We start from the raw sequence: 120,855 nt of genomic DNA on the forward strand, positions 1-120,855 counted from the left end.
ACTCACCCCCTGCACGTGCCGCAAGGGGGTTGAAAAATGACCAAATGGGGTAGTTTTATAGTTTTTTGAGTTTAAATAAAAAAATATTGCATTTAGCATAAAATTACATATTGACTTTATGATAGATCATTAAATTCTCTATAAAAAAGGTTTTCACAAATTTTTCCAAAAATGCATTATTATCCAAGAAAAAAAATAAAACATAATTTTTTTCATTTATTTGGAAAACATTTTTTATAGGAAAAAATATGATTATTTTATTTCGTTCCCGGGTCGATTTCTATACTTTTTTTTCTAACGATAATTTTCGTTTTTCACAATATATTTTTTTTTAAACGATCTTTAAATACATAATGGTTGATCGTATGTTATTTTTCCTAATAATCTATTTTGTAGACAATTTAATTTTGTATAAAATGCATTCAAAGCGTTTTACTCGGTTTCCAGTCGTTCATCGTAAATGAAAAAAATTATGTTTTATTTTTTTTCTTGGATAATAATGCATTTTTGGAAAAATTTGTGAACACCTTTTTTATAGAGAATTTAATGATCTATCATAAAGTCAATATGTAATTTTACGCTAAATGCAATATTTATTTATTTAAAATTAAAAAAACTATAAAACTACCCCATTTGGTCATTTTTCAACGCCCTTGCGGCACGTGCAGGGGGTGAGTTATCAAAACCAAATCCTGCCCAAATTTGTTTTTCATAATAATGAATAAAATGGCGGGGTAGCCCATTAAAGTGTTAAAAGTTCATAAATAACAACCACCCTAGTCTGCGTGTTCAGTAGTAACGTACCTTATCGGCCTGACATTGGCTAGCTGATCGAGTACACGTACAACAGGCTTAAAGCGAATAGCGTACTCGGCGGCTTTCGATGTCCTGAAGTATATGTACGCCACTCGTTTACCGTTAAAACATAGTCTGACAACAAAGTGTCCGAATCCGGTGTACTGTTTGTTGAGTATTTTTACAATTTCTTTATCGCCGACGTTTGGATTTAAATCGCTCACGCACAGAGTCTTGAAGGACAGCAGGTATTCATCGAGCCGGGATAGCCTGGAACTGCATTGTTGTAGTTCGGTACGACGTTCGGGTGCTTCTCTCTCATCTGGGTCGCGCGACATTATCAGTCCCTGTGTATTCCGATTGTTTTGAACACTGTAAATAATTAAATTCGTAAAATCACTCTCGAAGAAATGTATTCAAAAACGTTGAACGTGGTTTAGCTCAAGCTGTAGGTACTATTTTTTTTTAAAAAGCCAATTTTTGACAAAATTGTACACGTTATAGACCCGTTCTAGATTTACCGTCGGTGTAGTTTTCAGACCTTAACCCCCAAAACTTCACCTGAAAAACCGAAGTAGGGAAAATAGTTCCACCCCTTCTAGAGAAAAGGGTTCATGAAATTTTTTGTTTTCGACGTTTATCGGTAGTAATATATCTAAAGAATATTCCATAATAACAGTACCTACATTGGCAGCTCCGCGTTGAAGCTAAAAACGGTCAAATTACTTACCTGTACAGTGTACTCATATGAGTAGTGTAAGCGCAATTTTTTGTAAAACACAATCTAACGAGGCTTATGAAATGAATTATACAAAACTATGAAGATAAATGTATGTCGTATAATGCAATTTGTGTGCAAAAACCAGGAGATAAACGACACAAAACTCTGTTTCCGAAGTGTAACAACAGATAAGTGAAGAAAACGATGGTGGAGATTATTGATTACTCAGGTCTCATCATCAGGTTGTCTTGCGCTCGACTGACGAGACAACGACGTGACCTAAATGATATTCAAAAGACAGCACTGTTTCAAACTTATAATCGTCTCAAATCTCAATTTCACTATATGAGCACAGTTATTTTTAGTTATAAAGTGCATAAGTAAAATTTCGGTATTTTTATACGTTTTAGTACTATAGACGTTAACGACTCTTGCTCGTAATTTATATCATTAAAAACTAATACAGAATTGAATTATTAGACAATTAATCCAAATACTAAAAATGACTGTATCAATGGTTTTTTTTGTTCTAACGAAATGTTTGTCGAAACTTGTTCATAATAACTCATATTATGCTATAATATAATTATATCTGCGGAAACAGCTAGCGACATATAATATACAGGTTCTTTTGAACTATACATAAAAACAATATCAACAAATCATTAGCGAATATAAACAACAAATATAATCGTTCCATGTGTTATGGAACGATTGTACAGTGAAGGGTTAACCGTGTTTTATAAGGATAACGATAGCAATAATACATCTTCTTTTTTTTAAATTTTTATATAGCGTTTATTTGAAAAATGTACAATCTATACAAATACATAGCTAATAGTAATTTATTTATAAAATAGTGGCTGGTGTATGTTTTTTTGTTAAAAAAAACACTCAATATATGTAAATACAGATATGTAAATGCACAGTTATTATTTATTTTTTTTTTTGTTGCAATGCATCCTTGTTTTTGTATTAATTATTATTATATTTTTCTAGTACACTAAACAAAACCGAATACAATACATTACCCGGTTTCATGTGAAAATTGTTAATTATATTGGTTCTCTTTTGATATGCGCTTGATATTATGCATACGGCCAAAACCGGTTTTACTAAATTAAAGGCGTGTTGAATTTTAGCGACAACAAAATAGGGTCGACAACAAAAGGGCGCACATAAAGCAGATGGATGGCTGTTGGGCAGCTGTTGTGCAAATCGACAAGCCCCAAACGGGAAAGGGGGGGGGGGGTTGGTTGACAATAAGCATTTTTTTTCCAAAGTCTCTATAGACTCTGCCGCCAAATAGTTCCTACCTAAATGTCGAACCGTTTTTTTCCTACCTACATTGTTTAGGCGATTGGGTACAATTTATACTACGGTAGTCAGTGTGCTACAAGATGGTCACGGTGCGACAGCCGACATACACAGGATACCGTGCTTCATATCTTGGGGTACGTCGGTCAAAATGGATCATACTAAAACAAAGGTACGCTAATATTATGAAAAATTAAAAATCTATCATTGAAATATACATATAGGTACTTTACTTTGTAAACACCAAATCCCTATCATCCGTGATTTGGTAAAACAATATTGACAATATTTATAAAAAATACTTAAACGACATTTCGTGTGTACCATGTACGTTTAACGTTAAATTTCTGACTAGAAAATACAATATTTTTTGTATATAATAAAAATTGTTTTTGAAATAGTTTTTTCCAACTAGAAAATAAAAACCAGCGATTGGATTGTATTAGTTACAATCTTAATAAATAATTTCGCAATTATATTATTTAATAATAATTGACTGCAAATCAAAAGACGTTTATCGACGGTCCGAGTTCATAGTTTGTCTCTTATTTTTATTATTCAGCGTTAAAGGGCATGACAAGTTGATTTTGTACCATAGAGTTAGCGTTTCATATATTTTAACATAATATATTGGTCACATTATATTTTGAAATAATAGTTTTCTTTAATTTATGCATTTAGTCATTTAAGTAACACAAATTGGATGGACTCTAAATTCCACTGACGGAATAAAGTACTACGCACGAATGGGAGATATTCGCCGTATCGTAATACTTATTAGCAATTTAAACAAGGTAAAATTATTGGGTTGCAATTTTCGTAAGCTTCAGATGTAATTAAAAAAAATCTTGTTCTCGATTTGGAGTCCAATGATTTAAGCAGCAAATGAAATCTCTGCGGAAAAGGATAGGCTAAAAAAATGATTTGTATTTTTACTATTTTTTTAAGCTATTACCTAAATTATTAATTTATAACATGCATTAAACAGTAAATCTATAAGTACACAAGTCACAACCAAGCAGAGCCATGCCGAGGGGATGGTTGTATTGTACAGGCACCGGGGGAGCTATGAATGCGTTTGAAATGACTAGATAAGTGCAATGTACAGTGTAAAAGAAAAACATTTGCCTAGGATTTTTTATAAAACAAAATCTGATAATTTTATTGACAATAAAATTATCATTATCAATACATAGATATAATTTAACTTTTAATAAAAATAAAAGATAACTTAAAAAATATCTAGAACACTTTGTTATTTTGGACCAAAACATTAATAAATCCATTAGATTGCCTGGTCAAAGTCCCTTTTGACACGTTTCAAAAAAAAATAATATTATCAAGTAGACTAAACTGACAGCAGATAGGTATCATGTATACAATGGTGGGTTTTATTTAAATAAAATTAAAAAAATGGTTATAAAATACATGTGTATAAAACCACCATTTTGTTATTTTCGTTTGCGCGCGAATTGTGGCCGGTGGGACACGTGGCAACACTGTCACCAAAGTATCGTGTCGAGCTATCGCGCCGTTATCAACCCATCAGCTGCAGGCTGCACTGTGGATTATAATCACGGCTTTCGATAAATGGGGCATTTTAGATAAATGCGAGTGAATATAACATGGATCCGCGAGTGAAAAATAATAAGTTCCACGATTTGCCCTCGAGGAGCACTATAGGCATAGAGTAATAATATTGAGGAGCCGTTCCATCAAAATATTGGTTCGAACGAGGTTGCGATTTTCAGTGCAGCCACTTTTTAAAAAAAAACTCAGGCGATAAGCTTGATTGCCCATTCATTCTTCTATTATCTACGGTCATAACGAATCTATTATTACCTATTATTGTTCTACCCGACGGATTCGTATTTTTCAGTTATATATTTTAACTACTGTTGCGCTCGTAAATAATTACAATAGTAACAACACAGATCACACGAAACCAGATAGATTTACACATCCGTAAAACCATAGAAATACAAAGAGCCCGCTCTTGTATTACTGACTTACAAATGGCTTTAGGATTGATTTATTCAATTTTGAAAAAAATGTATTATTATTTTGCGCGGTCTGGAGCAAAGTAAACGTATTTAAAAAAAAAATGTGTCGTACTGAATAAGTTTGGACGATAATTGACAATGTGTTTAATGGTATACATAATACGTAAGCACATGATTTTTTGCTTAATGTAAATCTATGTACAGTATTAGTTACGTCGAGTCAAGTCAGAATACTGTTTGAATAAAATCCGTATAATTCGTATTTTGAACTATACTCAAATGTCTGTTGTATTAAAAAAAAGTTTCGTTTGACCTAATTATATTTATGATGTAATTATTACTTATATATTATAGAGACATCGAATTTTTTTTAAATTAAAATAAACTTCTTGCACTAAATAAAAACGTAATATATTCAAGTGTATTTTTCCACCTAATTTTTTCAATTTACCTCGGAGAATATTCAAATTTATCGTGTTTCCGAAGAGCTGTGCGATTCTCAAAGAAATTGTTTTAATTCCAGGATACTTGTGAATTCGTAATCCTTAAAGTATTATGACATTTTATAGTGAATTTTTCCAGTATACCGGGGAGTTAAATAAATAACACTGAACCGTTGTTTAATATTCGCTTGTATTTCATTTTTTTTTTTGTACTAAGGTATATTAGACTAAAATTTAAAATAATTACTCCAGGAACCCCGTTTGTAAAGGGTAAGGCGAACACAATTTGGTAAGAGTAGCTAAGGGGGTTAATACTTCCAGTATTAACGACATCTCAGAAGATTAAACTCTATACATTATAATATATTAGTGTTATAATTTTTGTGCTACTGATGTCCGTTTTCAAATCAATCTCGCGCAATCATCCGGGTGTAGATAATTTTACATTTACAAGACAATCCACACAAGAATAGTCCACTATATTACAGATATACTGTAGTGCTTATAAAATCATTACCTACTTCGTCGAATGGTCCAGTTTGACGTCAGTAACGGTGTGTGGAATGTGCGCAAGTGCTTTTAAAAAATCAATACCAGCCATCTGGCACTGGGAAAAGAGTAAAACCGTATAAAAGCGCAGATTTCATCAACGAGGTCAAACCAAATATAATAAATAAAATCGTATACGAATATGGCAATTCATATTCCCTAGATTTTTTTCCAGTTTATTAATGGACAAAACGTCAAACCGTATCATGAAAACACAAAATACAAATGAAATATGTTGTATGAATGAATAACGGTTATCTTATAATGGCGACGATTAATGATAATAATAATATCAAATAATCAAGGTGGATTTATATAATTAATTATCATATTAATTGATATTATATCCTTATCAAAATTAAAAAAAGAAGTCCAGTTGTTTTTTTTTTCATGTAAAAAAATATGTCTTACCCATGGCAATTTTGGAAAAGCGAGAGCCGAGAGTCTGTTTTTTGGAAATAATTTTTAATAATTGGTGTGATAGTCTGATTAAAAAATTAACTACTAAAAAAGTACTCTCAATAGTATTTTAAAAATATACAAAATACATTTAGCTGTCAATTGAGTTCTGGGGAAAAAAATTAACTAAGTAAATCGAAAGCAGTAATTTTGTGTGTCCTATTATTAAAAATATATTATCTGAATTATACCTATATGAAACAAACTAATTATAAGCAACGCTGAAAAAGTAAATCGTTTAAACTTAAAATTCGATTTTCTTTTTTTTTTCTATCTTTAGATATTGAGTATCTTTAGGAAGACCAAAGACGCTACCCATTCTGCATCCATTTATTAAAGAGTAAAATATAGGTAATTATTATATTGTATACTTATTAATACTGTAGGTATTACTAATACAGCAATGAGGGTTTTACTGTTTGTTTTTTTTTTTGTGAGAATATTACAGTCATTACTATAGGGAAAATTAAAATAATTTGTTTTCATCAAGTTACTTTTAGGCAAATCAAAACCAAAGTGTCTTGAAAATTGGAATTATTAAAAATATAAACACATTTTCACAGCAAATATAGGAACACTTTATCTTTGCGTTTTTATTTTTTCAATAAACCAGTCGACTAATTTTTAATAACTTAATTCACAGAAAAAAACTTATTGGTCTATCAACAAATTACCAAGCTTCAACATAGATAATATTGTCTTTTATTTTCTATAAAAATTTGGTAAATTTAGTACTCAATCGCACAAATTTAGTTTTCACATTACTGGCGGGGATCGTCAACTTAAGAGTTTAGGTACAATTAAAAATCCGTCATTTTTGAAAAAATTATATTTTTTTGTTGTCTCATTTTACTCTTGAAACGTGTTTTACATACTTAACAAAAAGTAGGTATAGTGCACTATTTAATCAGTTTTTACAATAACTCGACTCAAAATAATATTGTATCACTTTCGGTTTTAGTGGTTTGATACGGATGGTTTTTGAATTAAACAGATGTTTAAAATAATTAACTATTTAACTGGACAATACATTTTAGATATTATAATGCATTAACCATTGTTTCAAATCCTATGGTATGTGGGTAAAAAAAAATTGCGGTAGCGGGCAAACTACTGTGGTTCAGTAATAGATAAACCAAGTTTAAGATTCAGAATAAGATATTATATTTGTATTAAACTTCAAACAAACACACAGTTATACATCATCTAATATGACTACGAAACATGACTATATTGTTGTAGCAGGTATCTTCTAATAAGCTAAGTAATAACGGCTGCTTGATGTAACGTATTACACTTCCTGATGATAAATAGTAACTAGCAAATAGTTATTTTTATACAATACAAATAATGTGTAACTACATATTGTATAAGCGAATGTAAACGCACAAACAAGGTACATCCCGTTTTTCATTATAACAGCGTTAATTAAGTTATTAAAGTATATATGTTTACTGTTAATGTTATAATTATTACTTCGGAAAGAAGAATGTATGATTTACATATAGAAGTTAACAAAATTATGATAAACTTTTCTTACTTTCCGTAAGAGTGGTCATTACTAGTGATGGGAATCCGAAAATCCGAATACACTTATATGATTTTTAAGTAGCTTAAATAGCGTTTTTTTTTTTTAATTAATTTATTCCAAAATGTTTAAATAATGTGACCAAGTCCAATAAATTGATACAACATGCCATCAAGTTAATATTATATTTATGTAATAAACTGTACTGTAATTAATTATTAGTTTTTGAAAAATGCACCGAGCATCATTTAATTTTAATCACGCAATAAGATAATTATTTAAACATGAAAAATTACTCACACATAAATAGCTTTTAATTCTTAATCGTTAAATTTTAAATATTATTTTATGTTTTAATTCAACATTTTAAAAATGACTAGAAATCGAAATTTAAAAAGAGTTAATGACTAGTTAATTAAATATTAAATGCAAAACGTAAAACAATAGAATAATACAATGTTGCTATATAGTGATACCTGCTACTTAAAATCTACATAATACATACTACATTAAATATCTTTAAGTATATTTGATTAAAGTATAAGACTAATTAAGAACTATTTTTATAGGTGAGCCCTCAACATTTCAGGGACACGTATATATTTTTTAATTATTATCAAATATTGTGCAATTATTAAACGACAAAACTCTTAACAAAATTGTTTTATTTTTTTTTAAATTAATTTATTTCAAAATGTTTAAATGTTGTGACCAAGTCCAATAAATTGATACAACACGCCATCAAGTTTTTGAAAAATGCAGAGCATCATTCAATTTAAATCACGCTATAAAATAATTATTTCAAACATGAAAATTTACTCACACATAAATAGTTTTTAATTCTCAATCGTTAAATTATAATTATTATTTTATGTTTTAATTCAACATTTTAAAAATGACTAGAAATCGAAATTTAAAAAGAGTTAATGACTAGTTAATTAAATATTAAATGCAAAACGTAAAACAATAGAATAATACTACAATGTTGTTACATAGTGATACTCGCTACTTAAAATCTACATATTACATACTACATTAAATATCTTTAAGTATATTTGATTAAAGTATAAGACTAATTAAGAACTATTTTTATAGGTGAGCCCACAACACTTCAGGGACACGTATATATTTTTTAATTATTATCAAATATTGTGCAATTATTAAACGACAAAACTCTTAACAAAATTGTTTTATTTTTTTAAATTAATTTATTTCAAAATGTTTAAATGTTGTGACCAAGTCCAATAAATTGATACAACACGCCATCAAGTTTTTGAAAAATGCAGAGCATCATTCAATTTAAATCACGCTATAAAATAATTATTTCAAACATGAAAATTTACTCACACATAAATAGTTTTTAATTCTCAATCGTTAAATTATAAATATTATTTTATGTTTTAATTCAACATTTTAAAAATGACTAGAAATCGAAATTTAAAAAGAGTTAATGACTAGTTAATTAAATATTAAATGCAAAACGTAAAACAATAGAATAATACTACAATGTTGTTACATAGTGATACTCGCTACTTAAAATCTACATATTACATACTACATTAAATATCTTTAAGTATATTTGATTAAAGTATAAGACTAATTAAGAACTATTTTTATAGGTGAGCCCACAACATTTCAGGGACACGTATATATTTTTTAATTATTATCAAATATTGTGCAATTATTAAACGACAAAACTCTTAACAAAATTGTTTTATTTTTTTTAAATTAATTTATTTCAAAATGTTTAAATGTTGTGACCAAGTCCAATAAATTGATACAACACGCCATCAAGTTTTTGAAAAATGCAGAGCATCATTCAATTTAAATCACGCTATAAAATAATTATTTCAAACATGAAAATTTACTCACACATAAATAGTTTTTAATTCTCAATCGTTAAATTATAAATATTATTTTATATTTTAATTCAACATTTTGAAAATGACTAGAAATCGAAGTTTAAAAAGAGTTAATGACTAGTTAATTAAATATTAAATGCAAAATGTAAAACAATAGAATAATACAATGTTGTTATATAGTGATACTCGCTACATAAAATCTACATAATACATATTACATTAAATATCTTTAAGTATATTTGATTATAGTATAAGACTAACTAAGAACTATTTTTATAGGTGAGCCCACAACATTTCAGGGACACGTATATATTTTTTAATTATTATCAAATATTGTGCAATTATTAAACGACAAAACTCTTAACAAAATTGTTTTATTTTTTTTAAATTAATTTATTTCAAAATGTTTAAATGTTGTGACCAAGTCCAATAAATTGATACAACACGCCATCAAGTTTTTGAAAAATGCAGAGCATCATTCAATTTAAATCACGCTATAAAATAATTATTTCAAACATGAAAATTTACTCACACATAAATAGTTTTTAATTCTCAATCGTTAAATTATAAATATTATTTTATGTTTTAATTCAACATTTTAAAAATGACTAGAAATCGAAATTTAAAAAGAGTTAATGACTAGTTAATTAAATATTAAATGCAAAACGTAAAACAATAGAATAATACTACAATGTTGTTACATAGTGATACTCGCTACTTAAAATCTACATATTACATACTACATTAAATATCTTTAAGTATATTTGATTAAAGTATAAGACTAATTAAGAACTATTTTTATAGGTGAGCCCACAACATTTCAGGGACACGTATATATTTTTTAATTATTATCAAATATTGTGCAATTATTAAACGACAAAACTCTTAACAAAATTGTTTTATTTTTTTTAATTAATTAATTTCAAAATGTTTAAATGTTGTGACCAAGTCCAATAAATTGATACAACACGCCATCAAGTTTTTGAAAAATGCAGAGCATCATTCAATTTAAATCACGCTATAAAATAATTATTTCAAACATGAAAATTTACTCACACATAAATAGTTTTTAATTCTCAATCGTTAAGTTATAAATATTATTTTATATTTTAATTCAACATTTTGAAAATGACTAGAAATCGAAGTTTAAAAGTTTAATTAAATATTAAATGCAATAAGCCTCGTAATATTTACAAGAAAATGTCGATAGCATCGAATACAAGTGTGCCAAGGGAAATTTAAAAAATTTTATATGACTACAATTGAAACAAAATTGTTTCATTTTTTAAAATTAATTTATTTCAAAATGTTTAAATATTGTGACCAAGTCCAATACATTGATACAACACGCCAAAAAGTTAATATTATGTTTATGTAATAAACTGTACTGTAATTAATTATTAGTTTTTGAAAAATGCACCGAGCATCATTCAATTTAAAACGCGTAATAAAATAATTATTTCAAACATGAAAATTTACTCACACATAAATAGTTTTTAATTCTCAATCGTTAAATTATAAATATTATTTTATATTTTAATTCAACGTTTTGAAAATGACTAGAAATCGAAGTTTAAAAGTTTAATTAAATATTAAATGCAATAAGCCTCGTAATATTTACAAGAAAATGTCGATAGCATCAAATACAAGTGTGCCAAGGGAAGTTTTTTAAATTTTATATTTACTGCAATTGAGAATTCATAACAAAAAATGCTCTCATCACACCGGTCCATTTTTTATGTGGAATTTAATTTTCACAATTCGTAGACATGATAAGAAACGAATTCACTGTAATGACGTAATTCAAGTACTCTTGCATTAGTATTTGATGGTTGACCAAGTGATGGGACCCGCGAAGACATATTGGTTGGACGATCAATGTTCAGGTGTCGCCGTGAGTGGTTTGTTGTTTTGTTCCGTTGTTGGATATCAGATTTGTTCAAAATATATTGTAAATCTATTGATTCACCTATTAGTAACATTAAACATAACCTCATGCCAGATTTTTTGCCCAATTCTTCACCATTGCGAGATTTTGATACGGGTTTTCCAGAGCAATTGTACAGATGCAATGTGTTTCGATATGGTAGTCTCTTTTTTGAAACCCAATCAAACTTGAACATACCAGAAACGTTTGTCCCATTTTCTCGGACCCGAGTAAAAGGCGACACGTTGTACGACCCTTCAGATATTCTAGCAAATCCTAAAATGAACAAAGATAAATAATAAATGCACGGAAATCGATAACTAAACAATAATACATAAATTACATTAATAATATACCTAAAAACTGGCGGCTCTTTTTATGCGAAAATATCAAGAACACATGTTTACATGATCTGAACGCTGTATTAAATTTTACTTTATTCCAATAATCAGTAGGCCAGTAGTTCGATCTGATCGATTGATAATATTTTCTGCAATTAGTTTTCACGACAAAATATCGAGCGTTTTCAAACAATAACTTTAGTTGGGTATTATTTTTAAATTTCCTTAGCGATACTCGTGCATCTGATGGTAATGGATTATCAATTGTAACATTGTGACTGTCTTCTTGAGGATCGGCCGAAGTACCTGCTGCACTGGTACTCGGCTCACAATTAGTATTATACTCTTCTTCTGGTTGTTTTTTATCCTTTTCTATGCCATCCATATCCTTATTGATTTCATTGACCACTTGTTGATCCTTTATTACAAGCATTGAGTCAGCAGTAGAATCATCAACCGTACCCGCCATTCTAAAACTGTATAAATATCATTCAACAGAATAAAATTTTAAAATATATATACCAAATAAATAAGGCGTTGTGGAGTATATGTATGGTGACCAGATATAAAAATTAAAAAAACAGTTACTTTTGAAAATGTTGTATTTGACGCCATACACCCTCAACGTTTAGATTATAGGATAGTATTGCTCATGTCTTATATAATAATATTTATTTACAATGCTAATTTCAACAGTAACATGCTAAGTAGATAATATATTTTACTTGAAGAAATTTTTACGACTAGAGTTCAATCAAACAAAGGCGTTAAGATCATAACGACCCGTTTATTTTTAAATATTTGTTTTTGAAATCTTAAGTATGGTTTATGATGTATAATATATTTTAAGATGATACAAACATTGGTTTAGTTTTTTTTTAATTTTAGCAATATAATTGCTTATTTTCTGTAATATTTTAAAAACTCAAGGCTTATTTTTAATCATGAATTTGTTCATCCTATTGTTTATTACCAACAAGTCAATATCTCAACAAACTTTTAATACTACTTTTTACAGTATCCCTGTCGCTAAGTAAAAATATGTAAGCCCCTACGCACTTGAAGTGATAGGTTGTCGACCTGTTGACATTCAAATTGATCAACAAATTGTTAACTTGTTTGTCAATTTCTATACTTCAAACTAGCAAAATGCCTAGTTTTGGTAATATTTTAGTTTGACGTAAATACTATTGGTGAATACATTTTATTGTGTTTGCTGTTCTTTTTAATATTTTAAAAATTATTCTTTATGTATGTCAATCGTAGGAAAAACAAAAAAAAAATGTACACCGAAATGGAACTTTTTACACGCATAAAAGACATCATAGATGATGGAAAAAAAAAACAAAATATTAGTGAAAAAGAAAAAATTTTCACGTGACTCAATTTAATAGCTGGAAGCAAATGAACCGACTGACTTCAAAAAGGCTAAGGATAGATAATTATTATGATACACATTATTGGTTATCGTCTGAAAATGTATAACTCAAGATGAATTTTACTGAAAATGTCTTGTTGGATTTCTGAATAATTATAAGATAAGGACTTCAGCAACTTTTGATTGATACTAATGATAACCAGTGCATACCATATGAACTAGTAAGAAGTGAAACTGTGGAACCTAAACTTTCGGAATCAAGTCTGGACAAAATCGAGTAGGTTGTGATTCGATAAAAAATAATAAGACACCGAGGGGAAATTAAATTAATTCGGAACTATTGAAGATAGAAGGGGAAAATCTTTTAAAATACATACAATGTCTTAATGTTGAAACATTGGAACATAAACTCATTAAAAATGATTGCAAGGCAGCTGTCATATGTCCGATTTTCCAATAAGCAGATCCAGTAAAAGTAGAAAACTATAGCGAGCTTAGCTTGTTAGACACATCATACAACATTTTATCCGTTGATTTATTACATAGGCATGATTTTCGCATATATTTCAATATATACTGCACACATCAATATCAATATGGTTTTGTGAAGGTGATGGATAAGTGAAAAATACGATATTTATTGACTTACGGCTAACCCACGACTCCGTTAACAGAAATTAACATAAGACGGCCCCTGAAAATGTCGGTATACCATTTTTTTAGTTTGTGAACTTAATAAGAAACTCTAATGAAAACACAATACGTCGGGTACGCTATCTGGACGAAATATCCACCCTTTACCCCTTCACCCCTCCTCTATATATTTTCCACATCACTCCCCACGGCCGTTTTTTCCTAAGTCTTTTTTATTTTTGTGCACTCTCTCCCAAATAGGTACACCAAAACTCCGTTTACTTTACAATCCTTTATCCGTATTACGCTTTCTATTTGCACATAAAACGATCGATTTGTGACCTATTTCCTCAGATCTTAAAAGTTATACAATGTTCTTCTCTCTTCCCATAGTACGCGGACCACGCCCTTCACGAACTGATATTCTGCCCTATATGAACTGATATTCTGCCCTCTCACTACCGACACGTCCATTGAAAACAGCACCAATTACAGCATCCTCATTTTCCGGTACTACTACTTGCATAGCCGCATCCATTTTCGCCAAAACTCTGCCTTGTCGCTTTCTCGGCATCATACTCGTGAAGCATACGCGCTCGCTACGTTCAGTACTTTTTTCTCCGACATTAATTTCACCACTATAATCGACTTTGGAAATGCTAAATGCCAATAACGCGCGTACTTAAACGGAAAATAATTCGTAGACCGTACGACAGTTTATGTTGTATACATTTTTTTCCTTTAACGCCCACCGACCATGGTCTACTGGTCGGCCACCCTTGCCATATACCTGTAAATTTGATATGTTTCTCGACACATTCATAATAAGTTAATACTTACGGCAGCTGCGTTTCGGTGTAGGTAATGCTCTAATTCGATGAAAAAAAGTAAAGTTATTTGCAGTGGAACTATTAAAATCGCTTAATATAACGCACAACTTAAGACGCCTGTATTGACTGTAAGCACTCGCGCCTCAAATGAAAGTATGTCATCCGAATTGGTACTGCGATCAATAGCACCAGCCGTCCTCGCACCGCTCACGAACTGCGCACAGGCTGCTCTCTGCAGGGTGACTTGTAAGTTTGGGCCCGTCTGGCGTCCAAGCGGCGAGCAGTGCTGCCACACATTCAATACGTAAATTACCAGCTAGCTGTAATATTGGAAATACATTTGTGCGTAGCATTTTTAGTTAGAAGTATATCGCTAACTGATAGTATCATTCTGGTACTCGAATTATAAGGCCTTCATTTTTTTACATAGACGAAAATCAAAATAGCTATAGTCCGGCTCACGAAAACTGAACGTCGACATCAGCGCTACCAGTGGCTAATTTCCATTAGTGGGTATCAAAATAATTGGCGCGCTTTTTGAAATGTTTAAACGTACATATTTTATTATTTTGCCTCGCGCACTACGTTACGTATTTAGAAATATAGCAATTGAAAATAATTATTAAAAATTTCTTTAGTATGTATATTTTAACATAACAGCCGACTCTATCCAACAGCTAACAACAGCGATACGTACAATACGGAGAACCACTGGCATCGACGATATTTGGCTGCCGCCCATCGGCCTTGAACGTTCAGTTTTCGTGAGCTGGACTATAGTTGCACATACACTGTCTTAAGTTATGTGTTTTAAAAAGTCAATGTAGGTTTTTATCTCCCGACTTGGTGCCTATATTAAACGGCCAGAGTATTTATTTTAATTTTAAACTGTCGCTGGTCAGACTGTACTTGGTTTTAAATTTTTTCACCATGTTTACCCGTAAATCATTAATTAGAAACAAAAAAAAAAAGGACAATTCTATGTGCGGAATTTTCAATTAACTAAGAAATAGAATATTTATTTATCATGAAAATTATGTTTTTATTTGCACAGAATAACACCGTAATAAACGACTTAAAACAGTAAATAAATAAATAGGAAACGTGAAAGTACGATACGAAATGAATACACAATAATGGAGAAACAATCAATAATATAATTATTTGTTTCATTTATATGATAAATGAAACAAATAGTAACCGTGAAATATGTACAATGGTGTGTTAAAACCCCGAATAATAGAATCATTTATCATGAGTTAGGTCCGGGTAACCGGGTCTTTTTCTCAAACTTAAAGATGAACAGCTGTTGCCCGAATATACAAAGGCCTAGGCTGTACCGCGGACGTCGAACCCGCAGCACATATGGCCCATGTCATCGCAACGGTCACAGTCAAAAGCTGTTGTCAAACTGACCATCAAAGCCAGCGGAGACGTAGCCAGTGGCTTGGCCATCAAGCCCGTTGTTGACACGTGACTGACAGAGGGACAGGTCTGGAAACCGAGAGGTTGGCCCACTTCGGCCAACCACCACCGTGGATGCCTCATTTAAATCCAGGCTCGCGCGCCATACGCTCATTACGTAGCCATTGACTTCACCCAATACTTGAGCAAGCCAGAAAGCCTAGGTTTTGCCGTCAGACATTGAAAACCGTTACAGGAAATACAAGTGTACAATAAGAAATTGAGTATACAACAATTAAGCAAAAATAAAATAATAACAATAACAAAGAAACAAATAATAGAAAATACATAGACAATAACAGCGATGTGGCCGTAGCGATGCCATCGGCCGCATTTGATGCAGGTTTGGCGTCCGCGGTACAGCCTAAGACTTTGTATATTTCAGTCAACATTTCTTTAAGTACCTCATAAACAAAAGGCATAGCTTTCGGTGACATGATTATTGATAATTAATAAACAAGGCAAATCGAACACAGGATAAATATTTAAGACACAAAAATTATAAGACAAAATAAATAAACAGTAAGGTCAAGACAAGTTGATGGTTACAAATAATTACAATCAAATAACGGTCGTCATCACGATCGCTTGTTTATATGCAACATTTTATTGTATAGCAGCCAGACAAATTATTATCACACATAAGATAAAATAAGTTTTATCTAATCTGTGTTATTATTATATTATATAAGTAACAAATACAGTTTTTAAAAATATTATTATTATGAAAACATCTGGACCGTTTATTGCTTTTTAATGCCCTTACAGATTTCTTCGTACGCAGTTAGTTTACCCTTTACACTATAAAATTGTCATTTTTTACAACTTTTATGGACGGTGTTTGTTTTCAAACATATTTGTAGACGAACTAGTCAAATACCAGCATTTTACCCTTAATGGAGTGGAAACGGCTTAATTATTTAACTTTTGTATATTAAGCAGCATAGTTATATGCATTTAGTTTTGGTTAGATTAGAATTAGGATCAGATATGACCACTTTTTTGAGTTCCTGTGGTTTACCAGGCAGAAATACATTTTAAAGTATGTTCTGGTCTTTACAGAATACATAAATTACATTTTAACTGTCCTGAAAAATCAAGTAGTATTCATCGTTAAAATAGATATACTAAAAACACCATTTCAATTTCGATAAATGTTTATTAAATATTTGTATTATTTCGATTTCTTAAAATGCCTGTACTGAAAGCCATTTTAGTGGGTTTTCACCAGTTAAAAAAAAAAAAACAAACAAATACAAAGTCTGGTCACTATCTTTCTTAAATTTCGAATAATTGTAACTTGAATCTATTTTTGATTAGTACACATTGATCGCTGTCAATAAAATACAACACTCGGAAATTATCGGTAAAATACAACTGAATTTATTTTCTTGTTACCTGTATACTATTCAAATAGACAGAGTTGAAACTGTAGACCACATTAAAAATGTAAACATAGTCGTTGGAATGGAAATTATTGATCGTTGTTTGTCTAAGGAAAATAACAGGTCGCTTAATAGAATAAAAACAACGCAATACTCTCAGACTCGCAAGATATACTAGCACAAGGAAGTTTCCTAGCGCCTCTACTATTTTACATGAATGCCAACGATCAACCAATACCACCAGAGATCTAAGGTCATACCTACGCTGATGATTAAGCACTAGCTGCTTAATTAAAATCACACATTCGAAAACATAGAAATCATCCTTAACAACGCAGTGGAGTTACTGTCGACTTGCCACAAAAATAACTAGCTAAAACGAAATTTAACTTATTGTTTTACGCGTAAAAAGAACTTTAGTGTTTTCCAATTCCAAATTTCAAAAACATCATTTATAAGGGACAATTCAAATTTTTAACGACTCGTGTTAAAAATAAGGTTAGGTAAATATGAAATTACACATCTAACGCTATTAAATATCAACGTCTATACAATTCTGAATATTAAAAAAAAAAACATTTATACGACGCCCACTTCCATCGCTACTGTTACTAATTCCACAATTATTTTTACAATTAAACAGTTTTTAACAGGACGAATAACATTTGATTAATGTCTTGTAAAGGACTCGAGTCACAACAGGGTCAAAATCAGTGGAGCCGATGATACGCGGACAACGATTCAAAATGTGACAATTGACGACACGGACACGGACAGTTTTTAATTTTTTTTTTCTGGAAAACCTGTACAATAAAGTGCACTAAGCGCAGACCAAGTGTGGTGGTGAGTAGAGACGAATTCACGAGAGGTAGCCAATGACCTCTAACTACCCCCTATGTACACACATACACATACAAAAAAGTTTAGATTTTCTAGTGAACGGGTCGTCGTTCTAGACGGCTAATTAAACATAAACACATCGACGTTCAGAGTAATAATAACAGTAACAATAGTAAAATAATAGCTATAGAATATACGCGAGCGACATACACTGGACAAGAGAATAAAGTATGTGATAATATTGATGTAGCTTTATCACTTTCCCAATATTGTGCTTCTGGTGAAATCGATCGATTGTCTCAGTGAATTTATAGTATACATAAAATGTACATTGATATTATCATAAATTGGAATTTTAATTAATACAATTAATATAATTACAATGTTTATTGTTATCCAAACTAATTGTGCACATCAGTAAATATCATATATTATGTTATGCAGTGTTGAAAATAGTTATCTTAGTAAAACCGCCGACAAAAATGTAATTCTAGCTTTAAGCTTAGATGACCTAAAGTCAGCAAAACATTATTAATAATATAAAAAAAAAAAAATTACAATGTTATAAATGATTAAAATACATTGATACAATATATAATATATATAAATACTACATAATTTAAAGTTAAGAAAAAACTTATGTTTTAATTCAATCCGATTATGTTTTATTATTGAATTTGTTTGTCGATTGGGAGGATAACCACCAAGTTGTGGTAGAAAAAAAAAATAAAAAAAGCAACATGAATAAAAAAAATGGTTTTGTATAACAATCAAATCATTTTTATGATATACGAATTACTATTAGTGAACTTGACTTTTATAGTGACATATTGTATAATGCCCACGCACAAAGTGTTAATTAGATATATAATAGTAAGTAAATTCCAATAGTGTTTTATAATGAATACTTGTTTAAAATGACTTAGTTTATTATAAATATTTTACCAAAAATACTGCCTATGCAAGACTAAAAATAATTGAAGAGTTAAATTAAAATAAAAAAACTGATTAAATGAAATTTTTTCCACTTTTAATAAAGCAAAAAAAAACCTTATTAAATTAAGTTTACTAAAATTGGATTAACATTTGAATTTAAACATCTATGTAAGCGTATAGCTTACTATAAATTTATGCCGTGACCAGATGCAATGATTAGAATTTGAGGGGATTTTTGTTTCATTGTCGAATCGAAAGGAATCTTTGATATTTAAATAGCCTTGAATATTCAACATCAAAATAAGTTACTAAAGAACTTAAACCTTTAGCCATGATCTTGGTAGACGCTTAAGTTGCCCATTGACACTTAACGGAAAAAATAAAGCTAGGAATATTACTTAAATTGAGAAATATATAATAAAATCAGAAGTTAATATAACACTAATTTATACAGATTAAACTAATTTTAGTTCTTTAATGGTTAACATCTACAATGCATACATGTTAGTAAGGAAAATATTATTAAGTATAATTATATTATATAATATAGCACTATAATAAATTATATACATTTTTTATAGTTTTTTTTTTTACTAACAATTGTTGATATAATTTGAACAATAGGATAAATTATTTGTGTTTAAAATTGTTTACATATATTTTCTTTATAAAATACTAAAATAATGTATTTTAATTTAATCGTTCTGAGTTTATAGCATCCTAGTAAAATAATTTTAAAAAAAGTACAGATTGTACATTTATATTATATCAGGTTTTTTTTTTTTTGTTGGCTAAATATACAAATTATTATAAATGCTATCAAGCAGTTAGTTTTCTAAAAGCAATTTCTAATTAGTATAAAAATTAGTTACTTAAATATCGGCAACCTTCATTTTCAAAACTATCTATGCCCATATCTGAAAAATAAAGTTAAAAAACACATTATATATATAATAATTCATTAAGTTTAATTTAATTTATCGAGTTATACTTACACGTAATGATCCGTCCCAGCTAGCTGTTGCTAAGGCTGCTCCATCTGGTGAACGTTTTAAATGTGATACCTTGTTCTTGTGGCCACGAAATGTTTTTATTTTTTCATAGTCTAAACTGTCCCAAGCAATTATTTTACGATCTGTATATCCACTTAACAGTATTCGACCTAAACATTTTAAATCGGTAAACCAAAATGAAAAAAAAAAATTAATAATCAGGAATCAAGCTCAATTATCGCGCACTACTTGACACTTACTTTTACTTAAATAAAGAAAGTGTGACTGGAGTTCAATTGCAGTTAAAAAAAAAAATAGTAATGATAGAAATGAATGATAATTTTTTTTTTTTAATGTTTTTGTGAAAAGAAAACATTGTTCAAATCCAAAAATTCGTGATGTGATCTACATTTAGGTTTTGTACAAAATATGTAATACAAATGTCTTGCAGTGTTTTATATATATATTAAAAGTGCGGATTTTTAAGACTTTAAATTAGTAGAATCTATATTTTTTCATGTCCATCCTAAGTAGACATGAACTCCAAATTATTAGACTTTACTATTTATATCATATATATATTATATAGTGTCAACATTATAAAAAAATCATTTCATATCATTTAAAAAATCAAATATTTTATAAATTAAATTTCCTTGTACATCGTTTATAAGGCTCGCATTATACTATATAATTAACTTTAATTATAAATTACATAATGACTCACCGCTGGTTGAAAAATCAATAGAGCTACATCCAAACCACAAATCTTCATTTGCATAAATGGCAACTTTTTTATTTGTTCGTAAGTCATATAACCAACACTAAAAAATGTATATATTAAATTTTAAACCCTTATAAATTATAGTATAAATTAACAATAAGGGGGCTATAAAGTAGTTAAAGAAGACTATAACAGTATAATATTCAATATTAAGAAAGATTTTAAGCACAGTGACTGTGTATTGTGTACTTAAGTATCTACTGTAAAAGCACATACATGCAATTTATAAAGTAATTATGTCGTAATTCATTTTGAATACATAGTGCAAAACAAACTAAGAAAAACCAACATTATGAGGACGGGGGGTATAGAAAGGTCAAGATTGTCATCGAATTGTTGTATTGACTTAATAAAACAATAGTCACTTAAAAAAAAAAAAGATTCGAAAAATATCTTTAAATGATAAATAACAAAATATTTTTGTAGTACAAATAATTGTAGTAAGTGACTGATTTTGAATTTAAATATATATATTCAATAGGTAGTCTTTGCAGTTTACAACAGTTTGCAGTGAGCTCAAAAGTCTATGCTACTGTCTGATACTGCATTAGAATATTTTTATAACTATGCAATTTATTATTTAATTATTTGTGATACACAGAAACAATAGACTAAATTATAAATATAACTAATAATAATAATAATCCAAAATAGAAATATTAATAAATAATAAAATTAAAAACCATTTTCTTTAATTGATATGTTAATAGATATTTAAGACAAATAAACGTCCATCAACCCAATCATTGTGAAACCAACGCCTATTAGCTTCACCCACAGCTAAAATGCATTATTGAAGTTTTCATACTTACTGTTGCATCAGTACAACCAGAAGCTACAGTCACTCCACTTGGATGGAACTTAACACTGTTTATGTCGGTCGCGTAACCTTTAAATGTTTGAGCACTTTGTTCCATTCTCATGTCCCACAAGACCATAGTATTTTTACAGCCCTAAGTAACAATAATAAAACTATTAGTATGTATATAATTTAAATATAAGATTATCAAGGAATAACTATTTAATAAAAGAAATACAACAAGTTAGGCAAAAGGCTTTTTATAATATTGAACATTGGTTGAAAGCTATAACAAGATAATGATTTGTTTTTACTGTTTTTCTTGCCTAATTCATTAAAGACGTTTATGTTTAAACATTTTAAATAATTTTTTCTTTGCTATGAAAGTACAAGAATGTTTAAATTTTTATCCAAACTTAATTAATACGATTGAAAACATTTCATTACAAAAGTTTTTAATAAATACTACAAAAGAGTTAAAAAATACTGTTTACATTTTCATAGAAATATCAAGTAGGGGAATTCTAATTTTAATTTTGTGAGTTATCATTAAATTTAAACACTGGGCTCCGGTATGTCATGTTGATTGTTTGGTATATTAATATTTGACATAAATAATTTAACTAACCTAATACAGTAAGAAACTGTGTGTGAGAAACTGAAGACGATATAAAACTAGCAACAGAAGACCTATCATAACGTATGCATGTGATGAGACATGGCCAACAACGTTAGAGGACGAGAGAAAATTGGCTATAGTAGAAAGAAAGTTTCTAAGGAAGATGCGTGGACCTAAAATAAATAATGTAACACAAAGGTATGAAATAAGGTCAAACGGAGAAGCGTACAATGCCTTTGGAGAACCAAATATAATTGGAGTAATTAGAGCCAAAAGACTAAGCTGGCCAGGTCACATACCAAGGTCTAACATGATTGCAAGGGAGGTCCTAAGTCGGAGGCCACGAGGAAAGAGGCCCTTAGGCAGACCTAAACAACGGTGGCTTGATAAAGTCTCAGAGGATCTAACAACGCTAGGAGTTGAAAACCACAGGGAGGTAGCAATGGACAGAGAGAAATGAAAGGAAGTGTGTGTTGCAGCAATGGGCCTGAACGGTCTCTGAAGCTGAAGAAAAAAAACCATAACACTTTTAAAATAGTACCAATTGTCATTGTTAAATAAACAATAGGTGTTTCGATATTTTGAGATAGGTGTTCCCTACGCAAGACTCTAACATGGTATCTGTAAGAAATTAATACATTATACATTTCTTTCAATTTGGTTATTTTTAAATTATGTTAACATACGCCTGACACAAATATGTTGCGATCAGAAGGTAACACATCAATAGACATTATGTCTCTGGTATGTTCAGAAAATGATTGCAACAACGTTTTAGACTCAACGTCCCACAGAGCAACGGTCGTATCTCCACTTCCAGTCAATATCTTTAAAAACAAAAAAAAAAGTTAATATCAAATACACTTACAAGTACATAAAATATTAGTCAATATTAATACTGTTCAATCAGTGTTATTTTTATTTAAGTGCTATAATCAAATATTATCTAAAAAAAAATAATGTGAGGAAATACTTTTCTCATTATTGCTTATTAAGACCAAATTACCAATTAGTAAACAGTGTTCAATCAGTGTTATTTTTATTTAAGTACTATAATTAAATATTATCTAAAAAAAAATAATGTGAGGAAATACTTTTCTCATTATTTCTTATTAAGACCAAATTACCAATTAGTAAACAGTGTTCAATCAGTGTTATTTTTATTTAAGTACTATAATCAAATATTATCTAAAAAAAAATAATGTGAGGAAATACTTTTCTCATTATTGCTTATTAAGACCAAATTACCAAAACAAAACAAAATGTGTAAAGTAAGATAAAAAAAAAAAAATAAATATAATTTTTACAAAAAAATAATTGGAGCTTATTATAAATTTTATACCAGTAAGAAATTTTGATAGACGAATCATTTCTGTTTAAAAATTAGTAAAATAATTTATTTTTATTATTAATACTCGCAGCATCAAATTTATTTTTGTTTTATCATGTATTGTAAAATTACTATACCCGATGGTCTGTATTAGGAAACAAGCAACAAGAAATAAAGTGTCTGTGAATGCCAATAGTTTCTTTTTCAACAGGTAATGAATCTGCCGTTGGGACTGAAATGTTAAATACATTAAGTTTATTGTTCATGCCCCTAAAAAAAAAAAAAAAATCAATTTGTTAGTTAGTAGATGTACAAGGTAATAAACAATTTATTTGCAGTTAAAGAAATTCCAAAAAATATACGATTAGAATAATTAGACAGCGGCTGAAGGTGAAACGACAAATTGACAAGTCGACTCTGCCAGTTGGCATTACTAATATTCATCGCTAATATACAGAACTTTTTTATTTTTAAAAAACATAAACTGATTATAAATGTTTTTAATTTTATTATGACTGGGTTTTAAAAATATTTGTTATATATTTTAATTTTATAAAACATATTTCACAATATATATATATATATATATATTAAAAGTTTTATAAAAAAATCAAGTTACTGCACAAATCAAATTTTAACTTATTTTTATGGGACTACAAAATAAACTAATAAGTAAAATGTAGTTAAAAATAATTAAACGTTAAGACGAACAATAGCTTTAATCCAGCATGAATATATTTTTAAACATAATCTTACCCGCAAGCCACCAAGTTGCCCGAAGGTGAATAAGCACACGACATCAACCAGTCGGTGGGCAATGTGAATGTTTGCTTAATTCGAGATGTGACAGTGTTCCAAATGTTCAATTGGCCATCCTATTATATTTGTATAAATATATATATATATATATATAAATATAATATAATAAACACAAAACAAATTTTGTCGTATGTACCTGAGAAGATGAAACAACGTGACGGTTATCGGGTGCCCAATCGCAACAGAGAATTATAACTCTGGTTTCGTTTCTTTTTAATACTCTTTTGCATGTAATGTGCATGGATGTAATTTTTTTTAATTTTTTAGTTACAGCGTTCGCTAAAAGAATTACTCAAATTAAAAATAACATTCTACTTATTATCATACATTTTCAACTATACATAAGAGTAATTATGTGCAACAAGTAGTTTATATATATTTTATAAATAATCCGAATTTAAATTATACATTTATCCAGTTTGTGTAGAAAGTCCCTACCTTCATCATTCAATTGCTCTTCAGTTTCACGGCGTGTGTTCATTAAAGATGCCATACTGAAGTTTGAAAATAACATATATATATGCCAGGCAATGTGCTATTCTATTTTACAATACAAATTGCAACCCTAGATAATAACTAAAATATAAAAAATGTGGAAAGCAGTAATAAAATAAAAACGTTTGACTTATACGCATAATTTTTTATGAAGCATAGGTGATATGCATTAAAAATGTTTAATAAACTTACTAAAATATACTAGCAAGTGTGAGTCAACGTCATGGATACTTTAAATATACAAGTTACTCAATTAAGAATGTTTTATAATTTGCACTGTGAACATGAATGATTAGGCTTATAGTATGTCACACACCTTCTTCAAATATTTGTTGTCACCTAAAAAAAAAGATAACATTTTTAAAATGTATTATCTAAAATTAAACTACAACCAAGTAATTATTTTTAGGTGTAATCATTTAACACGCAAATGCCATATACACGTTATACTTGTGTTTAAAGTTTGTTCAAAAATAAAATACAATTTGTTACTTATGAAAATCTAATATTATACGATAGCATCCAATTCATATAATATAACCAAATTTAAAAAATTGTTTTTAGTATTAGTCAAATAGCCAAGATTCAACTCTTCACATTTTGCGCCATTAATATTTTTTTTTCACTTTGAGTACTCTGTTCACTAGCAGATTAAGATTTAATTTTAGGTATGTCTGTAGTTTAAAACAACTAGAATACTCTGTGTGTTATATCTTGATACAAATTTTATTATTACCAATTACTTAACCGTATACCATTTGATTTATTGTTAACACTTATTTCCATTCAACATTTTACAAAATTTAAATAACCTAAATCAGTTTGCAATGTTCAAGCTTGAAATTAAAAAAAAACTACAAAACTGGTTCATTTGCTTTAGTGTAATTGTATAACACATTTAGCCACTTATACATAGATACATAAGAAAAAATAAAATAAGTATTGTTATGCTCAACTAATGTAATCGTAGGTTGAAATTTCTACATAATAACTAGTTTTTCGAAATATCAATATCCAGTTTCAGCAGAAGATAATTATTAAGCCACCTACCATTTATTTTTAGGATTACTAAAAAACTAATATTCAAACTTGCGCTGAGGAGTATTGAAATGGACCATTTAAGTTAAGACTATGTTTGCTCAATTCGATCATATACGCACTCGCAACTGAAGTTGATACAATCTGCAACAAAAATAAAATTAATTAAGATAACATTTAAACTATTCATTATAATTATTTAAATTTATTATTTTCAACGTAAAAAAATAACATACAAATTTAAACTGTGTCTTGTTTAGTTAGATAAATGAAAGAGATAAGACGCTGCGGCTTGTTTAAAGCCTACGCCCTACACCCTAGGTACGAAAATGTGATTACATTAAACACGGTTCACCTATTTTAGCATGATTGTCTGACACACACATACACAGCCAATTACAATACAGAATAGTATGTTGATAAATTATATTTCTGCTCAGATAATTCTACAATATATGTTTGCATAAGTTATATACACTAGGAACATACATTAAACGGTAATATGATATAAATACATGTATAATTATTTATTGATCTACTTTACTTTTTGCCATAATAAATTAGGAAATCAATTGGTTACGTTGTTTTTCTAAGTTACATTTTATCCCTTAGATAAATAAATAATAAAAACAACCTATCGGTACTTAGTCACAATAGCGGAACAGTAACTATTGTTTTGATGATTGACTGCAATGAATCTAAAACGTTAGCGATAAACTGAAAATATGGATAGGTACATCTGAAAATTATCCACATTACCAATATATATTTTTTTAGTACAATGACATGTCAGAATAATTGCTGCTGAAATTATCTGTGTAGATTGTATCATTAATTTTTACTTAAATAATTTCTAAAAAAATACATAATATTTATTTTTAAATTAAATACCTGATACTATTTGTATCCTATAAAAACTATTTATAAACTTTTTCTGAAAATTTGGCCAAACCATGATTAATCCAGTAAATGATAAATCACACACACGCATAAATTACATATCCGAGAATAAATAAGTTGTATAGGTAAAATTCATAATAATGACCGATGAATTAAATCGAGTTTTTAAATGTGTTTAAATGTGCTAAAAAAAAATTACAAATGACTTTCATACTGATATATTCAATCGCAGGCTGGTTATGTTATATATTTACCTCTCGTCCTGGATGTTGATGCAAGGTGACTGTGTACAATTATCCAATCATTAGAAACTATAATCACATTAAAATATATTAAACTATTAAATTAATCATAGGATTTCATACGTCATTCATTAGAAACCAACCGACTCGAATAGTGTTAAAAATAATTGGTTTTCACCTAGTCGTAATGTTATTTTTTATTAGTGGCTACCATTGGATGTTATAAGCTTACCAGAACCAACAGGAAAAATCAATAAAACGTTTTAGAGGCAACACTGAGTCACTGTACAACCACGGCTGTAAATAAAACAGCTGTTGTATCGCCTTTGGTTTTGGCCCGCCTCGACTACAAAATAACCAGATGGGAACGTTTAACCAATTACACGGGTTTTTGTGTGGCATAAATATACTGGGTTATTGCATATCCACACTTTATTGTATCATCAATTCAAAGAATCGCACATTATTGTTTTTTTTTGTATAATATAATATACATAATACCTTTACAAAATAAATGAATTTGATTGGCTGAGAGAGGGTAGAGCTGCAATAACCTAGTATATTTAAGCCGCGGGCTCTTATGAGCCGCCTGCTAAAACCCGACTGCCATAGTGTTTTAAAACTATAATAGACGGATAAATAATAATTCCAGGAACAAGCATAATAATTGTACGTTATCAGCAAAAACAAAATGTTGGACACTTATCAGCCCCGGCCTAGGTTTCCCTTCTGGTTATTCTGTGCTCGGTCACCAGGTTCTTATCAAAAATCGGATAACCAGCGCTGCACGCGTACAGCTCGCGCCATCTCGTTGTCACGATTCGCTTAACACTCGCTCTTAGCACAGATTATATGAAAACAGATTGTTCACTGTATAACTTTTTTATAAATAATATGTATGAATTTCTTTCCTTAACTATATATGAAACCTGAGAAAAATTAACAATAAAACAAGAAAAATTCAACTCAACAGAATTTTTTTTTTTAATCGCTGTCAAGGATGCTGTGATAGTCCGAAACATAATTTAACTACTAAAAAAGAGTCCTAACTACTGAACTCATAGTTACACATCACAGTTTAACCTTTAAGCCAAGATTTTCTAAAAAATTGCCTATACTTTACTCCTTAAAGATAGGCGGTGTGGCGTCCTCTTAAGAAGAAAAATATTGTCGAGTATGTATTGTACTCAATGGTAATATATTTTATTTGTATGTATTAAAAACATATTATTTAAAAATTCCAAAACTTGTGCGTCAAATTATAAATGTAAATACTAATTAGCTAATAAAATTTTAAGGTAAATTTTGCAAAGAATAAGCAATAAAATAAAATCGAATTGCACATCGTTTTATGATCGTCCCGCATAGTTCATAAACTGTATATTTAAAGTAATTATTATCTTTTTATTTCAAAGATGTGTTTCAACCAACAAAGTGTTATAAAAAGTTGATTAAAAAATATGTAATATTAATGTGATATTAAATCTAGAAAAATCTTAATTTATTAACTTGATTATTTTATGTCTATGGACTTTGATTATATTAGGTGTATTATGATTTACCTATCTATTGTGTTCTCTCCTACTATGCATGTTTTTATCATTAATCTAAGAGCAACGCCTCTATTTTTAATTTTAAGTTCTGTTAAACATGTAAGCATCTACTCGATACTTCCAATTTAGATAGCCTATATCTATGATTATTTGGTAGGACAGAATAGAGATGCCGGAGACCATAAATAATAAGTATACTAAGATACAGACAGAGTTGTCCGTCTTTCTAGTAAAACGTTATCTAAATAATCATCTAGATAACACATTATCCAAGTAAAAGTTATTTGAATAATAAAAAAAATAATTATTCGAATAAATTGTGAAATGATTATTCGAGTAAGAATTTCCAATTTGTACAGACATAATAATATTGTTTTCAAAAGTTGTACCTACAACATGTCATAGAAATGGTGTAACTATTTAAATTATTTATATTATAATTAATTAATATTAAGTCATGTCATAGAACAAATCAAAATATTTAATATATTAATTTATATATACAATTATATATTAAATATTTAATATAGGTAGCCATAAATGGAATATAATCAATTTATGATTTTGTTGATTGATAGTAAAAATACAAAACGTAAAAAAAGATCAATAATTAATCAATTAATTGACAACAATAAATCGAAAATATTTTTGACTTTGAAGAAGTACATTGTAATTAGAGTATAGTATTGCTTATAGAAACATATAAATGGTTAATCCATATCGTGAGCCCTCTACCTAGGAGACACCAGTGGTGGTCCTCCATGAACAGCTGCTTAAGCTAATTCCTCAGTCTCTTCGTTTTTATTCGTTGTAGTCCATAACCCTAAATTCGAACATGCCGAAGCCAGCATCGTATACTTAGGGTTGAATTTCACACATTGTACCGGTCTTGGATGATAGCCCCTGAGGTCACATACGGTTTTCATTGTTCGGGTACTCCATACATGAATACGACCATTTGTAGAGCCACTAAATATGAATCGTGAGTCTGGACTAAAACACGATTCAATTGGATGGCCTTCGTTATTTGTACAACCATTAAACGTATGTTTAATTGTACCGTGCATGGCATTTATTAATCTGACAGTTGATTCATTATTTGAAAGCAATAGCGAGTGACCATTTGAACTAAACTTGAGATCTGTCCAAGTACTTTTATCGTCTTCAATAGTCATAGTGACATATGGTTTGTCGTAGAACCTAAAAACAATCAAGTACGGTTAAATATATTTTATTGTTGTGCAATTGAATTACACGATTTTAGGTTACCTCACGTCGAAAAGTTTTAGCGATTCAGAATTGATACCGGCTGCTATAGCATTTCCCCTTTGACTAATTGCTGAAATGGGTCTGCCAAAAAGATTGACGTACCCTTCGCATTTCGGTGTCCTCAGATCCCAAATCATTAGCGTTTCATCTAACGATCCCGATACAAACATATTCATTACAGGTGTTACACATAACGATACTACTTTCTTGACATGTCCAGCGTAGTAATGCATGTATTTTTTATCATGCAGCGACAGATATCTGTGTAAAGAAACATAAAATCATATGTTGCCTATAAATAAAATTAAATAATATCATAGAAATACAGTTCAAGAGTAATTAACAAAGTTAAGTACATTTTCGTTTAACATTGCTTTTTTGCCTTCAGCATAATTTTCAAAACTAAAAAAAAAAAAACAGAGAATCCGCGACTTAGCACGCAAATTATACCGGTTTTGTCTGCTAGGGGACGAAGACCGTTCGATGACACCCCAACCGTCCCCACGAGTCCAACCCAGAGGCCTCAGTCCCGGGCATATCGCGCCAAAAAGCACCTGCACACTCACCTAGGGGACAGTTCAATCATCGCTCAATAGTAATTCAGCATTACGCTTTGCCGTTATTTTCTCCGTGTATCATGTATGTTCCTCTTTTTCCTAATAAAGTGTTTCTTAATTTTTTTTACTATTTCCTGTTCCTTCCTTGTTTTAACGTGTCTAATCTTTTTCTAGTTCTAATTTTGTCCAACATAGTCACTCCACTAGTCCGCCTCGACTTTATTTCAGCTATCACGTTTTCCTTTTCACCTATCTCTTATTAATTAATGTTCTGTACTCGTTTCCATACCTGCGTCGTTGCTGCCTCACTACCGCTATAGCTCCTATAAATACTTGAACACTATGAATTTATCGAAAAAATTTAAGTTTAAAAATACCTGATTGTGGCGTCTATCTTATTTGAGTTGTGTAAAACGGTGTGGTTGGTGTCCGCAAAGCAAATGAGATTGGCACCAAAGTTTTTACCGTTGATGTTTGAGCGTATTTCAGCTTTCTGGCAGTTGTATAGTATTATTCGTTCGTTTTGGTCGCAAGATATTAGGTAATCGCCATTCATTGAAAAGTCAAACGCGTTTATCTTGTTATTTGTATTACGAAACAATCTATTAACTCTAAAATTACCCACGTCATTTTCATCTAGCGCCGCCATTATATCGTCTACTCCGTTTTCATCGCGTATACTATCTAAAGCTTGACATGGGTCAGAGTGCGTGTAACAAGTATATTCAAATATATTGAACTTTGTACTTGCGCCGAAGGAGCACAGCGCAAGCATTAGCTCGTTACCAGGGTGACGGTGGCTGGGATTCGCGAATCCCCGGGCAAGCTTCGATCAGTAAAATTGCACCCCGTTACAGGAGAGTGGAAAAGTAGTTTCATCCCCCTTTTGAACCCTTTGTGTGGCAAACTCTTATAACTTTGCGCCCAAAATCGCTCAATAATAGTATTAACAGCAGATTGGACCACCGTAAACCTCCTAAACCTACATGGAAAAAAATGTAATTCATCTACAAACATTTGGTTGAATTTTAATTCATACATTCACGAATCAAATATTTTACAGTTGACCCTACTAAACAAATTTAATAATTTGTGAAAAATATTATTTATTCAGTAGTCGACCACAAAGTTACAAAACTTGATTTGAAACGCTAGCAACATCTATAATTCAAATATTATTAAGTAGTTCAAAAATTGCCGTTTTGCAACACTAAGAATAATACAATTATCATCATAGTAATCACCCAACCCTAGCTCTAAATTACCTTTACAACAATTTCTATCGATATTTAATACTTGTACCGTCTTCAGGTTCGTGTACAGCCCTTTTGTTTTTGAGGGTGATTGCACGTATTTACATTTTTTATTCTGGGGGCTGATGGTAAAAAAAATGTCGGCGCCGCGTGCTGCCATTGACTAGATTTAACGAACATATTGAACATGTCCAGTACTGACTTAAGTCAGCCAAACTTATGTTTTTTTTTGTCCACGATAATGGTCAAATCGTCATAATGCATTTTGTGTACAGCATCTTTTTGTCGGGCAACAATGCATTCAAACGCAGCAGCCAGCAATGCGACGAAGAGCGTTGATTTTTATGCGACCCTGGTACCGCGATGCGAATTTCAAGGGCTCGCTGAGGGTCGCCGAGCTCGACGGCGGGCGCTGTGTTCAATGGCGCCTCAACATAAAGCCCTGGTTACTGCGGCGGCACGCTTATCAACAACCTACGGCGGTTTTCACTGATTATGAACCACTGTTAAAAATTATTATTTCTCATCTTGTCTTAGGATTGTATTTTATATAATATTTATAAATATAATTGTTTTGCCCTCGAGGCACAAATAAATACAAAGGATTAGGATGATCAACGGGCGTTGCGGTAACCGGTAATACGACTTGTACGATAGGATTTTTTATGGAAACACGACAATCCGGAAATCGCCCAAAAAAAAAAAATATATTTTAGTAATTAGTAAAAGACTAGATACAAATTATAAGTATTATTACAATGTACTTAAAATATATTCGTAAGGTAATATAAAAATTATTCTTTGAAAAATGTAACACAGAAGTTATTTTTTTTTAATTTTATTTAATACATATATACCAAGATTTATTCTAGTAAAATGTGTGAGTTTCTAATGGCAAACGCTTTGAGTAATAAAAATAGATGGATCTATCTTTTTTTGAGAATACTAAAACTCTTCTTGAGTTTTTTGGTTTAATTAGCGAATATGTTTTATTTAATTAAAATAAAACAGATATATATATATATATTTATATTATATTATGTACAGAAAGTAATCATAGCATAGTTGTAGTAAGACTAGATTTTTTATCATTATTAGAAAATATTCGGTAGGAAAACCTACCGAATTTGTCAATCAAAATAAAATAGTAGTTTGATGTATACAGTAATGATAGTAATTACCTACCTAAATTGTGTGTTAATTGTCAAATGATTTTTATCCGGAGTCTATGTGTACATTACCAAAGTACAATTACAATTTTAAGTTTAAATATTGATAACGTAGGTACCCAATAATATCTAAATAGTACAACGTTATTAAGTTTATATATCATTATTACTCATTTTAGTTGACTAAAATACCTAACCTAACTGAATACTTTTTAACTGAAAGTCTAAATAATAAAAAAAACTTCAATAAAAAGTCGTTAATGTCTAGGCCTTGCCATCTAGTCTTTGAAAAACAACCGTAGCCTTTAAAAAAATACCGCGCAATTTCAAAAGTTATATTACATTATAACAAGCGCATAATGTTTACTTTTTGCTCCATGAAACTTCCAGGAAGTTTCCAAGTATCGGAGGCGTCCTTTGTATTGATTTTTTTTCGGGTGTCTATGGCCTCTTCAGTCAGGGCGTATCCCGTTTAGTTCCCGTTTAGCTATTGCGCGCACAACAAGTTTGTACACAGAGAAAGGCGTACAATTATTTTCGTGACCTATACGTTTTTGGTGTAACACAATATTCCAACTTTTCTCTTGGGCGACACGTTGATACTCGAAATGCAGTCTAAAGAGCACGCAGTTAGGGTATTTTTAAAGAATGCCTAATACTGTATCCAGAAATAAATTGGTATTGTTTTCAGATCGAAGGTATGGAACCGAGCTCGGTGATTATCATTCATCCAGGATCTATGAACTTGAGAATCGGTCGAGCAACTGACAAAATCCCGTTCACTGTGATACACGGTATTGCCAGGAAAAAAATAGCCGTCAGGGATACGATACATAATCCAATTTTACAATGTTTGCCTACTAGAGTAAGTAAAATTCAAATAGTTTTACTATAATGTATTTATTAAATAAATGTGGATGATAATTATTTATACCGCCAGAATGTGAAAACTTTGGCGGCAATGGAAACAAGTAGACGCAAAGCGTCCCAAATGTTAAGGTCTAGCTTTATGTCAAATGGTGAAAGAAGATTGGAGTATTCAGAAGTGATGGTAGCTCGTCGAAACAATAACTCTCGACCCATATTCCTGAACTACGAGCCGGAAAATTTTGTTGAACCTACTGGCGATACTGTGTTTGGAGAAGAAGTAATGATCATAGTTATAATTAGACAAAATTACACTTTTGTATTACAGTTAAATTTTATACAAATTTCAGATGTTCAAAATTAATCCAAAATATGCCTACGATATATTTTTTCCAATAGTTAACGGACGATTTAACGATGATTCTTGTGGCTTCAGACGTTCGTTCGAAGATACTTTATGTGATTTGGAGGATATTTGGACGCATCATATAAACCAGTTATTGGACATCTCCACGGCAGATTTCAAAGTATATGTTTTATACAACTATTTTTATATATATATATATTTATCAATCTACATTTTTTTCGGATGGATATTTTTTATAAAACATTTTACTTATAAATAACTGTTAAATACCGTAAAAAATGCTATCCAGTGGATAATTTTTTTTATAGAATTTAAATTAAATAATTTTTTAATTTGTATACAACAACCTAATTTATTCGAACGATTATTAATAGTAACTTATTATTCCGTTTTCTAATTTATGTTGTAGTGATTATTTTGTTTTTGGTTTATTTTAATCTTATTTCGGTCTCAATGGCAATCCAACTGCGACTGGTATCTTGCAAGTGACAATCAATATCGCCTACGATTGGTGTAAGCGTTAGAAGATAAAAATTAATGGTAACCATCAGTGCACGTTTACTACACATGCCATACACGCCAGTCACACTTAAGCCCAACCTAAACACACCTAGAGGCCAATCCTGTTGAAATTAAAATAGGTGTATTCCCTCTAATTAAATTTTCGTAGAAAAATCACCACAGTTCACGTGTTACTGGGTTGATTTGTACACACATGGTTTTACTTATAATTTTTAAATGAACAAACCTTTAAGATTTATGGAATTCTTCAAATTAGGCTTAATATTTTTTTATTTTTTTTTTTTTTAGTACGTTATCGATAAATATGTTTAAAAATATGTAATATTTGTATTTTGTATTAAGAATTACAGAGTGGTCTTGATCATACCCGACTTGTTCGACCTTTATTACACGAAAGAAGTGATGTCTATGGTTTTGCTAAAAATGAACTTTAAAGCATGTTTCCTTATACAGGTGATGTCTTTTAAAAATATCATTAAAAAAATGTGTTAAGTATTATTTAGTTGCGTTGTGTTTTTTTAATTTTAGGATCACGTTGCTGCTGCTATATGTGCTGGTAATATGGGTAATGCGTGCGTTGTTGATGTCGGCCATAAAAAGACATCTATTAGTTGTGTTGCAGATTACATATCTCAACCTAATACACGTATAAGATACAAGTATGGAGGAGGTAATATATTTTTAATGTTTAATGTCTACAACAATGGAATGCTTAAATCATGATTTATCTAAACCGTGAAAATAATCCCTTAGCACACATAACTCAGACATTCTATGGGCTTCTGTTGATGCGTGGGTTTCCATATACTAATTGTAACCCTTGGACGAACCACTGTGATACATTTCTAGTACAGAAGTTGAAAGAACAATATTGCCATTTGAATTTGGATACTAGTGGTTGCACGACGGGAACAATGATGATAAAAAATCCAATTAGGCCAGTTATACAATACCAGATACAAGTAATTAAGCTACAAACAATATTGTATTTAATAAAATCTAAAAACATTTATTTTTTAGATTGGTGACGAAGCAATGATCGCTCCCTTAGGGATGTTCGATCCGACATTGATGGCAATTGATATGGACGATAGGAATTATGTAGTCAGAGAAGAACCAGAATTACACGGGTCATACGATAATAGCTTTTTATTTGACAGAGAATTACAAAAACCTCAAGGCCTCGATAAAGTAATTGTACAGAGTATCGAACGCATGAGTAAGTTACTTTGTTATGACTGAGATTAGTAAAGCTCTTTTAGTCTTAATATTTATCATTGGTATTTATGTAAGAATTTTGTTTCATTTATAATTATTGTACTAAAGTATGCGCTGCCCTTAGGTATTTTAAATTCTATAATTAAATTAAACAGTTACCAGCTTCCAGGGAATTTCAGGTAGTCAAGACAGCATTGTCTAGCAGCGACAGCCCACAAACCATGATTTTCTTTTTTTGATATAACACAAAACCTATAGTAATATTTGCTAAAGTAACAAATATCTCAAGTATTTCGAAGTGTAATGAATTGAAACAAATTGTTCGAGTGGATTTCTCACCAAACATGGCCTAGCCTTGCGCTGATTTAATTTTGCTTCTGGGTTTTTATTAGTGTTCACAATTTTTTGTAATTTAATGTAATGTGAAAAATGATGCTCGACATAATATTAAGAAACTAAAGTTTAAACATAACAATTAAACTTATTCAACTACAGACAGGATAGCTACTACTTAGTTGTAAATAATTAGTAAATAGTAAAAACCTATGCACTCGCGTAAGACCAGTTATACGTTATACAACTATTAGAATCTTACACAAATGTATTAGACATATGCATATGTTACGGTTGTTAACATAAGTTACTGCTATAGCTCATGTGGGCATGGTTTATAGGTATTAAAATAAACAACAATAATAATTATTATTGTAAAACAAAATTAAATGAAATGTTTACTTTTACGAATAATATAGATTCAGAGGATTTGAAACAAAAAATGTATGGTAATATTTTGTTGGTTGGAGGAGGATTCAAATTTCCAAGTGCATGTACCTGGTTAAAAAATAAAATATTGCTGTATGCAAACCAAATTGACTACGATGGTGAGAGTCTAGAAAGCAGAACAGCAGTTAACATGCGATATTATTAATTTGAACCTTTACTGATTTTAGGAGACGTGCAAGTTATAAATTCACCTGGCGGCTTAGACCCACAAATTGTTACATGGAAAGGTGCTGCTTGGGCTGGTATTCTCGAACGTTACAGTAACAATTGGGTAACAAGAGAAGAATGGACAACAGGAAGTGTTCAAATTTTAAAAGAGAGAGCAATGTTTAATTGGTGATTTTGTGTTAAAAAAATGGCGATTTATCTAATATTTAAATTTAAAGAAAATTCTCCTTTGGCGTATGAAATATACGTAAGTGTGTATTATTGTGTGTACGTTTTTATTTATTTGCCAATAAATAAGAAACTTATGATTTCGTATAAAAGATAAAATATTATAACATTTAAATATTTACTTAATCAAATGAATGCAAAATTAACAATCAAATCATTCAGTCAAATCTTTTTATATTAAATATAAAGGCAAAATGTGTGTTGTTTTATTTCTGGCCAAAACTGTTGCCAATAAAGTAGAGAATACTGAAAGTTATAACTTATAAGTAACTATATCGAAATGTGTTGTATTTCAATAGTTAATAATAATTATTCATTTGGGTAAAAAAACTTATATATTTAAATGTTCAATTACTCATAGTGTAGAATTTTTTCTTGGTTTGACAGTTAAAATTCATAAAAAATCTACAATTGTCTTTGTTTGACGCCAAATAATAAAATATGTTTACATAATCGTTTATTATTATGTAATGGACATTATTATTACTATACATTTAGTAAAATTTCCAAAAAATAAATATTTAAATTTTAAGTAGTAACATTGCATTGATATCTTTTAGAATATTTAATTTTGTCAATATTACATGTATTTTAAGCATCTCTATATTTACTATTAAGTAGATAAAACATTTAGTAACATTGTACAAAAATAAATATTAAAATTTTAAGTAGTAACATTGCATTGATATCTTTTAGAATATTTAATTTTGTCAATATTACATGTATTTTAAGCATCTCTATATTTACTATTAAGTACATAAAACATTTAGTAACATTGTACAAAAATAAATATTTAAATTTTAAGTAGTAGCATTGCATTGATATCTTTTAGAATATTTAATTTTGTCAATATTACATGTATTTTAAGCATCTCTATATTCACTATTAAATGCCTAAAACATTTTTCTGAGCCACAGCAGCAGTGTAAATTTAAATCCAAATATTATTATAAGTATTTTAAACAAAACTATGCATGACTAATACATATTTAAATAAGATTATTAAACAATTTAATCATTAAAATCAAATTTTTAAAACTGGTTACTCTAGTTTAGCTGTAGAAAGTCATTTAATATTATTGCACTTACAAATTAATCTGTATTTAATATATATGCATTTGGTTTGCATTTTTTAATTATAATATCCATTCGATGTATAAAAACATCTAGTGTAGTAAGCCTCTGAACTATAAGGGGGGGGGGAGGGTCACAGCCCCAGCTGTTTTTTCCTAATATAATTTTTAACTTGTACAATTTTTTCCACGAGTAAAAACCATTTTTGCTCCTATAAGGAACTCAATAGCGTTTGTTTGGTGGCCTATCTATAACTATAGCTAATCGGTTAAATCGACCCACTTGGATTGTTAAAAATGATCTAATTGTAAGGGTTGCTGTCACCAATATTCAACTATTTCAATGCCATAAAACCTTTGTAGGTACTAGGTACCGCACTGCCACATATTTTACGTGTACTGTGAACGAATGTTTTTTTGTAATGCTTATAAATTTATTTTTCACTCTAAAATAAATGTCAATCTAAATGTGTGTTTTACTTAGTTATTATAAATAAATTTGATTTAAAATATATTTCTCATTTGCTTAATTTACACACTGGCTCTATCCTCAACTCTATAAATCGACATGGTTAAATTGTTCCCCATAAAAAAGGCAATTGTAATAATTTCATTAATCGTCGACCAGTTTTTGTTATTCGAAGTAGCCTTCAACATATTTTATAGTTTTTAACTTGTAGGAGTCGTGTACTAATAGTTGTATTATGATTTGTACTTTATTTATTTTTAATTAGTACTATCTTATTATACGATAAATTATTTTCTATGCTTTGTCCAAAAATTGTGAATTAAAAGTTTTTTTTAACACGGTCGCAGAAAAACCGTGTTATTTTTAGCCCAGCGATGTTTAGTACTTATCAAAAAATGCGGGCTTATGTGTCTTTTTCAGTGTCTAATTATCATCTCGTATTTCATCCGACTAAAATTAAATAATGTTCAAAATATTAAACATGTTAATAATTTGTTAATATTTTATTATATTTTAAGCCTCGTAAAAGCATAAGATCGAATATTTTAAAAGACAACATTTCGGAAATCGTGTTGTAAGCCTTTTAGAATATTATAATATTTCAAAAATCAAACTGGTTTAAATCTAAAAAGTACTGTCTACTATCCGTTAAACTAATTTTTTTTTTTTGGAATAGGCATTTAAATAAGTGTAGCAAAAAAAAAATTAATAGATATTATATAATTGGCTTTAAAAAAAAAAAAAATAATAATAATGGGTTTGTGTAAATGTATAACATTTTAGTAAATGTTTAGCTGAACGACAGTACCGACAACACGGCAACAAATTGCCATAGGCGAGATATTTGTACCCCAGCGATGTACTTATCGAAAAAATTGTAGATTATTTATACAGCGTTGTTTTCAGCGTCCACATTAATTTATCTTTATTCGACGAAAATGAAATAATGTTGAACACGTTAAATTGTATTTTCTAATTTCGAATTTTTTTTTCCAATAAATTCTAAACCTCGTGACAGCGTGAAATCGTAAATTTTGAAAAATCGGTAAGTCCATATTACATATTCGACGCCTATTATATAATCTCGGAAAATAATAGAGTTCAACAGATCATTCCTGCCTTCGTCCTGTTCGTGGCGGACGTCGTCTGGCATGACTTCTCTTTGAACGTCCGGCAACGGCTCTTGTTCCATATCATAAATCGCGTCGTTCACCTCGCACAACAATTCTCGTAGATAATTTTTGCACGCCGACAGTCGTTTAAAGTAACTCGAGTTGCTTTTGTGTGCATCGTCGGCGAGCTTTTCGAAACCGACAGACACCCTTTGCAGGATGTCGTACGTGAACGGCAGCTCTTCGGGAAAAGACAGCCGCCCCCTCGACCAGAATTTCGACAAAAATTGCCCCGGGGTTGTCGGCAGATCGTCCGGCATCCAGGTGTTCTTCAAATGGCTCCAGGTCTTATAGTGTTTTGCGAATTCGTCGCCAATCAAACTCTTGACGAACTGCTTTTTGAACCGATCAAAACACTGTTGGTTGCGTTTTGCCGTGACCAACACGCGTTCTATGACATCTCCGGACGAAACGGTCTCTTCGTTGTTTCGCGTCCCACAAGGATCGATCCAAAACGGCGATGCCGTGTCGTTTGCCAGTTGACTTTTCAACGCAGAAACGTTTATTGTAAGATATACCGTAAAAATCATCGTTCGAAACATGTTACTAAAGTGACCGGTAAAAAAAATGCTATTAGAAAATAAAAAATAAGAGATCGGAAAAGCTAAATAACTAAATATTAAATTGTTAAACGAATTCCCCGTATTTATATTTTTAGGGTTTTTTTTTTTTTTACATCCAGTTAGGCATTACAAATTCTCGTAATAATTATAGCCCACGTTTTAGAATATATTTTTTTCTTTTTTTTTAAATACGTTAAATTGGGCGTTTATTGTTTCAAAAATAATGCACACTACGCACACGCAGATAAAGTAAATTGTATTTTAACAAAAAGAACACACATGTTAAACATGCCTAGCTTGTTTCTGTACTTGCAACAAATTGTTAACACAATTGAAGCGGTTTTCGGTTTTAATTTAATTCATAATTCTAGTTAAAAAACATGTTTTACTATACAAATGATGAATAAAAAAAAGCAAATACTTAAACTAGCACAATAAACAATATAATACGTATTACTATATTACATTATATTATGCAACAATAAACTATCTAGGAAATAATAACTAATAATAACTAGGTATTTAAAAAAAAAAAATCATTTGCTTTTTTCTGGATTTTTAGAGCCAAAAACGTTGTTATAATTTACATTAATATAATTCTTATGTTAAGTGCCTTTAACCGATCGTGATTGTGTATCGTGTATTGTTTAAAACAAACTTCTACCACGTCAACTGATTTTTAGATTAATAGATGAATATATTTCAGCTATATTAACTGACACCAACTCATGTATACTTTGTTAACAAAATAATTTAAAAATAATTTTTACTTGTAACCATTTAAGAGCACCATTAAGAATTCCTTGTTTTGAACACACGTTTTTATTTTTGACAAATGACCATACATTACAACATTTTCCCTTGAAATTAATTTCAAAATTTGAAACGGTCTAATAAAAAAAAAAAAAATCTTGACTCAAATTTATCACATAAAAAGCGAGTAATATAAAATTGTAATAATTTTAAATCAAACAGTATAAATAAATCTAAAATTTTCACGTTTAAGCGCTGATAAATTGTACATTATATTATTTTCATTGAACAACCTTACCAGTCGGCAAAAGAGGCCAAGTGTCAGTTTAACATATATCTTATTGGCTGAATGAGTTTAACCCATAACTAACGCGGTTATTGTGAAACTGTTATCACTTGGTCAAAACGTTTTACACCGAGTTTCTTCCAGAAATCATAATTTACACCTTGATCCTTTTGGGCATAACACAATCTAATTGTTGATCTGTGGCATTCAATAGAAATACAAATTTAACAGAAAGGCAAATGCGAATTCGACCGTGAAATAATAATTGTAATCCAATTGACAGTATTATTAACGTGTGTTAAAGCGTACTTAAACTAGGATAACACAGTGCTCAGTCCTCAAGTTTAAGCCCACAAAACGAAAATGTTTTGAAAACCCAACGTCGACATTCGATTAAGAATTGTGAGTATTTTTGTTTTTTTTTGCAATATTAATTTGTAAAATTAGAAATGTCTAACTATTATTCTTTTAAAAAAAATACCCTCCGACCTAAAAAAAAATTGTATATTTGAGTGAATTGCCTATATTATATATTATATATTAAATGAAAAGTCTGACACCAAAAAAGTGAAATATATTTTTTCAACTCCTTGTCGATTTTGGTCGATTGTCTTCTATGGGTCGTATATGTTTAATATAATTTAAAGTTTAAGTTTTTAAAAAAAACATTTGAACTCTTCACAACATTTTCAAGACATCGGTCGTGGCACAATTTAAAAATTATTTTCAGTTAATTAATTATTGCAATATAAAAAAAATGCAATTTTTAACTTTTTTCAACCAAACTAATTAATTAAATGAAAATCATTTTAAAATTGTGCCACGACCGATGCCTTAAAAATGTTTTGAAGAACTCAAATATTTTTTCAAAACATAAATCATAGTATTCTTAGGAACAGTACGTTTGAATTAGAATGAGTGGTTTAACCCCTTAAGACTGTTCTTTTAAATAATTTTATTTTTGAAACATCGAATTGAGCCGGGTAATATATTTACTTTTTTTTGTTAAACTATCTTGAGTCTGTCTATTTTTGGCTTTTTTTTATCCCCAAACGGGTCTAAATTAATTATTACAAAATCACTTCCAAAGAAACGCTTCGATGGTAGAGTTAAAACCATTATACTTATGACTTGACTTAACGTGCTAAAAACTTATTTCTAAAATAAGGATGGATACGATTAAAGTTGCCCGTCTGTCTATAATAATTAATTGCCGTTGTTACCCATACATTGCAATCAACGATATAATGAACATATTTCCAATACCTGTTGTTTCACACACACACACACTAGAAATTTACAACGATAAAAGTGTAATTTCCCAATTTTTTAGCTTCGACGCCGAGCTGAGAAGGTATTTTTTTTACAATGATGTGTTCTAATTTTTTAATTTTTATTTTTGTGTCTGGACCCACGATATCTCGCAAACCGCTGAACCGATTTCTTCGTGTAGCAACTCTATAGATCATACCTGAAAGGTACATTAACCGGCCAAAAAATGAAAAAAAGTCACCCCTCCCCCATCAAAATCGAAAAAAAAACACCTAAAAAATGTACAAATTTTTCAACTTAATATTACGATGCTCTATAACTTTTTTAAAAATAGTCGAAAATGTTCCAAATTTATATGAATTGTTCTTTAAAACATAGTACTATCGACAAAACATTAACAAACCAAAAAAATTATCATAAACCCTTTCCCTCGGAAGGGATAGAATTTTTTTCTTTATTTCACTTTTTCAAGCAAAGTTTTAGAGATTTAGATCTGAAAATTAGACCAAAGGTAGATCTAGAATGGAACTATAACACGTGCAATTTTCTCAAAAATCTGTAGTCAAATTGTTTAGGGTAAATTAACGCGTTGGCCGTAGTCAGTTTCTAGGTTGCTGCTATGTGTTGCTTGAAAAAGTGAAATAAAGAAAAAAAATGTCTTACATTATTGCTGGTCGCACGATATCTTCTTAACCGCTAAAACTGGTTTGAACATACAGATTCGCATCGAAGCGTTTATTTAAAAGTGATTTTATTATCACTTTCAGTTATAATAAAATCTGTAGACCAGTGACCTCACCGTCCCCACTATGCCCCGACACCACTGTACTGGCTTTTTTTTATGTTTCCTTAATAAAAATTTGCATAATTTAATTTATGAAAAACAATAGCATATAAAGTCGAAGGAAATAATCTAACGACGCACATCATAACAACACAAATTGTGAAAACTAGATATTTTTCCATTAATTTGAATAAGAGATACAATTTTTTTGAATATTGTCATGTTGACCGAAAAAAAAAAACATTTTATTGTCCAACATCATTATTTAGTTTATATAAATGATAAAAAAAAAAGACACAAGGTCAGACACCTAGTAAATTACATACTACGGTAAAAATGTTATTTCCCGTTTACATTTTCATAAAAAAAAAAATAGACTACATATTTTCGATAGTTTTACACGTTAAAGCCCTGCTAAAGATCTTCAGTCTATTTTTCAAACGGTCAAGTCCTAAAAAATATAAATTGAAGTAAGGTGGTTTTTTGGTAATTTTTGGTTTGTCAACGTCCATTGATAGTATTATATCTTAAGAATATTCTATATTTCCATACAAATTTGAAGGTGATTCGACTATTATTAAAAAAGTTATAATGGGCTATAATTTCAAGTTCAAAAATAAAACGTTTTTGGGTTTTTTTTCTTGATTTTGAAGGGAAGGAGTCAACTTTGGCCCAATAAAATACCTTACAGGTAAGATTTCTGCTCTGTAGACTTGCTACATGAAAAAATCGGTTCTGCGGTGTCAAAGATATTATGGACCCCGACAAAAAAACAAAAATAAAGCGTATCATTCAAGATAATACGTCCTTCTCAAATTGAAGCTAAAACTGTATTAAACAAATTTATTACTAACTCGACATTTTTTAAATTTAAAATGGTCCAAAGGTTACACTTTACGGCTGTTGTAAGTGTGATGTTTTTATGAAATAAAAGTAACTATAATGAAATAACACATTAGTTTTTTATTTTTGTTTGAAAACATTTCCAACAGTCTTTATATTATTAAGTATTGTTTACACACTAAACATAAGTAGACTAGACAATGTCCTATTTGTTACAAATACAATAGTATAAAAATCAAAACACAACGTTCAATATTTTATGACTTGTTTTGTTAGACTTTAACGTTAATGTAAAATATAATTAGTTAGCCTACAAATATTATAATATTAGATAAACAATATACTACAACTATTATCAGCAGTTAAATATTTCATACAAAAGTTTGTGTATTTACAGCAAATAATAATAATAAACACTTATTATACATTAAAATACAACATCCAACTAGAGTATAATATGATATTACGGGCCGACACAGCGCAATTCAAAATTTAATTGTTTTTGTCGTTCAATCCCAGTTAAATTTGTTCGATAAAGTCCATAAAAATAATTGTCAGTGTTCATGTTTGGATCGGATAAATAAAAATTGGAAGATACATATTTTAAAATTGGAACGAGTACATGTAAAAAAAAAAAGTAAATAAAACAATAATTAGTAACTGTTAGAAAAACTCAATTAAAATCAGACGAATATGAGCGCTGGACGCTTGTAATGAATCACTTAAGTTAAGAGGAACACAATAATGTGACCGTAACAAACTATCATCTTTTTTGAACAAATGGCCATTAAACCTTCCAAACGCTCAAGCGTTCTTTATCTGCACACAATATGGCCAAGTGCATAGTACGACCACTCCTACCACAACAGATCGTTCCTCCAAACAAAATTATGATTTACTTAACAATGTTTTTGTAATACACGAGATCATGAAAAAAAAAAATACAATAATAATAATAATAATATAGTAATTCTACAGTTTTTGTTGCAGTCTTTACGACAAAACGAGTAAATTTGATCCAGACCACATTATCGGCTTTTTAAACGGATAATGTTTGACCTAAAAGTTGTCAAGTTTTGTAGGGTCACAGAGGCCACACCACATTAAATAAAAAAAATATGTATACACGCATAAAGAAGTTGCGTAACACTTTTGAAATATTTATATGTTCACCGGTCTGCACGTGGATGAAACGTTTGACGATCCTGTACGATCAGATTGACTGCTCGGACGGACCATGGAATAGGTCATGGTGGGCGCAGACGAAACGGACATGGCCGCCCACTGTCTAAGACGAGAATGGATTTCAGTAAAGTTGGGTCTTCGTACCGGCGCTTCGTGCCAACATTCCATCATGAGCGAGTACATGCGCGAAGGACATTCTTGTGGACACGGCAACAGTTGACGCGAACGTATCATTTCGATCACCTCTTGGTTGCTATACCCGTAGTACGGCTGAACACAAACAAAATAAGAAAAATTAAGTCATTATTATTGATATTAATTTTTGTCAGCCAAACAAGTATATTCACCTGCAGACCGTAGCTGTAAACTTCCCACAACACAACTCCGTAACTCCACACGTCAGATTCAGTTGTAAATTTGCCGTACAAAATCGATTCTGGCGGCATCCACCTAACGGGCAACAACGACTTTGATTGTACCCTGTACACAAATAAGTTTATTAAAAAAAAAAATTGGCTCAGAATTAAATGTTGTCTAGGGGGGGGGGGGGGGGGGGAAATGTTACCTGTAATAATCAGACGAATAGATGTCTCTGGACAGACCAAAGTCTGATATCTTCACGGTTAAATTTTCTGCGACTAGACAATTTCTAGCCGCCAGATCTCTATGTACGTAATGATGACTGCACAAATATTCCATTCCTGTGTAAAAAATGTTTACCGTGTCGTTACTTAAAACAAGTCGGGTCAATAATTTATGTCAAACGTTAATTCTCTTGGACACCCACCTGCAGCTATTTGGGTGGCTATGTACATGAAATCAGCCTGATTGAGTGGTGGAGCTACGGGAGAATTTGGCGAATGTGGAGAGCGAGCCATCAGGAACTCGTGCAAATCGCCACCGGCCATATACTCGAACAACAGACAAGCGGGACGTGCACACATGCCTACTAGGCAAACAACGTTTGGATGCCGCAGTTCTCCCATCAGGTCAGTTTCACGTTTGAAGTCTGCTGCCGTTTTGGCACTGGCGCCCTCTTTTAGGGTTTTAATAGCAACCATTATTATTGCACCCATATCGTTCGGTATTTGGCCTTTGAACACTTTGCCTAAAGACAAAAAAAAAAATAATTAAAAACAATTCATATTATTACATAACAAATAAAAAGTTCTTGAATCCGTACCGAAGGCTCCTTCACCAATTTCTTGTAGGAATGTGATTTCGCCCAAAGAATACTGTCGTACTTTAGAAAACTTGTCCGATTTTTGACTAGACGCACTCGAGCCAGGAATGAGTGATGACAATTCCAATCCGTTAGTTTTCCCTTTTACGATATCTTGCTGTAAAGTATATACAAGCACCTTTTTAGTAGATAGAATTCAATACTTGTGAACAAATACCGCAAGAAAGATTTTGAAACAAATTGTTCTGAAGAGGACGTCATACCCCCTTTATTAAGAAGGTAGGTATAGGCAATTTTTTTTCAAAATCTTAGTTTAAAGATTAAACTGTGATGTATATTTATTAATCTTTTTTGGTAGTTATTTTTTTAACTGTCACTGCATCCTTGACAGCGAATTAAAAAACTGTTTCCCTATAAACATAACTACGCATCTAGAAAAAAAATGTATTGTTGCTTTTTTTTACTTTCTTGAGTGCTCCTGTTTAAGGTAAAATTTAAGTTTTCTAAAAAAAACGAAGATCGAACCTAGTTAAAGTTCTTATCTTTTTAACGGTATCACGTTTTTAGAATTATTTTAAATGGGTATAATACTGCTTTAAACATATTCTTTGGATTAATATAATTTATATTAAAAATGATTTAAAACTATGTTTTAAAAGTAAGTTTTTAAGGAGCAGGGTGATTGTTTAGCGTGATTACATTTATAATTTAAATAAAAATTTACAATTAAATTAAACTGGCTGATTTTGTTATCATAGTTGTATAAAGGCAGCGTAGTAGTAGGGCCTTCAAGGCCCGTTAAGCTACATGATGATGATAACGACTTTGTGAAGTACCTCAAATGTTTAAAATATATACAAAACATAATTTTTTATCAATATGTTATGTTTGATCAACATGTCATACGGCCAGTTTGTTTTTATTCGTTTTTTTACTTACCTTTTGATTAGTGTACGGAGGTAATCTACGACGTATGGCTGAATTCTGACGTTTTCTTCGTCTCCGGATACAACAGATCACCATAACCAACAGCACAATGAACAAGGTAATGCTGACAGTGCTTACAATGAAAATAGGTAGTTGAAGGGTTCTCACTATGAGCAAGATAAAAATGTGTTGTTGTTTAATGATGAAAACACGTGAATAATTATTTTCAAATACTAACTGCAGTGCGGGACTTCACAGATGACTTTTTTCATAAGTCCAGTATCAGGCATTTCTACGACACACCAAGGTTCGGACTCTTCGCTGCCGGGATTACGGCAGTAGTGGTGTCCACCTTGCAGTTCTTTGTAGTCGGCTGTTTTAACCAGTAACTGTTGACTCCATCGGACACACGTGAGGTTTTGATACGATGACATTGTTCCTCGATACGTATTGCCTAGTCCCCAATAACACTTTTCGTCTAAAAAAAAAACCATAACGATTATAAAAAACTGTACAGAGTGAAAAAAAAAAAATAACCGAAAATTATTTGTTACCTTCGTTCACTTCGGGTTTCTCAATGCCAAGTTCGAAACAATTTGTTTTCGGCAATGACGAGCAGGTAGGTAGAGGCACAACGCGTCCGAGTAAATGATGTTTTTTAGCAATGGCGTACTCTTGGCTACATATTTCATTTTCGAGAAGTTCACAATCCTGCAAAAACACAAAAGTGAATAGAACACAATGTGCATTGCACCGCACAACAATTACGAGAAAACAACAAACCTCTTGACATATTAGCATTGGTTTTGGTGTAGCTCTGTCTTTCCTACACAGGGGATACGCAGTGTGGCAAATGGAACGATGTGCATATTTCTCACAGCCAGGAGTGAGATCGCTAGAATGAGAGATTACCTTGAATGCCGACGTTAAATTTCCTTCGATAAGAGCTTGCGATGTATTTGACGAAATAAACACACTTTTCCCTTGAAGATATTTCGAACAATGTGATCCTTGGTAAACCTAAAAAAAAAAAAAACAAGATAAATAATTAACGTTAAATTGATAATTATATGATAAAAACATTTTACCATTTATTCAATGATAGTTTTGATGACATACGATAAATAAATCCTAAAAGCATACTTATGTACAAACTATGATTGAAATATACAAGGTTATTGCCCATATTCATTCTTCGTCAATTATTCGATGATAAAAACAAATATAGTAGTAAAATTGATATCCCGTTACGCTGCCATTTTATTTCTGAAGATCACAATTCGAGACGATGTGCAATAACCTGTATACTTAACCATGGTACAAATTATATATTATTTCTATACTGAGAGAATTTGAACAATTCATTAACATAATGGTATAATTATTTTTTATGCTTTGTTTAAAAATCATTGCTTTTCCAACGTTCAATTTTTATCTCATATTTTATTTAACAAAAATGAAATCATGTTCAAATTTTTACCCTTATTTGTTTACATTTTATTATACTTTAAGCCTTGTAACAACATAAAATCGGACATTTAAAATGATTACACGCCGGAAAAAGTGTTATAAACCTTCTAGAATATTATAATATGTTATATAGAAAGCCATGTTTATTTTCTTGTTATTAAATGAACTCGTATGTCATTACAGAATTAAAATCTGACCATCCTAAGTAGTCGAAATTTTGTCTGGCTTTTTGGTCTAAAACGTCAAACAAAAACAGACCGCATGCAAATCCCCTCAATTGAAACAACATTCAATAGGCAACTGAGATATTGAACTAAACGAAAATTGTCGCTTAGCGCAGTAGTTGAAAAATGCTCTATCATTAAGGCAACAAATTGCTATAGGCAGTCTACTTTTAGCCCAGTATATGATTAGTACAAATAAAAAATGATGGGTTTATGTGGCTTTTACAGTGTCCAAATTTTAACTAATATTTTATTTGACGAAAATTAAATAATGTTCAAAATCTTACTCTAATTTTTAAAATTTTTATAATAAATTTTAAGGTTTGCAACATGAAATCGGATAATTTAAAAGATCGGTAAGTTTGTATAACATATTCGATGCCTATTATATAATCTCGAAAAATAATAGAGTTTAATAGATTATTCCTTCCTTCGTCTTCTTCGTGGCGGACATCGTCTGGCATGACTTCTCTTTGAACGTCGGGCAACGGCTCTTGTTCCATATCATAAATTGCGTCTTTCACCTCACACAACAATTCTCGTAAATATTTTTTGCACGTGGACAGTTCTTCAAAATAACTATTGTTTTTTTTTGTATCATCGGTGAGTTTTTCGAATCCGACGGATACTCTTTGCAAGATGTCGTACGTGATCGGCAGCTCTTGGGGGAAAGACCGCTTGCTCAACCATGAATTTGACAAATGATCTCCCGGTATTTTCGGTAGATCGTCTGGCATCCAGCTGTTGTTCAAATTACTCCAAGTGTTATAATGTTTTATGAATTCATTGTCAACCAAATTTTGTACAAACTGATTTTTAAACTGATTGAAATATTGTTGATTACGTTCTGCTACGATTAACACACGTTGTCTAACATCGTCGGGCAATACGGTGTCTTCATCATTTTGTGTCCCACAAGGATCTAACCAAAACGGCGATACATCATTTACCGGTTGACTTTTAAATGTAGAAAGATTAATTACAAAGTATAGAGTTATAATTATCATTTAAAAAACTTTAAGAAAAAAACGTAATAATAATAAAAAAAAAAAAAATAAAATATGGAAGAGTTAAGTCAAATAAGTAAATATAAAATTATTAAATAAATTCCCCGTATTTATATTTTTAGGTTTTTTACATACAAACCAATTAGGGATTACATAAAACACCTGGAAATTGTCATTACTATTATATTATAGCCCACATTTTAGAATAATTGATATCTTTTTTTTTTAAATATGTTAAATTGTCTTTTTATATTGTTTAAAATAATGGCACACATGCTGATAAAGTAAATTGTATTTTAACAAAAAGAACACACCTTTGTGTTGAAAAGCCTAGTTTGTTTCTGTACTGGCAACAAATTGTTAAGTTTTAATAACACAATTGAAGCAGTTTTCGGTTTTAATTGAACTTATAATTTTTGCTAAAAAACATGTTTGATGATGAATAAAGAAAGTAAAAAATTAAATTAGCACAATAAACAATATATATATATTACACAACAATATAATGTTCTTTTTATTTAAATAAGCATTTTCTGTTTTATGTATTTTTAAAACTAAAAACATTATTATAATTTACATTAATTTTATTCTTATGCTAAGTGCCTCTAACCGATTGTGTATTGTGGCCACAATAAAAAGCGCAATACCCTATCAAAAAAAGAAGTTTTAAAAAAACTTACACACGGCAACCGATTAAAAAATTTGTTTAAGCTTTAGGAGTTCATTCGTACAAATTAAGTATTTCCAAACAGTGGCGTGTTCAATCAAAATAAAAATTTAACAGAAAGGCAAATACAAATTTGACCGCGACAAATAATTGTCATGAGAAACCATTAGACTTCAGTTGACACTATCAACGTGTGTTAAAAGCGTACTTACTTGACAAATGGGATAAGATAGTATTTGGCTGAGTTCCGGAATGCTTTCCAACGGATTACGCTGTTCCGTCAGTCCACCGAGTTGTGTATTGCCTTTCGTGTCTCTGAAACACATAATATTGTGCAAGTTTTAGACACCTGAGAAAATCGCCGACGGTTAGTTAAGCGTTGTTGAGGATTTCTACGGATCAACATCACAAGTGCTGGGGTCTCAAGTTCAACACGATGATCCGTAGTAGAACGTCTCCTCGTCAACACTTGTTTGTAAAAACGTTTGAGAGTCTAACCTCTTTTCGGTAATTTCTGAAAAAACGGTTGTGAACGCACAAAATATTACAGTAACATAATAACAGTTCATGTTTGCCAGTAGTTTTTACACAACAGAGATAAACAAACTGTACACCATAAAAAAAAAACCGAATACGATTAAGCGAAACCCTTAACGGCGATCTATTGGTTTGTTAAATAACAATCATTTTCGAAGCCTACGAATAATACAATACGGTTAATGGATAAATACTATCGTTATTAAACATTGTCAAAGTCTGGCAGACTAAAGACAATTATTTCTGTTAAAATTAAAATACTAAACACTATTTACTAAGTAGGCGTGAAGAGACATTAGCGGACCAAACGTGATAAAAAACAATTAAATATATATGATAATGTTGATATTAGTTTTTTTTATGATATATCACATAAATAAAGGAATATATAAACAGAGTGATGCGCGTGCGTCGGTCGAAGAAAATAATATGATCAAGCCATTGATCTGCCGGCGTTTCGTTGGCAGCACTGCGTTTGGAATTTCCTTGGCGGGCTGGCCAAAAAAGGCGGGCGATTTAAACATTGCCCGTTATCTTTTGTCTTATAAATGTAATTTTTTGAAAACAACTATAGTGAAGTCAGATTTATTAGGTCCAACTTACTACTGTTGTTATTTACAAAATATTCATTCCCTTAGTTAGAAAATGAACAGGATTAATTAATATCATAAAAAATACTTAATTAAAAACAGGTGGTAATTGTAAAAACACAAGACATATATTAATCTAATTTGATCGTTTTTGTTATGACCGTAACAAGAGAAGTTACATACATTGTTTTTAATTAAAAAAATTATTTGTAATTTTAAGGGGAAAAATCGATTTTGTGAACATTGTAATATAATTGTTTGCTTTTCGACTTACCCGTCTAACATTACTGGAACCTGTTGGTTGGAAAATCCAAATTGTGGAATGTCCATGTTGGATTCGTCAGGACCTGTAAAACGAAATAAACATCATAAATGCATTTTCCCATAAATAAAAAGTCATAACATAAACAAGTATTTAATATTATTAAAATCTCGAATGGAAACATAAATGTTAGATCAATATCTTTGTAAGATAAAAGTGTGCTATAAGTATGTTTAGATGGCCTAAACATATATAAACATAACACGTTTTCTAAATGTAACGTACAAACAGTACAAACTTGGTTTTTGTTGCATCTGTCAGGTTAATGACCGTGTCCTAAGTCCTTAATTAGTATCAACAAAAGTTGTATTAGGTCTCCAAAACTTAGGTAATCGCTTCCCTCTGGTTGGAATCTACTCAGAAACTATTGTAATTAGCATTTGTCTCCGAACGGGCTGTGTCATTCGTTTATTATTTGCCATTAACAAAAATAAATTAACAACATTTCGAGGAACGTATAAATTATATCTTAATTGACGGTATTTAACGAAATCAATTTAAATCATTAACCATTGCCAATTAAAATGAACGCTTTCTTCTCGGTATAGCATAGTTTTTTATATCGGTTTATTTTTGTATGATATTATGAGCATTCTTTATTAGTAAGTATTTGTTTTATTATTCCCGCTATAACAGTTTTTGCATTAATAATGTTTTTTTTTATAAAAAAATACTCTTAACCGCTTTAAATCGCTTTTAAGTAAACCTTTACAAAAAATTGATTAGAAATATAGTTTCTTAGCTGATTGAAAAGTGGAGACTTTTCACGAATTTTCATTTTTATTCTCATATACGTTTATAGTTAAAAAACAAATGACATTGGCTTTTTAAGTATACTAATCTCACCGTAGTCCGACTTAAAACCACTTGAACTGCGTTTTTCAGTACCGAAAATTACAATTATTATTCGTATTATACATTAAGTTACGAGTTTTTCATTTAAAAATTACAAATTTATTTACAAGTACGACCGATTTTTAATACTTTCAAGATAATTAAATTTTCTTCTTGCGAAGGACATTGTTTTACGATACTATTAAGTGTTATCGCTAAAAATAAAACGATTAAACTGGCATCGGTTATTTAACCCGTCCAACAAAATTTGCCCGCAACGACCATGCCTATCGGTTTAATTAGTTGTTAGGCTTTGTCTTTGCAAACGGAAGACGACCCTTTGAAATGTGCCCTGTATAATGAAATGTCAAAAAAGAACAAAAAAGTTTTTTGTCAACTCAGATCATAATAGAGAGAAAAAAATCAAAAATACTTTCTCAGAAAATCTCCCTAAACTGCCACTGGCCGCCACACGCAATCACTCCGTACCGTTCTTGACGATCCCCAATGACTTTTTAACATGTAAATTTAACTACTCTCATACAGGCAATAATAATAAAAAAACAAATACAGCCGTATATATAAACATATCATAAGCATGTAAATGGGCACGTATATATATATAGTAGTGAACCGTTTGGCCGTCGACCTCGTGTAGTCTATCTTCGTTCTGTCTACCTCTCCTCACAGCGGTCATTCGATTTTATATTATTATATTTCCTACTCTAAAATCACGCCGTGCATACTAATTTGAAACGCATGGCTAAAATTAAGTCCAATGTATAGTTTTTATATTATTATATTATGAACAATGTCGTCGATAATAGTCCAATGTACCTACAGACTATCCAAAACATAATAACATCCCAATGTTCCTATTGTGCCGGTACAAAAACAATATAACTTTTATTCGGGTCCCGAACATTCATAGTATAATAATATTTGTCATTTCTATAAAATTACATATATTTTTTTAAATAGTGCCCCTTAACTATTTAAATAAAATGTCAACAGCCAAGTAATCTATTCACAGTCATTAAGAACCTTTTAACAAGACTAAAAAGTAAAAAATCAAATTAAAAAAAAATAAGCTTTTCTAAAAAAATAGTATAAACAACAAATTTAGCTACAAAGTAAAAATACATTTTTTTTTCCAAGAACAATTTACACACAGTCCCTAAATCGTTTATAATTGTTATAAAAAAGAACAGAGGATAAATGACCCGTTTGGGCCAAATCGGAGCTAACAGTTATAGGGTCGGACAACTCATCAGACACTTTAACTCTAATCGAGTTCGGTTGTCAAGTAAAACGATATCCATTCTAACATTCTACCATTTACAAGTTACACTACTTTTTCTTACTACTAAGTCATTGTTTAAAAAAAAAAAAAAAATGAATTAATACCAACATACTACCTGTTGCCTCTTGGGAGGCTTACTTTTTTTTTGTGGTTTTTCAGACAAAGGACAAATTTAACCTAAACTCGCGTTTTAGTCGACCCGACGGACGTTAAAAATCTATGTACTGTTCAAAGAGCGTTCCATAAATATTATTACATTATGAATGCTCGAGTAAACCCGCTCACGTTGCGTTGCCTCTCTTGCAAAATACTAAAATGTTGTCAGCTCTGTTTGTACTCTCATAACAGATGTACCTACTGCACACGTCCTCGTTACTATAACATTTTAAGCATTCCGTTTTTAGAGCTCTACTTTTTCGCGACAAGTAGCGTTCGACGGGCTTTGGCCGGTGTACTCACTGAACGGGTTCATTTTGACCACCAGAATGGCGGTGGATTGGATCTTTTCGATACCGTTGGACGCCTCGCAAGTGAAAAATCCCGTGTCGTGCACTTCCAACTTGTTGATCCTCAACCGCGACCCGACGGCGGCGTTTTTGTGCCTGGGCGAGTACCGTTTAACGGACAGCCTGGGCTTCGATTTTTTATCGCCACCGTTGCCGGCCGGTTCGTTGCCCACAGGCACCTCGTTCATGTACCATTGGATACGCAACGGCGGAGGTTCGCCGGTCACCTCGCATCGCAGCTTCACCGAAGCGCCCGAATCTCGAGTCATGTTGGCCAACTGTCGGACAAAGTGTAAAACGCCTAAACGGTAAAACAATTATTAATAATCACACACACACACACAAACAGTATACATAGTGGCATAATTTTAAAATTATTTTTGTTCATTTAAAATTTCAGTGTTTTTTACATTGAAATAATTGATTGACTAAAAATAATTTCAAAATTGTGCCGCATGTTCAAACTGTGTTTAGTTATTTTTTTATTGAAAGGCTTCGCTGTGATATTTATACAGCAAAGTTTCAAAAAATACTATTTCACCCTTTATTAATTTTTTTTTTTTTTTTTATAACATTTTATGTGTTATTATATTATTATTTTATCAATAAGCGTACTTTTAAGAGAAACTTCTAAAATACAATTATAAATAAACCTCTTTGAAAATATTATATTATGTACTGGTAAAAACAATAATCTTAAAAAAATAAATACAGGAATTCAAATTAGCGCTGTTTGTATACAATATCATCGGTATAAATTAAACAATACTTTTTCCGAAATGCAAATTAACGGTAACGTTCTGTCTACGATGTCAATAAAAACAAACGAGCCGTCCGACTTCCTTTTTATTGATAACATTATTAACGGAGTAGATTCTAGGGACGTTGAATGGGCAATTTATGACCGTGAAAGCACAGTGTACAGAATTTAAAATCTATCCACGACCCTGATATATATAGGTAGGTATGTTTTGTACGCAATAAAATTAAATGCAAAAATCAAAAAACCGTTAGCTCACTTGATCTGTTTCCTTTGGGCGCGAGTACCTCGGCGTTTTCGGTGCTGCGAAATAACGACAAATCGTAATCAAATAATATGTTAACTTTTCGTTTTTGGGTAATAAGTTTTTGACAATAAGCGTTTGCACGTACTCGTAAGGGGCTGAAGAATTCGTGTCCGTGTCGTATTCATCGTAATTCGAAATGCTGCTGTACTCGTCTATGTTGGGCGCCGGTTCTCCGTCATCAGTTAAAACTGGAAAAAAAAAAAAAAACGTTCAAACAATATTGTAAAAAAAGAAGTTACAGTGAAAAAGTTAAATTTTACGCATTTTTAAACCGAAGTTTAAATTATATTAAAAACACTGAAGCTCATTGTTAGCTAAAGCTAACGAATTCCTAAATATATATATTTAAAATGTTTTATAACGCCAAGGAAACGTTTTAAAAGTATTTCGGGTTCTTAATATTTGATTTATACACACTGTAAACACTGTGATACATAATACAAACTATTTCAGCTACCTTTTTGTGAATACAAGTTAATAAGTAATAATAATGGTAATGAAGAAATAACATCATAAGTATCATTAGGTACCGTTGATATTAATAACATATTAACGTCCAATTAATAGTCATATAGTTTTAATAAGAATTATAATTTTAAATTTATTGTTTCGTTTTTATTAATTTCTGAACGATCAATCAAAAGGTTAATAAAAGTTAAAAGGGGAAATGTATAGATGCGAAGTTTTTAATTGAAAATAACGGCGAACGACTACCAATCGAAACTTATAGTATTAATTGTTTTACTCAAGACCGTTCCCAGTCAGGTTTAAAAATTATGTAAAGTTTGACAATACTAAAAATTATACGATAAACTCTACTTAAACAATTAAATACTATTCTAGTTTCTATACGTTCGATTGAAAGTTAAGTCTGAGCAGAAAAACGTAGAGATTAAAAACAAATATAAAATAATTTGTAGGTTAATACGGTTGTTTTATACGGTAGTTGTTAAAATATTCAAGTTTAAAGTAATTTTGAGTTAAAAAATAAACACGAAATTGTCAAAATTTAGAAAAATAACCAATTTAGTTTAAATAAAAAAAAAAAAACTTTGGCCAATTGTTTGATATAGCGCCTCCCCCCCCCCCTCTTGGGACTACTAGAAGTATTTAGTGTTTTCAAGTGATTCCGTTTGTCTTCGCCATCTCGTATAACCCTTTTTTCCAGAACAACCCTTTCCTTTTCTGTAGAATATATATGACATATATTTTTACACCCACCATCGCGCCGGGTGGTGTCAACGAGGAGGTGTTAAACGTGAGTATTGTATTTAATGGTATTATTGTTGTATTATATTATTATATACTGTCGGACATCTGTCGGCGGCGCCGGATAACCGGTGGCTTGTATACAGAACACAATGTATGAAGGTAAATATATATGTATTTGTGTACATATATATATATATATATATGTACACAAAAACGAGATCGATCAGCTGTAATGGAAAATAATATTAACGTAACGGCCGAAGCACACCTTAAGTACTTGTTAACAACCCGAAAAGCCTGACGACGTGTAATACAGGAAAAGATTCCCATCAGGTCGAATGAATAAAAAAAAAAAAATGCATCTATAGAGAGTGGACGATATTACAATAAACTATTACGGCCGTAATGTATTTATACTTTATATAATAATATAATATATTGTCTGCGGCATTCATCGCGTACGCCAGTCGATTGTAATATATTGTTATTATTATTTTAACGACAACAATATCGAAAAAAAAAACGTTTTTGAATAGCGTCCAATAGAGTACTTGATTGTACAACACAAAACAGCCCCGTCCGTCGTCTTCTTCTTCTTATATAATAATAATAATATCCATATTGTGTTTCCTATAATTATCGCATTGTTTGTACAGACCTATGGTGGGAGGACGATTAGACTGAAGTTCGGGGTAAGAAAAATAAAAACAACATTTCCAATTCAACCCCATATGTAACTATAATAACAACAGGGGCAACTCTGGCTCACACGTCCAAATCCCAAAAGATATACTGATATTTGTATACAGTATATCCTAGTTTTTCGAGACCAAAATTATGAACAATTTAAGTAAGTACATTGGCATTTGATAGTTTTCACCATTATAGAGTCTTATGGTTAAAATCAAAATTCACACAATCGTTTTTCAAACGTTATTAAAAGACAACGTACCTAGCACCATAAATATATGATCAGATTAAAATAGAACGAGAAAAATCCTATGAAATAGATGTGTATTTATGTTCTTGATCCAACATTTTGTTGCACTCGTACAGTGTAGTTAAATTGCAAATTAATATATCAGTTAAAATTGGTAAAATAGAGTACAAGACAAAATACAATTTGTATTTTACCTTTTCCAAAAACAAATGACAGTAGAAAATGTTTTGAAAAAAAAGCCAACACCAGTAATACCAGTAACTCATATTTTGATCATAATTTGTTGTATAGTTTTTTTTATTTAATCCTAAAAAAAATATTACTTAATCAAACATTTTTTTTTTTTGATAATCGAATTCAACCCTAATGTTAAGACATTGTGTTGTGTGAAGTGAATGATAAATGATCACGGACTTGCAAAGAGAGAGAATTTGGCAGCAAAGTAAAGTCCTGGGCGCCCATTTTTTCAATTGTTGTCAAGACTTTACAATATTGTTTAAAAGTCGCGAATAATACCGAAATTCGAAAACATCAACCGGCGACTACTTAGGTCCCACACTACCCTTCGTGGTGTAAGTCACTCCGTTGAAGTCCTTCTCTGGCCCGAAGCGCATAAAAATCAACGAACCGTAAATTACATGACTTCTAAATCGGTTCGCCACTTTTGCCACTGCACTCAACAAATGAAAATGATAAGTAAGAGAAGCTTTTTAATATTACACTCTAATGACGTCATATAAACCCTTTGACTTTGGGTGTGAAATTTCATCTAGTCCTCTACTCGGTAGCCGGTAGCATTCGGTTGAATTGCTTTTTATTGCCTCTTTTTGTGCCGCATCGTACACACACACACGACCGTTTAACAATTAATATATGTACACAAAATACAATATAACAAGTAATAATAATATAATACGGGCGAATCTAATGGTTTTTTTTTTATAACGGCCGAATATGGTATTAGCACTTTGATCGTTTTTTTAATTAAAAACTTTTCAAATAGGAATTTTCGCACTATAATTAAAATCTTTAGTTTAGAGCGAAACCGACAACAAGGTGTCTCATATGAGTATAAACAGAGATTCGACCAAACAAAAATTATCCACCGTTAACTGATTCATACAGTTGTAACAATGAGAAAATATTATTATTTATATTATGTATAGTCTATAATTGCAAATCTGCCAAAACGAATATTACATCATTACACCAAAGGTTAGATTAGGCTAGGGTTGGCAAATGATTCAGATGTACTCTCTCAGTACATCCCGAGTACGCAGAGCACGTTTTTACTACTCTTACTAAATTGTCCAACTATTTATTGTACTGTAAGCGTGTGATTTAAATTTGTTTTAGAATATTTTTTGTCCAAAATAACTTTATACAGGCCAACAAATTGTATTTTGTGAATACTCTGACTTTACACTATTTACACAACTTGCGGATACTCCCACTCGACGAGCTTGACTTGTCTGCCTGTCTACTTTGACTTTGCGTTTTTTTTAGTGGTGCTGGTATAACCGTGCATTAGAGCTTGTTCTAGTCCGTCCAATCGGGCATTGTAAAGACCTAAACGAGTGCACGTACACCGCCGATTTTAGTCATCAGGTAGTCTTGGATTTTTTTCTTTTACTCTCGCTGCCGCTAGAGCTGGTTAGAGGTTAGGTTACACGCTCTTATCCCTATCGCAGGCTCTGTGTGTGTGTGTGTGTCACATGTATGGAAAAAATGTCTGTTTGGGGATCCCCGAGCCGTCGTATATAGGGCTATATTGTGTGCACGTTGACACGGTTGGCGATTTGGGAATTTGCGGTAGACAGCCGTCACGCGGGTACATCACTGAAGCTGCTCGCGGGGGGGTGCGAACACATCCAACGCTCCGGGTTTATATTTTTATCGACACTATCTGACACGGCTGTCGTCGAATATTCCAAGAGATGAACGAAAAAAAAAAATCCCTCTCGTTATATTATATTATATATATAAATCACCGGGATCGGGAATGGGAAACGCGTTATCCAGACACGCGATCAGAGACATGTGACCGTACATGTAATCCGACGGCCGACGAATTGATTAAATATTTGTCTCGCCACAACCGTTTTTTGTATAAATATATTATGTAGATGCATATCATACTGCTGCTATAGGGTAGGTACACACTCGGTGGTTGTTTTTTTTTTTTTTTGGTTTATGTTCCGCTCGGGTTTCATACTTCATACAACGAGCCACCACTGTGTACGGCTATAGCCTAATCGTGTAAAACAAATCCACCCCGTTACGAGGCTTTAATGCGTGCCAAATGCTAATATATTATGATTATAGGACTTGGAAACGAAGATGTGCGTTATTCGGATCAAATAAAGTGATAAAAAAAAAAAAAAATGATCTTTAATTTATTCAATTAATATTCGGTTAATTATCACAAAGTGCTTTGGTTATTCGTTGAGCACAACTATTAAACAGGTACTTTCGGATAATTGTTGTTATGTTTTATTTGTAAACGTTTTTTTTTTGAAAAAATTATATTATTTATGAAAATTATTACTAAATTTGAAATTGATATAACGAAAAAATACTAATTATAACAATTATTAGTAAATTTATGAATTATTATTTATTAGTAGGGCTACAAATATAGTTTTTCGACGAATGAAAATTTAACGTAGTATTGGATAATAAATATATTATTCGTCGAAATGTCTATTATAAAATGTATTAATCTTATTCAACATTCTCTCAACTCTGGTTGGAAATAATGATCGACAAGCATAATCTAATCCGACAGACTGGAAAGTAGTGACGTGTAATGGCGGACTATAGGATTAGGTATGTGCAGCACTCGACGGTCGATTTAATCCAAATCTCAAACAGGATATAAAAAAAAAAAAAAAAAAAAATGTTATAGGGTTCATACTTTATAGTATATGATGAGCCAGATATTATATTTTCCAGTTTACACTCGTGTCGCAGTAAACTCAATTTCCTATTTTTATTTTCCGGTAGCGTTAAAATAATAATTATAATATGTATACAAAAGCTTACATACGTATTATATACTCGTGCAGCAATAATATATTTGTATTATGTTCCATCATGGTGCCCCTACCCGTGTTAAAATATTCGTTCAGGATATTTTCAATAATATTTCCCAAGTATTATAGTTTTTAATAACAATAATAATTTTAAAAAACAGACGACGAGTGACAACCAAACCTTACCAAATCGAACCTTGCCCAAATGAACTTAACACTAACCCATACCAATTTTCGTGAATTATACTTTAGGTTTTATTGGTTTAGTTGAGCAAGCTTAGTGGGCAGAGGGCGTCGTACTTAAAACATTGCTTCCCGTCGCCCGAAATGTCTACGTCAAAACACCACACGTGCACGATAACGTTGTTTATTATACGATAAGTTTAGTGTTTTCTGTAGGAAATAAAAAAACATAATATCCCAAACTACAGGGATATAATTGTTGTATATGTTTGTTCGGGAAACGCGAGAAAAAGTCAACTGTTGTGGTTAAACACAATTTAATAGCGGCCAGTATGGGTGTACACCGAGTAAATATAATACCTAATGGTAATAGTAGTAGTAAAAAAAAAAAAAAATAGTTTATCAAACGAGATAATACAAACGTACCAGTTTGTATAGCGACTGTGGAGGAGGAGTTACTTGTATATTATACGTATATAGTAAACGGTATGTGGTATGTGTAATAAGACACAAGCGTTAAATTGAAAATAAACACACGTCTTCGCCCGTTCCGAGAGATAAACCGACCAACACATGAAAGATTTATGGAGTTCAGTACGAGAATTACGACCGGGCTCGCATGTTAATAATATCAACAGCGATTTCCCCCCCCCCCCCCCCAAAGACTGATGTGTTGTAATAATATTATTACCGCCGTAAATTATCACAGCCCGTTGCTTTTGGGCAATAATATCAGAACAATGATCAATGAACATAATTATAATAATAATAACATTAATAAGCCGCAATATAATAAATATATTCACTGAGAAAATTGTGTAAACATACGTATTATTATAATATTGCTTCACACGAGAGCCCCTAAGACAAACCACCGACTCTTGAGGTCAAAACAGTTGGGGAATTTTTCACAGAGCTGAAGCTACGGTATTGTTGTGCGGAATCGACATGGTATATTATTCATCATAGTATCTGTTCGTTATATTGATTTTGAAAATTGCATTAAGTCCGCCCAAGCAGCAAACACTTTGTTGCTACGTGGTTTAACGCAGAGATGTAACATTTTATGTTTTCAAAATAAACATTTCAATTTAACTTGCTTGCCAATGGTGACATTTTTTTTATGATTGCCTCTATTCATTGCCTTTTTTTTTAAAAGCGAGTATGATTATTATATTTTCATATATGAGTAACGCCATAAAATTTCATTTAAAAAATCGTTATGAGAAAAAAACTCGACTTCAATTTTGAATATTTTTGAAATTAATTGTTTGCTTAACAAAATGTATATATCTAAATCTTTATAAAGAGCTACGATATCCAAAAATGTAATTTAATTATCAGGTTATATATGTAAAATCCTAATAATTTATCAATGTTCGTTCTATAATCAATAGTAATTTAATATAGTTAAGGAAAAACATCCGCTGAAAAAATATTTACAAAAAATAAAATTGTGGGAAAACTCTGTTCATTGAATAATCTCTCAAGTTAAAATATATATGTTTGAAAAAATAATAAAGCTCAAATTATTATTGAACTATTCATATAACTTCAAGCAAATTGATATACTTAGTTGGAGTTGCCATAAAACAATTTTCGTTTAAAAAAAAGTACTTGAATAAATAATCCCTTAACGCATACTCATAACGGAATCTGTAATAAATAGTAATATTTTATTTTAAACATATAATTTATATTCAGTAAAACCCTAGTAAAATTAGAGTTACTGCATAAAATGAACATAGATTTTCGTTTATCTTAATTGAGATATAATGATTACATTTTAATAAACTATTGAATTTCCTTCAGACGTTTTAGAGATTTAATTAATACTTTATATTACATGAAAGTCTGAATTTTAAACACCGAACGATTTTTATGTCGAGGACGGCGAGACAGTGGCCGCTCGAGTGAAAATGTATTCTAAGGGACTTTTTAAAAAACGGTAATTGCGCCAAGTCCGTGGATTTGATTTTTTATTGTCGACGATAACGATAATGCCAGGAGCCGAGTGGAAAAACGGCCGCGTTGAAAGAAAATGTATTTAATGCTCACACACTTTTCTTTGGCTATCTTCATGGTTGCGTATTAGGTATCTAGTATATTATATTATATAGGTGCGGTGACCGTCTGTCTGCACGCTTTAATGATAATAATAACGTAATCTTGCGCACAATGATTTTAAACCTACACATAGATAGGGTATATATATAGCTGCGCACCTGAGGTTTAAATCTAGTTAAGGCGACGGAATCCTAAAATATTTCACGCAGTCCTCGAACACCGAACACAATGCGATTATAATCCTTTGCCGGTGTCCCGTTTTATCCGTGTCGCCGAGGGGCATTAAGGTTTTAGTAAAATTAAAACGACCTTTTTTTTCTCTCCTACCATCTCTCAAAACGCTCATGTACCATTACCGGAGAACAAAAGAAGAAGAACAAAAAATCCTTGCGGCTGTATTGTTTATATTATGTTACATAAGATATTAACGACTGTACAAAAACTAGCTCATTTGGAAACGCTGAAAAACTAATAAGTAATGGTTAGGTTAGGTTAGAGAAAATTAATAAAAATCACCCACGTCGAAATTTAGATAAAGTTTAATTTTGTATGGACGACATTTTACTCTATTACTAAATTATCTTATTGTACGGCGGCACATCATATTATGAACTATAAATACCACATATCGATTATTAAAAGTTTTCCTGCGGATTTTCAAACGTTCTCCTAAGGCGCACTTTAGGTAAACCACCAACCCCATAGGTTTATTATTTCGTTATTTTGTTTTTCTTTTGTAGTTCAGTTTAACGCGAGTGTGGCACTCCGATAAAGTTTATCAATTCGGAAACGAAAACAAAACCGCAAACACCTACAAAAGGCCCGGACAAAAAGCCTATATATTAATAATAATTCCTTCTTTTCGAACTGTTGTTGTTATGCGGTAGTGGTGTTTCTCTTTTAGACGACAAACCCCAAGAGGGATCGCAGAGTTCAATGAAAATGATTACTATTATTATTATTTTTTTTTTTTCGAAAAGCGACGCTAACAATGCGCGTTCCCCATACCCAATCGAATACTGTACATAACATAATTACCAGTGATTTACGTTTGACGTTTACGAGAACCACACACGTGTCTGAACAAAACAGGAACTAGCTCTCTCTACACAAAAACGAGGGGAAGAAGGAAAACGTGTGTTTGTGTTTAAGAAAACGTGCGAAGGATCGGAGCGCAACCCCGAAACCAACCCAAAGGCCATCCAAGACGGGCAGATCGAGCGATAAAATCAATATTTCTATACTTGGCGTTACAACGGAACCAAAATGTTATCGAGTAGTATAGAGTCCACCATCAAGTTTCATTTGCAACAGCAAACTGTAAGTAACGTTGTACATATGTTGTGGCACATTATGTCATCCCACAAAATTAAAGACGGCAAAAACAATTGCCAAGACGTTGACTTCTTACACATCGTATTGACCTGGTATAATGAGCCTGGACACTGATTGTCTTAAGCCATAAAAACCACGGTATAATAAAGTTTCACAATGACAAACGCGTACCTAGGAACTCTACCAGGAACGAGGGGGGATCCCGGATCAAATATATAGACAAGCGTGCAGCAAAATACAAAAAAATACCACCATTACAGTTCCTAATATATAAACCTAATAAGTAAACAATATTTTTGAAAACGTTTTCACAATATTCATTTTTATCTTAGCCGTCTGGTATAATGAATCGCTATACATTTAGTGGTTCGTCAAACAACATTCAGTTGCCTGGGATTGTATTGATTGATCAATATTTTTTTTTTTGCAACCCTAGTGTTTTTTTTAATCACTTGGAAAGTAGACATAATTTACCGATTCTTTTTTTTTTTTATCGAAACCAACAAATTCGGGTCCTTTTAAAGTTTTAAACGCTCTTGGCTCATAAGAGAGTATTTAAAATCTGATATTGTCCATTTGTGGAGCGACAGGGTACGAAGGAAGCCGAACTTTATTTTCGTTGGGCAAACGCCACCGAATTCGCACCGATTTCAACAATAACAAATAATAACTATTACACTTAAATATATTGCGAAAATTATCTTTAGCCATCAGCCTTTCCGGATACGCACACTACTCTATGGGTTGTGAAGAACACAGCCCGCACAGGTTACCATCTTGTAGATTTTGATACTGTGTAGACCCTAAAAAATAACACGAGTGACGGTGCAAAACCTATAATTTTCGATGCCCGCACGCGACAGCTATATTTTAATTCGCGGTTCGGACGAACGCATAGAATAATAATAATATTGTAGTAATACTAATAATAATAATCATCATCGCATGTACACACCGTATAGGGGTGAGCGACACGGCCGGAAATGTTCTAGGTAGGTTTTGGCCCTCAGCAGTTGTTTGTTCAGCTGCCGCCGCCGTCATAGAAATTGGAATTACAAAGTAGAACCGAGGGCTTAAAACCCTAGTTTGGGGCATTTAACTCGTGCAAATGTGTCGCTGAGGGCAAAAAGTACTGTAGATATTATTATTGACGCACGAAACGTTTGCTACATGCTAATAAAAGCACAAGACTTCTTAATATGCCAGAGCCGAAGAATTGCATGGATTTTATATCGGAGCAAAGACTAACGGTCTTTAATATACAATTATGATGTTGTAAATTCATAATGCACATTTTAGATTCAATTCACGGTTATCATTTGTAAAAACTAGGTTTTTTTTTTTCATACATTAAAATTATTAACATTTGTTGTACCTACTTAAAACAAAACAATGAATGCTATCCGAGGAAATAATTACTTCCTTTTATTTTCTTAATTACCGTGCCATTTTATAAAGAGCTTTGCAAAAATGGTAACACTTAGTTTCAAAACTTAAAAAAGCACCCCGTCTCGTTTAAATGTAGGTAGCTAAGTTTTTAGATAATAGTGAATTTTTATGTTTTCATTTTAACAAAAATTAACAACAAAGCTAAAATGTAAAGTTATTGGAAGACTAAAACAAACTATTTTTCAACTATATATTATAATTAAAATATTTTGTAAAGTACATATTTTTAAACCGTCGTATTTAGGAACAATCGTTTTTTTTTTTTTTTTTAAGAAAACAGTACAGAGTAAATAGGAATTATTCGAGGGATTCGGGAAGAGAGTATTCTAATATCGTTTTTACCTTTTTTTTTTTTTTCATTTCGACATTAACATAAAACAAAAATTGTCCTTTTCTGTCCGTGCTCGCCGCCTGTGCTCACAACAACATATCTATACACACACAACATCACGCACCGTTCTACAGGTATAATAATAACATTATATTTTATTATGATAATAATACAACATATTATTATAATGAATACCCGCCGTTTTTTATTTTGTACGTTATACGGGCGACCAGTTTTTAAGGACCGTGTAGTAATATTAAATAATATTGTATACTCTTATATATATATATATGTATGTATGTGGAAAATAAGGACACACGCGGCGTGTTTTGGGTCGCAGGCGATTTTTCATTTTTAACGATGTGTGCCCACGACCAAGACGACGCGGGATACCGTCCGACATATATGTATATATATATATATATATATATATATATTGTATATTTATATTAACATGCACAGACGTACCGGACAGACACGACAACAGACCCCAAGTGCACTGTCTGACTCCGTTTCTCTCGTTCCATCTCGCTCTCGAGTGACTTCAATAGGTTTACACACGAGCATAAATATCAACGTAACACGAGACCTTCGTGTGACGTACCTACACACATCCTTTACATACGAATCAAAGGAAGCATTGGGTAATTTTTTTTTTTTGTAAATATTTGTTTTGTTTTGCTATTAGGATTTTTACTGCCACCACCCCGGACAACCGGGAACGGGTCCGCAAGAGTCGGTCGAGACGCGACGGCGACGGCGGACCTTTTCTAATTCGATTTAACTAGAAATAACATTAAACATTATTGTTGTGCACGTTTGGCGGACACCGTTCAATGCCGGTCGTGATTGCGCAATTTTCATCTTCATTGTATGCAATACAAACACACACACACAATGTAAAACTGGAAATTGAATTTTCTATTTTTTCGAGGTCCCACAAGAGTTTACACTGCACTCGAGAAAAAAAAACCCATCGTCATTCCGAGATTTGTTCACAAGTGGGTTGGCGACAGAATGTAAAAAAAAAAAAAAAAAAACACTGCAGTCACGGCGCCTAACGGGAGTTGGTATTATAGGTATGGTGTTTCTATCAGGTATACCTGTTAGTGTTATTGTAACTTAACAGGACTCTATATGTATAAATATTAAGGTGTTCGATTTTTAGGAAATGTTCGCAAAGTTCAAAAAGCTAAAATAAAATCGTGTACAAGAATACAAATGACCGAAATGTTCCAATGTTCTATACAAAGGTACCGATTTCAACCTAGTTGTTTGACTGAAGACGGAAAAAGTTGAAAATATATACACATATCTATTCCCTCATTTAGTTTTACTGAAAACTTTTCGTGCAACATAAGAATATTTTTATGCAAAAAAAAAAGAAAAACATATTTTGAGGAAATAACCATGTACCTTCAATTCGCACAAAACAAAACCATGAAATACTGTTTTCTGGCCTAACGCTACTCTGTATAAGGTCAAATAAAAATAGCAAATTTTCAAAAATACCATTCTAAACCTAGAATTTCGCCAAACAATGATTTTGCTCGAAAGCCACGATTTCTTATTCAATGCGTTACTTCTATAATCTGATTATTGTAAAATTAGAGTTTTCGGCAACTTAATTTTCTAAAAGCCACTTTTTAAAAAAAAACATTTCGAAATTATAAATTTTTACTAAACTTCCCTTTAATTTTTTTTTTACGTGGTCGTCGTCTTGGCTTTCTGCATTCCAGTCTTTTTACACATCTGTTATCAATCGTGGACCTCGGTTTGGTATTTTTCCATAACAAACGGGCATTTCTTCAACCGCGCGTTAATATAATATATATGTATATATACATATATCGTTTGCCCATCGCCGTTTCTGTGCGTGCACTGTGCAATATTAATTTTACACTTAGCTGTGTCCGACCAGCAACTTTTGCAATGGCTTTTCGCGGACACTCTCGGCGGGTTAGAAATGATTTGTGAAATTAATCACGTACCTATTCGTCTTCACGGTATTGTATATTTCCCGCAGCATCCGAGACCGAATCAACAGTTGTGGTAACAGCTACATATTAAATGAAAACTGTGTTGTACTATATACAATATATAGTCGGAGTGTGTGCGAGTAAATGTATATGTATACACTTACACGTCGAGTGCGTCGTGCGTTTATTATTTTATTTATTTATTAATAATTCAAATGGATTCCACGTAAATAAAAAAAAAAACCTAACCGCCACCGTTTCCGTTTGCGTTGTAGTTATCGGTCTCCACTCTCCCATTTAAGGGAAGGCATCACCGGCTGCTGTTCTGTTGCACCTGTACGCGTTCCGTGTTCGATAACAACAACAGCCACCGGACTATATCATCAGTTAACAAAAGACAAAATTGCTAATAATAATAATAATAATCATTTATCATTAAACAATCGGTTTGTAATAGCTTAGTATATAAGCGGGTAAATATTACCTGTTTTAAAATATGTCGTACATTAAATTACCGACGTTTGTAAACAGTGCTCGCAAGTACCAGGAGAGTAAAAAAAAAAAACAGTAATTTTGATTTTTGGCACTCTGTTTTAACCATCAACCCCTATAGGACCCCTAACAATAGAATCCATGTTATGCACCTTATGCTAAAAACCCCATAAACGCCAACTTTCGGGAAAATCCTATTCCTGTGTCTTGAGATAAAAATTACAAATATAAACATCAAAATATACAATTATTTTTCAGGATTTCTAGAGATTACCTAGAGAATTAGCAGTGGTGCCTTTCTACCTTCTGGCCGGCGCTGAGATCTTTTAAAATATAACTAAATATTTTACATTTATACATATACCAACAAATTACAGGCCTAGAATTAGTGTTATTGAAAAGTAGAAGATTATATGGTACTGAGTTGTTACGTTTAAAAATACAATATTGATAATATTATAACAGACAAACTGCTTTGAACAAAGCTATTATGTTTTGCTTAACAACATTTTACACCCAACGCTTTTAAAAAAAAATGTATTACCGAGGTTAATAAATAACATTCGGTATAAATGACGGTAATTTATTACAGCGTATCTAAATGTTATACATCAGTAGGTATACGATTTGCATATTATTATTTACGGTGTTTTTTTAAAAATATTGATCAATTTATATAAGTACACTTGTATATAACCTACATAACGCACATGCCATAATAATAATATTATAAATAATATTATCGCCAAGTAGTTGTCGTTGGCTGGGTATTTTTATTTTTACTTTGTACGGTATGAATTATTTATCTCGTCTTATATTTAATATATTGTATATGATCAGAGATTCATATAACATATACACGGTTTTAAATCAGCATAATTGAATACAAAGTGGCCACTACTTGAAATTTGAATAATATTGATCTTTTAAACTATAGTTAGACTAGTTTATAGTGAAATTATGCACATATTATAACCCGAGACGTGTTTTTGACATACGTCAGAAAACATAATATGTTTAAATATTTTTATTTAAGTATTACATAAAAAAAAAAAAATTACGCTGATCCAGCACACGCCACGTTTCCAGCATTTATATATTTCTCGGTATAACAGGTCGGATTATAGTGAATAATTATCAATTGAATCGATTTCAGTATTTCACAGAACCATAGCTCAGCGCCTTCTGTGCGTTTATCGTGATAACAATAATATTATATATTATGTACCCGAGAAGGGTGTATTACTAACAAGCGTTCGCTGTAATGATAATAAAAAAAAAAATGGAAGCGCCAGAGGGGCACGAGAAAATTGACTGTACGGTTGATTGAACACTAACTCGAAAACTTCACAATATATAATAGTAAATAGCCTTCTGGCTTGAATGTAATGTAGAAGTAATAGATATCGGAGCAAACCCAAGCTACTATATTTAACATTTGAGATTTTGAAAAATGATCACATTCGAGTAGGCTTACAACCAGTCGGACAAGTGAAAAACATCAGTCGACTCATTTGATAAAGGTAAAAAAAAATTCGGCAACAGAAATATGCTGGGTATGTACGTCCCTAGGCCGGGTAACATTAAAAATATTATTCATAATTTAATATTAATTAAGTATTTGAGTGGTTGCTGGTTATTCTTTGGGCTCTTTGGAGAATTTTCATGTTAAAACCTTGCAAATCGGTTCTCCAATTTGTTCTCATCATTAATGTGACGTATTTTTTTTTGTATTAAAAACGATGGTAAAGTGCCAGATTTAGTCAATCAAACTTACTTTCGGAGTCGACTACAAAACATTTATTTTTAAAAAACTTCATGTAAAATAACTGCCCGCCCCGGGCCATAACTTATTGTATACGGGATAAAAATACTGTATTAAAACAAGTTAAAACCGTTATTGCGGGAACGAATTTTTTAATTGATTAATTGAAGGCGGTAGGTATATTGTATAGCGGTTACCTATAAAATAATAATAAACAATACAATCGGCACACAGTTGTAGTAGTGTATAGCGTGAAACCACATAGGGGCATATTATTATTATACTAAATAATAGTACCTACACAGAAACACAATGTCGGTAAAGTTTCAATCGAAGAGTTTCAATGGTTTCCGAATTCCATATTGTACTTGCACACATATTGTTCAGCGGTAGAATCTTAATTGCTATTTTGTGAAATTAATTATAATATTTTATTCGTGCGCGGGTTAGGTTTCTGCGATTTCCCCCTCGGTCTTATCGCACCCCATTAAAGTGTTAACTCGGTCAATATTTTTAAAAGGTTCTACTTTAATTTATTCATTTTTTTTTTACTAGTGCGGATATGGTGTTTAAACACTTTTGTGCGTACACTTGGCCCGGATGTGAATTTAATGGTATTGGTTGAGGTCATACACGGGAAAGGATGACGAACCATAATAACGGACAGAGGGTAACGGTTCCGGTGGTACGGTCACCCTAAAAAGCACAATTTTTTATTTTATGTATAAACACACCGCACGCGCCACTCATCCGAGAGCATTAAAATATTTTTTCCATTAATCTTTTTTTTTTTTTTGGTTCGCAACAAACGGTGTCTGCATACCTTTAATATAAACGGCGTTCCTGTATATATATATATATATATATATATATTACGGCAATACATACTAGTGCAGTTGAAACCAATTAGCCGTTTTCCATATCAAAGTAGATTTTCGTCGTCATAACAGAGTGCAACTTTTAAAATATACTAATCTACAGCCCACTGACCCCTATGCGGCCCGAGGGAAATCAAAATCGTTCGCCGAAATGCAAATAAACAAGTGTAAAAAAAAAAAATGTATGTATTTTTATATTTTGCAACCGATCGGTCGAAGACCAATAAAGCGCTGGAAAAAAACGGGACGGCGCTGCGCTTTTGTAGAAATTATTACATTTTGAAAGTCTAAAACTGAGCTGATCTTAAACAAATACTGACGCAAGAGTCTCGGTGCCTAAAAAACACAAACTATGAGCAATTTTTGAATTTAGATTAAGATATAATTTTCAACGTATATTTTTTAGACCTTTTAGATGTTGTATTACAGTATACTGCGAAATGTTGAAAATGTATACTGGCAAGTGTGTTGCATGTCTGTGAAGTTATACAAGTTTCATAGATATTAATTATGTATTTTTATATGGTGTAAGCTCGTCGACTTTTGCGGACCGACAGTAGAGCACTGTTGGTAATCGACTTATTTGGTCTATATTGAAAGAAATCGGTTCAGCCTCCGGATAAATAAAAAAAAATCGTTATGTATCCACTAAAAATGAATATAAGTTTACGATATTGGCCCGAGGAGATTTCTTCGTGTGGGTATAGGTAAAAAAAATAAATACAAACATCATATTCTTCCGAAGCCGCCGTTACTGTATTTACAACAAGCCGTTTATCGAATTTCTCGTTTCCGTTTCCGGTCTGTTGCCGACTCCATTAACTTCCACCCTTCTGTCGGTCCTGTCACAGTCACCACTGTGGAGAAGTGATAGACTTCCGCCCCGGGTGCAATCGTCCGTCAGACTCGCCGAAAGCTGTTTACGGTACGTTTCAAAAACAAATTGAAAATATATCAGTTTTGGCCGCCAAAGACGTATAACAATTTATACACTCATAGTCAAACCCTACCCCCCCCCCCATTCCCCTTTAGTTTTTATACTCATCCTTCCCTTTTGGGTCTCCCGTCGAGTCCTGTCGACGATTACCATCGAAACATCGACTGAACTTATTGTAAACGCACGTTCACAATATTCAATATACATACAAGGTATATAGGTACTGTATTGTAAACTACACAGCTCAAACGTGCGCCGTGCATCAATTTATCGTGTGTATGCGACCACATTGTTCTTATGCTATATTGTACATATTATATTGCCGTATCAATAACGCGAGGATGATTGATTGGTCACGACCGGACCGATATACACAAACCACACACACACGATGAGACATCTCGAGGACACATCGTTACGCGTAGGCATCTTTGTGCGAGATCAAATTATTCACATATGTCAAGTCGGCGGATAGACTAGATACCATAGATATAATGCAATATACAAGAGAAGGAGATTTACAAACATTTTTGAAGTGTAAAAATCAAGATCATCCGCCAGCTGATTCCTGACCCGAAAATCACAAAACGAGTCATCAAAGTCAAGAGAGTCGAAAAATATTGATTCTACGAGTTCGGTTTATTGTTAAGCTACCATTCAATTCGCAGTACAGTCGATGCAAACTTTTCTAAATTATAATATTAACCGCAAGAAAAATCAGAAAAAAAATCTTTCTGAACTCGGAATATTACATTTAAAATATATATGATTAGCCTTTATTTATTTTAAATTAGTTACACGCATCTGTTGTGAACCCTGCCGATTGGTAAGGTTGTTGATAATGATAAAAGATTTAGTTCATTATACTTAATATAAAACTTTTTAATAATTAATAATTTCCAATTTAAAACCAGGCGTATCACCTTTTTGTCCCCTTTGGCTAGAACAATCAATTTGAGCAATTTTTTTTATTAAAGGAAGTTCTGATGTAATTGTTTTTTTTTTATAAATTAATACATAACAAAAGTGTTAACTACTTGTAGTTTATTTTTATTTTTTGCTTAACACTGACCATATTTTTATATAATACCATGGTTACCGAACTCAACGAATTTTACCATATACTGTGGGTAAAATCCCTCGAACATATTTAGTATTACGATTTATAATTTATAATCAATATAACATTTTTGGTACAGCCATAATGTTATGTCAAATTAACGATAAAGCTGCGCGGCCTGTGTTACCCGGCTTTTACCCGAACGATAGCGGAAGTTAGACGTGTTAGTCGTTAAATGCCTAGAAAGACACGGGGGGACGTTTTACGATATTATATTATACTTGACGATGATTGATTAAAAGTTCCCACCCTTCCTCACCCGTCACATACTTGTATAAACGGAAAACCCTCTGCGGCGGCTTACATATTATTATACAGACGATAGCCGTTTTCCTCCCTTTGCTCCTTTTATGCATTGTATGAAAGTACATCATACATATATATATATATATATATAATACCGAAATACCGGAGCGTCTCGACCGAAAAGTTCTTAACGTTATTATTGTGAAAAGCTCGAAGTTCATTATTGCTACAGACCGCCACCACCGTCATCATCAACTCAACAGGATCGTCATGGTAACCACTTCATCGTGGAATCTGTGGAAAATATACAGTACTGTGCCTATGTAACCGTTGGTACTTTCAATTTGAACGAAGACACTTTGGCAAATAGCGCGTCAAATAAATTGACGAGAACCAAAAGGGTACGAGTGTCATTTTTGTTTGTAAACAAGTTTTTAATCGTACAACGTTTGCCGTGTAAACGCCTTGGTATATTTGCGTTTGTCTATAATTTTTCAACAATTTTTGAAAGAGAGACTTTGAAGACAAATCATGAACATGGCCCATAAGAATACAACGAAAATATAAGTTTAATTTAATTTCTCGCAAAACATTATTTCTCAAATGTATTTTTTTTTAATTCGTTTGAAAATATTAACGTTACCAATTTTTGTATGTGTATTATTATTATTCAGCCACTAGCCATTAATAATAATAATATGATTGTGAATTCTCCTAGCTTTTGTAACGGATCGGCCCTTTTTTTTTTTTTTTTAATACATTACATACTCTGCTGCCTTGTTTGTTTTGGGCAATAAAAATACGAATAACTGACCGAGAACTATCAAAACAAGGCGATTGTCCTCGCCGACGGGAAAACAATAATATTGACGCATGTCGGCCGTTTCGTTTATTCAAAAAATATTATAAAAAACCCTACGCGCAATGATCACCGGTACTGTTTGTCCAGTCGTGTTGACCGAACAAAAGCAATATAATGATTAGGTACATGTACAATATTATACAAACGGCGTATGAATTATGGATTATCCAGCATCGTCCACTTACAGTTATGAAAATACCGACGGACTTACCTACCGTGCATCGACAGAGTATGTATATAAATATACGTTTTTTTTCGCTACCGCGATGTCAGTCTCCCATTCAAGTATTCAGCATATTATATATACCTACTTGCATATAATAAATGCGTGATACTATTGTGTATTGACCAAACAATGGGCGCGCGACTCTAAATGCGAATCCAACTACCGATTTCGAAAACGATCGAGCCGAGCATACTTACACATAAACAGGCATTATGGAATATAGATGCGATTCCTACCGTGTACCGATTGATTCAGCGCAAGCCACATAGTTTTGTTCAAGAGTCGACGGAACATAAAAAATATTAATAAAAAATTATACCCACTGGCCATTCGTTACCTACAAATTTGTTTCCTGGCTTGGATTTGGGGACTTTGTAATAATGACTATTCGTGTGTAAACAGGCAACTATAGTTGCATACAATCGTTCGTTCGAAATGGTCACACAGTCGTTGACAATAAAATCATAGCATAATTATTACACGGTAGACTGTTCCCAGTCCGGTCAACGAAGTGTGAAAAAAATCGTTTTAAATTGAGGTAGATTCGACGATTGAAAATGTTTAATGTGCTCAAATGTTAACAATTTTTATTTTTCACTTTATTTACGCAATGGCCCAGACACATGTTCAGAAATAATTTAAACTGAAGAGAAGAGAACCATTGGTAGTTTACAGTGCAATTGTTTTATCGATAATAAAGAATATGATTTGGTTTTAGGTTGTGTTATTAAATTACTATTATATTTATTTTGTACAGGAAAATATAATGCCATTTATCAAAGCCGCCTCCGAGTTAGTAAGAGCTAAATCGTACTGTAATGGTCGATTTAACGAGTGTCATTATAGTGTATGTCGGAAAGTAACATCTTCTTTAGTCTTTACGAATCGTTATCGATTATATTGGGACATATTGGGGTAAACTATTACTATAGTTTGAACGATCAACGCGTGTACAATGAACACTGTTCCGTGTATTATGCATTTTTGGTTAGTTTTAATCAATAAAAGCAATACAAATAACAACGGTTGACGTTTTATGTTAATTGTAATCACCACATTCCACGGTTCACTCCCGCGTGGGTACAGCGTACACCCATATCATGTACAGAACAAATATATTTTTCATAATAATTAAAATGTAGGCAAAAAAAAACTAATTTACGACACATTTTTGAAAACGGTAATTTAAATTATATTTCGCTGCAAAAGACTAAGCCGTCCAATGAGTCATGTATGTGTGTTTTATCTTGAAGATAATTGAAACCGCGAGGTTATAGTGTCACTCGGTTCGATCTACTATAGTTTTTGCGACTCAACGTCCAATATGGAGCCATTGTGTCACATTCGCCCAATACAAACAGTGTTTACATCGATTTCGTTGCAGTACTCTTACACTTATATTTGTTATGCCTGCGATGGGTGGGCACTCGTGAGTTACTCCACCCCCCCGGGAACTTCCAAAGAATATTCTACTCGAAAACACTCTCCCTCGTACAAATAGACTCAATATATTATTATTATTGCGTGCCGTGTACGCGAAACGGACAAAAAGAAAGACAGAGCATGCATTCGAAGTCGTTGGTTTTTTTTTTTACATTTTAATTGACCGTCGGGTAAAACTGGTTCGGCTCGCGTGCACGCCTGTCACAAGGGTGCCCGTATGTACACGGTGAATTAATAATGAAATAGTGTGTGTCTCTTACTCTTCGGCAAGTTACTTAATCTAACACGGACACGGTTTAGACATGACAGCCCGCAGAAGTTAAAAACCGATCTCGAACCGACGGATCAATTTAGATTTAAGCCGAGGAAAGAAACAGATTACATTTTTTTCTTGAAAATCATTGAATTCTAATCCCCTTTGCCGACGCATCCGTACGGAGAGAACTCGGGGAAAACACGCTCAAACAGATAAAAGCAATACTACCCACATTGTATAGTAATATTTAATATGGTTTATGCCGCAGCTCGTATATATAATATGGTGTATCTCGATGGTCCGACCAAAATGTATATATAAATCTGTAGGAATACTGTGATAGCCCTGTATACCTACGGTTGTATAAACAGGGATGGGCAGCATTTAAATTACTTAAATAATTTATAATTGGCAGTTAAATAAATGTTTTATAGAATTGGCAACACCCTGAAATACTTTAAGAAAAACCATCGACCAGTAAATATGTAGACGATACAAATATTAAATATCAATACAAATCGCTGTAATGTTTTTGAACAACAGAGAAATCTTAATTACACTTTTAAGAAATTTATCAAAAATGGAAAGGAATGAGGTGACTTTTTTAACGTTAATTTAAATAATTTATTATTAATGTAACAACATTTATATAAATGGTTATCAATGTAATATTTTAGGGGAATTTTTAGTTATTGAGTATGAAATATTTGTTTTACAAAAAACAAAAATGTTAACTCTGGTAAATCGTTACTTTTGGTTTTTTTAAATTTGTAATAGGTATTCAATAGTATAAATCTGTATAATTATAAAATAATACATTCTTTTGAGTAATTTGCCCACCCTTGGTTATAAGGGCTATAGTTACTATAAAAAGAGCGGCGTCAAACTGTCGTCTTCCATTCAGTGCGCTAGTTAGCGCCTACTTTGAAGGGCAAAGGCGATACTATTTCTCTGTATTTAAAGGTCCAATGTCTGTTAATTGGCTGTAAATGACAGATTTACTTTGATTAAAATCGTTTAGCAGTTATAAATTATTGTATCGACAATCGGAGGTGGGAAAAAATACCATAGATTTTTTCGTTATTATTAACGCTCAGCAAATGTTTGGTTTTGGCCAAAAATATGGGTTCATGCGCACTCAAAAGAACTTAACTGCGCGGGTCGGACTTAACTTGTACTACTAAAACAAACCGGTTAGGTATTGCCGACTCTGTCTATATCCCAGTGTGTCCCAGTGAACACAATATATGCTCTTTATGTGCTGGGAAACAAATAAATACAATAATGCACGCCACGTCTAGTCGGAGTGCAATTCGTTTGGCGATAAGAAAACTGTATAGTAATATACTGTAACTCAAGTGTATAAGTGGAAGTACGGTCGCCTTGATTGTGGCGTCGTACACCTGCGGCGCCAAAGGAATGAAGTGCTTATATCATCTCCGGGGAACGGTCCGGAGAGATTTGGAAGTCTGAGGGCGTGAGCATGCCACTAGGTTTTACACGAAGCCATTATCTCGGTCACGGCGTGACGCGCATAGAATTTTATATTTGATTTTGACGGCGACCGATATTTGTACTTACACGAGTACACTATTTATATAGACATAGGTATATCGCGTAGGAATTGGAGTCGTTAAGTGGGGAAATGTTGTTGGAAAACCGTCAAACCGGCTTCGATAGGGCGAAATCATTAGATTTTTATCTTCTCCGACAGATATTATACGACATATAAGTTTATCGGTCTATTCCCATCAAACCCCTTTAAGGAGTCCGTTTAAACAATTTTCCAACGAAATCGTTACGTTTATCTAGTACAGCCATTCGGTCCGTCGTTTCGCAAAAGATTACTATCATAATATTTTTGCAACGCATACAAAAAAATAATAAAATATATACTCAAAACGCGGTCCCTTTTTGGCTCTATCGCCGTGTCTTCGGAAACGATCAGTTTGGCCGATAACAATCAACGTTTTACGACGATAATCTCTTTATATTATTATACAAAATTATTATTGGCAGTATTATAATACAACGTTCATGTGTGTGTGTGTGTGTGCTTATATGTAACGATCGCTAAATCGACGGCAATACAGATTTTTTTTTTTTTTAGAAAATAAATACAATATTCTCCAGTGTGGCGGAAAACGGATAGCAACATCAGAGTTTCTACTAATAAAAGCCCATTCTTGCGTTTCCGGTCTTCCGGCAATAAAACACCCAAAGGCGTTGACACAGCCGAGACGTTAATAAATTACCCGTCGAACAGCTCTAACGCGCACAAGCTAATAAACAAAAGCAGCCGAGATCACGTTTCGGAAGCTCTGAAAATAATCGATCATTACTACGGTAAACCAACTGCAGAGGAGCTCGTCTTCTTCCGGAACAATGTAAACATTTAAATTGAAAATATGCGCGTTTAATTAGCGTTTGAACTTACATACATCGCACGAAATCAACACTGTAAAATATAAGTAACTCAATTGTCTTATTCAATAGCTAAACAAATTAGAGGTTTAGACAATTTAATGGATTTGGTTACCAAGTTTTCCTCCTGTATCGCACAAATTACTCTGATATACAGTCAATTTAAAATCAGGAGTAACATACATACATATACATATTATGCCGACCCCATCTCACTTAAAAGGAATGGACATTTTTATAATTGAAAATATTAAAACTAGACCGAATGACAGTAGTAGTTGATAAGAGAACACATTCTCGCCATGACACTTTATAACCGCTAATACCATTGTAGATAAAGAAAAGAGCATTTCAGCTGTTCTGTTTAAATAATTATTTAACCGAGACCAACAAATCGGTTCCCACACATAGCGAAAAGACAAATTGGGGATGCACGTAATCTTACATCCCGGTCTAACTGTAAAAATGAGCGTTACCAATGTTGGCTACAAGGGTTTGAAAAAGTAGTTACGTTTTCGTTAAATTACATGCATAAATGTAATATAGTTCTTACGTTATTTTATAACTTAAACAAACTCGACAAAAATATATTGACTGTACCTTTTTTTTACAAAAGATACAAGTTACACAAACAAACTGACTGTAAATCAATCGATAAATCAGTTTCTGTACAGAAAATCTAGTCTTGCTCACGGAATCGACAAACGAGCAAATACATTGTTCGACATAGGACACAGCATATGAGCGATAGTTATTGTAGGCACGCACACTTGCAGTCTGATTGCGGCGACCTGACTTTGGGAGAGATAACATTGTTATGGTTAACGGAGGAACGCGACTACCGCGGGGGGGGGGGGAGGGGGGAGGCCGGGAATTCCACAAACAATACCGTCCATAATTGTCATTAACAACGAGGGGGCGGTCAGGGAAGAGGTAGGTGGTGGATAGGAAACCCAGAGGTGACGAACAAAAGTCCCTTTAATTAGACGTGTCGTCCCGAGGGAACGGGCACGGTGCGCAGGAGTCTGGCATTTCGAACGGAAGCGCACCGGCCGTGGTATTAATTGAAAATGTCACAACGCAAGAATAATAATATAATACCGTATTATCAAATAAAATCGACACGGTCTTGCGAGGCCACCGGTAGATTTCCACAAGGAAAAAGCTCATTTCGTTTACTTCGAGTCCCCGGAGCGTACTGAACGAGCATTCTACCCATGACGTGTGTTAGATCAAGCGTTATTAGGATCATTTCTTCCGGAGGGTCGTTTTGGTCGTATTCAACTGGCCAAATGGTTCCGTTTGAGCACACGACCCGCACAACTCCACGATAACATAACCGTATTTATTTATAAGAAGATAAAATTCAATAATACGGACTTTACTTTTTAAAAATCTAATCTTGAATCATTTTTTCTACACCCACAACATTATTCTCGCGTTTTTGTAAAACATTATGTATATGTTCGGTTCGTTGAATAATCCCAAATGGAAAACTCTGTACATTCTATCCGTTGTGAGCGTTAAAACGGTTAGCTATGCGAAAAAGATGGAATTCGACGGAAAACGGTTCCGCCGAATATTATAAAACTATATTTGAATAAAAAATATATATTTTCCACTCTAGCAAAGTGCATACGCCGGCGGAGACGTCAAAAGTTTTTAAGATAAAATGTCTTTCAAGAGAGTAAAGTGAAAATAAAATAAAACGGTCAAAATATGAAAAATCTATTATTATATTCGACGTTTCTCGTTCGATAAATGTACATTTGGCGTACACGTTTTTATCATACCAAAAAAAAAAGTGTACACCAAAATAGTCAGTTTTGCGAACCGATTTTATGTAGGTAACCGGATGAATAGTTATTTAATTTTTTCTCAACCCATTTTAAGTTGCACGTGTATTTAATTATAAAAAAACTCATGGGTATACACTTTTTTGGGGAATTTTTTTAATTACCAGCGTGCGGTTATCGCGTGTTATAAGTGCCAAAGTTGAAATCATTAAGGCCTGCCGTACCCGACGGGGGCGCTCTATAATCATTTAATATACATACCGAACCGCCTTTAAAAAGTCCAGTGACGATTACGGCAAAGAAACTAAGAGAACCACCACTACTAGAACGGAAGAGAGTGTAACCCTCAAAAGGAAAACATAACGTGACGTAAAGTTCTTTTGCTAGTTGTTTACGACCGTTGAGAGAACCTTTTACTCGCCATCAGCACGCACTCCGCATAATAATACTTAGTTTTCGTTATACAGTGGGTATACGTATGCCTCGTTGAATAAGCCCATTTACATTTAAACTTCTTTGATTGGCCAAATTGACGAATGTTGTAATATCTAATTGTTAATCGGAAAATATACCTTTGAGTAATTATTCTTGAGTAGCAAATATACTGTTCTACCGTGTATATTTACACAATACCAACGAGACAGCAAAAACAGCGAGTTCTATCGACAAATTCCTAACATACTATGAGTGAAAATGAAAAAAAAAAAAAACTAGGCTTTTGACGGTGTTAAGTACACTTTTTGAATAATTTGTACAAACCCGAAGCGATTAAATATTATAATTCTCAATGAAAACCTACCAGAGGCGCGCGTGTTATATATATGTTATGTACGTGTATAATATATTATAATAATTTTTCATCTTCTTTTTTTTCGGCCCTGCCGTTGCCAAAAGTTAAGGACCCGTGTCGTTTTTGCCGTTCTTGCGTCGCTTCAAAGCGGGTTTTATAACTACACGTGTGCACAAGTACAGCGTATTGTAATTATTTATATTATACAAAAAGGCGCACACACACACACACACACTCACACTCACACGCATACCTACACACCAACCATGTGCTGCGGAAAAGAGGAAAGAAGAAATCACGACGACACATTCTCCAGCCAGAGCAGATTATTATCGTCTCAACCGACTTGTCGTTTACTACAACACACACACACACACATTACCATGACCGAAGTACATTTTGTTTTAAATTTTTAATTAGACGTCTCTGATTTATCCCGGTCGAGCTTATTAAGACGCGCACTGCCTCCTCGCACGATTGTACACACACACACACTTTTTGCCGGTTAAGTACACACGAGCATATATAGAAGGCGCAAAACATTATATTTACATATACATATGTATGTGGGAATGTAATATATATATATATATATGACTAGCAACGGGGCTGGTGGCGTTGTCATGAATATTCAATGGGTTATCTTTGCCTCGATCGCAAGACACACACACGCTATAGACGGTGTTTGGAAGCCTTGAATAATTTCCACCCGTCAATTATCATGATTTTCGGAGTCTCATTTTAATTTTAATATAATACATTAGAGAATAGTCGTTACTCGTTAATGTAACAACACTAGTATGATATCGTCAGACCGCTTTTTTTGTACGCGTTGCGCTAGTAATATATTAATAATTTCGATTTAAGGTAGAGCCAAGCAATAACCTCAGTCGACTACATTTTTATAAATTGTAGTGCGTCCATACGGTTTGGCTCACCCCGTCGTGTATATAATTGCCCAAACCAAAATTGAGTACTCCCATTTATAAAACAATGCAAAATTATGGCCATTGTAAAATTAGACAAAAAGTCAAACAAAAAAATTTAACCATATTAAATGACATCATATTATGTGTGTTAGATTTTACATCATGTAAGTTATCGTACGACTGTGATTTGGAAACTTGAAAATCTGTACTGAAAATTCTTAGAAACATTTACAAAAATGTAGTCAAATAAAATTTTAATGTAAAAGTTGTTTTTAATTTTCAGTTCAATATCAATCACAATTTATGTTGTGAACTTATTAAAAAAATATCTTACACACACTCTATTTGACTCCATTTTATTTTATTAACGGATATCAGAAGATAAATAGAAGCATTCGAATTAAATCTCCACTATAACGACGTCTTGAGCTATGACAAGTCGGTCGGTGAGACACCAAAATGTAGTTCTTTTCACCCCACCAAATATGTTAAAATGCCAAGCTAATTGAATTTTGTTTGCCCTGAAAAGCTTGGGAAATTGAATTGTCTGTTTATTGCACAGTACCCTTCACGGTTGATCAATAATAGCGGGACAAAAAAAAAATACAACCCCACACACGAGGGTTGTTTAACGATGATTAGTCAGTTTTTTTTTTTAAAAAACTCGGATAAGTCTTATTTTGAATATCCCTAAGGCCTAGGCTATTTATAGAGCACACATACATGAAATTAGAATATATTTACACGTCATAGAAATAATTAATGGCTGTATTCAGAAAGGGGTCGAAGACGTTGACTTTATTTTTTTATACAAGACAATTATTAGTCTCTCGTCAGACGATTTCTCCATTTGTTTAAGTCATAAATTTAAATATAAAATACAAAGATTGAGGGCATAAGGAAAATGTTCATTTAATTTATTATTCTTTAAATAGTTTTATTATGGAGAAACCAAGTATACAGAAGACCTACCAACAAAATAGTTAAGCCAATTGAATAGTTTGCCAACAGTAAGATATATTTAAAACCCATAAGACAGTTATAAAAGCAAATTTCGGTATTTTATTACCGAAGTGATTTATGACTCGCTTATTATCAGTGATTTTACACCGCTGACTTATGATAACTTATAGCCTAATGTAAGTTGTGTTATATTCACGATAGATAGTTTATTTTTTATGCAAGCAATTTTTGTAATATATATATATATATTTTTAAGCTTTAATTAAAGACACTTTTTTTATTATAGTGATATGTGTGTATAATTAAAATTACACAAAATATTTGATGTAATATTTTATTTTACTTAACCGTTCGCAGGTTGTTGTGAGCTGCAGTTTTCGGTTAAGAAATATTGTTTTTTGCCTGGCCGAGCAGACGCATATACTACACCGTTGGCTCTTGTCATACTTTGATTTATCTACTCTAATGGAACACGCCGAGTTACCCCTTTTGTACAGCGTAATTGATTGTAAACTGTTGTGATGCTATTATGAACGATGATGTATGCTTAGAAGCGGAAAAGATATTACACCAAGAGAGTGTGACTGACATCGGCGATTCCTATGTTGTGGGTTATATCAACAGTAAGATATACCGGTTTTATACGATTTAATCCAAAACTCGCGCACTGGAAAGTGAAGGTAGAAAAACAATTTCTTTCTATATACGAAACAAGAAAAGTAATCGTCGGAAATTTAACACCAAAATTGGTTGTTTCTTTATATACACACACGTGTAATTGGATATCAACTGTCGTGTCCTTTTTATTGTAGAGTAAATGTTATTTCTTTGTAAATCGCCTATGACACCGCAATCGATAAACCACCGAAGGGAAACGGTCGTGCACAATCTTTACTGTACTTAGTGGTATATTGTGTAGTACTTGTATAATATCATGTTCCTTATAAACTTGGTTAGAAAATCGCCTCAGCAGGTGTTATTATTCACCAATACAAATCTCCAGGAATCAGTTTTTTCCCTTCTTTTTACATAGGTTCCTGTGCTCGGCTGAAATTTAATATTATGCGTCTTTTGCTCCCCCGTGAGGTATATGAAGTATGAACAAGTTTTTGAAAACGGATTTACAAAATAATGAATTCTTTCACGGCAACAATGAGTACCTACCTATTTATTCTCGATGCGTTTAGAAAATATTATACCGAAATCTCCTCCCTCGACTACTACTACACACGCGTACCAGATTAATATTTTCTCCATTAAACGAAACGTTCGTGTTTACATTACACGGATCTCGTTTAATATACGCCTAATTACAATGCCAGCTACTCGGCGTGTATTACATTTAAGGAGATCGTTGGTTATCAGTCGATCAATTAATTAGCGAAGGATAATAATTATTATTATTGATTAAACATGAGACCCAACAAGAAGAGACCCCGGCGGAGGTCCATACATATATACGACTAAAAATTCCTCAAGGATACTCTATAGGTCCTGCAGCGATTTCCGGATCCAGGACTCTTTTGGAGAAGAGCAGCAGGTTCTTTGATCTTCCCATCAGATTCTACTCTCCATATTTTAAAGACTCCTCGTATGGTTCAAGGTCAGGACTCTTAAATTCAAATACTTAAACGGCAATCTTAACAGTTATGAAATGTGAATGCGAGTTAAACATTTGGTTTTAAATCAAATAATCACTTTTCTAAAAACATTATTGAAACAATTTATCGGTATGTTTTAATAACAACAGCGTCGACACCCGATCAAGTGGTGTTCGTGTCAACAGACAGTAAGCCGAATAATCGTGTGCACGCTCTTGGGCCCGTTTGGATTCATCTAAACGCTGGTGTTTTTATATTTAAATGTTAAAAAAAAACGTGTCTGCGGGGTCGTTGCCACACGTATCATCATCCGACGGGCACGATTGATGTACGTCAATGTGCATCCGGCAAGTACATAATAACAGCTTGGTATTGTGCGCGGGCATAAACCAAAAACCGTACGTTATAAAAAACGGCCACAAATAGAGCAAAAGACTTGCTTGTAAATGTGCACTTAGTATAACAGATCTATCCGAAATCGTGTTCAATAATTAAACAGACCGGTATCATCCTGTGTCACGGTGTACACTGTCTGGTGGCACGTGCGAAGTAGTTTACTAAAAAAAAAAAAAAACATAAAACTTCTCAGCTGCTCGTCTCGGCCAACAACCAGCCGACCGGTTAACGGCGGTATAAGTCAATTAAGTGGGTGCAAGACAAACATCACGATCGCGGTACATAATAATACAGGCGGTTGTGTAAACCTATAATAAAAACAATTTTTTTTTTTACCGACCCTAGTTTTTATCGTCGGTAGCGACCCCGGTAGCGTCGATTTGCTCGAATAAACACTGTTTGGCCGTGTAAGATTTAATTATAGAAAAATGATGTCTTTTTAATGGCGTCCGAGGATAACCACCATTGGCCGCGGTTTTCGGGTGTAATACCGTAAATCAACCGGCGGACCAGCTAACATACAGATTCATTATACACAATAACTTTGTACAAGACCGTGGTGTAAACAACCAACGGTTGTGTGCCTTTAACCCTGTTGCTGCAAAACGGAAATGGTTGTTGCTCGCAGAGAGCGTTTTAAATATTTTAACCGAAAGCGTTTTTCCAAATTTTCCCCGGTTTGTGTACAGTTAATGGGCGCGAATATCCCGGCAGAGTTGACTGATAAAATATTCACCGGTCGACACGGCTGTCTTCCTCGCATTATTTATTGAAAATAAATAAACTGTTATACCGTCAACTGTAGACTGTAGAGATCGCATCTCTCCAAAGGCGTCAAACTAAACGACAGTACGGTACGCAATCAAATAGACTGAATATATATATATTATTCTAAAACTTCTTAAACTAAACTGCTTAATAGTGAATTTAGTGTCCTAAAACCAGTGGCACGACCCGCTCGAGTGGAAAAATATCGAGTTAGCTTTGTAGTATTAAATTTGTTTTTTGTTGTAAAAAATATTACACAAAGAATAATTTCAAGAAATAAACATTTTAAAATTAAATTAATCCGCTAATGGAAAAAAAAAACTTTTAATTTTAATCACTCAGAAAATGGCACGGGACATTATACTAAAATATAATCAAATGGTTAAACTAAACCAATTAGTTATTTGTATATTTCAAGACTTGAGTTATCAGCTACGTAAATCACATTGCAGAAAATTACTTCTCATAAGTCATGGCTCTTGTGAACTCAACTCACTAAATCATCAAACACAATTTTAGAATCAAAATGTACTTAAAATATTTTTTTAGATGTAAAAAAAATCATCAAAAGACTCAAAATAATAAAATAACAACGACTTTAAAATTCTTTGACAACTAGTTATGGCTAATTATTTAATATTGCTAATAAAATTACACTGTTCCCAAAATACAAAAAAAAGGTAAATAGTAAATGATTATCATTCAAAAAATTGTCTTTTTTCCGGCTCTAAAAATGTTATATTTTAGTGTTGTTAATTGAGCATTTTGAAGAATTGTAAACACTAAATTCAACCATTAAAAATCTGGATTTTAAAGTCTCTTACTTGGAAGTTATATTGTATCTTTAAAACTACATAATATATTACAAAAAATGTAATAGAATTTAATTTTTGGATACTCAATAAATCATAATCTTTATGTAGGCCAGTATAAATCAGTAAAAGAGTCGATGGTAAAAATAAAAATTTCCTCGTCGGTCTGTCTCGTTAAACGCTCTGATATTCAAACAAATATTATGTAGAATTTATGGACAGTAATTACATTGCATAAATACGCCTAATCGAACATGTAAAAATACCACTCGGTTTTGTTGCGCGGTATATATTAAGCACTGAAATTTACATAAGTAAGTACACACACACCATACACGTTTCCTCGTTTGTTACGGCTACTAACTGAAACAGGAGGCGATTATACATACAAGTTATACTATACACTGGTCACACTAATTTTCTTTCAACAGACCGGAAAATTTCCTCCCAGTCTTATCGGCCGCCAGCTACTATAACATTATAATGCATTGAACGAACACAATATAATATTACATTATAGATAATATTAAACGCTGCCTTCATCATAAATTATAATAATAAATATAGTTTTTCATCTGATGAATAAAAAAAATTATATCGTGGCCGTTATTAAAAAAAAAAAAAATCACGAATAAACACACATTTTGCTGATTTATTATTGAACACATTACAATAGGGCACCAATTTTAAAAAATGTACAAAATGTTTTGTTTTTGAAAGTATTTTAATGAAACATATATGAATGAGGTACTATAGGTAGTAATATCTTAATTACAAATTAATATACATTTTAATAAGTATTCAATGTTTAAATTATTACTGTTGAGACCTTTCAGAGGGAATGCCTGTCAAAAAATGTTCCAATTGTTATAAACTTATGTGACAACAAATAAAAAATCCACCTAATAATATATCTAAGTAAACTATTATGACGCACACTTTATTAACCGTCGAAAGCACACCTATGAGTCATCTTCACGTCAGTCATAATCTGTCGATCAATAAAACAAATTTTTTATTGGATGAAGCGTCGTAAGTATGTTAACAAGTGTCATTGTAAAAATAAAAATAAGTAAGTATGTAATAATACTTACTTATTTAGTAAATACTTACTTATTTATTTAATACTTACTTACTTATTAGAAATAAGTATGTAATAATACTTATTTCTTTTCATCATTACAAGAAAATACATTACCTTACGCAATCGTGTAGGTTCTTATACGATAAAGCTTATTAAATATTTTATTTTTTTAACGCAAGTCAAAAACCTACACACATGTGTTGACTCGTGTAAAAAATATAAGGACTTGAGTTGTCTCAGTCGAAATATCCGACTATTCATTTTATGAGGGAGAAGGCGACAAAACTCAATTAATCTTGTTATGTACGTGTGTGAACCAAACACAGATAGAATCGACTGGCGATAAAACTCCTCTGTTTTAAGTTTTTTTTTTTTACTAATAAGCATACCAGTTGAAAACTCACGATTGCTCAATAATGTTGTACTACTAAAATATGTAGATATATGTCTAAAAATATGGATCCCTCCTATCGTCTCCTCCAACTACCGCACTGAATACATTAATATTTTATTTTTGTACAGAACGGGGAAAGAAAATAAGAAGTTAGACGATTTTGACAAAAATAAAATATTAATTTTTTTTACTATTATATAACCCATAAAAATGTGTTAAGAAACTTATTTCTCATAATTGAAATCGATATTTTCTCTTACTTTTATGGCTGAAAACGTTAATAACAAAAAATATCATAAACATTTTTTTTTCTGATTTACAAGATTTACTCTGAAAACTCTGCTTTTTCACAGTAGAGGTTATTTAAACAAATTTCACTATTAACAAAAAATCTAACATCAAATTCAGATTTAGTGGGTAAAATCATATTATATAAATGAATTGTATGATAATTAATGACCAAACATGTTTTTGCAAATCGTGTTAAAAATCAAATACTATTTAATAATTAAATACTATTTAATCGGGCAAGCCTTTGTCAAAATGATAATTATTTTTTTTTTATTTAAAGTATTTTACCAAATGAATGCTGAAGAAGTATGGACGAAGTGAAATTACCCGTTCTGAACTTGGTTCTCACTCCACCTCTCCGTCCAATATCAATTACATTACATTGTTTTAAAGGTTTAATAGGATAAAAGGATGTTCGTTCATCGTTGAAAAAAAAAAAAGTTTAAAACGGTAGTTATTAATTATTAGGTATTAAGAGTAATCTACAAGACCGACGAGGAACGCCACTCCTAAAAGCCTTAACGTTTTGCTTCAAAGCAGATGCATTTGTTCAGTACTGTACATTTAAAATAATTGAATTAAATCCGATTGAGCAGTGTAGTCGCTATTGGCCGCCAGAAGGGTTGGCGGTTCGTCAAAACGAGCGAGGGTTAAGTTTGCAAATTTGATTTGTCATCGAAATGACTTTGTTCTTTATGCCGGGAGTCGTTCAGAATTGACCGGAAAGCCGAACCATTTGGGGTTTTTTTTTTTCGGTCGTTTGTGTGCGATGGCGTATTGTCAAAAAACTCTTGTTCACATTTACATAAACTTGTCGTGCCAGAGCGCCAAGAGTAATCATCGTCTTTCTGTGAACGGGCTTTTTGGTTTTTTTTTTTTTTTTTCACTCTGTGCCGTCGGGTTTGTGGGGTAGGGAGGAAAAAGGAAATTGAATCGGTCGGTCGGTTTTTTTTTTTTGGTCATATGTTTTAATTACCATTGTTATAAAGGCGACGGAGAAGGGCGTCGTGTTTCTCGTCTAGAAATAACTCCTAGGACGACAAACACGTGTACAAACAAACGCGGCTTTACGGCCGTCTTGAAATGGTTTTTTTTTATTTCCATTTAAATTTTTTCAATTTTTAATTGACCAGTCTACCGTCTATAGTGTAATATACGGTTTCCAGGTGTTTTTTTTTTTTTGCAAGCGCACGTTAAGTTCGCACAAGAGTTATCGGTCGGTCGAGCACACGTTTTGTTTGGGTTTTAGCCAAGCATCACATACACACACACACACACTTGGGCAGCTATTGAACCGGTGTTTTACGATCTCGAACATGCACACACACACACACACACGTCTGCCGTGACTTTTGCATATTATAATAATCGCCTGCACAACACACTGGTATAATATTTGTACACATACATATCATACGTCTTAACCAGGGGGCCGGAATAACGTACAGGGAGAACGCATGTACGTAAGGCGGAAAGCAATTGCTTAGGTCTATAGCTATTTATGTTGTTCCTCGACCTCTCCGTATATATGTGTATGCGAGTGCGTGTAAGCTACATTTTTATGTGGCTCGTAAAAGCAAAAAAAATAATAACAATAATAATAGTAAAAAACTCAAATGACAAGTATCGGATAAAATCCAACGAGAGGAAATGAAATCGATTATACATACGTACGAGTCGTATCTAAACGAGTTCCCCTTGCTCATTTATAAATAACCCTATGAAAGTTGTTCTTAAAAAAAAGCTAACAGATTTACATGGAAAATTCGCTTTTAGTCGGAAAATGGTAAAATACTGCTGTGATGTGTTGGAGACCCTTCAATAGCGAAACGGCATCAACAAATTACTTACATTTTATAGTATTATTATTATTATTTAATCATCAAAATGTGGTCTCGTTCCAACAAGAGGACAGCCAGTGCTGGTAGTGTATCTATTGAAACAGAGTATAGATTTTGAGTGGTACATCCAGTTTTAAACACACATTTTTGTCGTGTACTCTTAAAAAATATAATACAAATTGTATTAAAACATATGAAGTTATCAAAGATTACCTGTACGACCTGATGTGTTTATAAATTAGGTACATTTACAATTATTACAATATTTATGAATAATTTTAAACTAGTTGTACATTCAGTATAGGATTTTTCTTTATCGCTTTGAAAATTCTTAACTGAAATTATGAATGACCTTACGTAATAACTATAGTGCTGAAAATGGGACTATTTATTTAGCCGTAAGTGATACATTGTATGTAAACATGTTACGAGTTTTTTTAAATTTGTGTTTTGATTGTTGTCGATTCCACACAATTCCATAATATGATACTCATATTGAATTCATTAAGAATATTACTTTCGGTGTATTAACATTTCGACGACCCTGGCGTTCGGGGACATTAACCCCTTCAACTTCCCCCCCCCCACATAATACCTTCTTGGGCTGTGTGAATATTATACTCACATCATAACAACACACTGCAAACACAAACTGCGAGGAAAAGGTGAAAACTCAAGTCTTTATGTGCGAACCCGCGATGCTATCTGTGCGAATATTTATTGCCGGGTCGCGTCCCAATTGACAGACCCGTTTGTCTTCTCTCGATATAAATCGTAAAATCACGTTTTATATGATAATAATATAAATATATATGTATATACACAATCTATAGTATAAATATAATATATGCGAGTATATAATATGGTAACCGTCCGACGACCCAACTAACTGGCCGGTATAGTCCTCAAAACAACATAAACTGTCTCCATGGCTAGCCGGTTCATTGTAAAATAAACATGTTAAAAGTTATAAAATTGTTTTAATAATTAATTAAGTATGTAAATTGCGACGGTGTACCATCGTCAACAAAGATGTGCCAACTCGAATAAAACGTTTGGGCCGCGACGACACGGTCGTTAGTTATATTGTTTTATTTAATATGTATACTCATATTTTTTTATGAATTTTTTTTTCTAAGACCGTTTCTAAAACTTGTTTGAAACGTTATAAAAAAAATACTGCCCACCTAAAGAACTCGCGGGTATATGTTTGTAATTTGTTGCCGAGATGGTATTGGTTTTATGATGATGTTGGTTTTTTTTTTTTAAGAACAATATTGCATTTTTAACAAAGGGACAAAAATGGTAAATTAAAGCTGTTTTGCATTCAGCAGACTGAAAATCGACAACGGCTAATAGTAGTGTTCGTTCAATAGTAATAATTATTTATTTCGCTCCGTTTCTCATACGCTTGTTGTGAATGTTTGCATGTATTTATACTATTTAACATTTTATTATAGTACACAACGAATCGACAGAACACAGTTTATTGTCAATACTATTAATTTGTTACAATATTATATTGCTTCCACTCGACGAATCCTAACCGCCTTGTCAATTTAAACACAATACACGATGTGTACTACAAAATACATTTTATGTATTATACCAAAATCGCATTAACGTCATTCCAATTATATAGTTTATGAGTACTGTAGTACTTTAGGGTGCTACATGTAAGTAACATTTCTGATTCGAAGACCTGTTATAAGTAATAACACAATAAAATGAGCAAATTCTAAATAGCGTAAGAAGTAATGATATTCTCAGATCACTAGGAGCTCCGAGATTGGAGACATTGGTAAAGAATTTAATGAGATTTAAAAATAATACATTGTGTGTTTGTCAAAGCAGTACAAGGCAAAGCGTTTGAAGCTATCAAAGGGCAGACACGAGTTGGTGTATACAATGTTTATAATTATAAATATTGATTGGTTACGGACGCGGGGACAGTTTCTTTGATACCCGAGACTTCCATTTGCTCGATGTTGGGAATTTCGACAAATAATTTAAAAAGAAAAAAATCTGCCCCAAAAGATCGAATGTCCTTTTTTATCTTTCCGCTTACTATACACTATGTCGTATTTTTTTTTTTTTTTTTGTCAAACTGAGGTCTAGGTGGAGGGAAGCGCGCGACGCGGACGTTTTTCGGCGAATCGGTCTCGAAAAAAAAACTATAGGCACATCAAAGAAGGGACGATGACAAAGACGGATTGGAGCCGTGTTACACAGGTCGGTGAAAAAGTGTAGAACTTGGGCCAAGACTTATAGCTTTTCGAGTCTCCAAAAACTAGCGGTCGGGGCGTTATAAATGAAACGCGGTGCGGCGTTAGCAGAGATAACTTTATGGGCTGAAGCGACGGCAGGCAAGTTATTGGCGCATAAAGTACTGCGAATGCGAACAAGAACGCTGCCTTACCCACGGACATCTTTAACCAAACTTTATTTAAAAATACTATACGTTGTATGCACACGGGGAGAGGCCATCTAATACCAGCAATAATATACACACACGCACGGCGAAAGTGCAACACAAAAGAGTAGACAAACGCACATTCGTTTTTGAACCGATTTATATGTAAGTTGGCCGCTGTGCAATAGAGTGTGTACAATATATATAAATACACAATATTTATTTACACAGTTGTATATTGTACGGAAAAAGGAATTTCATAAAAACGAGTTTTATCGATCCGCGAGTGTACAAGGCGTTGAGGATGACTGTCACTTTTAGCCCTTCGCGTGTCGTCCGCCGACTGCTACCGACAGAGCCTTTTTACCCCCTCGGTGATGGATAGAAACACGTGAAGTCGAAATCCGGCTTATTTGCACAAAATACCGTTTTATACCATTGGGAGGCCCCGAAAATTTCATAACCGTCGACCACCACTCGTCCCCCAAGTCTGGTGCGCCACCCCCGTTTTCTTTCACGGTCGACCGTGTGTATTGTGATCGGCCGCGAGAAATTAATAATGCAACGCTGTTAGACAGTTTATTAATTTTCCATGCGTACACCGAAATTTCCATTTGAAAGTAGGTACATATTAAAAACCCTCGGCAGGGTGACACGGGCAACAGTACGGTGTGGGCGGTTCACGTCCACACACCTCTGAGGTATCAAAGTAAATAATATGGTTACTAACTATATTATTAGCTAAACAATAGTTTTAGCCTAAATAAAACTTACTTATTACACTATATAATGATTTTAATTCCGGTCAAGTAAACTATACTACGACCACTATTATAATAATTGTATTTTGTCAGCAAAAGAATTATTTGTATTTAGATTATGGTATTTACTTTGTAGATTATAGTATTTTTGAATTGGGGATGGAAGAAGAAAGCGGAAAATAGAGAGGACTGGAAGAGAACATAATATTGTTTGGAAGGATGGACTCAACGGCCGTAACAGTCATAAAAAAAAAAGTACCATATCCCCAAACCCTTCTAATTTTTTTTTTTTTTTTGTACGTTAACGCAAGTACACCGAGCGCTAACGAAGTGTTTTTGTTGGGAATTATGTATTATAAACAATAGCGGCAAAGGGGTGAAAATGGATCGAACTAGAAAAAACCAGCCGTCAACCCATTTACACTCGATTATTGAAAATATCAACCGAACCGGGCACCGTTAAACTTCCCTACCCCGCTCGCCTCGGATGGAATATCTCCCTTCCCCTACTAGGTACTGGTGTATAATTGCTTTTTGAAGAGCCTCTGGAAACTCGTTTTTAAAACCATAATGATATACATATTACACATAGAGCCCTCCTAACACCAACAGACGTCTCGAGAGCTTCACGAACCGACACACGTGTACCCTTGGGGAGTCGAGGGTGGCAAATTAATTACGATTATCTTCTCTCCCGCAGTCCCGTGTAAAAAACATCAATGTCAAAACAGTGCTCAGTGCTGTTGATTATTCTGGAATAAAAATTATTCGTTTCAGTCTCTTTCCCCTCCCCGTTCTTTTTTCATTTTTTCCGCCCGCGATGAGGTACTTGAGGGCCGCTTGATTTAAAATAAAAATCGTTTTATTTGTCCCAAGCCCATGTGAATTGAACGCGTCGATCGGAATACACAGGAGTGATATTGGCCGCTCTCTCACACTATATATATATATATGGGGGTGTGTTGCAAGACTGGAGGTGTGGGTCGCGGGTGACGAGAGTTTGACAGCTGAAACAGGACGAGGGGTCTATTTTTGAAATTATGTATTGCTTTCCCCCACGTTTTTGCTTCGGATATTATTCGACCGTTTCCGCGTGCTATGCCTGTTTCTGACGTAAACAACACTTGGAAATATGTCACGTTTCGCCGACCGTCGAGGGGTTGGCCCACTGGTTACACTCGCACACGGTATAAAGACGTCGACTCCGAAATATTATTAAAATGTATATAAAATGTGTCGCCGACCGTCGAGTTATCGAAGCCGCACACGGTCTATTTGCCGGTCGGATGACGGCCACACGTTTATCAGAGTAAAAACAGAAACGCGGGTCACGTGTACACGCGGGATAGAGAAGAATTTGTTTGAGTATGTTTTGCCTTTTTTGCCGGAAGGGACGCTTGTTGAGAGTTTACACGCTTAACGTATTAATGCGACAGCGTTGAACGATTTATGACAAGTCTGGGAAACGATCGAGTCCCTATGTTTTCAAAGGAGAAAAAAAGGTATTTATTTTCCACGATAACAACAACGGCGCTCCAATGGTATATAATATTATAAAAGAGCACGTACAAATGACAGTCGAGTCTGACGGGTTTTAAAATGTTGATAAATGCGCTTGTATGCTGCGCATACACCGAGAGATCAGAAACATTAACAAATTAAGCGGCACTTTTTTTTTTTTATATGATAACCGTTATATTATTAAGTCTCAAAGTGTATTAAGGTATAATCATGGTATTAATAGCTAACGAAGCTGTTATGCCCTACAAAAATGGTTCGGTAAATTATTCTCTTATTGGATTACCACCACATTACACTATGGCCTATATTGTATTAGTGTTTTCGATATAGTAATATTTAAAATATTCGCTTTTAATTTTGTAGAATTTAAATACTTCTAAAATAACCAGATCTATTTAATATTTTACAATTGGATCAACTTGAGGTTAATTGAAATCAGTTACATAATTACTAAAATAATAATAAACAAAAAAATATGTCCAACGTCATTTGTAAATCAGATAGTGATAAATTATTTTTGATACTTTAGTATACACCGCAGTGCTACATTATGTAGGTATATACACGAGTACATCTGGTATAATAATATTATGTATGAGCTCTAAGAATACTGTCGCCCGTCGTTTTTATTACATACATATAATATATTTAAAGCTAAATTAATTCATAAAAAAATACACACAAAACCGGTCGTGTTTGTTTGGTTGACATTTGATAAGCAGTTAATTGGGTGGTTCAGGAGAGAAGTTATAATATAATATAATGCTGGTTTTTGTTGCATAAAATGCAAAAAGGTATAAATATTAGCAAACACACGCTTCGAAAATACTAAAACACCGGCTATAAGGGTTCAATAACATTAGGTATACATTTTTTACCAAAGCATTACAAACCGTTCATTTTCTAATACACTTTCCGTCCAATTTTACGGTTTGGTTGGTTTAGACGGAGAAAAATGTAGCCAGTCGTTAACAAGAACGCATTGGCTTGGCACAGCGTTGTGATGTTCGCCATGACAATTGCCAAAGTCCTAATGATCTATAGCTAGAAACGGTCTAACCACTGCCCTATTGTCTTGTAAGACATAGGCCATATTGACACGGGATAATTTTTTACCCCGGGTGAGTGGCAGCTGTTAGGTCGTCCACAGTGTTTTTCTCGAAAAAATACTGAAAAGTAATATTAAACTGTATCGAGATCCCTTGAATGTACCAATAATATATCCTTAGTTACTAAGGAACTTGTAATTCACAAAAGGTAAACTTAAATGTCAGCACTTAGGACCACGCGTCTCTTTATATTGTATTGAGTAGTTTGGCGGTAAGGTTTAGCGTATTTCAATACCTAATAACTTTGACTCTAACTCCTTGTTGTTAAGTCCAACTCCGGTTGATCATTTCCGACTCGATTCGTTTCTGTAAATGGATTATGCGGGTTATACGTGACAACTGAACTTGTAAGTATTTAAAGTTTGTTCAATGTTTTGGTTAGTCCAATCCATCCATTGGAGCTCTCCGAATGCCTCGTCAAAGGTATGCCATTTTTTTAATAATTCTTTTACCACTTTGATTTGTTCGTGTCGCTATTTTTACGGTCCGTTATGCGTGACTGAGGGACAGCTAAGAACACCGTCGCAATTTCCGTTAATTGTACACAGTCGCCCGGGTCTCTTGATTAATTCTCAGGCCCCCGACCACAAGATTGATCGATTCCCGGTCAAACGCTGCCAGAGGGATACACACGACGATCGCTGCGCTGTTGCCTGGAGCGCACCGTATCGTGCAGCAGTCATCTTCTCCCCCATCGCGTGATAGGGGTTTTGGACAAGAAAAGTCTAGCAAACACCACCACGCCACCACCAACCACCTCCGTTTGTCCGTCAACACGATCCATCAACGTCCAGATCCCCCATGTACGGCAAAGCTTTGCTCCGCGGACGAATGACGGGAAGGTCCTGGAACGACGGGAAGCGGAGGAATATGATCGATAGCCTTCCCCCTCGCGCTTGATGGGCACGCGTCGCTCTCCCCCCGCTCCTATCACAGCAAACGACACCGTGAGCTCTTTATAAATATATATATATATATATATTTTGCAAACCCTTCCAAACAGACCTCCACCGCGTTCTGGAAATCGATTTTATTATACTTGTATACTTATGTTATACATATATATATATAGAGAGATAGGGATATATTATTACACGCGAAGAAGTTACCTAAAACCTAAACCCGAGGCAACAATTACCGACGGTAACGAGATTCGTCTGACACGCGATACACGAGCCATCGCAAAGGCACCGCGGCCGGCGGGGTAAAGTTTCACTTTGGCCTTAAAAGGGGACTTAAAAGGATTAGAGGACAAATTTCGTTACAGTTTACGGCCCAAGTACATGTACATAGGCAATATAATATCATGAGCGTAATCCTATTGCTGTTTTAAACGTGGACCGTCCGATCGTTGCCCGCGACAACATAAATAAATTCGATTACATGATAATATTATGATGTCCGCTTGTCCGTGTAATTTGTATTCTTTTGAAACTTTCGTACACCGTGTATATTCCCTTTAAAAGATCCCGATAGTGACGGGGGGGGGGGGAGGTGCGCGTAAAGTATTATGCGGACATTCTGTGCAAGACATGTACACAACACAAATGCGTTTCTCGTTTCCGGTTAATTGTTATTTACCGTTTCCGACAGAGCTTTGGATTAATTGGCGGCCATTTAAATCGTTCGGGGTTGGTATCCGTCTAATTATTCGACGGAGTACACTCGAGTGCGCGTTCGCGTTAAATCGAATTTGTTTATCCTCGCCAAAGGGTTTTTGCTCGGATTACAATATTTTAAGACCGTAGAGAATTCCACGCATCTCGTTCTCGCATTTTCGAATTTTCAATCTCGAGTTTACCGCGTTCGCACTGTGTTGAACGGCCGTCGCCGATCGCGTGGTCATCCCACAGGAACGCGTCGTGCGCAATTGTCAAACAGTTTTTTGAGTAAACAAACGTGGTCTACTAAACGTGGTCCACCGGGATAAAACGGCTCTGAAGAAAATGGCGACGACAACGTGTTTTAAAAAATGTTAAGCACTCGAATAGGTTTAGTATGAATTCGGCGAACAAAACCCAAAAAAACCGACCAGCCCCGCGTACCACAACTCGCATACTATAAAAGAACCAAGTATAGGAATTCAAAAGATTATATTTCAAACACCTCTCGTAGTGTGTGTGTTGTACTATAATTGTCACGGTCCGGTATTATAATTTTTCGTCACACGCAATCCTTTCTGACGCGTTGATATTAATATAAACTCGACAGTGAGTAATAATATAACCGAGGTAGGTCTACTTGGGTTCTTTTGTAGTTTGTTTGGAAACCCCTGTGCAGACCCGACGTGTGCTCGCGCCAAAATAAAAAGGGTGTGTAATGAGTGCGTGTACGTACGGGGGCAACAAGTGCGTTTATACCGAATTAAAACCCCATCAATCATCGGGCTTGGCCAACTGGAAACCCTCTCTCTTTCTCACACACACACTCTTATTGTCTATCGTTTTATGTAAAATGAATAGGCTTTGAGGGTACCCGAGTACTACAGGTATTCATCCGTGGTGGTAGTAAAAACCGTAAACGTATAGGTAAAAAAATGGAAAAAAGAGGGCATCGTCCACGTCAATGGTCATACGGGAAGGACGGTCGCTTATAAATGAGGGTTTGTATACATTGGAAGTGTCACGGGGACAGACCGTAACCAATGATAATTATTTATACATAATATAATACTGTGTCTACCTATCATGCGGTTTTTGCCTAACGCCGTTGTTGTGTACTGCACAGTTGTCATAAACTCCAGCACCACATAACGCAGTGAATGATTAATAGACATTAGCGTAATTGAATATTCACAACGGTTGTGTTAATAGTTGAAATTATTATTGAAACGTTCCAACGATATTATGTTATGCTTTCCCCGGGAAGAGTATTATAACATTATTTGCAACGATATTATTTTAACAGGTAACTTCTAGTAGGTCAGATACTCCAGAGTATTTTTTTTTTTTATTATAAATCGATAATATCGTTTATATGTTTTCGGTATAAAACCTAACAGGACTCCATTCATACGTCGTGGAGTCAATTCGACGGCTGCAGAATATAAATCTGCTAGTCGGGCATGATTATTTCTCGATAAATTCTTGCGTGGGCCCCTCGCTTTTTTTTTTAAATATCTACAATTTTACTGAACAACGTTTTTTTTTTGAAAAAGGCATGTACACGTGACGCCACCCTGTGAGAGTACTGTCGCCATAAATCTTACACCGTCCTGACCTTTAACGGGTTTTTATCGATAATGATGCAGCAAACTGTCAACCGGGCAAACAAGGCAGTGTATTCTTATATTGTATGACGTAACAGCCGAATAAACATAACGCGATAATTTTGTTGTCACGGACTCCAAACTAAAATGGTCCAATGTTTCTCTACCCATGACCGAGTGCATTTACTGTTTATTCACACACATATTATAATTATGTTTACGAATTACTCTCTAACGTTTTGACATGCGATAAACGTTATAGTACCGAGTACACAATAATATATTATAAATTGTACAACAGCTTAGTAAATAATATGGAATAATATCGTTCGACGATTATAATAAAACGAGCCAGACGAATTTGAAACAGACAAGTTTCTGGTTAATAAATAAACAAATAAATTCGAGCTGGTTTTTGATCCACGACGACCCGAAAACAAAACGGTCCTCGACCCTGGCAATAAAAATGTTATTTAAAAATTATAAATATGAGGCAATATGTTAAACGGAGGGAAATTGATAAATGTTACACGGTTTCTCGGGAAAATAATATTATACAAATTTAAATACTCTTACAATTATTAAAGCACACAAATAAATTAATTAATTAAAAAGAAAACGAATATGGTAAAAGAATAACGTATAAGTGTACAAGTGAAATTCGACGATGAGTGGGAGGGAGGACACGTACATTGAAATCACACGAAGCAACTAAAAAGACAACATAATGTTTGTACTTAATTGCACTCTATTAGTAACGAGGACACGTTGGGTTGGGTCACAATATTTGTTTGTAGACTTGTTGAGCTATATTATAGCTTAGTATGGCTGACACAAACGGAATTTGATTTTAAGGAAAACGACCGTAATAACAATTTGTTTTCAGGTCCGACAAATTGACTCGAACGGCTACATAGAGGTTAGGTTAGGGCTATAACGGGGAGGACTAACGATTTTGGAATTCATAATATTATTGTCTTAATAGTAGTACGGACCCCCACGGTGCGGCGCATATCGGTTGCCGTTATTTAGTGTTTTACCATGCACTGCGTTAACGTTGTGTCGTAAACCCCGAAATCCCCATAAAGATCCCTGTTAACGATGCCAATGACTTGACATATATTATATTTTATTGGGCCTCTGCTGCTTAAAAAAAAAATCCATCGCGACAGGGTTTCGTGTCCCTAGGTTTTTGAAAAAAAAAAAAAAAAAAAACAAAAAAGCCACGACCACGATTAAAATGTTATCGAATTTAATAAAAACACTGAGGAGGCGCTCCATCGGAGTAATACGTACCACAATGTTTGCAAGGCACAGAAAAGTCGAAAAAAAAAATTATTTTACATCATGACTAAAATACGACCGTCGAGGACTTAACCGTTGTTAGATGTATTGTTATAAAGTGGCCGTGAGTAGAGAGAGAGAGAGAGCGAAATGTGTGTGTGTTCTTCTCGTGCTAGAAATCCTTTTGTCGCAGATAAAACTCCTGTCTCTTGGCATCTTAGAGAAGAAGAATTTTATATATATGTTATATTATAACTTTGCTGGTTTTTGTTGCGGCTGCTGCGAGACAAGCAGCGGTTTGTCACCGTAATAACAATGATAATATGATCATCGTTCCCGCTACAGCATTTCCACTCCCTCAGAACCGCACTCACACAAGTGTATACATATACGTCAAGAGCAATAAATGGAGTTTTCGGGGGGGGGGGGGTTCGTCCGTGACAGGGTATATCACTTGTGTATACACACAGAGACACGTCGGTATACAGATATAGTAGGTATATGTTGGTCTGACCTTCCCCTTTTGCTGTGTACATCGGATGAGAAGAGGAGAGGGTGAATTTACCCGTAAACCAATAACTGCATCGGATGACTGCCGTGTCATCCTGCTCCCACCGCAAGCACACATACAGTACACAATGACATCAACAGTGAAATCCCGTTATCCCAGTCCTCAGCGAAGGCGGAATTAAATTAAAATCACCGGACCCTAATGGCTACTGGACGGAGGCTCGTGTGCATCCAAACGTTCAACGTTAATTGTTATTTAATTAAAAACGAGACGGATCGCCATCGAATATTGTCAATTACTACCAACAGCAGCGATGATAGCGATGTACACTTCTTTAAAGGCGTACATAGTGATTTAAGTAAGGAGTTTCACAAGCAAGAGACTATATTAAAATGCCAATAGTTTTTAATAAATACTATTATATTTTTTTTATTATTATCATTAAACTACCAGTAGAGAGTAAAATATACGGCTTAGGAAATGACCTCTATAGGAATTATCTGATACACTATGAATAGGGGTTTTAGTATTTTGTTTTTTGAGTTTTATACAACCCCGTAAAGACATTAATTACCCAATTTTCAACAATAGTTTTGGCTTTAACTTAAGTTTTTCCTGTAAATTACCTAACTCTCTAATAAATAGACGCTATATGCGTTATAACGTTTTCAAAAGGCCAGGGAGTTAAATAAATGTCAAGTTCAATAGTATCTTCCGAATTTGGTGATAATCAACAGGTAGTCAGAAATCGTTTAAAAATGAAAACATGTTTTAACGACAAGTGCAGCACTTATTGGGCGGCAACGTAACACGCATTACAATTATTAATTTGTTAAAATATTAACAAAGAAGAGTTAATAAATATTATTATAATATAAGAACTAAACATAATTATGCTCATATTTCTCCACTCAAAAACTTTTAGTTTAGGCAACAAAAAAATTAAAATTTGATGCTCAAGAAAATAATAAATTCAATATTTCAAAGGTCTTTTATTAGGGTTATTTATAAGAGATTTTTTTTTTATTAATATGATAAAATTCAATAAAAAAAAAAAAAGATTTTTATAAGCACACTAAGGTAGTTTTAAAAACACACCAATTGAGGAGAGTCACCAAAAAACGGGTTAGGTACATTTAAACGAATAAATTACAGTGGAATTATTGCCGTTGAATAATTTATAAGATTTTTCAACTGTGGTTTGGATATTCTACATGACAATTTTTGGCTTGTACACCAGTCACCAGTCACTGATCGGGTATATAGCATAGAACTTTTTATTTCTATTGTTATTCCATTTTACAGATAAGAAAGGGAGCTTTATTGTTATTATATTGTGTAGATCTGCGCATAAAGCGAATAATTCGTACAATACATTAAATTGAACCGGTCATGAATTCTACTATTTTTATACTATGACAATAAATTACTTTGTATCACAAAATAATATAAAACGCGATAACATCTATAATTTTTCGAAAACTAACTTTTTTCAAAAAACACAATTTGTTAAAACATACATCACTTTGTTTTTCACTCCTGCTAGAATGATCATAAATTAAACACCAGCATTTTTTTTTTAAATCCAGAGACGTTTAAAATAGTTTTCAATTCTTAAAAGAAAAATGATATTTATACTTATACTTTTTAGTTTTAACATTTTTAAGTAAGTATAAATAAATACCAACTAAGCTTTGTAAAGTTTGTCGGAGAGATTGTTTTCAACTTCATATTTTTGGGCATAATCAATCAATTACTTAAGTGCATTCAATAGAAGCATACTGGCGTATATAATCCCACGATGGTTTTTTTTTGTTGGAATTTATTATTCTTGAATAAGTTAACAAGTATACGCAATAACGCGCTGGTTTTTTAGTAAAAATGTACCTTTTTAAATATATATATTTTTTAAATTTTAATTAAAAAAATTAGAATTAATTGGTTTAACTATAGGTGATATTTTCTGGATATTGGCATAAAAATGTATATTTTAATTATTTTTTTTTTATTTATTATATTTTAATTGTTTCAACATAATCTTGTTTTTACAATATAAATTATTTTAATTTTAAAATACACCATAAAATTATATATTCTAATTTAACTTTAAAAAACAATAACTAAGTTATTAAAAACCTTAGATGCCTTTTAAGATACAACCATTATTAAAAATAAAATTAAAATTAATTATTTTGTTTTACTTGGGAAAATGTACAGCGAGTATAAAAGAATGAGTAAATAATACCTATCTTTACGTTAAATGTACATACTGGTTTTTGTTACAAGTACCCGAGAGACATTAAAAAGTGTTAAAAGCGAAAATGTTGCATGCAAAAAAGTGAATAAAAACAGTAAAATACAATAGTAGGTATTACATTTTTCATATGGGTATACGTTTTTAAATTTGAATAATAGTCGACTTTCATTGATTGATATGTAAGACAAATGTAGAAGAGAACTCGATCAGGATTTTTTTTTTTATTAAATGACAAAAGTAGAAGAGAAAATGTATTTATTTAAATCATTTTTATACACAAATAAAAGTATAGAATAAACAAATTGTTGTTTTTACGGATTTAATGGCAAAAAAAAAAAGCCAGTACAGTGGGGTCGGGGCATAAGTGGGGACGGAGAGGTCACAAGTCTACAGATTTTTTTATAACTAAAAGTGATATAATCACTTTTAAATAAGCGCTTCGATGCGAATTTGTGGATAGTATGTCAAATCAGTTATAGCGGTTTAGAAGATATCGCGGGACCAGCAATAATGTACTTAAAATTTAATATTTAGTCTTGTGCAGGGTAGATACGATTAGGGTTGATCATCTGTCTATAAAAATGTACTGTCATAGTTACCCATCGTAATTAACAATATCATAAAAATATTTTCATAACCTGTTGACTGTTGATTCACTCACACATAGCAACCTAGAAACTGACTACGGCCAAAGTGTAAATTTACCCTATTTTTGGTGTTTTTCCTTAAAAAAAAAAAAAAGTTTTACTACAGATTTTAGAGAAAATTGTACACGAGTATGTTATAGTTCCATTTTAGATCTACCTTCGGTCTAGTATTCAGATCTATCTCTAAAACTTTGCTTGAAAAAGTGAAATAAAGAACTGACTTTTTTTAATTTTTGGCTTATTAGCTACCTCCAGGTATGATTTCTGATCTACAGAGTTGCTACACAAAGAAATCGGTTCAGCGGGTTACGAGATATCGTAAGTCCACCAAAAAAAAAATAAAAAATATATATATAAATAAAAAAACACATCATTGTAAAAACAATACCTTCTCAGGCTCCGCATCGTAGCTAAAATGTAAGATTACTAATTTTTTTAAAAAATATTAAATTAATATATGGAAACCACTTGACCACCTACTAATAATGGACTGTGAGAATTCAAAATTGCACCGTACTAAATTGTTGGCCATTTGCAAAATTCAACATACTTCGATCACTACTACATAAACATATAATATAATGAATTATGATATTTTATCAGAATTGTTTACACTTATTTCAGTATTTGCCGACGTCAGCTATTAAAGCTTTTTCGATGCTCGTTTTTAAATCTGTTTTTTTTTTTTGTTCTTTATCAACTATTCGAATTGACGACGTCCTAAACAGGACAAAACGTTTGGTTGGTGTTTTTTAATTTTTTTGTTATCGGTGAAACACGAGATTGACATTATATCATGTAATGACATAAATACTTAGTATTCAAATCGAGATTTTTTTTTTTTTAAGAAATTGAAAAATTATTGACACCGACGGGGCATATACAGAAAAGAATCATAATTTATTATTTTATGTTAACTGGCTCAAAGTTCAACGGTGAACCCTTTGTGCATTCGGTTGGAAAATTGAATAAACATATTTTTATGAATAACATAATATTATATTAGCGCTGTTGTTGATTACAGTTCGTTTAATTCGCAAATCAATACACAACTAAAATTACATTATAATGAAAATCAATACTTTTATGTCTATAAAAAAGCGATTTTATTCTACGAATCACAAATTGAAATATTATACGACGTCATTTCTATTTTATATTGTTCGTTAGAAGGACTAATTTTACCGGGTAAAATAATACATTAATTCTCTGTACATCAATTTGCTATTTTATCTCTATAAATTGTGTGGCGCTAAAGCTGTTATTTTATTATTATTATTATTAATAACAATAATAATAACATAATAACATACAAGCGGTATTTTGTGGACGAACAATATTGAAAATCCATAATTAGATTTAAATTACACAAAACAAAATTAACAAAATGTGATACTTCGCTTTGAATCGACGATAGGACAGTTTTCGATAGCACAATCGAACAGGGTTTTACATTAATTTTACAACATGATAAAAATAACGGTGGATAATAATTAATGCGGTCGGAATTTTAAAATTGAATTACAAAATACCATGCTAAAGTATATTTTTCGCAATGGCCATCATAATAATAATTTTCTGATAATATAATACAATATTAAATAAAAAATGCCTCGAAATCGAGGATAAAAAACCAAATGGAGCATTTAATATTATGTTAAATTAGATTCGTGGCAAATCAAATTATTTAATAATATTATTCTACCGAGTACAACCAATGGGTATAGTTTCTCCACACGAGTCGTTCAAGCTATCTATTACATTGTCAGCAATAATACGTATTGTAAAAAAAAAAAAATGTACAGATTGTGTCATTAAGAGTAAAATTCAATACATGTTATTCTAATGTCGATTATACACTTTAATTAGGTATATTTTGCTCTAGTTTCGGTTTGACTGGATATAAAAAAATAAATTTAAAAAAAACAGGTACTCACAATCACTGGCCAGATTGGTGTTTTCGTCTATAAACGTGTTGGACGCGGCCGCTCTGCCCAGGTGGTCGCCGGCCACCAGCAAACTGCCGGCCACTACAAACGTCCACCAGCAACACCACCGCCGTGGCCGCATCGTTGTCGTTCGCGGCGGAAATTTAATTGAATCTGAACAGTAAATAGGTGAATAAATTTTATAAAAATATTAATCCGGTTTAATTATGACAACGAGTCGGGAAACATGATTAAACGGACGCGCGCGCACGTTGCACATAATAACCGGCGTTGGGCCGTACGACCGACACAACCGACGCCATACCGGACGAGTAAACGACTGGCCGCCATTGCACAACCGTCTGGTCCGCGTGTAGTCCGGTTACCCCGCGGTCGTCGTCACCGCCGATACCGTGACTCGATCAGCGGGGGCTGCAGTCTGGTCTCTGTTGTCAGGTACTGATAAGTGATAACTGATAAGAAACGTCGTTAACGCCGCAGGTGATTTGGGTCTTGGACGAGAAATTCATATTTTGTTCTGGAACTCGACCCGTGTACCTACGTCTTGTGTGCTGCTCTACTTCAACACAGGTAAATCCACGTTCGAACCATCTAAAGTGGCGTAATGACGGTGTGAAAAGAGGATTTGGGCGTCGAGCTTTTCTAATATATTTAATTTTATTTTTTTTTACGAAGGACGTTTTAGAAATGTTCATATTATAATGCTAAAATTTCTATTACTATATACGACGCCGCGTGTTTTTCAGTAGAAAATCAAAGAATTGTGCAAACATCACAGAATCTGACAATTTTGTTATTTAAACGACCGTACAAATGTTTTTTTTTCTTACTATTTAATATCATACAAATCTTGTGTTTTAATTATCGTACATGTCAGAATATTACCATTGTTAATCTCCCCTTTTTTCAGTTGTTAAAGCTAAATTATTGCTAATTAATCGTTTTGTTAATTATTTTTTCCACGATCGGTTTAGAACAAAACAAAGGTAAAAACTTGTCATATCCCAACGAATTCAAATTATATTGTTGCAAATCTACTCGAGAAATTGCAGTTATTAGAATACTACGATTAGTTTTATAGAAAAAAGTAAATACATTACTACTGTCAAACTATAAAAGCTTCATTAACAAAAAAGTAAACGTTTGTTGTTAATTTCAGTCATTTTCAATCGTTCAAATCCCTAAACGTTTAAAAAAACGGTTTGTACGAAAATGTTTGTGTTTTATATTTTTTGTTCGTAAAAGAAACGTACTCCTTAAGAAACACTAGTAAATGTCAAATTTCAAATAAATAGGTTGAATGGTTTACTGTAGGGAAAATATTTAAAAGTACCTATTTGTTTACGGTGTTTACGAATGAGAATATTCACTTAAGGGTAAAAAAAAAAGGAAGGGGGGATTTTCTTCGCCAATAAACGGTCATGCCAAAATGTTTAACCTTCTCATCTACATGAAATAATGATGAGTTTTGCTTGTGTTCCCCCACCCCCACCAATTAGAAAAATCTGTTAAAACACTGTGATTACAAAAAACTAAACCCAATCGGATGACTGTTGGTTTTATGATAAACAAAGTCCTATAATGAATAATTTATTCGCAGGATCACATGATTTTTACCTAGGCGTTATTATTCCAAGCGGTCCCAGTTATGTTATGGTCAGCCGGACGCAAATAGATTTATAACACTGGCAATGATTTCTCGATGTCTCGCTGCCGTTTGATAATAAAAAAAAAAATATATATATATATATATTTAAGACTTATAAACATACGCGTGTACCCTTTACGTGAGTACAATATTTATATAGATTTATTTATATTTAAATAAACCAATAAACAACCCACGTCGACGACGATCAGCGGTATAACACGAAGATACAACGACGACCCGCGGAGATGGACATTTTGAATTCTTTTTTTTTTTATACGACCGTGTTCGGGACAAAAACAGTTTTTTATTTTATTTTATGACCAAAAATTGACCATAAACGTCTCTCTACGCATTTTCTTTAAAACATTAAATTTACTCTTCAATTGTTTGGGGGGGGGGGGGCGAGAAGGGTTTTTTCATCAATAAATAATTTCCACAAGACAGCCAAAAAGTGAAAATGATGGTGAAATAAATCACTTATACAACTATAAATAAGTACTGTTGCGATAAATTAAAAAATATATGTTTTACCGTGTTTACAAGTTGTACAAATAGTATTAATAAGGTTAATAATTATAAGACATAATTACATGAAACATAAGACAGTGGAGGCGTTAAACTGATAATACAATGTACTTGCATGCAGGCGGGTAAAAACTCGAGACGGCGCTAAATAAGATTGGAAAATAATTCATGTACGATTTTACGGATAACCCTTTTGGATCCATAATTTTGTATGTTATTTTGAGACAATATTGCATTACATATTTTCTTTATTAGCGTTGCATATCATTTATATCAGAGAAATCAATAAAAATCGAATAACGGGACAAAAATAATAATACCTACTACACAAAAACCTATACAACTGTTTTATGTAGGAAATTAAATTCTGAACGTTTTTAACACGATGTTTGATAATTAACCACTGACCCGATTTCTTCATAACCTTTACTTTGCCCGTCTACACTTTTTTATTTATAAGTATAAAATATTTGTAGTCTAAAACCTGATGAGATATTTAAAAAAAAAAATTGATTGGAATTTAAAAGATAATTACAAACGGAGAGGTGTTAGGCAGAATAATTTACAAATGATAAGATGATAAGGCATAACTTAAAACACTAAGGCTTACTATAATTACAAAAAAATGTATTCTATTTTAATTTCTGTTTTCTTTTAAATATTATAAGTAAGTAGTAACAATTTACACGCTTCATTTGTAATCAGAATTTGTGAATAAAAAGAGTTTTAGAGAATAACGAAAGTCCTTTATGTTTATATTTTAGAATGATATTCGTCGAAAATCAAATAATAATTATAATGTCGAATACGTGACAGTTTTATTACATTCCTCGTTCGTCAATTTCTATACTTTTAATGATACAAGATGTATTACGATGATCTGAAAGATTTAAATAAATATTTATATTCGGTTCTGCAAATTTCAACTATCATCATGATTTACTGTATATTGTATGATGGCATTTTCATTTTAAGGCCCCTGGATACAGACCATTTTTTAAGGAGTTTTGTATAGGCAATATAATTAAGAAAAAAGTGGTTTTAATAAATTTCGACCATGTCAATTAATTAACCGGTTAATTTGTTTAAGCTTCGTGGTAATATTTTTAATTTAAATCATTTTGTCTGTGAGTAAAAGCCATTTTAGTTAATATAGTAGTACATTTTTTGTCCACCGCACAGGCTGCACCAGTGATTTGATAAGTAATCCAGAAACAGATTTGAATTCGTCATGAAGTTTACTTGCGATCAGTAAGCGTACTTTTTTGATATCTTATTCCCCTACTACGCATTGATCACGTTTGAACATCTTATAAAATTTCAAATTTTAAAATAAAATTTGGAAAAGGTTAAAATGAAAATTTTTAAAAAATACTCTGGCCGATCTCAAGTAAACTTCATGTCAAATTCATAACTGTTTTCAGATTGCTTATCGGACCACTGGTTCGGCCTGTGCGATGGACAAAAAATTATGTGTTTTGGCTGAAAAACGGATACGGTCGGTATCCAGGGGCCTTAAAACAGATAGAGAAATTGGATATAAGGTACGAACGTTTTATATAATATATTATTTATTACTTATTTTATACAAAAAATAAAAAAATATGATTTATATTAAAGGAATGTTAACCCAATTCTCACTACGGTGTTAACTCAAAACCGCAATTTTTTTTGTCTTGCGTCACATTAGAAATACATGTGCGTTATCTGACGAGTATATTTATTTAACTGTAGTTATTGTTACAAACAGAAACTTACGAACAAATAATGTTAGTAATGCAGGGATAAAATACTTAAGTATATCATATGTTTTTTTATATTAATGCAATTCGTGCTTTTCTACAAAAAAAAAAAACAAATAAACAATGTAGAATAAATAAACTACGGTTATAACTATTAACCACATTTTCGAAAACCTTTACGGAGGTAATTTTTACATTTTTAAAAATAATAATTTTGTATGATTATAACTATTAAAACGAATAGAACATTTTTTTTTTTTTTTTGAAAACCATTATTTAAATGGTTAAACTAAAATGGCAAACGTCATACTTTAAATATATTATACAAAACAGCGAAAAAATGTATACTAACTAAAATAAATAGAATAAACAAAATATTTGTACTTATTTTTTTACTTAAATTGTTATCTTTTCATACGTTTTGTGTGTATATATTGTTTTTATTTATTTTATTTTATTGCCGCCTATTATTAAATCAAGATTTAATGTACAGTCAATGCATAAATATTTGATACAGGTTTTATGCACCTTTAGTACTGCTGTAAATTGTACAAGCGCGACTACACTCATGTTATAGCAAATAGAAAAGCTGCCGACCTAAAATGTAAAGAACAAAGCAAATAGATTTTGAAAAACACATTTTGCCGTCAACAGAACAATGAACAGAATGCAAAGCCTTTTGCAAACAACGTCGTCGCTAGTAGAACAACAGTTATTTCTTGCTCGTTTCATATAGTTTATAGTTTTATAATATATTATGATATAATAAAACGGTTGCCGAAATAATGGTTTTAATTAAAATAATATTGTCGGTATCAATTTTCTTCACTTGTTTTTGGCCATCTCGAATTATGGCTGCGCGTGGCGACAAAACGGATTTAATCGGTCAACTGAAGTCGTTGCAACTATGTCGTTCTTTCATCGGTCTGAACAGACCGGAAACGGAAATACCACTCGGAGACCTAACTGTTCACATAAACAACGAGTATAGACGCATTCAATGTAGCCACATGCTTGTTTGCTTGTTATACTTGAACACAACGAGAGGATTATTTTTGTCGGACGACGGCGAAAATACAATAATCGACAATGGTGATTTACTAAAAGACATTTCATTCCAAACCGAAGCTACGAAAATGCTGGCCGCTTCGGGAAACATAAAGAATTTACTGCCCGGTTTTATGGAGACATTGTGGATGTTCTACGTTCATCTGGAACGGTTCAGCGACAAACTCGACAGGGCGCAGACCACCAAAGAACTATCGGTGCTTTTGCCTTCTCACGAGGCCGTTGCCATATTGTTCGAACGAGTTTTCAAATGCAATCAGTGTTCGCAGTTATCCAAGCCGGAAGACCGTGTCCGTTTTGGCGACGTCAAAATGATAGGGAAATCTACAAACGACATAAAAGAAAAACTTGTGGACTTCGTAACGTTTAAGGAAGACGTGAACATACAGCTGACACACAATCACTCCCACGGCATGTTCATCGACGGTCATAAATATTATGAAATAAATAACTTGCGTTTAACTGATGTCGTGTCGGACGTTGGTCTAATGAAAACTCTGCAAGAACTGTTCGGACTTATGAAAGGCTGGGCTGAATTCAATAAAAAAAATATAAAATCGTACGCCCAACAACACCTCGGTGAACAAAATTCGAGTTTGTACGATACCATGTGGTCGATGAGACGATTGCTGTTTAATTTCATTGCAATGTTAAAAGCGATCATGCTACGAATAGTTTGGGAGTTTCTCGAGTCTTTCAAAACCTTACGTAAAATACAAAGAACGTGTGCTACAATGCGCATGTTTAGAATATTCAAAACGGTAAACAATGATTTCATGACATTATTGTACTTGCACAGGGACAATGATATGAAATATGTTAATGCTGTATTGAGACGTTCGGCGCTGATGGATTTAGACAAAAGAATAGCGACCGTCAAGAACAGACTGGATAGTGTTTCAATTAAGTGCACACCGTCGACAAACTTTAACGAAAATCTTATAAAACACGAAGACCCGAATAAATCACAAGACGATTTAAACGATTTCGCAAGCCAACAAAGTTTCATTAACGAACTAGTATTTATAAAGTTTAAAGTTAAAAATATAAAGTTTCCCAAACAAATTTGGAGAGCTAAACTATTTGTTGAATATATTAGAAGAAAATTGAAATCCATCCATTTCCAATTGGTTATAGATTTTATTAAAATCATGGATTCCAATGATGTAACAGACTTAAAAAAATTAGAAAAAGACCAATCGAAATTCTCCGAACTACCAAATGAATAACACTAAAAGACATTTTGTACTTATGGTATGATAGAGAGTTCATTTTGCACAATTATATAATGATAGTACCAGTCAGTTAATGTAAGCAAACCATATTTTCTTCAAATAAATAATACCTAACCTAACCTATGCGTGTACTCATAATTATTGAATAAGTTATAACAGTTTAGTAATACAAATAAGAAAAAGACCAATCTAAACACTTTGAACCACTAACAACCATTACTCAACCATCACTTACAACTTAAGAACCGCCATTTTAGTTTCAAAGAGAAAACTGGTGTCCCGGTAAATATATATATATATATAATATATATCATTCATAATGATTAAATATTAATGAACAGTTCTTAAAGTAAGTATTTTTATTTATATTTGTTAAGACAAATTGTTTTTAGAAAATTTATTATAAATAATAAATATCTATTGGAACAAATAAATAAAAATTTGGCGCTAAACATAATAATTATTATTTTTAATTAGTTTTATTATTAACTAGGGATAGTTAAACTATTTTTGTATTAACTATTAGTTTAAGTACTATAAAATAAGTGCGTTGGCTTATTAGTGAAAAAAATAAACAAATTATGAAAGTTTATCAGTGTATAACACGGGATTAGATACGACGTACATATATACATTTTTTTAACTAAAATGATAACTCCAAAGAGCATGAGAAACAAAAACAGCCCATATAGTATAACGATATTATTATTTATACGAAATAATTATTCTAATATTGCGTCAAGTTATTGTTAAAATCTTAGTAAGGATAAGATGTTAAAAAAAAAACGTAAATAGTAAACACTTATTAAAATGCTTTACACAAAATAATTATATGTATTGATTTATTTGAATGGCATTGCTGTGACTGTCGTGTGTGCCAATTATTAATTGGAAAAACATAGTTAATGCATGAGACTGTCTTAAAAGTGTACTTGAATTTGCAATGTTTGGATACCATTGCTAACTGCTTAAGTTGTACGGGTCTGTTTAGGAAGGCGATTGGCGATTATGTCTTCGACCGACACAGCTAAGTTGCGGTCAAATTTGGTTGGCCGCAGTATGTGATATTAACAGAGCGTTAGGTTTACATTAATTATAGAAAAATAAAAATAATTACATAAGGTCGGTTGTGATACTGGCCTCGTCGTTAAAAATACATTTGTATTTCCAGATGTTGCTTTTATACTACTGTTGCATTGGATTTATACACATCAGTTTATCGATTAAATTAATGTTTACTGTGCACATATTGCGTATCGTTAGTCTGTTAGCACACGCGCAATAATATGTAAAATATCGACGAGCAACTTTATATTTCGTTTTAAATGTATTTCAGTCTCGCGGTTTGTAATGTAATCGCTCAAGGAAAAATATGATTACTACATTAGTCAGACGAAAGGACACAGAATGGGCCAAGTTCAGCTAGTCGAGTTAAATATTGTAAAGTAATAAATTTTGTGTTTAATGAAAAGTTAGTAGTTTAAGCACTCGCTATAGAAACATCGACTGCATAACGGTTAACCCATTTTCATTTGCTCGACTTCCAACGTTTGTATAGCACCGTTTTCTTTTGTACCTGTTAAATGTTAATCCGTTAAAATATATTATAATATGAAGAGCACCAAAAGTGGTTAAGTATTAAAGAAAGTTTTCAATGCAAGGGTACTAAAAACTGAAAATTACAAAGCGCCAATATATATTATAAAATTACATTGAAAACAAATTAGATAATCAAATTAACTATAACCAAATCGAGTATCAACGACCGATATGAAAGGGGAAGTTGCAATGATGTATGTAATGGAATAAATATGTTACACATGATAGGACAGATAGACAACATCTCGTCATTGGCTCCAGGCCACCGGGCTTTCGAAATTCCAGAATCTTTATTTTTGTAAATCCCTGTGTAATATTGGATTACATGATATAGTATGCCTGAACGTACAGTTGAGACCAAACATATTTGCTCAGCTTGTCAATACAGAATTAGAAAATGTAGTGGGGACGAAGAGGTCACAGGTCTACAGGAACACAAACAAATACTAAGTGTAGATATCAAAAATATTAAAATGCTACCCCATGGATAATGTTCTTCTCTATACATTGTGAAAATTTGATAATTTACTGTTAATAATGGCCTCACATACTTGTCACGCGCATAGCAGTTTTGATGGGAAAAAAATTGTAATTTATTCTATAGCAATGACTGTGATAAAGTATCCTCATTACCGTACTAATAAGTATGCATTATAGTTTAAATTCTAAATAAAGGTTTTTCAAAAAATTGCCTATTATTTACTCCTTTGAAATGGCCTGGGTAGCGTCCTCTTAAAGTTTTCGTTGCTATACTTTTATTATGAAAATATATCATTTTACCTACCTAATATTATAATAAAATATAAAATTCCTTTTTTTTTCCCTTAAATTTCGTCCAAAACTTGTATGTTAACAAGAAGAGTTTTCTATTTATCATATAAATAATTTAATATATTTTTAAAAACCAAATCACTGAGGGGGGGGGGGGGTGATTGATATATGTCATCCTGCTGAATAAAGTAAGTAATCAAGATACAAGCGTTTTTATCTTTTAAAGCTGTTTTTTATCACTTCTACATACAAATTCCTGTGGCGAATATTTGAACAGCGAACAGTTATTTTAATTAATCGTCCACGGTGTCCATTTTTGTCGCCAAATGTGTCGCGAGTATTATACTTAATAGCAACTCTGTGGATAAAATTATGAAATGTCATTAGACTGCACCACAACGACACAAAAAGACAAAGGCGGCGGCGGCGGCGGTGTCGTCTTCAGATGACATTGTTTTTTGCGAGTTATATTTAAATGAGCGGCGAATAATATGATAAATCCTCGCGAACGTCGGGCCGGGGCTTATCCTCTAATAAATATGCAAACGAAAACGGTTTTAGCGTTTCTCCGGCCTTTAAACATGACTCGTGTACACATTTTTCAAATTACTTCTCACGCGACTCGTAACAAGTGATTACGGTCGGTTTACAGCGGTTCTTGCCTAAATGCAAAACCGTTTTAAACTTTAATTGGCCGTTGAAATTTTGTTTGCGTTTCAAAACATATATTATACTAATATACGTTAGAAGATCAGGCGACGACGGTCGAGTACGGTTACACCTGTTAAAAAGTAGTAGACAACTTGTAATGAGCACCTACGGACAGAGTTATTCTTTACTGTTCACAATACGAATGATTTTTTTTAGGAAAAACAAACGGCGCAATTATCACAACAAAGACGACCACAGCGAGAGCAATATATTTTCGAAGAAAACAAATAAATAATGTAAGGTATAAAAAAATAAAGTGAAAGATACCCCGTCTATTTATAATCCTGTAGATATTTGTGACTTGATTCGTTTCCGTTAATAAAAAATTGGAAGCTTACACTTTGCATAATATTCGATCTCTTATTCCTATCAAGTAATTACTCCCTCTTTTATATGTTGCTAAAATGTCTATACGTTCACACTTCACTTCCAATCGCCCTTAGCGCCTCTCCCTTTCGTTCACCTCGGGTTCCAGTCCTCAATCTTCTTTACGGATTCAGAAAAAGTAATTGAACTTTATCAGACTCAAGAATCATTCAGATGTTATCGAGTTAATCTAAATAAAAAAACCGTTATGATAATCTTAAAGTGTTAATGATACGCTAAAACTAGCTAATTAATTCTTATTGTCTTCTATAAAGTATACGGAAGGTGCGAAATTGATTCCCGGAGCTCTCTGTATATTTTTTTCAAGATTCGAAAATGTCAACTGTGAAAACTCTAGTTCCGGATTTCGGCAGGTCGGTTAGGTACCCACTTGAAAACCGAATTTGTACAATTTCGACGACCGTTACTCAGCACCGGCCTGTTTTCAAGTGCTGTATAAATGTATTTAGGCTGTTCGATTAGGAGTCTAATTTTAAGTATATGTACTCCCCGGCGACGTCGAAAATAATGTCCGTTTTTGAACCGTTAAATTACAGCTTTACAACAAAACATACCACTCGAGTGATGACGCCGGGGATGGTGACATTGCTGCTGTACAGAAATTATTGGCATAAGTCGCGAAACGTGGTTTGTGCTGTAGCAGCTGGTTAGCAATTTGTTTTAACAACGAGATGGTCGTTACGTGTTACTGTGTTGGAAACATAAAAATACATTAATACCGTCCGAAGGTCTGAAATCCGCCGAAGCGTGGAAATTGACAAATTTGGAGGCGTCACTCGCTCAGACTCGTCCGACGCAATATTAAATATTTCTCCGTTTGTTTTGGGTTAATGATTAATACCGTTCATTTGTTTCCCGACGACTAAAATTAAACCGTTAAAATATTTACAAACACACACGAGCTGTTCCCAAATTAGTGGGAATAGTGTACATTTTATTACACAGTCAAAACCGATGTCAACCAAGACGACATAGTCTCGCTGTTTAATTTAATTTTTACATTTAAGAGAATTTTTTTTGCTGTAGAAATTAAAATTATCGTACTTACAGCACGTCTTAAAACTACAATTCGAATTCGTTATTTCTAAAATTAACTCGAATTCAAGACGAATTATTAATATACGACGAAAAAAGCGACCTTATTCACAAATTTTTCACCGAGGTTTTTTAATGAGTTGTGTTAGAAATAATTATCGTGACGTTGATAAACTGACGTGTGCATTTGCTCGAATAACAATTGCTCTCAATCGTACTACGAAATCGTTAAAAAAAAAAAAAAATCGATTATAATTTTCCAAATATATCTCTACGGGTAATATAATATAGACAACGTGCCTAGGTGTTTTTTTGACACGAACCCGCGGTTATTAAAAAAAAAACGTCACTTCTGTGATGTTAAAATATGTCTGTCAAACGTTAACGAACCGTCAGCGGCGATTGCTACGACAGAAAAACAGTGATGTACTATTATATATTATTATTATATCGTACAGCCGTCGAGAATTGATAATGTTCCAGAAAAAAAAAAGGAAACATTAACGACTAATCCTTTCCTCACGTGACGGTCTCCGCCGTCGTTAACACGTTCCCGAGGGAAGAAGATCATCAGAATAGTTGTGAACCAATTACGGTATTTTGTTATAGATTTTTATTATATGCATAGACTAATAATAAATCACGCGGACTTTGCCATAGAAGTTATACATATTGTTATGCCGCAGACTCGGTCGATATAGAATAAATCTATTCAGTATCTCCGACGGTAAATCGAACACGAGCGATAAAAAGTAAAAATAAATTTATACGGTTTACACACGGGGCAAAAGAAGAAAAAAACAATTAAAACAAAAAAATATAGTCATCCGCAAGTCGTTCTATACATAGGTACGTTTCAAACAACCGTGGATCTGGTTTTAGGACTTGGACGTCGTCGCATGCTAACATTAAGATCTTGACAAGTGGGTCAAAATGTCGCTGTGACGGCTAAATTATAATAGATTTTACAACGTTTAATCCAAACCAGCATACATTTACAAATTGAAATTTAGTCGTACTAATTATTTCTAAACGTTTGATGTTTTGTCGAGGTTATGAAAATCTTAATCTTTTTGAATACTCGGAACGAATTATTGAAACATGTGTGTTAATATTCGATATCCTGTCACCTTGTGCGCCTATAGTGTAGGATGTAGGATTTTTTTATATATATATATATAAATTTACATCTTCGACGGCGTTTAATGTAAAATTAACGATCAAAGGTTCGTATGGTAATTATCAATATATGTATGCAACGCAGAGTGTAATATTATGACGAATACCGCCTTATTGAGTGGAGATGATAATACTATTTTAGGTGCAAATCAAAATGGGAGCGATTATTATTCGATTATTGACGTTTGTCGAGAACAGCAAAAGCACTTAAACGGAAAACCTATTAGGGGTTGCGGAACGATAGATAAATTCAATTATATTTTAATTAAGAAACATGAAATGATAATTTCTTAAATAACTCATCGACAGACGTAACAAAAATATAAATGATAACTTTGCAGTACCTACCTATATACATTAGTGTGTAACTAATATTTCTACTACTAGAGCTGATATTATAAAATGAACATTAATTTGACAACCGTCGCAGTGGTAAGCTGAATGAGTGAATAAGATAATGGAAAAATGTACTCCAACAGAGAGTTTTTAAAGTACAATTGAAAAATTGCAATTAATTTAAATAATAATGACGTCAAGAGTACCAAGTGATGAATAGTACTTGAATAATGGCGTTGGAGGGTTTTTGTGTTGTTTATTTCTTAATATGAAGTATCCACGTCTACTTTTACGGGCTAAATTTGATATATAAAAATGATAAAACAATTTATGTAAATTATAGACCGTTGGACTAAAAAACATTCGTCTAGTAATTTGTTTATTTAAACTTCTAAAAATATTCGTGACACGCAAATTTCCTTGTCAAATATATTGTACATAGGTTATTCGATCCTTGGCGATAAATTATAAAAAAAAAAAAACTAAGTAAAAAATCAATCAAAACCGTACACCTGCCACGCTGACTCATCGCCGGTCGTTATGCAAATCGTTCGAGTGAGTTAAACGAAAAAAAAAACAAGTTCAAAGCTAAACGATGCTTTTAACTTGAACAAAAAATAGATTATATTACTGAACATTTTTATTTTTATTTTAATAACATTTTAGGCGTGTAACGCGAATTAGGAGACGGTTGCGTGCGGACGCTAAGAGTTTTCCCAAAGTAAACAACAACAATAATATTTCCCTTTTCGAATTTGGTTAAAATTAATTTTCGGCAAAAACGGAACACTTGTATAATTTCGGACGACTCTGCCGCTCGTTTGTATGTCCATGAATTATGCATGAATCGGTTCGGCATATAGAAAACGGTCGGTAGGGGAAAGAGTTTTTGGAAAAGGCTGGCCGGAAAAAAAAAATGTACACAGCTCGCTTACATTGTCTACATTTTGCCGCCTTTCCCCGTCCAAAAAAACATAAACGGTTCCGCGTTGGTTGGGCTTAAGGTACACTTTGTGTGTTGTAAATGCAAATAAGACTTCGGCAAACGCCTTTGTTGATGACATAAATTAATAAATGTGAATAACCGTCGGATACGTTCCCTTTCAAAAGGTACTCGTCGTGGTCGTTGCTCATTTACAAAAATGGAAATTCCTTTTTAAAACAGATTAGCTGAATTCCTAGTTAAATTTCGTCGCTATAAGATAAATGATGAAATTGTGTTTTTCAAAAATTGTAAATCATTAATTAATAAAAAAAAACTGTCCATAGTTTCTACATTAAAGTCAACAGCTGTTGATATAATATACTAATTAAAAACGGTCGAAGACAATTTAAACTTTATCATCAGCATGTCTGAAAATCAAATTCGTACGGTTACCAATATCTTTATCCTTAACTTGACATTGCATTTTTGAAAATAATATTAGAGTAACACATTACCAACACATTAAATTTCAATATTTTTAATAGCCAATTGAAAACTTCTCGTTGTCAGTGTAGTTGAGGGTGCAATCGAATCTCATTAAACCAGAATTTCCGTTGTCGACCGAACAAATTGTATGAAAATTAAAATTAATACATCCGTACTATATCAATTACGGATACGTCATTATGAAAAGTGTACGTATTTGAGCAACTGTACTTTTTTGTTCGCGTCTATCGTCGTTAGCGATTTCAACCGGGTGGGGGGGG

The 120,855-nt window shown here is 32.5% G+C and overlaps 7 protein-coding genes across 12 annotated transcripts; 1 reads left to right on the top strand and 6 right to left on the bottom strand.

The window, feature by feature from the left end:
• Positions 1 to 11,407: 11,407 nt before the first annotated feature.
• On the bottom strand, positions 11,408 to 12,415 carry LOC126837354 (YTH domain-containing protein 1-like). Its single transcript, XM_050571244.1, has 2 exons — positions 11,961 to 12,415; positions 11,408 to 11,880 (listed from the first exon to the last, which is right to left on the bottom strand). The coding sequence occupies exons 1-2, from the start codon at positions 12,412 to 12,414 to the stop codon at positions 11,432 to 11,434; spliced, it is 903 nt and encodes a 300-aa protein (XP_050427201.1). The 5' UTR covers position 12,415; the 3' UTR covers positions 11,408 to 11,431.
• Positions 12,416 to 14,989: 2,574 nt separating this feature from the next.
• Positions 14,990 to 27,764, bottom strand: LOC126837337 (guanine nucleotide-binding protein subunit beta-5a-like). 6 transcript variants are annotated; one of them, XM_050571206.1, is made up of 14 exons: positions 27,662 to 27,721; positions 27,442 to 27,498; positions 26,410 to 26,431; positions 25,442 to 25,588; positions 25,193 to 25,319; positions 24,891 to 25,033; positions 24,692 to 24,810; positions 24,073 to 24,205; positions 23,292 to 23,432; positions 22,000 to 22,140; positions 21,131 to 21,227; positions 20,407 to 20,573; positions 20,284 to 20,328; positions 14,990 to 15,072 (listed from the first exon to the last, which is right to left on the bottom strand). In XM_050571206.1, exons 5-13 carry the CDS (start codon positions 25,266 to 25,268, stop codon positions 20,317 to 20,319), a joined length of 1,029 nt encoding a protein of 342 aa, XP_050427163.1. In that variant the 5' UTR covers positions 25,269 to 25,319; positions 25,442 to 25,588; positions 26,410 to 26,431; positions 27,442 to 27,498; positions 27,662 to 27,721; the 3' UTR covers positions 14,990 to 15,072; positions 20,284 to 20,316. The 6 variants fall into 6 exon arrangements, with proteins under 6 accessions (XP_050427163.1, XP_050427158.1, XP_050427159.1 ...); XM_050571201.1 differs by having other exon boundaries at positions 26,300 to 26,431; XM_050571202.1 differs by having other exon boundaries at positions 26,300 to 26,431; positions 27,573 to 27,667.
• Positions 27,765 to 29,755: 1,991 nt separating this feature from the next.
• LOC126837392 (WD repeat-containing protein 82-like) lies at positions 29,756 to 30,837 on the bottom strand. The gene is made up of 3 exons (XM_050571301.1): positions 30,818 to 30,837; positions 30,252 to 30,512; positions 29,756 to 30,182 (listed from the first exon to the last, which is right to left on the bottom strand). The coding sequence occupies exons 1-3, from the start codon at positions 30,835 to 30,837 to the stop codon at positions 29,756 to 29,758; spliced, it is 708 nt and encodes a 235-aa protein (XP_050427258.1).
• A 3,001-nt stretch (positions 30,838 to 33,838) lies between these two features.
• Positions 33,839 to 37,327, top strand: LOC126837393 (actin-related protein 8-like). Its single transcript, XM_050571302.1, has 10 exons — positions 33,839 to 33,865; positions 33,922 to 34,095; positions 34,171 to 34,377; positions 34,448 to 34,624; positions 35,329 to 35,439; positions 35,515 to 35,656; positions 35,836 to 35,948; positions 36,007 to 36,205; positions 36,957 to 37,085; positions 37,155 to 37,327. The coding sequence occupies exons 1-10, from the start codon at positions 33,839 to 33,841 to the stop codon at positions 37,325 to 37,327; spliced, it is 1,452 nt and encodes a 483-aa protein (XP_050427259.1).
• A 2,333-nt stretch (positions 37,328 to 39,660) lies between these two features.
• Positions 39,661 to 40,688, bottom strand: LOC126837339 (uncharacterized). The gene has a single exon (XM_050571209.1). It carries the CDS (start codon positions 40,636 to 40,638, stop codon positions 39,883 to 39,885), a length of 756 nt encoding a protein of 251 aa, XP_050427166.1. The 5' UTR covers positions 40,639 to 40,688; the 3' UTR covers positions 39,661 to 39,882.
• A 4,093-nt stretch (positions 40,689 to 44,781) lies between these two features.
• LOC126837279 (tyrosine-protein kinase transmembrane receptor Ror-like) lies at positions 44,782 to 107,246 on the bottom strand. Its single transcript, XM_050571119.1, has 15 exons — positions 106,913 to 107,246; positions 56,505 to 56,607; positions 56,372 to 56,415; positions 55,306 to 55,653; positions 52,662 to 52,734; positions 51,473 to 51,575; positions 48,676 to 48,912; positions 48,447 to 48,603; positions 48,131 to 48,370; positions 47,905 to 48,059; positions 46,966 to 47,122; positions 46,570 to 46,890; positions 46,348 to 46,483; positions 46,130 to 46,262; positions 44,782 to 46,052 (listed from the first exon to the last, which is right to left on the bottom strand). The coding sequence occupies exons 1-15, from the start codon at positions 107,043 to 107,045 to the stop codon at positions 45,759 to 45,761; spliced, it is 2,634 nt and encodes an 877-aa protein (XP_050427076.1). The 5' UTR covers positions 107,046 to 107,246; the 3' UTR covers positions 44,782 to 45,758.
• On the bottom strand, positions 48,922 to 50,635 carry LOC126837280 (uncharacterized). The gene has a single exon (XM_050571121.1). It carries the CDS (start codon positions 50,591 to 50,593, stop codon positions 49,862 to 49,864), a length of 732 nt encoding a protein of 243 aa, XP_050427078.1. The 5' UTR covers positions 50,594 to 50,635; the 3' UTR covers positions 48,922 to 49,861.
• Positions 107,247 to 120,855: the final 13,609 nt, after the last annotated feature.

This window comes from Adelges cooleyi, unplaced genomic scaffold (genome assembly GCF_023614345.1).
Source record: "Adelges cooleyi isolate 19-005CV unplaced genomic scaffold, UGA_ACOO_1.1 ACOO_flye_CR_arks_rails_tigmint_CR_PRNA_248, whole genome shotgun sequence".
Classification (NCBI taxonomy): Eukaryota; Metazoa; Arthropoda; class Insecta; order Hemiptera; family Adelgidae; genus Adelges; species Adelges cooleyi.

Bases quoted from the DNA above. Each gene is read 5' to 3' on its own strand.
- LOC126837354 (XM_050571244.1), bottom strand. From the start codon at position 12,414: ATGGCGGGTACGGTTGATGATTCTACTGCTGACTCAATGCTTGTAATA. The intron at 11,881-11,960 runs GTATATTATTAA...TGTTCATTTTAG, and splicing joins AAAGAGCCGCCAGTTTTTAG to GATTTGCTAGAATATCTGAA.
- LOC126837337 (XM_050571204.1), bottom strand. From the start codon at position 25,268: ATGTTATTTTCAAACTTCAGTATGGCATCTTTAATGAACACACGCCGT. The intron at 23,433-24,072 runs GTATAGTAATTT...TTGTTTTTAAAG, and splicing joins TTCCTAATACAGACCATCGG to ATATTGACTGGAAGTGGAGA. The intron at 21,228-21,999 runs GTAAGTATGAAA...TACATTTTTTAG, and splicing joins CTGGTTGTACTGATGCAACA to TGTTGGTTATATGACTTACG.
- LOC126837392 (XM_050571301.1), bottom strand. From the start codon at position 30,837: ATGATTGAACTGTCCCCTAG. The intron at 30,513-30,817 runs GTGAGTGTGCAG...TTCTTTACACAG, and splicing joins ATGATTGAACTGTCCCCTAG to ATATCTGTCGCTGCATGATA. The intron at 30,183-30,251 runs GTAACCTAAAAT...GATTGTTTTTAG, and splicing joins CTAAAACTTTTCGACGTGAG to GTTCTACGACAAACCATATG.
- LOC126837393 (XM_050571302.1), top strand. From the start codon at position 33,839: ATGCAGTCTAAAGAGCACGCAGTTAGG. The intron at 33,866-33,921 runs GTATTTTTAAAG...TATTGTTTTCAG, and splicing joins CTAAAGAGCACGCAGTTAGG to ATCGAAGGTATGGAACCGAG. The intron at 37,086-37,154 runs GTGAGAGTCTAG...TACTGATTTTAG, and splicing joins AAACCAAATTGACTACGATG to GAGACGTGCAAGTTATAAAT.
- LOC126837339 (XM_050571209.1), bottom strand. From the start codon at position 40,638: ATGTTTCGAACGATGATTTTTACGGTATATCTTACAATAAACGTTTCT.
- LOC126837280 (XM_050571121.1), bottom strand. From the start codon at position 50,593: ATGATAATTATAACTCTATACTTTGTAATTAATCTTTCTACATTTAAA.
- LOC126837279 (XM_050571119.1), bottom strand. From the start codon at position 107,045: ATGCGGCCACGGCGGTGGTGTTGCTGGTGGACGTTTGTAGTGGCCGGC. The intron at 56,608-106,912 runs GTGAGTACCTGT...TTTTTTTTCCAG, and splicing joins CACCAATCTGGCCAGTGATT to TTTTAACTGATGACGGAGAA. The intron at 55,654-56,371 runs GTGAGCTAACGG...TTTACCGTTTAG, and splicing joins GCCCAAAGGAAACAGATCAA to GCGTTTTACACTTTGTCCGA.